Below are 108985 nucleotides of genomic sequence, written 5' to 3' on the forward strand. Positions count from 1 at the left end.
GATGCGTGTGCTCCCTTCGGACGTCGGCGAGAGTCTCCAGGCTAGGTAAACCTTACCTTTTCTTCCTACGGCCGGCGAGACTTACCCATTTGATGCATGTGCTCCCATCGAATGCCACCGAGAGCCTCCCGGCCACACAACTTAACTTTCCAGAGAGGTTTACCCATTCGATGCCGCGAGTGGGAAGCTCCCATCGAATGTCGGCGAGAACCTCCCGGCCAGACTACCTTTCCTTTCTCCTTACAGCCGCAAGCTGTCATTTTCACCATGCACTATCCAGATCCCGCGGGAGGCCGGCGAAAACCTCCTTTTCAATTTCTACGGTCGTCGAGGCTTTCTCATCCGATATTGCGAGTACAAGCTCCCATCAGACGTCGGCGAGAGCCCCACGGCCACCCAAACTTACCTCTTCAATCCTACGGCCTGCGATGCTGATGCAGCTGATACAGTAAGCACGAAGATCCTGTTGGATGCTGGTGAGAGCCTCCTGACAAAACTACTTTACCTTTCATCCGGAGAGGCTTACCCATTCGATGCCATGAGTAAAAGCTCCCGTTGAACATCGGCGACAGCCTCCTGGCTAGACAACCTTACTTTCCAATCTATGGTCGGAGAGACTTACCCATTCGATCGTGTAAGGCCCCGTCGAATGTCGGCTAGAGTCTCCCGGCCACATGACTTTACCTTTCCATTTGACTATTAGCGAGGCTTAACCACCCGACGCCACGAGTCTCAACCTCCCATCAAATACTGTCCAAAAAAAACCCTCACTTCTTTTCCCCCCACCTGGCGAGGCTTACCCGTTCTATGTTTTGAGTTGATACCTCATCGGATGCAGCGAGAGCCTCCCAGCACGGGTTTTCTTTTCCTCTCCCCGTCCGGCGAGGCTTATACTTCTGATGCGTGTGCTCCCGTCAGACGTCAGCGAGAGTTCTCCCGGTCGGGTTACATACTTGCTGGCCGCAAGCGAGTCTCATCCATCCGATGTCATGAGTATCGACCTCCCGTTGGTTGTCGCAAGTGTCTCCTTGTCGGTCAGCCCAAAAACCTTTTTATCTGCCAAACTGAGAGGACCCAGACGTCCGTCGTCCTGAGTCTTAATCTCCAGTCGGAGGCTTCATGGGCTCTCTCGGTCAGTCTTTTGCCCTTCTGCCTCTGAATAGCAGGGGCTTATAAGCCAGTAGGGCTATTTTTTGTGGGACAATGCATGGCAGGATTACTAAATGAACAGAATTATTAGACTGATTTAGTTTCACAGCCGGTGACCTGGGATTGAATCCTGCTCGGAGCGTGTTGAGTACCACAACAAAGGATTCTCAGAAACAATACAATATCAGAGTATCTGCTAGTAAAGTAATGTAACCAGTTTTGATGGAAGTATTTATTAAGTTGTTTCAGATAAGAAATGAATCTGTATAACAACAGAAAAAGTGTACTGGCATTGCAAGTGTCGTTCAATGAGGTCAAGACATACACATAAAAGTGCACTAACTGTGTGGAACTAAAACAGAAAATTACAATTAAAATTTGTAGAACATAAAAGGAAAAGGTGAACAAAATCCAGGTGTGCTGCAGTCGGACGAGCTGGCAGAGCCACCGGCTGTTAAACAGAGGTTTTTTTCCACCCTGAAAAGTTTAGTTATGTTATAATATTTAATTTGGCATGAGAACCGGTGGTTTTAAGATAGAAACTTGATGACAGAGATTGATCAATCACAACCAGTACATTATTACACACAGGGTAAAAGTAACCTTAATAATAATGTTCAAATTTTGAAATAATGTTTACGGTAATATACAGTTTTGTGCTGAAATTGTTAAAATACATACAGTTAGTATTCCTCCAGGGGAAATTCCTCGACATAATAAGGTTTTTATTCACTCCGAGGCTTCATAGTCTCTCCATTTTTTATTGATAAAGACAAGCAAATACAAATGACAAATAGACAGAAATCAAGTGAGATCTGTGTGTCTTATCTAAGAGAAATATCAGTAAAAGAGCTTCAGTATTAAAAATGTCTGGGCCCGTATTCATAAAGATTCTAAGAATCCTCTCAGAAAACTCTTAATTTAGCTTAAAAACTTTTACGTAGGAGTCTTAGCTTAAGAGCGTTTCGAGACCGATCTGAGAGCCACTCTGAGTAAGGAAAAGACAAAAACTTTCATCTTAGTGAGGAGGCGGGGTTGAATGTTGGTTTTAATTTATCAAACATGGAATCAAAACCAAGAAGGGCAAGAAAGCCAAACTGGACAGAGGAACAGTGTTTACTGTTAGCCCAGTTAGTGGATGAACACAAGGCCATTCTTAAAGGAAAATTTGGGCCGGGTGTCACAGCAAGGGACAAGAAGCAGACATGGGAGTGTAAAGCACAAACTATTAACGGTTCATTCCCCCTGCTTGTGCGCACCTATAAGCCTGCTATATTCATAAATGCAGTTTTTTGAGTCTGCAAGGTGTGAATGTCTAGTGGAAATGAAATGAACTGCGACACAGTAAGATGTTCTGAAAGTGCTGTAATTGTTTGTGTGATCACTCTGCTTACAGAAGGTTGTGACAGACCCAAATCATCACTATTGCATTGTTGCATTTTCCCAGTTGCCAAATATCGTAATGTAGTGATTACTTTAATTTCTGGCGCTATGGCATTTCTGCGCTGTGTCGGAGATGTTAGCACATCTCTATTAAGATCAGTCACAAACATGATCCCTGCACGATCTAATCTATAGCGTCTTATTAACTCACTGTCATCCGTTAAAATAAGTCCTTAGCCATCTTCAAGAATCGGCTTAAAACACATCTCTTCCATCTTTATTTGACTCTCTTAACACTCACTATTCTAATTCTATTCTTTAAAAAAAATCTAACTACCTTTTTAATCTTTTTGTATTCAATTTTCTTTTTTATTTATTATGAAATTGTGTGTGTGTGTGTGTGTGTGTAAAGATCGCTAACTAGCTTGCTCTATTCTTTTTTTTATTCTATCGGTTTTCTTTTTATTTATTATATTGTTTAAAATCCCATGCTACGTGTACTGTGTTAACCTAACTGAGACTTGTTATAGCACTTATATATCATTGCTCTTTTTGTTGTTTTTGATTCCTTCCACTGTCTTCATCTGTAAGTCGCTTTGGAGTAAAGCGTATGCTAAATGAATAAATGTAAATGTAATGTAAATGTAATTTCTTCTGCCTCTTCGTCTTTCTGCCATTTTCTCCTCTGCTAAAGAAACTCTTAAGCTTCTTAAAAGTCCTCGTCTGTGCTCCTAACAAGTCTGACCTTAAGACCTCTTTTAAGGGTTAAGATGCTTTCTGAATTACTTTCTGAATTACTTTCTTCTTTACTAGGATTTTTTCTTTAGCTTTAAGAGTAAACGCCCACATTTCTAAGAATTTTCTTAGAATTTTATCACTAGGAGCTACTTTTTGCATTAAGATTCTTTTTGAATACGGGCCCAGATCTGTACAATAATATTAGTTATATTATAGTTATCTTATATTAACTATAGGTTATATTAACTAATCTAGAGTAACAGCTCAATATTTGGTAATCAAGACAAACACTCACATTTGACACTTTGAGAATTAATGTTGCTGTTTGATCTCAAATCATGTTCTAGGTTGGAAATATACCCGCTTAAAACATACAAAAAGCCATCACAAATAAAAGAAAATTAATAATAGTAAAATTTAAATAGTAATGAGGAATGTCGTCAATCATCCACAATATGTGTGAATCTGTGCTTGATCTTGTTCAGCTCTTCTGGATCGGATGTCATAAACCAGAAGAACGACAGTAGCCACGCCCACCAGAGCAGAGAGGACCAATCGGATCACAGCTTCAGTAGAACCACAGCAGTGGACAGAGTCTGAGGAATAAAAACACCAAACTGAGATCAGATCAGTCAATAAACATTAATATCAAGAATATTTGAAGAACAGGACACATGATCTCTACTCACCAGAGACAGAAACACTGAAAGCTTTTAATGACTTTGCTCCAAATATCAGCAGTAAATAACGTCCAGCATGTTCAGTTGTGATGTTTGTGATGGTCAGAGATCCAGTTTGATTGTCCAGCTTCAGTCTGTCTCTGAATCTCTCGTCAAGAACATCATCAAATACAGAGACACTGCCAGCCGTCACATTGATTTCAGCTATTAAAGCAATTTCATTCACATATCTCCACTGAATCCGATCATAATCTATTTCAGTAAGATCAGAGTTCAGAGTGACTGAATCTCCCTCCTTCACTGATATTTCATCTGTATCTCCAAACACACAGAGAACAAACAGAAACAGCTTGTCACAAATTAATACTGTTTAAATACTACATGTAATTAGTTTGGCATGAATTTTTCAAATTAATAAAATAAAACAACAGAACAGACACCAAAGAAGCAAAATAGCCTGTGGAATAAGATCTGGTGATTAAAGGGGAGGGCTAATGCCATTCCATGCATTCTGACTTATTTCCACTGTTAAATTGGATTTTCATGCAAAACATGCATGCAAAAAAAATGTATTTTATAAATCTGATCAAACTAAAGACTCTTCAGAGATATGAAGGATGTAATACTACTCTATAGGTACTCAAGATTAACATGAGATTGGCAGAAACTGTGTGTGTTATGTCCCCTTTAAAAAAAAAGAGGAACAGATGGAACAAATATGACTCACCATAGACAGCGAGAAAGAAAGTTATAGTCATATTTTGGTCTCTACTGTATAAAATTCAGTTTGTTCGTTTGTGATGTTAGTGATGGTCAGAGATCCAGTTTGATCGTCCAGCTTCAGTCTGTCTCTGAATCTCCCGTCAAGAACATCATCAAATACAGAGAATCTGTCGGCTGTGTTGTGTTAATTTTATCTGACTAAAGAAATATGCAGATGTTCTCTCCAAACATCTTAGTTTCCAACCAGCAAAGGTAATTTAACCCATTGTTCTTACCTTCGATGTCTTCTCTGTGGCAATGGAGAGTTCTGCACTTCTTCCCACCAGAACCAGATCAGCTCAGTTGAGTCTTTGCCTCTGCAGAGCTTTGTAATACAGAATCAGGAACAAACTACAATAATAACTTTACTCATAAAAAAATACTCAGAGACTTGTTTAAAAGTTTTAACGCATCACCATGGTACATGGCTTCGCTTTATTTTAAACACTAACTCATAAGCAAAATAATAAAAAAGTAAAAAGTAAAAGCGTAAGTCTTCACCCCGAGATTAAAACTGGCAGAAAGACATTGCAAGGCTTTTACTGGTAAAATAAAATTTTCAGTCTTTCAACAGTTAAATTTTATCATAAAAATAGCATAGCATCACAAATAACTGTTTAAAAAAAAGCCATATTCAGAGTTTTCTATCAAAATTAAGGTCAATCAATAGAATTTTTATAATTTTGGTAAAACAAATATGTTTTAAAGAAAAGGATTAAAAGAAAATGCTGGAATCAACATTAAAATCTGTTGTTTGAGCTTATGTTCTATTAAATTAAGAATATTCCTGCAAAAGACAATTTAATAAATACATCCTGAAAGTCCATCAACTTTCTGAGATGAGCACACACGAGGGTTGTCCCTCTTGTTTTGCCTCCATGTGTCCGTCTTGTATCCAGTGAGTGTTGTGATTCCAAGAAAACTTCTGCACATAAAAACAAGCAAAAGCATCAGGATAAAGTTATGTATCAAATGAAACTAGCTCAATAAAATAAATGTCAAAATGCCACTTATACAATACAGTCAGCATTTACCAGTACTTAAAAGGTTACTCCACCCCAAAATGAAAATCTTACCCTGTCGTTCCAAACCCGTAAAAGCTTCGTTCGTCTTCGGAACACAATTTAAGATATTCTGAATGCACTCGGGAGGATTGTAACTGTCCCATAGACTCTCCAGTAAATACCACTGTCAAGGTCCAGAAAAGTATGAAAGACATCATCAGAATAGTCCATCTGTGGTTCAACCGTAACGTTATGAAGCGACGACAATACTTTTTGTGTGCAAAGAAAACTAAAGTAAGGATTTATTCAACAATTAGTCTCCTCTGTGTCAGTGTAGTGCCATTTTTGGAGAGTATCTGTTGGACACACACTACATAGCCTGTTCTGTGTCAGCTGGGTCACATGGACATAATAAAAAAATAATGACTTTGTTGAATAAAGTTGTTCTTTTTGTTTTCTTTGCATACAAAAAGTATTCTTGTAGCTTCGTAAAATTACAGTTGAACGACTGATGGCAGATGGACTATTCTGACAATTTATTTTCTTAGACATTGTTAATTGTTTGGCAGTCAGTGGGACAGACGCAAGCCTCCCGGTTCTCATCTGAAATATCTAAAATTGTGTTCCGACGACGAACATAGCTTTTACGGGTTTGGAACGACATTAATCACTGTTAACAGTTAACAGTGATGAATGACTACATTGTCATTATGGGGTGGAGCAACCCTTTAAATAAGTAACCTTTTTCGCAAATGAAATTACTTAAGTAAAACTTGTTACCTTTGAAAAAATTCAAGTGTGCAAAAGATGCCTGCTCCCGGGACACCGGACTGAAGTTGTAATACGACTCCAAATCCAGCTACAATGTTGAGTTATGCATTCACAACCATCTGACCCTCAAATAGTCAAAAGCCACTGGGTGGACCTGAAATGAATAAATATAAGCAATAATGTAACCTACAATGCAGTATTTCAATAAAAAATGTAATCTAAATTACAAGTTTATCAAATTATTTAAATAATTAATACATTGCCTAATAAAATCAGCTTCAGAGTCTTGAAGCATCGAACATTTCTCCACATCAGCTGCTATTCTTTGCACCTACAAGAAATAAAGAAAATAATCTTGTGATTTCTTTAAAGCATTATGTAAATGAGACCAAAATTAACACCCAAAAAGGCATATATTTTAGAATAAACAAACTATTATAAATTATATAATTTATAATTATAAATTGTAATATTACATTGTAGAACTGTACCACCAATCAAATTAAATAATTAACAGTGCAAAATTAACACTGTGTAATGACATGAAATTTGAAAATACAATAAATAAATGTTGGAAAAATGCAATGCTACTTATTAAACCTGAAACTAATCCGCCATTAGGTGGCAGTAAACAACTTAATGAGGGAATCAACTGAGTCATTCAGTGAACCGATCCGTTCAAAAAGATGATCATTTAGCTCAAGTTTGGAGAGTTTTGATTTGAGAATGAGCAAAATAGTTTTGCTTTGGTCTTTGTTTGGAACTATATTCGTTGGTGAAATACAACAACAGTTAATATTGTGTCTAAAAAAGTAAGTAACTTGTTAACTAATTGTTTATTGAACTATGTATTTGCAATCGTGATACTCACGAAAACAGCTCACTTGTGATGCTTCTTATATCATATGTTATGAATAAACTCAACAGTTGAACATTTACCTCATGTATTTTCTGTGAGTTTATGTGTGCGGTTAAGCTTGTTTTGATGTTGAATGAAACGTCAATATAATCAGAATCAATCTCGCGTTTCGATGCTTCCTCAGTCTTTTTTCTTTTCTTTTTTCTTTTTTAATCAGGCTAACTTGTCCAGTCGAGCATATAAAGATGTCTTTCACTTATTACAATAAGGTGTCGAGTCAATATGGGACAGTTGAACACATATAAACGAATGAAATTTCACATTTTGCTGTTCGTCAGTTATTTCGATAGATAGCAGTCCCAGATAGCAAATGACATGTGGCCCAGTTCTGACCCACATCTCCCATATGCTTCTGGCCCACATACCACGCGGAGTGATGGCGATGACTCAACCTGAGTCTGGCTGACATATGTCAGCCACAACTGAACCAGACCTGGGCCACATCTCAGAAATGGTGTGGGTGACATCTGGGCCATATCTGGCCCAGTTTTGTCTGACAGAAGTCAGCCACAACTGTACCAGATCCATGCCGCATCTCACAAATGGCATGGGCGACACCTGGCCCAGATGTCAACCACGCCATTTCTGAGATGTGGCCCAGATCCGTCCCAGTTGTGGCTGACGTCTGGGTTAGATATGGCCCATATTTACCCTTTCTAGACACAAAAGAATATGTAATTCATCCAGAATAAAGAAAACACTCATGTAGTCTAAACTGCTTTATTACAATATAAAAATTAGACAAATAAATATACATACATGAATACAACTGCATGTATAGATATAAAACAAATACATTTACATTATTACAAAATAAAAAATGCAGATAAATATTTATAAATATAGTTAAATACACATTAACATTACATTTACATTTAGCAGACACTTTTATCCAAAGCAACTTACAAATGAGGACAATGGAAGCAAAATCAACAAAAGAGCAATGATATACAGGTGCTGGTCATATCATTAGAATATCATCAAAAAGTTGATTTATTTCACTAATTCCATTCAAAAAGTGAAACTTGTATATTATATTTATTCATTACACACAGACTGATATATTTCAAATGTTTATTTCTTTTAATTTTGACGTTTATAACTGACAGCTAAGGAAAATCCCAAATTCAGACGCGGCAGAGAGGAGTGAGTATGAGAAACATTCAGATACACAGGCTGATTCAGTCTTCTGAATTGGGAGTAGCGCACATGCATTATAAACTTCTTTCAAATTAGAATCTGTTGGGGAGATAAAATGTGCAAGATAACGTATATGTACTAATAAAAACATCAAACAAAAAACATCAAACAAAAGTAAGAACTGATAAGGAAGCCCTTGATACTGTGACACAGCTCTTTGAAATTAACATTACCTTTTTTGCAGTGGTGGTAGTTTGTATGTCCATCTATTGTTGCCATCATCTAAGGTCTTTTGAGTACTGGTATCATCTGAAGCCCTCACAAGTCCTGCAAGTCCTGTGCTGTGCAGTTTCTAATAACCCTGGGATGGACATTTGCAGAAACAGGAAGATTAGCATAGCTGCTGTTCATATCATTTCAGGCAATGTGCACTTTTTACTATTTCATCAATGGAGTACATTGAGTACTAGTTTTAATCTAGTAGGTTTAAACTGAAATAATTTTTCTAGATCCCTTTATAAACATATTATTTGTTGTCTGTTTTTGGGGAAAAGACACAGTCTCTATAGAATGGACTGCATATGCCAGAGTAACATTTAATACATTTTAATAAAATGTAACTGGGAGGAACATCATAACTGTAATTTACACAACCATTCAAGAGTTTGGGGTCTGTAAGATATTTAATGCCTTTATAAAAAATCTCTTATGCTCACCACGGCTCCATTTATTGAATCAAATTACAGTAAAATAGTAACACTGTGACTATTACAATTCAAAAACAACTCTTTTCTATGTGAATATTATGTTAAAATGTCATTTATTCCTTTGATCAAAGCTGAATTTTCAGCATCATTACTCCAGTCTTCAGTGACAAATCTTCAGAAATCATTCTAATATGATTTACTGCACATTTCTGATTATGATCAATGTTAAAGTACAGACGTGCTGAAATTTTTTTTGTTGGATTCGTTGTTGCATAGAATCCAAACATTTGAATGTTAGTGTTACATGCATCAAATTATTCAAAATCATCTGTTTCAAATAGTGTTCCTGTAGCTCACAACTGGTAGAGCACTGTGCTAGCAAGCAAGCGCAAGGTTGGGGGTTCGATTCCCCGGGAACACATGATATGTAAAAATTGATAGCCTGAATGCACTGTAAGTTGCTTTGGATAAAAGCGTCTGCTAAATGCATAAATGCAGGTCTTTTGAACTTTGTATTCATCTGTGAATCCTGAAACATAAAATGCATCACGGTTTCCACAAAAAAAAAAAAATGAAGCAGTACAACTGTTTCAACGCTGATAATAAGTTTCTTGAGCAGCAAATCAGCATTTCTGAGGGATCCATGTGACACTGAAGACTGGAGGAATGATGCTGAAAATACAGCTGCACATCACAGGAATAAATTAGTTTATAATGTATTCACATAGAAAACAGTTATTTTAAATTGTCATAATATTTCACAATATTACTCTCTTTACATATTTTAATCAAATAATTACTACAGAGGTGAGCAGAAGATAATTATTACAAATGGTATCAACTTCAAGCTTTTGAACACTAGTGTACTGTATATTTGAGGTTTGACTTACTGTACTAGTCTTGTGGTCAATAGCATCTTGGAGATGTTGTCTTACAGTAGGTTCACTCCGACTCTGCTGGATGCAGCAGGCCATCAGCACTGGAGAATCTAGGAACAAAACAAGCAATTTGACACAGAGCCAACAATATTTAGTCTGCAGTTCCAGGTTTATTAGATGGAAACAAGCTAGAGCAGGTGAAATGCAAAAAATAAATAAATAAAATAACAGATTCATTGCAATATATGTTGTGAAAAAAATGCAGATTAGGTTACTTAACCTTTTCAGCACTTCCTACATCTCTGTCAGCAGCTCCCTTCAGAAATATTGAAATCTTGGACACTCCCTTCTGTTGTAGAAGGATTATTCCAGTTTAACAGTTAACAGTTAACAGTTTTATGTTTACCATAAAAGATCAAAACAACTTTAGTTTTCAGCCAATTTTCGCGCTCCTTGATAACGTGACGTCATCGATAAACAGTAAAGTGTAAATGTTAAGGTTAAATAAATGTAGCAATTTCCAATCATCCATTGAAAGATTACCAACAAAACAGTCAAAAGCTATCATCTACAGATGAAGATTTGATTAAAAGCCCAAGCTTTCATAAATAAATGCACAAAAGAGTTATCATACCTGACGATACGTCGTCTGAAAACGGTAGAAATGCTAACGGACTTTTTCGAAGACATTAAACCATTCCTATAAAGTAAATAAACAACAGAAGCGAGTCAAATACAAGTAAGAGAAGTGTCAACCACAGTTTTAAGTAATATTTGCGTGATTTTATGGACTTAACTCACCTGAAAACAGTGAAATCAGCGAGAAACGCGGTGTTTCCTCGTGACATTTGCAGTGTTGCGCTCCGTTTCCATGGCAACTACATCCGGTCCGCGCGCACGCCCATGAAAGCACGTCACGAATTAAAAGTCGTACGCTTACGTTACATAAATAAACATATGAATAAACATATGCCCCTTATTTTTTCTGTAAGAGGGGGCGCGGCCATTTGTAAATGTAATGTGTCTGGCTTTCGGTGTCATTCCAGCTATATTAGCTGTACAAACAGCTTGTTTTGCTGTTTACTGTTGCAAACTGCTGTATTACCATGTTATTTTTAATGTATTGTCTTAATTATGAACGTACTGGTTTGTAGTGCAAACAGTTTTACCGTTTACTGCACTTTGTTCTTCTTGTTATTTCCCTATAACCATGACCATAAGTCTCACACATTCACATACAATTGCTTGGTGGATAGAATTAGATCACTACATAATTCAAAATGTCATTCAATTATGATATTGCTAATTTAAAATTCATTTTGTAGTTCTATAGCCCAGTGCAAAATGCCAGGCCTGCACATAATAGTGGGACAAAGTGGCACTTTTATAGTTGAAGATTTTGTATTGTTGCTTTTACGAACACTCATATATATATATATATATATATATATATATATATATATATATATATATGTATGTATGTATGTATGTATGTGTGTGTGAGTGTGTGTGTGTGTTTGTGTGTGTGAGTGTTTCATTTTTTGTAACTTTTTTTATTAAAAAGTGAAATTTTCATATATTCTAAAGGTTCTTAATTTTAATATGAATTTTTTGATGATTAGAGCTTAATTTAATGAATGTAATTATTGCATTTAAAAGTATAAAAAAAGGAGTTAAACAAATATTCTTTAATTATTTAAAAGGATTTTTAGAGAAACTTTGTCCTGTGGTGTGACAGTACAGGTGTAACAATGGAGGACTTTTTTTTTTTATCACACCAAAGGACGTTTCAGCCTTTTCTGTCAATTAATGACCTTGCTTTTCCAAGCTAACCTGTCATTAGTGGCAAGCAAGACACATTTGCAAAAATTTTTAGGATTATGTAGCTTAACATGCACTTTTTAATAAAAAAATATATAATTTAGGGGTGTCATATTAATGCACAACAAAGCATAAAAAATGTGTAGTGGTTCCGAAAAAGTTCAAAGGACATGGTGTCACACCAGAGAACATGGTACAAAAATGTAAAAAAATTGAATAACATTGCAGCTTCATAAAAGGTCCGTGTAGGTCAAATAAATGTGTGTATGTATTTTTATTACGTGTCCTGAAATATTATGGGCGTCCAGTACTCAAAATAGTTTTAGAACCACTGACTGGTAAAGTAAGGTGATCTGCCAGGACGTGTCTTCAGAAAATGGCACATCTGGTCACCTGGTATAGGCCATATCTGGCCCACATACAACAAGCCAGAACTCAGCCTAAAACCGGTTTGTTTGTCACACACGGGCCAGATCTGGCCCACACACAGCAAGCCACGACTCAAATTAAAGCTGGTTTGTCACACACGGGCCAGATCTGGCCCACACACAGCAAGCCACGACTCAAATTAAAGCTGGTTTGTCACACACGGGCCAGATCTGGCCCACACACAGCAAACCACGACTTAAATTAAAGCCGGTTTGTTGCAGACGGGCCAGATCTGGCCCACACACAGCAAGCCATGACTCAAACTAAAGCCGGTTTGTTGCACACGGGCCAGATCTGGCCCATAAACAGCATGCCGCAACTCAAACTAAAACCGGCTTGATGTGTGTGGGCCAGAGATGGCCCATATAACCTCTGCCGCTGCCAGAACTGAGCCAGATGTGCCATAGTTGGCCCAGATGAGGCCCGGATATGTATGCTATCTGGGGTAAGTTGCTATGACAATCGTTCGCATTGGGCTTAATGATAAACGTTAGGTAAACACTACTTTAAATGCTCTCAATAAGAAAATTTTACTTCCAAAAATCGAACATTTGGCGTAACGTTAACTATGCTATGATAGCAATTTCCAGTTTACTGCACATAAGTTACCAAGGCCACTTCTCTAAATGTCAGGATAGGAGGTTATTGTGACATGAAATCGCTTATACATTAACTTAAATAAATATAAAAGAATATATTTCTTACGTATAATTAAGTGAACTTACCAGGAATCATGAATAAAGCATTTAATCTTCAATCGTTCTCGAGCTGCTCCAGTCGGCTGGGTTTGAATGATGCGCGCTCAATCCCATAATGCCACACTACAGTAAGTTAGTGTAAAAAGCAGGAACTACAGTTACAACACCTGCTTCTTGTAAATGAATTACAGTTGACGTGGAAATATACTGTTAACAACTGTAAAACCTTATTTGACCCATAATGCATTGCGATATACAGCTGCATCTTGTAAAATGTTTATACAGTAAAATTCTGTAAAATTTAGCTGTAGAAACTACAGCAATTTTTTACAGTGCACACACTAACAGTCAGGTTGCTATGGATACAGGAAGTATGACATTTCCTTATTTGGCAACCCCTCCTCAGCACACATACATTAAAGGGGGGGGGGGGGGTGAAATGCTCATTTTCACTCAATATCCTGTTAATCTTGAGTAACTATAGAGTAGTACTGCATCCTTCATAACTCCAAAAAGTATTTAGTTTTATTATATTCATAAGAGATAGTCTGTATCGATTTTTCCCGGAAAAACACAAGCGCCTGGAGGCGTGACGTGTGGGCGGAGCTAAAGAATCACGAGCGCCAGTAGGCTTTTGCGTTGAGAGCGTTTGGAAGCTGTGACAGCTGTGAAGGCTGAAACTGAACGAGAGCAGCAGCAGCAACAACGACTCGCTCCGAGCGGGGCTCGAACCCGAGTCTCCGATGGGAGGTAGACGCACTAACAAGGAGGCAGAGATATTTGAAGCAGTTTTACTCACCGCCTGTAGTTCCAACACACAATCGTGACCCTTTTTCGTTGGGACTGCATTATCCTTAAGAAATAAACGATACGCAAATCCGTCGTCAAACTGGGGTTTGTTTGTAAAACAAGCATTTTAGAAATGCAGGGAACAAACAGAAACACTTGCACAACTCCGTTGATGCTCTGTAAAAATAAAATTCATCCACTGGTCCCTTAATGCTGTTTTTTTTTTTGGTAATCTGTGCAGGGTTGTCTTGCCCTGGCAACCAAAAACACACTTATTCTGTGACATTTGGCGACGCTCTCGCTCTGATCAGTGAATGTCTGTGCTCTGCTATAGGGGAGCGCGCGCTCTTCCGGCAGAAGTGCCTCAGGACCCATATAAGGAAATTCCACTCCATCTAACGTCACACAGAGCCATACTCGAAAAAAACTTTCCGAAACTTGGGACAAACCGGAAGGAGTATTTTTGGAACAGAAATACTCCTTCAAACGTACAACTTAATTTTTGAAACTTTGTCCATGTTTAGCATGGGAATCCAACTCTTTAACAGTGTAAAAAACTCAGTATGCATGAAATAGCATTTCACCCCCCCTTTAAGTAATTGCTGCTTTACTTTCTTTCTATTAAAGCAAATTAATCTTTCTATCTATCTATCTAAGCTGTTACAAAATCTTAAGGCGTGGGCTAAGTAAGTAACTATTGCTAAACTGCACAGCATCCTCCTCCCTGTGTTAATCAGATTAAACACATTACCATACAATTTTTTAGTAAGAAAATCCATCTTGCAATTCAGATTGCAAGATGCATTTCCTTGCACACTCATTATTATATTAGCAAAAGCAAGCATACGTGACGGTCTCAACTGGCGTACATGACAGTTTCAACTGTTGAGCATTTTCTTAGAAACAATTTTCTGCTGGTCCGTCGGTTGATCTCCTCTTCTGTTTCTCTCGACGCTTGTCTTTCTTCTTTTGTCGTTTGACCTTCTTGCTCCAGTCTTTCTGGAGGCCTTCAACAAGTAAATCATCAAAAGCAATCTTTATTTTACCTGGTTTACTATTATAGTTACCTAGTGAGACATGATTGGGAATATTGTGACTAGGTGACCCCATCTCAAAATTGGGAATCTCCAAAACAGCTGTTACATTGATCACAGCGATTAAATTGTTTCCAACCCAAAACCTCCACTGAATCGCATCATCATCCATTATTTCAGTAAGATCAGAGTCTTTAGTGACTGCATCTCCCACTGACACAAACTTCACTTCATCACCAAACACACATGAAGAAGAGAGTTTATCACAGAATAAAGCTGAAGAATCACTGGATGTTGGTTTGATGAAGCTTCACTAAAACACTTGATTTAAATTTGAAGTTAATAATATAGATTCATATATGAAACCATAACTACAGTAGTGATGTCATTCAACAACAAAAAAACATCTTCAAACTATAGTTACAGATTGGGTAAACATATTTCATAGTTGTGCTTGGAGTCAGTCGTTTTATTTCTGATAATGCAATGAAACATGCCAAATAGTGTGGACATCATTTTTCTTGAGGCTGTCATAGAAATAAATGATGAATAGCCTGCATGCAAGAACAAGAGATAATCAACAAAATATTTTTCTCTTTGAGCTTTTGTTTTTCATTATAATCATAATCATCATAAAGCCTGTAGCTGCATTGTTGTTTTTGTTTTATCTTTTGGCCAAATAATTGTGTCAGACCTTATTTACCAAATATATACCAAAAATACCAAATTTAGTTTTTTTGTTCTTACCTTATATGATGCAAAATATTTTAAAATGTTAATAATTGACTCATATTTTGATGGTTTAAATCACACTTGTGTGATCACACATACAGTGATTAAAAACAAAACAAACCAATCCACTCCGGACATAAATAAAATTTTTATTTTAATAACTTTAATAAGTCACTAAAACAGATGCTGTTGGGTGTCTGAGCTTCACGTTTATTTTATGTAATAAATCACTTATAGACCTGACAAGGCCTTTATCCAAACTTGATCTTAAATTATTTCTATATGAGAAAAACAGTAAATGTTTATCCTCTCTGACTAATTTAACTCGTATTTTATTACATGCTACCAGAACAGAAGCAACTGAAATCATAAAAACATATTTCAAACTCACCGTCCAGACGCCAGAAACACAAACAGAACCAGAATCTGTCAAACATTTTCAACGGTTTCAGTTCACAAATATGAAGACAAACTCTTCAGAACTGGTTCAGTAATAAAATGACAGATGAGCTGATGAGAGACTGATCTGTAGTAAAATGAAATGAAACTCGGCTAAAATAACTCTCGTTCGGCTAAAATAACTTCCTATTTATTCAGTGTTAATGTGTGGCCATTCAACTCTTTTATACTTATTTAGTCACATCCTCATTCTCATTTTTAGCTCCAGTATATTTTCAAACATTTCTGGATCTTGACGGCATATTTTACTTGGCAGTCAATGGGACAGTCTCCTGGTTTTCATTCAAAATATCTTAAATTATGTTCCGAAAACGAACTAAGCTTTTACTGGTTTGGAATGACGTGGGTATCCGTAATAAAATGTCCCTCACACGGGGTGAACAAAGGCCTCCTGTAGCCTTTTTGGATGAACTAACCCTATAAAGCAGTGTTTGATCTGCTCATGAGATCCTGAGAGTGTTTGGCTCTGCTCTCTCCTCTAACTGTCTCCAGCTCGTTTCTTCTTCAGTTCTTCTTCAGTTCTCCTCTCAGACGGATTTCAGAGAATGGCTTTACATCTTAATGTTGTGATCCAAACTAACAACCCTCAGTCTCTTGTTCTCTGACTCCATTCATCACTGATGGAGCTTCAGATTTCACTCTTTAAGAAACAGGAATATTAAAAGATGTAATGTTGTGTCTGATTCTACAAGCTCTGTTTAACTGTAAATATAGTTTAAAACACACTGACTGTGTGTAAAACGTTTTGCACTATGTGCATGTAAAGCATTTGTCACTTATATTCTATGAAGAGTAAGAAAATTTATGCAACACAAGTTTGCACAAGAAAGACAAAATTGCAGCAACGTGAAATGTGGAAATACAAAATAAATGGGCTGTAACCCACAACACTGCTTGCGTGGTCAAGAAAAACCACACTGGTAAGCTAGTTTCACCATCTCAGTTTTGCTTTCAAAGCAGCATGACCAACAGTTTCCCACAAAGAGGTTTAATTTGGACTAACAATCACAGCCACTCACACTACATCCATACAAAGTAATGAGGACAGTGGCTTTTATTTAAATCGGATTCATTCAGTGGAAAATGAGATCAGTTTTGCTGAGTTTGGAGAATTTGATGATCATTTTTGTGCACAACGCCTCCAATACAGAAAATGCTTGCTGGATGAACAGTCAAGAGGAGAAACATTATATACATTTATATTTTAAATATACATTTACACTATAGATTGTGTTATATTACCGTGGCATTACATTACAAAGGAAAAGCTAATTAAAACAGCGAGTACAAACATTTCTCTCTCCTGACTGCAAAAAGCAATTACTCCATACCCTTTTCCTCTTTTGGAAAGTCGCGGGGCTTTCTTTTGGATATTTGAGCTAATGGGAACGTACAAATCATATTCTCCCATTCTCCAAGGTATACCAATCTATGACGACTTTGTGTGTAAAAATTGTCCATATGGGAAAACAAACTCGTATTGGTGTATATTATTCAGCATATTAATATAAATAGTTAGCAGTACAGCATGTTGGCAATAATGGAGGGGAAAGTTGAAAGAAACTGCATTCCCAATACTAGATGAGCCAGCAAGCCTGTGTCCTCAGACATAATTAAACAGCTTTAAAATCAAACATTTTTAGATGCTGTGGTAAGTTTAACTGAGTATCTGCGTGATGTAATACAACAGCGTGTAACATACAGTATATCATATGTGCCAATATAGCATTAGCAATGAGAATAAATTAAGAAACTTAGCTTAGCTTCGTGAAGACATTCAGAGATAAATAAAGGGTGAAATAGCCAGCTGTGAGGTGGACGCTTTATCAGCTTCTTGATATCTCACTTCTTCCAGCGGGAAAGGCAGATCTAGTGCAAAGCATTGCTGATAACTTATTTTATTTACTTGCCTTTTTTATCATTCAAATTTGGCTAGGTGGTTATCAACACATTTTTCTTTGATGTGACACATTATTATTTACAGTAATAATGCTTTACACAGACTTCCATTATAATGTGAACATTTCCAAATAATGTTTAAAATATTTTTTTTTATATAATTTCGAACTGTATATGCGGCTGAACTACTGTCTTCCTCCAGGAGATGCTCGACATAATAAACAAAATAGATAAAAATTAAACATGGTGAAACTCTTGAAGCTCAGAGTGAGAAAACTTTATTGATAGAGCAAATACAGAGGACAAATGGACAAGACAGGTACATTTTTAAGAGCTCTTAAACCCCTGAATAAAATATGAAAGATTACATCAAGATCAGCACATGAATATAAAGCTTTGAAAACTGAAAAAAATAATAATAATAATGGCAGGTCACATGAGTCAAGCTTGCATCAGCTGACTCTAATCTGATTTCTTTAAGATGTCAGTTTTACACACATTCTAGATCATTAACATCTCTAAACATCTTCTAAATGTCTATTAATCAATCATGCACCTGATGTGTGAATCTGTGATGGACCTTATTCAGCTCTTCTGGATCTGATGTCATAAACCAGAAGAATGACAGTAGCCACGCCCACCAGAGCAGAGAGGACCAATCGGATCACAGCTTCAGTAGAACCACAGCAGTGGACAGAGTCTGAGGAATAAAAACACCAAACTGAGATCAGATCAGTCAATAAACATTAATATCAGCGCCGACATCAACTAATCTCAGCTCTGCTGTACCTGAACATGTGTGACAGAGCTGAGTGATGTTCAGATGTTGAGTCTGGTTGCTGATGGGATTGTTGAGCACACAGCTGTAGCTGTTTTTATCCTGATATTCCACCTCCAGAGGTAGAGAGAGACTGATGCTGAGATCAGACACACTGATGCTGGACAATAAACTGTTTCCTTTGTACCAGGAGAGAGTCACATGACCCACATTCACCACTGAACACACCAATGAACAATTCTGCTCTGAGGATGATGATGAAGATGATGAAGAACAGTCTCGGCTGATGACAGGAACAGACAGAGGAGCTGAAAACATGAGTGAATAAAGATAAATATGAACAAATCTTATCAATACTCTTATTTTTGTTTTTATGTGTTGAGTGAGTGTAAAAAAATATTTAACATTTCAATAAGTTAATAGTAATTTCAGCTCCAAATGTCCACAGTATGCGGTCTTCATGTCTTTCAGTAACAGCAGTCGGTGTAGTGACTGAATCTCCCTCCATCACTGACCCTGACTTCTCTTCATCACCAAACCCACCTGAATAATGAGTTTTCACAGATTACTGCTGTGGGCCTTGAACCTCGTAGTTATGTTGCTGTCTATACAGGGTCAGAAAGCTTTTGAATTTCTTTAAAAATATCTTAATTTGTGATCCAGATATGAATGAAGGTCTTACGGGTTTGTAATGACATAAGGGTGAGTAATTAATGACAGAATTTTCAATTTGGGGTTAACAGCGGGGGAAATAAGTATATTTGACCATGGGCGTAGGTTTGGGGGGGGGGGGCGCTAGGTACTAGTCCCTATCAATATTTTGAGATTACAAATTTGTCCCCACCAATATTTAGCAAGCTCCTTTGAACTGCTATTTGGATCTTTGCACTGCTATTTGGATCAATTCTAACGGCCAGGACGACGAAAGTACAAGAAACGGCGTAATTTGATTGGCGGCGGGGTATCTAACAGGCTACACGCGCGGGCCGGGACTACTTTTGTGTGGGTGTGCATCCGTGCGTGCGTGTGTGTGCGCGCATGTTGACGACGCCAAAGGTAAGTTACCAGGGCTGTCTCTCTGCCACATTTTAATATTCCGGTTTGCCCCTTTTTGTACTTTGTAGATGCCACCCAAGAAGAAAAAAAGGGGATATAAGGAGATTTTTCATAAAGCAGAGTCAGAGTGTAAGTAGGCAAAATAACCAGCTAGCCACACAAATAAACTATAGCAGTAGTGACTGACCAGGCTTTCAAATGAAGATTCTACGGTGGAAAATAGTATTAACTGGTGATAGTATGTGTTACCCAGGATGATAGAATGCTACGTTAGCAAGTAACTGAATGTCAATTAGCCTGTAAGTTACCTTAACTTAGAATCTTGCAGTCAGCATAAAAGTGTGTGTACTGGAGGGCAAATAGTGTTTATAATAGAAAAAGGTTATTATATTTATTTATTTATATTTGTTTCCTTGTGGCAGAGTATTACATTTTCTGATTTCTTTGTATGAATTCAATATACATCTGGTGGAAATTTTGTGTCAATAACCCACTTAGAAATCCCCTTACTGATAAAAATGCTGATGTGTCAAATACTTGTTTCCCCCACTGTATGTCCCAAAACACACTACAGGAAACCATTTTTAATGGGTTTAACAGTTAGCAGTTGATGGTTTGTAATGGTTGTATTTGCAGTGGGAACCATTAGAATTTCTGTGACGGTTCCTATTGGTTTTCTTTTTCAGCAAGGAAACGTATTCACCATTCACAGAAACCGTGAAAGCTTTTGATGACAGTTTAGCTCCAACAATCAGTAGCTCATAATATCCAGCATGTTCAGCTCTGATGTCTGTGATGGTCAGAGATCCAGTCTGATGATCCAGCTTCAGTCTGTCTCTGAATCCCACAACTTCACCATGAGATGTGGAAAAGATCTGAGCTTCTTTATGGATTTGAGCTATAAGAGTCTCTGAAAGTCCAAACGTCCATGTTATCAGATCATCATTATGAATTTCAGTAAGACCAGAGTTTAGAGTGACTGAATCTCCCTCTGTCACTGACACTGTCGTCAATGCATCTGAATCAGCAAACACAGCTGAAGAACAAACAGAAAAGATCAAGGCTTTTAAATAACTTAAGGATGGTTTACAAAAGTAAATAATAATAATGTCCCAAAACAACAACAGAACAGATTAATAACTGTATGTTTGTGGTAAATCTGGACAAAACTGATTTCCTGACGCAGGAACTGAAGTTGATTTGTATATGGCGTTATTTTACTGACAAATGTAGAGAATGCATTATTGTAGCGCGAAAACACATTAATACATTAATAGTGTCATTAATAGTGTCTACTTTGTAAACACTGTTTTAAAAGGTAAATAAAGCTTTAACTAATCAGACCTCCACAACTGACCAATGAAAATACTACGTGAAGAGTTTTGTAGAAGTAGTCAAGTAATTTGAAGTGCGAGCGCATGTGGCATGATTTGTTTATTTTAAATTATAATAAAATACCCACGAGCCTCAGAAAGCCGACCCCGATCTCCTTCCTTCTCACTCACATGAACTGAAACGTATTACAATAACATTTAGCAATATTAATTAAATGTAGCCTATAGTAATGACCAGCAATTATATGCTTGGATTATTTGTACATAACTTGTTGGTCTCTGAGCAATTTTTAAAAAAAAAAAACAACAATTATAGCCTCTGACCCTTAAGACTTTATATAAAACATCAATGTTATGTCATAATATGTCAGATCTTCTCAGTTGGTATGAAGGCAAGTAACAACTCCTCAAATCAACACCAAATGTAAAAATAGATGTAAATCATGCAAGATATAACAATAAATGCTCTAATATCATTGCTGTTTGGACATTTATTGTGAGCTTTTTTTGTTGTTGTTGTTTGTTTAAATCCAGAGTTTGTTTTCAGTCCAGATTTTTTTTTTCTTTCATGAAAATCCACTTAATAATAGCTATACATTCAATGGCACTCTTCTCTGAACAGTGCATATGTTAAATGACTAATGCGAATACATTTAACCTATAGATTATAATGTAATAACGTTAGGGAAAATATAAAAAAATATAGTGTCTATATATGTATATATATATATATATATATATTTACAATTTATCTAAGCAAACAAAAAAGCATATGATTCTAACAATATAGTCCTATATAAATTGTGTACTTGGATTGAAATAGGCTATTTCAATCCAAGTACACAATTTATACTATATTGTTAGAATCATGTGCTTTTTTGTTTGCTTAGATAAATCGTTCAGAAGGGTTTGAGCAAACTGTTAAAGATCATTTACAAATCATCCAGATGCCCAATTAATTTCTAATATGACTAAGTAGTATTAAATTGTAAAGAAATTACAGATCCATCTTTGTAATCAGACTGCTTGATAACCTTTGACGTGGTGTAAACACGATGTCCACATGTCATCTTTCGACGTAACCTACGCACACTTTCACCCTCCCGGCTTTCTGCAATGGTTTCATCTTCACTTCCTTCCCCTAAACTGTTGGCATCTTTGGATGCTAACAGTGCTAGTGATACCTTCTGCTCCACCCTTACATCTTGTTTAGACACTGTTTGCCCATTATCTTCCAGGCCAGCCCGTAACACCCCTTCTGCCCCTTGGTTATCTGATGTTCTACGCGAACACCGTTCTAAGCTTAGAGCTTCTGAAAGGGTGTGGCGCAAGTCCAAAAATACTACTGATCTTATTGTGTATCAGTCACTCCTATCTTCTTTCTCTGCTAATGTCTCCTCTGCTAAAAGGACATACTACCATAACAAAATTAACAATTCATCTAACTCTCGCATGCTTTTTAAAACATTTTCCTCACTTATTTGTCCTCCTCCTCCTCCTCCTGCTTGATCTCTAATAGCTGACGACTTTGCAACGTTTTTCATTAATAAAATTAAACACATTAGTGCACAATTTTCCACACCACAATCAGTCAAGCTCATATCACCAGCAAACTTACACTCATTTACATCCTTCTCTTCACTCTCTTATTCAGAAGTGTCAAAACTCATCCTTTCTAATCACCCTACAACTTGCCCGCTTGATCCAATTCCATCTCATCTCCTTCAAGCCATTTCTCCTGAAGTTGTACCTGCACTCACTCACATCATCAACACTTCCCTCCACACTGGTGTTTTCCCCTCATCATTTAGACAGGCACGTATAACTCCACTACTTAAGAAACCCAACCTCAACCGATCTCTTTTAGAGAACTACAGACCAGTTTCCCTTCTTCCTTTTATTGCAAAAACACTTGAACGAGCTGTGTTCAAACAAGTCTCTACATTTCTCACACACAACAATCTCCTTGACAGCAACCAATCTGGCTTCAGAAGTGGACACTCAACTGAGACGGCCTTGCTCTCAGTTGTTGAAGCCCTAAGACTGGCAAGAGCAGAATCCAAATCTTCAGTACTTATACTGCTTGATCTGTCCGCTGCTTTTGACACGGTTAACCACCAGATCCTCCTATCAACACTACTGCCGAAAGGCATCTCAGGAACAACACTACAATGGTTTGAGTCTTACCTATCAGATAGGTCCTTCAAAGTATCTTGGACAGGTGAGGTGTCCAAGTCTCAAATCTAACTACTGGTGTGCCTCAGGGCTCAGTTCTTGGACCACTTCTCTTCTCTGTCTACATGTCATCATTAGGTTCTGTCATTCAGAAACATGGCTTTTCATACCACTGCTATGCTGATGACACTCAACTTTACCTCTCATTCCATCCTGATGATCCGACGGTAGCTATTCTCATCTCAGCTTGTCTAACTGACATTTCTTCCTGGATGATGGACCATCACCTTCAACTCAACCTTGCCAAGACAGAACTGCTTGTGATTCCAGCAAACCCATCGTTCCATCACAATTTCACCATCAAGTTAGGCACATCAACCATAACTCCTTCAAAAACAGCTAGAAGCCTTGGAGTTATGATTGATGATCAGCTAACTTTCTCAGACCACATTGCTAAATGATCCTGCAGATTTGCTTTATTCAACATCAAGAAGATCAAGCCCTTTCTTTTGGAACATGCTGCACAAATCCTTATTCAAGCTCTTGTTCTGTCCAGGCTGGACTATTGCAATGCCCTCTTGGCAGGTCTTCCAGCCAATTCTATCAAACCTTTACAATTAATTCAGAACGCGGCAGCAAGATTAATTTTTAATGAGCCAAAAAGAATACACATCACACCTCTGTTTATCAATTTGCACTGGCTTCCAATAGCTGCTCGCATAAAATTCAAGGCATTGATGTTTGCATACAACATCACCACTATCTCTGCATCCATTTACCTAAATTTGTTACTTCAGACTTATGTGCCTCTAGAAGCTTGCGTTCTGCAAGTCAACGTTGCTTGATTGTGCCATCCCAAAGAAGCACAAAGTCACTTTTACAGACTTTTAAATTAAATGTTCCCTTCTGGTGGAATGAACTCCCCAACTCAATCCGAGCAGCTGAGTCCTTAGCCATCTTCAAGAATCGGCTTAAAACACATCTCTTCCATCTTTATTTGATCCTCTAACTTTATCACTCAATATTCTAATTATATTCTTTAAAAAAATCTAACTACCTTTCTAATCTTTTTGTATTCTATTTTATTTTCATTTATTATGCAATTGTATATGTATGTGTGTGTGTGTGTGTGTGTGTGTGTGTGTGTGTGTGTGTGTGTGTGTAAAGACCTCTAACTAGCTTGCTCTATTCTTTTATTTTTTTATTCTGTTTTCTTTTTATTTATTATATTATTTAAAATCCCATGCTACGTGTGCTGTGTTAACCTAACTGAGACTTGTTATAGCACTTATATATCATTGCTCTTTTTGTTGTTTTTGATTCCTTCCACTTTCTTCATCTGTAAGTCGCTTTGGATAAAAGCGTCTGCTAAATGAATAAATGTAAATGTAAAATAATCAATATCCTAATAGTGCATGAGCTTTGAGATTTGAGAGTGCACAGGACACAGCTTGAGTGAGAGGAAATACGTTTTACGTTTTAATGCTCGCGCATTGTATTAATGTGCTTCCGCGCTACAATTATGCACTTTCGAAATTTGTCAGTAAAATAATGGCATGATAATTTGAGCTCCACACAGCATCATACACAGAAAACACTTTTACTGCAGATGAGAATCACGTCACACTGAAACTAAAGCTGCTGCTTTTTCATCTTCAGTCATTTATAGAAAAGACGTTTAAAAAAAAAAAAAAAATGAACCTGAAGAAAAACTGAATTCATAAAAACACATTTCAAACTCACCGTCCAGATGCCACAAACACAAACAGAACCAGAATCTGTCAAACATCTTCATTGATTTCAGTTGACAAATATGAAGACAAACTCTTCAGAACTGGTTCAGTAATAAAATGACAGATGAGCTGATGAGAGACTGATCTGTAGTAAAGTCACGAGAAACTCTACTGTCGGCTGAAATAACTGCACAACTAGAAGTGTTAAACCGTGTGAACATCCAGCTTTTTGCTGATTTCACAACATGTTAATTTTGTGTCTTTTAGCTCCAGTAGAGCACAGCTTCCTCTTCAGGTCAGGTTTGTTGTCTTCAACAGAAATAAACTGAATCATAAGATGATCAGAGTCTAGAGAAGGTGCGAGTGTCTTAAAGCAGCATTCTGCTCATGAGATCCTGAGAGTGTTTGGCTCTCTGAACAGACATGTCAATGGTACATTCCCACATATGCCAGTCACACATGTCGTTTGCTCTGCTGCACTTATATATTAGGGTTTTCTTCTGCATCTGTCACTGATGAAAGTCTGGATGCTCCCTTTGGTCTTTAGAACTGTGAAATGAATGTCCATTTTTCTCAGAAACCAGTTGAAATGTGGATTCATCTGACCACAGCACACATTTCCACACATAGTCTTTCTGACTATCTGAGAAGAGCTTTGGCCTAGAGAACCCCATGACATCACTGCATAGAACTGATGTACAGTATAGCTTTCTCCCAGAGTAAAACTGATTCAAGTTACATTTATTGATGCAGCGCCAGACTGTGTTCAGTGACAGCGGTTTACCAAAGTAATCCTGAGCCCATGTGGCTATATTTAACATTGGGGTTTTGGAATTGGGGTTTTAAGTTAATATGTCTATGAGTGAATTCAAAAACACCAGGATATTAAATGTATGCATCAGGTAAAATAAATAAATACAAATATATCAAATAAAATATCTTAAGTTTGATGTTGAAACTAACAACCTTTAGAAGAGGAATTCAGAAAGATGTAATCAGTAATCAAAAATCCTATTCAGCTCATCTGAATCTGATGTCATAAACCAGAACATTGAGCAGTCATGCCATTTTCAGATATGTTGACATGTAGGCATAACCATAAAAAAAAGTAACAAAAGTTTTTGAAACACCTGCAGAGACGCGTAGGCTGGTCAGATCGATGAGGGGAATCAGAAACGCTGGAACAACTTATGAAATCCAGATCATCTTAAACATTAAACATACAATTGTACAGAGATCCGAAAAACACTTTCAAAATAGTTCTGTTTTAACTCCTCTACAATGATAAGAGCATGATGTTTGTTGGTTTAATTTTGGTTTTCACAAGCAGATATGTTTATATAATTATTATAGTGCACAAACAAAGCTTATTATGTACATGAACCTCATTGTCATGGGACGCACTACTGAGTGGAGTCTGGAGCAAGGGAGATTGAAGACCAAGAATTTTTTTATTTTAATATTACTTATTTATTTGTGAAGTTTTAGTGCATGATGAAGTTTACTGCATAAGTTAAAGTCTGCATGAACATGTAGGATCATATGACCAGACACAGGGAGAGGAGCTAATTTTGACCATACCAGAAATGTGTATCTAACATGTTCCACTGATGCATAGGGTGGTTTCTTCTTTCCACCAATGTATGTATGTATAAATATACCAACTGATGTTAGCATGAAGTATACATTCTATTTTAAACAAACCAACATGTTTCTGTACCTTGTAAGGAACTTGGTCAATGGTATATAAGCTATGGTCACTGTTAAAGCCTTAGAGAAACGGAGAAACGGAGAAACGGAGAAAGAACATACAGCTGGCAAAGACAACAAGTTTCTCTCCTATGCCTGATACATATGTCAATAAAGATTTTTGACAAGGCAACTGGTATTCAGCCCTGTGATTGAATTATAAGGGGACAAGACTGATTTTGGATCAACACCATGAATGCAAACACAATAATTTAGATACCAGCAAAATAAATATACAGAGGAGATGAAGAACAGATCACACCCTGAATAAATTAAAAAATGACTTGTTAGCTCAAGACTGGAAGCAAGTTTATGAAGAAGGGGATGTTGACTTAGCCTATAACTCATTTCTAAATACCTTTTTGACTTTGTATTATAAAAATTGTCTAATTCAGTAATCAGAGATAACATCTAAACGTCCATATATAAACCCTGGGTTACAAGGGGTCTGATGAATGCCTGCAAAAAAGATTATTTCATATAAAGACTTTGTTAAGCATAGAACTGAATAGAAAGAAATTAAATATAAGACATATAAAAATAAATTAACAGCTATCTTAAAATGTAAAAAAGATTATTATAGTAGATTGCTGGAAACCAATAAAAATAATATAAAGGGTATGTGGAACATTTAAATTAAATTATCAGAAGGAAAAAAAACAAGTATTGGATTTCCAAACGAATTTATTGATAAGGGTTAAATAATTAAAAATAGGGATGAAGTTGTGGCTGGCTTCAATTAATTATTTGTGAACTGTAGGCCCTAATCTGGTTGATGAGATAATCCCTCCACAAGAGGGCGATGTCTCACAATTTCTTGAAGAAAGAAATCCAGCAACTATTTTTTGAGAGACACTGATAAAAACGAAGTACTGATATTGTCAATAACTTTAAGAGTAAAACATCTAGAGACAGTAATGATATTGATATGTTTTTAATTAAACAATTAATTGTAGCAATAGTAGATCCCATAGTATATTTCAATCTCTCTGAAATTGGTTTTTTTTCCCACTAAGATGAAAATAGCTAAAGTCGTTCCTATCTTTAAAGCTCGTGAACAGAAACTTTACACTAATTATAGGCCAATTTCATTGCTTCCACAATTTTTATAAAATTCTGGAGAAGATATTTTCCACCAGATTGGACAGTTTTATTGATAAACATGGGATCTTAACTGATAGTCAATATGGTTTTAGATCAAATCGTTCTACTTCTCAGGCTCTAATTGACCTGGTGGAAGAATTAACAACTAGTATTGATGATAAGAAGTTTGCTATAGGTGTATTCATTGACCTTAAAAAGGCCTTTGATACAATAGATCATCACATTTTGCTTAAAAAATTGGAAATTGTATGGAATTAGGGGAATAGGGCTAAATTGGATGAAAAGCTATTTAAAATATAGACAACAATTTGTGCAGATGGGAGAGGTAAAGTCAAAGCTCCAAAATACAATATATGGTGTACCACAAGGTTCAATATTAGGACAAAAATTATTTATATTATACATAAATGATATTGTCAAAACTTCTGATTTGTTGAAATTCGTAATCTTTGCAGATGATACAAATCTATTTTGTGAAGGAGAGAATCTCCAACATCTGTTGAAGATTGTCTCTCAAGAGTTGGTTAAGCTTAAATTGTGTTTTGATTTAAACAAATTATCTCTTAATATAAAGAAAACTAAATTTATGATTTTTGGGAAACGTAGAAATCCTGAAGATTTAACTTTTGAAGTACTGTGTGATAACACCAGATTAGAAAGAGTTTATGAAAACTCCTTTCTGGGAGTAATAATTGACCATAGGCTCAGCTGGAAACCACAAGTCAATTGCATTAGTTCTAAATTGGCAAAGATCACTGGTATATTTTGTAAAGTGAGACCAATTTTGAACCAGGACACAATGTATTTTATATTGCGCGCTTTTTCTACCTTATTTGTCCTATTGTACAGAGGTGTGGGGCAATACTTATAAAACCACCCTAAAGATGATATGCATTATGCAGAAAAAGGCAATGAGAATAGTTTGCAATGTTGGCTATCATGCACATACAAATTATTTATTTTTAAATTTACAAACATTAAAATTTAAAGACATAGTGGATCTTAAGACCACACAAATTATGTACAAAGCTAAAAACAAAGTACTTCCTAATAATATTAAAAATGGTTTAAGAAAAGCGATAGTATAGTTATAATTTAAGAAGGAGAGGAAATCTCTCTCAATCAATGGCACGTACTACACTACACTAGCATGTGCATATCTGTCAACTGGGTGAGGCTGTGGAATAATTTACCTGCAACAAGTAAGGAAAGCAATCATATTGTGCAATTCAAAAGAAGGTTTAAAATGTCTATAGTATAAATTAAGGTGGACATGGGACAAATGTCTAATTTCCTCTTTAAGAGGTTCATTTGAATTACCATAAAGTCTGTTTCTTGCCATTTTGCACATATTTAAATTATTTTTTAATATATATATTATATAGTGTGATTTATTTTCAGATAAATGTACTTCAAATGATTAAGTTTTTTCTCAATAAGGATAAATTATGATATCTTGCAAGAGTAATCAGTTGCCTTTTCAAAGCTAGATGTGTAAAAGGGGAAGGCAAATATAAGTTAGCTTCTTCTTTCTCCTTTCTCCTTTAATTTAAAATTAAAACATGGAGAAATTCTTGGAGAGAAAACTTTACTGATAAAGCGAGTACAAATGGCAAATGGACAGCAGTAATAAAGTGAGATGTCTGTATTATCTAAGAGCAATATAAACAATAAGTCCTTTCAAATTGAATTGGTCAAATCAAGTCGAGTCACCTTTATTTATACAGCGCTTTAAACAAAATACATTGCGTCGAAGCAACTGAACAACATTCATTAGGAAAACAGTGTCAATAATGCAAAATGATAGTTAAAGGCAGATCATCATTGAATTCAGTTATGTCATCTCTGTTCAGTTTAAATAGTGTCTGTGCATTTATTTGCAATCAAGTCAATGATATCGCTGTATATGAAGTGACCCCAACTAAGCAAGCCAGAGGCGACAGCGGCAAGGAACCGAAACTCCATCGGTGACAGAATGGAGAAAAAAACCTTGGGATCTGTCTAATAACACTGCAAGAAAGGTACATTTTTAAAAGCTCTTAAACTTCTGAATCATATGAAAGATTGCATCAGCAGATGAATATATCAATGAGGGTTTGGCAAGGAAATTTGGCATAGGGACAAAAAAAATGTCATACGGTCTCTATAGTAAAGTCAATGAATATAAAGATAAAGATAATCCACAAAATGGCTTTAATTGTAATACATACGAATACAAAGAAGAAACTCTGGTAGAAGAAACACGTGTAACACAAAACAATAACCAACAAAAGAAGGAAGACATCAAGTAGGACAGCTGACGAGGGGAAAACAGATGAGAGGGGAGTTGAGTAATGACCAACAAACAAATTAATCAAAAACCAAGAAAACAAATAGACAATGGGACACAGTGAAATGTGGAGGCAGAAACAGAACATAACCATAACAAGACGGCGGGCCAGGGGCCTGTTCTTCGTACTTCACTAACTCAATTAGCTGGATTTGATCGTTGATGATTTAGCATGATCTTGGATCATTTGGTTCTTCAAAGCTCATCAGAGTTGATGTCATAGTCACAGATCCGTAAGTTTACCTACTCGGGAGCAGCTCTTTTCATGTAAACAGGATTAGATTGCATCTTTTTAAGAAGAACTTATAAGTAAAATCAGTCTCAGTCACCATTTCTTTGTGACAAGAGTATCCTACTGATCCAGGGACAATAATTTAAAAATAATAACCATTTAAAAATGTATTGAAATATAATATAGGCTAATAATATTGTGTAGTCTATAATGCTACAGACACATCCAGTTTTACTCATTGAAAGATTTATTCATTATAAAATAATTGATAATTTTATTACATTTTACACACATACAGGTGCTTCATACAATTAGAATGTCGTGGAAAAGTTCATTTATTTCAATAATTCAACTCAAATTTTGAAATTCGTGTATTAAATAAATTCATTGCACACAGACTGAAGTAGTTTAATTCTTTGGTTCTTTTAATTGTAATGATTTTGGCTCACATTTAACAAAAACCCACCAATTCACCATCTCAACAAATTAGAATATGCTGAAATGCCAATCAGCTAATCAACTCAAAACACCTGCAAATGATTCCTGGAAGGAAACCTTTCTATTACTATATAAAGCCATTTAAAATACAAGAAGATTAAACGCATATTGAAATAGTAATATGAAAAATTATGTTTCTAATCTGTGATTGATTTTATTCAGCTCTTCTGGAGGTGATGTCATAAACCGGAAGAGTGAGAGTAGCCACGCCCACCAGAGCAGAGAGGACCAATCGGATCACAGCTTCACAGAATCTGAGGAAAATACAAAAAAAAAAAAAAAACATCAAATTGAGATCAGCTACTTAGAAATGTGAATGAATTGTAATAAATATGGATTTAATAATTATAAGGATAAATCAACATCTAAATACTATATCTACTATAAAAACTATACAATAAAACTGATATCTTAACTCACCGTAGACAGTAACATTGAAAAGACAAAACATATATAAGGTTTCTAGTACATAGAATCCGGCATCTTCAGTTGTGATGTTTCTGATGGTCAGAGTTCCAGTATTTTGGTCCATCTTTAGTCTGTTACTATATCTCCCATTAATGGCATCTTTATATGTAGCGACTTTATCAATGAGTACTTCCAATTTGTCATTTAGAACAAAATTCCAAAAAATATAATCCGATTTATCCAGCGTAAAACCAGAGTTCAGAGTGGCATTATCCCCCTCCTTCACTGATATTTCATCTGCATCACCAAACACAAACAGAAACAGTGTTCAAAATGTGGGTTAATAATAAATAAAACAGTCACAATGGATTTATAACTGAATATTTGCACTAATTAAAATAAAAAACTGGAAGCAAATATTTAACTCACTTAGGGTAGAGACATGCACATTCTCTGTCACACCGTTGATCTTTTTTATGTAATATCCACTGTCTTCATTTGTGATGTTTGTGATGGTCAGAGATCCAGTTTGATGATCCAAATTCAGTCTGCCTCTGAATCTTCCATTAGGACCATAATATAAATTGACTTCCAAATTATTAATTTCAGCGATTAAAATGCCATTCAATTCAGTCTCCCACTGAATCAAATCAATGTTCCTAATATCAGTAAGACCAGAGTTCAGAGTGACTGAACCTCCCACCTTCACAGTCACCGGGGTGTGGGCAGTTGCAGACTTTGACTCTGAAGAACACAGTTGAAGTCACAGTTTAAAGCAGTTGGTTTGATGAAACTTCTTCACTAAAAAAACTTTTTTTAAAGTGAAATGGGGAAAAAAAACTGTGGTAAAACGCTTACATATGTAAACTTTGAAGAATACGCAAAATGTTAATATTTAAAAGAAAATAAAATAAGGATTGTGATTACTAGTATTAGTGTGCGTCCTCGAGTCAACTGTCAGTTAAGTTGAAAGGTGCTAAATTTGAAATGCTAGTGTGAACCACAGGAAAACCACTACTTTAAATCCCATAACAACAGAGACTTTGACATGGCTAAAGCTGCGGGGACATATGTATAAAGATCCACGCTTTCTGAAAGGCTGAAATCTGACTAGCTGGAGAGCTCATGATATTATAAAGACAACACAAATGAAATATTTAGCCTTTTTATGTTGATATTGTACTAAAACATAGGCTAAATATTAAAATATCTAAAAAATATTATTGCCAATTAAAATAAGGATCGATAATTACAAATAATTTGGCTTTAGTACAGTGGCTTTATAATAGCCAACGGTTTAATGAAGAAAACTGTAATTTTTATATATATATATATATATATATATATATATATATATATATATATATATATATATATATATATATATATATATATATATATATTAGGGGTGTAACGATACGCGTATTCGTATTGAACCGTTCGATACGAGGCTTTCGGTTCGGTACGCGGTACGCATTATGTATACCGAACGGTTCGTTGGACTAATTAATTATATTTGAAAAAAAAAAAAAAAGAGAAATATAATGATATGCGTTCAACACGGTAGCCCAATAACCCAAACGACGTAACAGGCAACGCCCCTGACACTCCCGAAGAAGAAAAAAACACCATCTTATATGTTTATGTTAGGCTACTCAGCAGGCGCTCGCTCACTCAGTACGCGTTGAAGGCTCGTTGCAAAATGGCCAATGCGTTCAACAGACTAGAAATGAGAAGATCCTCCAATAACCAACAGGTCTGGGCCCGTATTCATAAAGATTCTAAGAACCCTCTCAGAAAACTCTTAAATTAGCTTAAAAACTTTTACGTAGGAGTCTTAGCTTAAGAGCGATTCAGGATCGATCTGAGAGCAACTCTGAGTAAGGAAAAGACAAAAACTTTCATCTTAGTGAGGAGGCGGGGTTGACCCCGTTGCTATGTATGACACAATCTTTTGAAGACTGTGATTGGTTGGTTGTACAAGAAGGAAAAAAGAGTGATTTTAAGTATAGGCTCTATTCTAATTCTCACTTTGAATTTACATGTGTAATTTATCCTATTTGACCTTTCTCTCTCTCTCTCTCTCTCTCTCTCTCTCTCTTACACACACACACACACACACACATTATATGCGTGTATATAAATAATTTTTTTTATTTAACATGCTTTTAATTTCCTATAAGGTATTTGATTGGCTTAGAATGATAAAAATTGTTTCACTCTTTCTATTTACAGTGATTGAAGTAGCGGTTTGAATGTTGGTTTTAATGTATCAAACATGGGATCAAAACCAAGAAGGACAAGGAAGCCAAACAGTGTTTACTGTTAGCCCAGTTAGTGGATGAACACAAGGCCATTCTTAAAGGATAATTCGGGGCCGGGTATCACAGCAAGGGACAAGAAGCAGACATGGGAGCATATAGCACAAACTATTAACGGTTCATTCCCCCTGACACAATAAGATGTTATGAAAGGACTGTTATTGTTTGTGATCACTCTGCTTACAGAAAGTTGTGACAGACCCAAATCATCACTATTGCATTGTTGCATTTTCCCAGTTGCCAAATATCGTAATGTAGTGATTACTTTAATTTCTGGCGCTATGGCATTTGTGCGCTGTGTCTGAGATGTTAGCACATCTCTAATAAGATCATTCACAAACATGATCGCTGCACAATCTAGGCAAGGCAAGGCAAGGCAAGGCAAGTTTATTTATATAGCACATTTTGTACACAATGGTAATGCAAAGTGCTTTACATAAAAGAAAGTAAAATAATCATGAAGAAAAATAATAACAAAAATAAAACAAGCAATTTTAAAACTTTTAAAATGATTAAAACATTTACTTAAAATGAATTTAAAAACAGTTAGAAAATGTGATAGACACTATCTAATCTATAGCATCTAATTAACTTCCTGTCAGCCATTGTCTGCAACACATTTCTTCTGACTCTTCGTCTTTCTGCCATTTTCTCCTCTGCTAAAGAAACTCTTAAGTCTCTTAAAAGTCCTCGTCTGTGCTCCTAACAAGTTTGACCTTAAGACCTCTTTTAAGGGTTAAGATGCTTTCTGAATTACTTTTTTCTTTACTAGGATTTTTCTTTAATTTTAAGAGTAAACGCCCACATTTCTAAGAATTTTCTTAGAATTTTGTCACTAGGAGCTACTTTTTGCATTAAGATTCTTTATGAATACGGGCCCTGGTGTTTGGGTGCACTTTGGATTCCCTTTAAGCTATAATGGTGATGACAAGAGAGTGGTGGATAAAAAAACAAAGCGTAAGCGCAGAATTTGAGATTGGGCGAGTTTAGGTTAGGGAAATCGAAAACGGAGACACGGGGTGCTGTTCGCTGTGTTGTGGAGAATATTCCCGGCATTTGCCAACTGAAGCATGAACAAGAAGAGTGTTTGTTTCACATTTTGAATGGTGATGTTGTTGCCCTACTCCTGACAGGTTTTGGGTAAAGTTTTATTTATCAACTTTTACCGACGTCCGCGAGAAACTGAGGAGGCAAAAGTCTGGCAAGGCAGTAACTGTGATTGTGTCCCCCATGATTTTGTTTTCGCAGCATACCTGTGTTTACAGCAGAATTTTGGGGCGGCAGAACCGCCGCATAACACATGTCATAACCAGACATTATGTGATTTGCTTACGGTTACACCAATGATTTTAAAATTCAGACAAGCCCCCACCAACAAATGAGAAAGTAAACGCTTGTCAATTATACAAAATTTGGTATTACCAGGCTACCGAATCTTAGGAATAAACACACAAAACTGAGATCAGCTCTGTTGTACCTGGACATGGTTGACAGAGCTGAGTGATGTCCAGATGTTGAGTCTGTTTGCTGATGGTATTGTTGAACACACAGCTGTAGCTGTTTTTATCCTGATATTCCACCTCCAGAGCTAGAGAGAGACTGATGCTGGGATCATACACACTGATGCTTATCAATAAACTGTTTCCTTTGTACCAGGAGAGAGTCACACGACCCACATTCACCACTGAACACACCAATGAACAATTCTGCTCTGAGGATGAGGATGAAGAACAGTCTCTATTGATGACAGGAACAGGCAGACGATCTGCAAGCATGAGAGAATAAAGAGAAATATGCACAATTTGAACACACCCCACAATATAAACTTATTCTAAGTTCAGTGTTAATTTGGTCTGTCATTTCAAGCTACACAATGATTTAATACTTCAGTATGTAATGTATTCGGATTACTTGAAGGACAGTACAAATTATCTCTACTCACTGTGGAGAGAAATACCGATTATTTTTGATGAATATAATCCTCCAGTTCTGCGTAGCCGATAAACTCCAGCATGTTCAGTTGAGATGTTTGTGATGGTCAGAGATCCAGTTTGTTTGTCCAGCTTCAGTCTGTCTCTGAATCTCCCGTCATGAACATCCTCATATACAGTGATTCTGTCATCCCGTTTACTGAACTCAACTAAATTACCCAATACAAAACTCCACTCAATCAGATCATGATCTGTTATTTTAGTAAGACCAGAGTTTAGAGTGACTGAATCTCCCTCCATCACTGACACTGGCTTCGCTGCATCAACACCAAACACACACAGAGAGAGCAAACAGAAAGAGGGTTTGTCACAGATTGAGAGTTTGAAAAAAATACAGTTAATAGTTTAAAATTTAAATAAATAAATAAATAATATAAAAAAGAATGGACCCAAAATGAGCAAAATGGTGTATGTATTAATATTATATCTGGTGATTAAAAAATAAAACTGTTAAAACATTTAACTCACATTGTACATGGAGTTGGTAAGTTTTCATTTTTCGTCCATTGATGTATAGATTATAAGGTCCAGTATGTTCAGCTGTGATGTTTTTGATGGTCAGAGATCCAGTTTGATCGTCCAGCTTCAGTCTGTCTCTGAATCTCCCGTCAAGAACATCATAAACAGTCGTGCTGTTGTTCGGTTTATTGATTTGAGCTAATAAATTGTAAATATTAAACCTCCACTGAATCACATCATTACTCTTCATTTTACGAAGACGGTATCCTAGAGTGAATGAACCTCCCTCCGATAACAGGAATTTATCTCCGCTTGCTTCAAAAAAACCTACAGAACAGAGTTTTTCACAGATTAAACATTTTAATTACTTGAAGTTGGTTTGATGAGTCCTTCATTAACATACTTTTCAATATTTAAATGTTAAGTAACGAATTTTGAATAAAAGGAGACTGTGCTCAGTGGACATTCCAGTACAAAATGTTAAACCTGTCTGTCCAATTTAACCAGTAATTTATTACATGATACCAAAACAAAAACAACTGAAGCCATAAAAACACATTTTCCATTCACCAACCAGATAAAAAGAGGAACCCTGGGATAGAGCATTACATTAGCCCCCCTATCCAAGATCATTCATTTTTTCTTGTTGATATGCCATTTAAATAAATTAACATTTACAACACTGTTCTGTGATAAATGTGAATATAAGTCAATGTGCAAATTCACACTTTGCCATCAAAACTTCCTGGCTGAAATGTGAGTTAACAGGTATGATTTAAGCGCCATAAAATACACAAAATTCATTCAACATCAGTAGATCAAAACTATCACTTCTCAAAACATTTCCATTTTACAATGCCAAAGAGGCCTAAAGTGTGGCTACACTTTATAAAAGTGGATGCAGAGTCAGCAAAGTGCAACATATGCAATAAGAGTATTGCAACCAAAGCCGGCAATACCACCAGTTCAATGAAGCGTTTGTTTGGATGAGTGTTTTGCCTTCCCTCCCTGTTTAGTTTGGTCTACTCCATTGCGTATCTTGAAACACGCCCCCTTTCACGTCGTTTAAAAAACAGAGAGAGAAAGAGACAGATTTATCCGGTACAGCGAATTTCTCTGAGCAGCAGGCCACTGTATACGTTCACTTAAAACAAAACCGACTGTGTTTACAAGAATACTCACAGAGACAATTATTTTGATATAATTGTGTGTGTATGTGTTCATTCAGAAGTTACGGTACGCGAAAGATGAATTCATTCTCTGTTTGCGCAATGTCTGAAATGCTGCTCGCCACGCACGCAAGCTCCGAACGCGGGCAAATTGTTTAAAACGCTTGATTCAGAAATATTTAGAAACAAGTGCAAACGATCCGTTTCACCCCTTCAAGCGAGTGAACAACGCGAATCAAGTTAGGAATTTTACATCACTATTCAAGATAGACCATCGGACTGGAAAACAATGGCCCCGGGACGTCGGGCTAACGATTTTGCGAGCCCTGCACCTCAGATCTATCCAGTTTGTGAAACACTGGTTTACACTGGTTTTGTTAAACAAAATAAATGATTATTTTAAAAGATTGACTCAGAAAATAATCGGTTCACTAATCGGATCATGAACTTGATTACCGAGCCAAAGATGATCTATTATTGAACATCTCGAATGAATAAAGACTTCAAGTTCATCTGTAAAGCACATAAAGCTATCGTTTGAGTTTATAAACTTCTATTTCATGCATGATTGGTATGGATCCTCTAACTGAATGCAAAGTATGAGTTCTAGAAGAATGTTTGTGTCTTGATGAGCATGTATCGCTAAATGAACAGCTGCTGGTCTTTTTTTTTTCAACGGAGGATAAGTTGCCCTATTGGTTAAAATCCCCAAACTGTTTACTTAAATATTAAGTTAATAAATGACATCAAAACAGGGGCGTTTACGTTATGACGTGGTGGGCTGCTGTGGGCCAGAAAGTCCAGGCTTTTTGGTCCCAGTCCGCAGCTGAATGGCACACCCCTATCCAAAAAGCACAACTGGTTGTATTAATAATGTTATCCTGAGTGTGAAGTGTTACCAGAATTTGTTTTAATTAAGGTGAAAAATAAAAGTTTTGTGTTTAATGTATTTGTGTTAATGTTGAAATGGATTTTAAAACATATGGTATCGGAAAAAGTATCGTTAGTGTGGGGATCTACATAGGCAGGCACACAACCTAGTTGCATCACGTTCACACCCAGGATCACATGATGTTTTGAAAAGTCACATGACCAATTAGGAAGTGATAAGTGTCTGCTGGTTGCAAGGCAGATTCTCTTTGTGTTGGTGCTGGACACTGTTGTGCGTGTTGGGCTTCCTTTTCAGTAAGTGTGTGTCTACTCTTCATGGAGGACACAGGCTTCTGCATGGAGTTTTAAAATGTGTTGTGATCACCTCATTGTGACCTGAGCTGCTGGGCTGCATCGCAACGGAATGTTCACCTTTGTCTTCATATGTCAATGAGCTGTGGGACAGTTGAGCATACTGAAAAGGACCAGGCCAGCCACTGTTTTCTTGTGATTAATGTGCATTTTTTTTATTGTTTTGTTGGTTTGTTTGTGTGATGTGATTTTGCTTCTGGGCCTACCACCCATGTGCCCTACTTGTAGTAGCATTGTTCCTTAAACTGGTGTTATCCGTGCTGGTGGTTCTCCTCCCTAACTATGTCTTCTGCTTAGGCTATCCCTGTACAAGGCCGGATCCACACTGATGCTTTGCCCCTTCTTGCCAAGGGACCACATTTTTAGAGACATTGGTTTGGGGTGTCTTTATAACCATAACACGGTGTGAGATTTTTTTGTCGTGGTATCTGAAGATCTTGAATGAGTGGTGCTTGCTGTGTTGCATGCTTCTTCTGGTGCTGGGTTGCTGTCTCCTGTTTCTTTTTGTCTCACCAGGGTCCACCTGAGCAGGGGTTTCGCATTGGCTGATCCGACCTTCCTAGACTGAGGAGAATCCACCAATTGTATAGCAGTATTTAAGAGCCATTTTAATAACTCTTCCACACTTTTTGTACTAAATTGTAATAAATTTGAAATACATTTATATACCTGCCTCTTGTCAACTGTCCCTTTGCGGGGAAAATATAGAGTTCGCTACACTACATTAAGGGAAGACTTGTGGGTCCTCCTGCCCATCATCAGGGGGTGGCGTAGTCAAACCATAAAGATTTACTCCTTGACGGGTACCACATTTATGGCGTAGTCGGCAGGGTCTAAATGAGGCATTGATATTTTGTTTTGTCTACATGGTTTTGTTGTATCTTTTTTTTATTTGTTAAAAATGCACATTAATCACAAGAAAACAGTGGCTGGCCTGGTCCTTTTCAGTATGCTCAACTGTCCCACAGCTCATTGACATATGAAGACAAAGGTGAACATTCCGTTGCGATGCAGCCCAGCAGCTCAGGTCACAATGAGGTGATCACAACACATTTAAAACTCCATGCAGAAGCCTGTGTCCTCCATGAAGAGTAGACACACACTTACTGAAAAGGAAGCCCAACACGCACAACAGTGTCCAGCACCAACACAAAGAGAATCTGCCTTGCAACCAGCAGACACTTATCACTTCCTAATTGGTCATATGACTTTTCAAAACATCATGTGATCCTGGGTGTGAACGTGATGCAACTAGGTTGTGTGCCTGCCTATGTAGATCCCCACATTAGGAACAGGTATCGAAACTGAGGGTATCGAAATTGGCACCGGAACGAAAGATTTTGAACAATACCCAGCCCTATGCTGAAGACAAAACTAAAGGCAGAAAGACCCACAAACAAACAACTGAAGTCAGCAGAAGGCTCTGCAAAGCATCACAAACACAAAAATAAAAACCTCTCCAACTCCGACTGGTTAAATCTAAAATGTTCAATAGGCCTAATTACATTTATGAAATTCAATTCACACAAATTAAATTTGGCCAATTGAAACATTTAGATGTGATCAGTCAGTTGAAAAATTGTTGGAGTTGGAGAGGTCTGGATTTTTTTGTACAGTGAAGGAGGAAACCCATTCTTCGGTGAAGTTCATGCATTTTACACTTAAGGCAGTAATTCTCTACAAATATTTCAGACAGGACCACTTTGGCAAGTTACTTGAGTTTATTGAACACAATTTATCTTTGGCAGTATGGTTCCTTATGGGGGTTCTTGCTCCAAAATTAATTGAACGTACAAGAGCTTAAACATTAACCCCCGGGAACCATCAGCTTGGAAATACATGACTATTAAGACACTTAATAAATGTCTTTAAAAAGCAAATAGTGGTAATCGTGTAAATGTGGCAGTGGGACGTCTTTCCTGTAGCTTGGGTTATGAGGATGAGGGTCTCTCAGTGGACCTCAGTGAGGTCCATGCCAACCGGACTTAGTGATCTGAAACAAAGAGACGACCACCAGAAGCTGCACGGTAATATGCTCATGCTTATAATGGGGGAGGGAAAGAGGGTTGTGAGCCATCTGAACATGCTTACCGAGCAGTAGTGCCACGTATATGTCCCATGTCTAATTGGAAAATGTTAGTGATTGGAGCCATTTTTCAGCTGACCGCATCAGCTGGTCGCAACCTATGCCTCCGTGGCCTGACTGAACAAACGCTGCGCTCGATTTCAGACAGGACCACTTTGGCAAGATAATTGAGTTTATTGAACACAATTTATCTTTGGCAGTATGGTTCCTTATAGGGGTTCTTGACAATGTTATTGAGATATTCTTAATGCAGCCTACTGGCTAGCAGAGGGATATTCTCCTCTCAAAAGGAGGGAGAGAATAGCAGGCCCATCTTTAATTTAAGTAGATAGGGGTGTTCATCCCTTGCTGAGGAATAGAACAACAGGCCCCTGCAGTTAAAGCCCCAAAGGGTTTTCTCTCCAGCGGGAAAAAACAGCAGGCCCTAGTTTTTATTTTTTTTGGTAAATGTACATTTCATACGAAATATCCACTTAGTCATCACCAACTTTCTATATTTAACTCTAGATCATGCTGTAATACCATTACTCTGCCTCAGCAGATCAGTTAATGAGCCTGTCAAATCAGATAATGAGGTGACTGTGCAAAAACGCTGCCTGCAAGTCATGGGGTGTGTTCAACTTGAAGCACGGCGATCAACGAGAGCAGCCACTTGCTGTAGGGGGTGGAGTTGAAAACAGACATGTCAGTAGGTCACTTCTGCTCCCATTAGTGACACCCACGTAGTGTTTGCATACTTTATCACAGATGAAGTAAATAAAATTCAGTATAAGTTTTAGAAACATTTTCATGAGCAACAGAAACACTTTTATACTGCTTAATACAGTGCCATATTTTCATGAATAAAAGTTCTACATAATCGCATACTATTTAAATACTAATGCAGTTGGATATATATACGCTTTGACTCAATAAATTAGTGTGACTACATTAAAAAGCTTTTAACGTTCTAAAAAAACATATTTGTGGCCATTATTGGAACTGCAAATGCAACGAAACACACGTGATGAATCTGGCCAATCGTGAAACAGCTGTGTCGTCATCAGCGCTCCTGCAGTCACTCTGGACAAACTGCGTCAGCTGAGTCAGCCGGCTGCTCTCGAAACACTCTCAAGGTACTTTGATGCCACACGTGACAGTCATTTGGCATTGGCGCCGTCTCAAGCCGGACAAAATTTCTAACCGGCATGATTCCAAGTCAGATTGTGATCAGTTTGCGCAGTACTGCGTGAAGTCAAACGCAAACTAATGCATGATACTCAGCTGCTAAAGTTTTGGATGCAGCCAGTAACTTCTCACTAGTGATTCCCGATGGTTTTAGAGGATGATTACTCCTCGTCACCCCCCTGTTGTTCAGAGAATAGTACACCAGGGTTCTTACACCTTCAAACGTAAAATTTAAGCACTTCCAAGGACAGTTGAATTTTTCAGCTCTTTAAAACTGTGGTAAATTACCGGTTTACATACATACTCTTATCTCAGTTAAAGCACATGCACAGATACAACAAAGACACAGCTTGAAAATTGTTTGGATTTTTTGAAGGCACATAAGCAATTTGTAGTGTTCTAAACAAAAATCAGCAAATTGCCAGCAGATGGTACGTTTGGACTGGTACAAACAGTTTGTATGAACGTCCTTACATTTGAATGTCCTTAGATTTAGTCACAATGATGATTAATGTTGATTATATTTTTGGTGGGGGAATGACACGTCATATTCATACATCCTTCATTAGGTAATTTTAGTAGCATGAGACAAGATGGTTAATCCATTCGGGATTTAAATGTACAGAACCGAGCAACAAACCATCCTGATTAATGACTGATAATTCCACTCCATCTCGCGGACTACACCACGAATCAATCCTTGTTTACATAGTTTCTGCGGTTTATGATGACGATATTCGAGAGAGTCCAGTGCAGTGAGCACATGATCACAACTTAAGCGTGTAATATTTATTTTAATGCCAATAATAGCCTACCTACCCTGATGCTGGTGAACCTTAAGTCTTAAGTCTTAAGATGTAGTTTAATTGAGCAGGGAAAATGTAGTTTACCTTTAAGCTTAAAGTGCACATTATCCCATGGAAAACAACTCAAGTGTTTAGTTTTCCATAATTTGTCATTTCGAGCCATCGCTGACTGAAGCAGCAACCCCTGACAAGAAGGTTTTGTTTTTTTTCTCCCTCTCCTCTATCGGAGGATGCGCGTTATAAAGAGCACACTACAGCCACACGTGCTTTATTACTTTAGACTCGAATGGAGCTGCTTTATTTATGAAAAACAATGATTAACCATTCAAGAAGAAAACTAATTATTATGAATCGGTGCACTGCATTTTCAATTTCAAGCATTTTCAAGAATTTCAAGTAACCGTCCTACCCTGTATGACAGCTGACGTGACAAGTATACACAAATCCGCCGCAAACTTTATGGGCGCCGCCATCTTGCCTGCCGCCATTACTGCGTGCCTGCGAAGTGTGACGGTGTGACACTTGCCAGTGCCCTATAATGACATTTCAATGAAAGCGGATACTGCTCATTAAAGAAAATGTCTGGGGAAAGGGAACATTGGGTAGAGGATGTCAGGCAGTGGTCAAAAAATACTGATAAAGGTAATTTATTGACAACATAATGTAATAATGTAAAAATATGTAATGTAATTAAGAAGTGTATTAATTGATGACAACAATAAAACCGAACGCTCATTACTAGCTGTGTTGCTAATATGTTCACAAGTTTAAAAAAATTATTAGGCCATCCTTAAAAATATTCTTGTTCGCCATAACCCAACCGACCCTGTCAATTTAGGACCGGCCCAATGAATTATTTTTTTCCCCTTTTAGTCTGACTTGCCGATTGTAATTGCGTTAAGACCCATTGATTCTTTTTTTTTTTACTCTTCAAACAACTAATACAAATGCAATAAAATGTGAGACACACGCAATTGACGCTTTTCACATGCTCTCACGCCTCACGGCACACATCCATTTTCTCACGCACAGAAAAATTGCGAAGCAAAGAGGACACGGAGACCGTCAGACTAGACAGCAGGTTACTTATAATAGAAAAACAATCTCAGCTCTCAGATTCTGTCACAGTATTCTTGTTTGGCTTGAAGCCATCTCCATTTATGTGTTTCATCCACTTTTGACGCACATCTTGGTCATCCGCTCGACCAGGAACTCTGTGTAATCTGTATTGCCGTAAACATGGGCAGTCAATGTGCAACAAAGGTTCGTGAATTTCACAAACGGTTTTAATCCAGGCCTGTAGTTTTGTGCTGTTGTTAAAACAGCCAACCAAACGCTCTTCCCGGCATCACTGAACAGCATATGTAGTTAAAAATAATAATAATAACTTTTCGTACAGCTAACACCTCCTACAGCCGACTATGGGACAAAACACGATACTTCTGCTACTTCCTTAGCAGCAAGGCACGCAGTAATGGCGGCACTGCTTTACTTCCATGTTTCGCCGGAATTGTGTATAAAGCCTTGACCGTTTGGTCAGGTGCGTGCGCGCAATCAGCAGAGGTTCACAGTGGAGCCTGGCGAAAGCATAAATCCTGCTTAAGCAATGGCAGGTGTAGCATGATATGATACTGGACACTAGATAAGCCTCAAGCAAGCAGTGCCAATATCCTGATAGCTTTTAAGCAAAGACCTTCTGAAGAGCATAGAGTGCAGCATCCCCTTACGGAAGATAGAAGTAGCGAAGGGTGCTCTTTTATAACAGCTAAAAAAAGCAGCATGCCCATTTAAAGCAGTACAGCATATGGTCAGTACTCGAATTTAGGCAACTGCAATAGCCCTTGTCCAGATGATGTTTAGCATTGACAAGAGCTAAATTAGTTCGGTAAAACTGGCAAGATATTCAGAGATTCCAATTTTCTGGATTAATAAATTGCGGGCAAAACGTTTTTAGTATACGAATTAGGCCTCTTTTCCCTCTTAGTGATGTAGTAAACGAGCTACAAGCGAGTTTGTTAGAAAACACGCGTTCCTCCGCTCTGTAAAAAACACATTGATCTCAAAGCGCTGGTGTCTGAGAGACAAGTCCGAAGGGACCGTCTGCAAAGTGCGAAAAGCGAAAAAAAGTCTACTAATAAAATACTCAATAACTTCACAGTAACACACTGTAGTGTCACCAAATTCAGTTCACACATCACTGCTCTCCTGCTGGTTATACTACAACACTCATATTGAAAATAATTGCTTTGGTACATTTTTATTGATTTTTTTTATTATGAAAAATGTAAATAACTTCACTGTAACACACTGTACTTCCACCAAATTCAGTTCAGACAACACTGCTCCCCTGCTGGTTATACTACAACTTTGATTTTGAAAGTAATTGCTTTTACAAAAATGTTTTATGATTTTCTATTATGAAAAATAGTTAATAACTTAATATAGTTATTGAACATAATGGTTAATAACTTTACTGTAACACACTGTACTTCCACCAGGGCCGGCGCGTGCCTATAGGCGAAATAGGCAGCGGCCTAGGGCGGCAGCTCAGCCAGGGGGGCGAGAGAGCGAGAGAGAGAGAGGGGGACAGAGAGAGAGAGAGAGAATTATTAATTTATTTGTTTGTTTCACATTGGGTTACAATTATCGCACTTCAACAGAATTTTTTTTTTTTGTAGCTATAAATAAATAAAACAACCTTACATTTCGAATAAAAATTCCCGCCCGGCAGTATTAGTGGGTCTATATGCATGCAAAATACTTTAATGTATATTCAAAAATGTCAAAATTAAATATAATTATCTGGTCATGAGTACAAACGCCTCCTTGGAAGAGCACTTTTCGCTGCTTAGAGACCATGGGTGCGTATTTGGATTTTTATATGACATCGCATCTCTCAAAGAAAAGGAGAATACAATAGTTCTTCAGGATTGCTTAGGACTGGAAAAGGCCCTGACTCATGGAAACTCACGGGACATTAATGGGCATTAATTGTTTGAAGAGCTGACTGCTTTGGGCAGACGCCACTGGATGCACTTAAATTCATCTGTGAAAAAGGGATGGAAAACAATTTTCCAAATGTTTTTGTAGCATCGAGAGTGCTTCTCATTCTCCCTGTCACTGTGAGCTCTGGAGAATGCAGTTTCTCAAAGCTTAAACTGATAAAAATGATATCCGAAGTACAAGTTAAACTCGAGGACGCAATCAAAGCGTTTGCCACTGTGAAAGCCCGACGCGCACGCTTCTGAAATGTAGGTGTGTGAATGTATGTATCAGTCAAGAAAAAATCGAAACTTCCAGTTTTGTGAGCTAAAAAGTTGTGTGCATATGTTTAGTTTTATTCTGTACACTATCTATTAGCCTATAAATCAGAAATTATACGCAGCTGTTGCATTGTGTACCTTTTTTCACCTTTTTGCAGAATAAAAAAAAAACCTCTGAAAACACGCTTGAACGTTTTTATTTTAGTGTAATTTCATGGATAAAAAATAAATAAATAAATACATTTGTTTACATGCATCTTAAGGATCCCTAATTGTGAATGTGAGGTGGGGCTAGAGCGGCATTTTAGCTTGCGCCGGCCCTGACTTCCACAAAATTCAGTTCACACATCACTGCTCTCCTGCTGATTATACTACAACAGTGGTTTTGAAATGAATTGGTTTTACACATTTTTATTGATTTTAATAAAGAAAAAATTAATAACATTAATATAATGCACTGTACTTTCACCAAATTCAGTTAATTCATCACTGCTCTCCTAATGGTTATACTACAACTGTCATTTTGAAGTAATTGCTTTTACACATTTATGGTGTTTTATTATGAAAAATAGTTAATAACTTCACTGTTATTGAACATAATGGTTAATAACTTTACTGTAAAAGTTATAAGTAAAGTTATTAACTATTTTTCATAATGAAAAAAATAATAAAATAATGTGCAAAAACACATATTTCCAAAATCAACGTTGTAGTAGATTGTAGCAGCAGGAGAACAGTGATGTGTGAATTGAATTTGGTGACACTACAGTATGTAACTGTAAAGTTATTGAGTATTTTATTAGTAGCCTTTTTTCGCACTTTGCAGAAGGTCCCTTCGGACTTGTCTCTCAGACACCAGCGCTTTTGAGATCAACGTATTTTGTACAGAGCGGAGGAACGCTTGTTTTCAGGCAAACTCGTTCACTACATCACTACGAGTGAAAAGAGGCCTATTATGTGTACTAAAAGTTTTGCTCGCGAGTTATTGATCCGGAAAAGTTGAATCTGTGAATATCTTGCCAGTTTTACTGAACTGCAAAAGTTACAATCTGTACATTTAATATAAAGCACTTTATCGATACACCAGTTAGCTTGAGCAACAGCGTATCACTGATTTTAACACAGTGTGTTGGAAATATTCGGATAAGTTTAATGAAAGCAAACCCCAATGGATGAACCTGAAGCACCAGCCAATTCATATCGACAGCCTTGGCAACAGATTAACAAGGCTCATGGGTATATTTAACTGGTATACTAGTGTTACCGGTTTGGTAATACAATAGCAGGCCAACAAACATAACTGAACAATTAGCTTTGGACAATAAGCATTGTCTGAAGCATGTTCACCAACATAACACTAGGCAATAAAATGAAAGAAACTTTGCTTAGCTTCGTGAAGATGTCTGGAGATGAATAAAAAATTATGTCGACATGCTGTCTATCTATGCTATGTGTCGTCGAGTTCAGAGCGGGTTCGCGAATCATTTGTGTCAGTTTGGAAGTTTGGAGCGGCTTCGTGGATCATTTGAGTCAGTTTGGGAGTTCGGAGCGTGAATGAGTCATTTCGGGAGTTCGAAGCTGGATCGCAAATCATTTGAGACAGTTTGGAAGTTTGGAGAAGGTTCACGAATCAAGTCAGTTTGGGAATTCGGAGTGGGATCGCGAATCATTTGAGTCAGTTTGGGAGTTCGGAGTGTGAATGAGTCATTTCGGGAGTTCGGAGCTGGATCGCTAATCATTTCAATCAGTTTGGGGATCGCGAAACATTTGAGTCAGTTTGGGAGTTCGGAGCGCCTTTGCAGATCATTTGAATCATTTTGGGGATTGCGAATCATATGAATCAGTTCAGGAGTTTGTAGAGGGTTCGCGAATCATTTGAGTCAGTTTGGGAGTTAGGAGCGTGAATCATTTAAGACATTTCTTGAGTTCGGAGTTTGTGGTAGTTGTTTCGTGAATCATTTGAGCTAGTTTGGAAGTTTGGAGCAGGTTCGCGAATCATTTAAGTCAGTTTGAGGTTCGCAAATCATAGCTGTAAATGGATAGGCATTTTTAAATAATTTAGTAGTTAGCTCTAATTTCGTTTTCCACGCGTGTTTAGGTGTGATATTTGAACTCATATTTCTTTGTTTTAATGATGTGCTTTTTGACAGTGTATATTCAAAAACTAAACAAATCGTGCCTGAAAAGTGCACGCATCTAGGCTAATGTAAAGTGACATGATGAAGTCATACTAGTGCGCGTGGTGCATGTGCATTTTGACTGCATTCTTTCACTGCATTATTTGGTGTATTCAAATGCATGTATGAATGTGGGGGTTAGAAAATGCATATATTTATATCATTTTATCTAGTTAATCAATATCACACGAAGAGTGCTATTTCAGTTTTTCTCCAAAAATCAGCATGATTAAAATGTGATATTAAGTTACTACAAACGATAATTTAATTACAAATACAAAATGTTACAGAATAATGTAATATATGAATGAATAATAGCCTAAAGAACCTTTGAGCCAAAAGGGTTCTTTCTTGTCATTATAGAACCTTTTTAGCATAAAAGGTTCTTTGAAGTTGAGTAAAGAACCCTATGGTTCTATATAGCACCCCAATGAACCCTTTTTTTCTAAGAATGTTGTCCAGTTACTTTTGGCAGTAACTTATACTGTAATGCATTAATTTTTAAATAAATTAACTCCGTTACTGTTACCATATGGTGCATTGTCCGTTACTTTTTTACAAATTAATTAATTTTGACTGAAGTGCAGCCTAACCTGTTTGCAGCAGCGACGCATTGTAGGATTGGTGGATGCCAACCACTGTAAACACGAAGATGCACTGTGGGCATGTTTCTGTTTATTCAAGTATGTGCGGCAGTCATGGCGAGTCAAGCCGAGAGCAACACGAGTTTCTCAAAGTGGAAATATGCTCATTATTTCACTTTAGTTGAGCATACAGACAAAAACCTTTTAGTCAAATGTAAGCTTTGTCTTTCTGGTTCGAATGTTCTAGCCCATGAATTTCCAATCTGTACGCTCAGATTTTATAAACCGTACCCTTGGTTTTTGAATCTGTACCCACAAATTCATAATCTGCATGCACACTTTCGCAATCCGTTCCCATGGATTTGTAAACTGTAGCCTACTCACGGATTCATGCAGTAAGCTCCTACGTGTTAACATACAGTTTTAATGAATATTATTATGTGGAATGGGTCTACAGCAAAGTGTCTTAAGTGTCTGAGTCCGTTTAGTCTGATGCCAAATTGTATGAGACCTGACGTCGTTTTTCCTGAGACCTGAAGCTTTTCAGTCCGAGGTGCGATGCAGTTTTGCCCGATGACTGTAGCATTTTAGTCTGAGGCATTACACCTATTCTTTTAATGACTGATTTCTGAGGATGTCCACATAGTATCAACAGAGGGAAACGACGCATAGTAATGACAGAATAAAAAAACACATAGTCATGACACATGCAGCAATGATACGCAAGACGACACAGTCAAACGACAAGGACAGATGACGACACATAGCATAGACTGACAGCATGTGGACATAATTTTGGCACAAATGGAACCTCATAGAAATGGTCAGTTGTTCGTGCATGCTTTGATTCTTCTTGAACGTCTTTCTTCTTCCAGCGGGGGAAGCAGATATCTTGTAAAGTTGTTGGGTCAGTCGTAGGCTATTAGTACAACTTTGGCGATGAATCGCGGACAAGTGTCTATATCAAGTGCTCGCTCATATCACTTTCAGTCCATCGCTTGACAAACAATGTGGCGAATTCACTTAGTTCACGACTTGATCTCTGGTGAAATACTCTGTGGGAATCCTGCCCAAAAAAATCCTGATTTTAATGCTTCCTATGGCGATAGATTCGCTGTCTGATTAGTTCCTGAGTTCCTTGTGAGTAGTTTGAGCCTTGCAAACTATTTGTGCATACTTTCCGAGCCACGTATATATGTCCCATGTCTAATTGGAGAATGGTAGTGATTGGAGCCATTTGACAGCTGACCACATCAGCTGGTCACAGCCTATGCCTCCGTGGCCTGACTGAACAAACGCTGCGCTCAATTAAAACATTTTATTTATAATTATATGTATTTGTCCAATTGCACTTGAAGCCCTGAAATTGGTAGCATTTGGTGTTATATATATAATTCAACCCCTTGAATTAAAGCATAAAGTCTGCATTTTGATTTAATCTTGATTGTTTCATTTTAATTCTATTCTGGCGTCATACAGAGCCAAAATTATGACAGTTGTGTCAGTGTCCAAATATATATGGACCTAACAGTATGTACTGTATATATATAGGCCAGTAAGGCCACCCTGCTCTCTAAAATATATTGTTGTACTGTTGAATGTTTATCATATTTATGCAATATTGCAATTACTGTTTTTCATTGAAGCAGTACCTCTGATCACAATGACTGAATCTAAAAATGTTATTTACATACAGATTACATTCACACATTTTTATGTAAATGAACTTGCCCTGTAATATATTACAAAAAAAATAGTTGTCCAGTCCGGTTGTTTCACACAGCAGGGCGTCACCAAAAACGCCATTGTGAGTCCTGAAAATTTACAAATGTGTGTTTTTAAACAAGAAGTAAAGTTGTATAATCTTAAATTCATGCTGTGGAAATACAAACGTAACACAGAAGAAAACAAGTGCAGCACTGAAAAGGGGCGGAGCTACTTACAATGCTGTTGTCACTGCTGCAAACTCCCATATATAAAATCATCATATGAAAAATAGAATTTACCTGTAACCATGTCCTTTATGGAACTATAACGTCTGGGCAAAAGCCTATAGGCTTCATCCTGTTGATCCTTGGGTGTTAATGCACCCCTGCCAACCAGACCCAACAAACACAAACAGAACAAAACTAATTTGAGAAACATTTTCTTCATTGGTTCACTTAAAAGCTCATGATAGCGATGATTAAAATATCTGAAAAAACTTGACTGTTCTGTGCTTTTTATTTGGTTGTGTGTGCATCCTCCCCTAACCTCCCTCACAGTTTCATCTTTTTTTTACATCATGAAAATCAACAAGGCTTTGCTGAACTTACATTTTCAAACTTAAAACCAGGGACAGGCAAAGGTCAGGCGATCAGCAAACTTGCTGATGCAAGGAAAAAACACACAAGCGGTGAACAATGTTCAAGTCAAAACCACTGTAAATCAAGAAGAAATAAACAGGATTGCTAATGTGCATCCATCCACACTTGGGTTTTTGAGCGTTTTCCAAAAGTTGCTCATCCACGATGAAATTATAACGGTGTAGAAATGTCAGACGTGGAAGGGCTGTAGTGGCGTTGTTGTGTGACATTAACTACTAAACTATTTTTACAAAAAAACATTTTTTACAAACTTTAATTCATACTAAAACATTTCTACTTACCATACATTTGAAAATATTAAGGATATTAAGGATCTAAGTAGGCCTGTATTAAGTCATTTAGTTGCAGTATGTTAAATTACAAATAGAAAAGCAAAGGCAGTTGTGAATGTTTATTAAACAAAAGAAAAGCAACTGAAACAGCGGTCACCGGCCGATGGGGCAAACTCTGGACTGGAGAATTCAGTGGACAGGGGAGCGCAGTTGAAGGCCAAGTGAGAAGATCAATGGGAGAAAACATTCTGAGAAAGATCCACAGAGGCAAACACAGAATCCAGTAGGCACAACTTAAATCAACACCAGGCAGGCAATCAGTAACAGAAACAGATGCACGGTGACTAGCATGAGCAGACAAGAGAAAATAATCCCACAAAGAAACAGCGGAAACTAAATAACAGCCAAATGAAAGGAAAGAAACACATGCACATCAACTGAGAGCAACCAATAGAAACAAAAGAAAAAATTAGAGAAGAGAGAAAGATCAAACTTGGTTCCTGACAGATACATCACATTAGTTCATAATCCTAGTATAGTGTTGCAGTTTATGCTAAAGCTTGACACTTAAAATCTCATGTGAATAATCATGTAGCCTACACTTTTATTCTATTTTTATTTTAACTCTTTTTATTTTATTTTAACGCTGTGATAAAAGGATAGCATATGCCGATTGATAGGGACAAAAGTGGAGCGAAGCCAGGTATGAGTCTCTTAATTGAAACTTTGGAGTTCAGAAAGGCTCTTTAAAGTGCAAATATGAACTTCCAACTATAATAAAGATTCAAAATGTAACCTGTAGGTTCTATAATGATCCACTGATTATTTGGCACATGTAATTTAATTTTATAATCTTTGTTGTAGCAGGGTTCTTATATATGACCTGTTTTCATGGCTCCTTTTTGAACCTTATAAGATGAACTGTACATTTAACAATTTTTTATAAATGAAAATGTCAGAACAGGGATGCTCATATTAACTGTTTAACCGTTAACCAGAAGTAAAAAAAAAAAAATATGTAAAACTTGACCTATTACCACTGTCAGTTAAAACGGTTAAAAGGTAATATTAGAATAAAATAAATGACCTCAAGTAAACATATTTAGCATTATGTAATGTTGGACTAATTTAAACACTATCTGCATCATGACGTAATTATAATAATCATCATAACGCATTAATAATGCATGGTGCACTTAGTTAAAGTAGTTTTGCCATTTATTTGCTCTTAATCTTTAATTATTAGTTCTACAAAATGTGAAAAAAAAAATGATCAGGGTCACAAGGCAAAGAGGAGCAGAAAAATATCAATATACCATAGAAGTAAAGATCACAAGTTAATGACTGTATATTAGCCCTTGAAATGTATGCAGTATTTTGAAATAGCCTTTTTAAGAGTGTGGCGAGGGGGGCGTGGTTTAGCGGAATCCGCAACGGGAGAGAGACGGAGGGAGCAGAGCGAGGCGTAAGTAGGTCAAATGCAATTAACGAACACGTGTGTTTGATTGCAGTAATTGGCGTGGAGAGACCGGATATAAGCCGAGTCACCGCAGAGAGAAGGAGAGAGAGACACGCTGGGACCTCGTTCTGCACTAGGGAAGCTACAACAGTGCTTTAAAGTTATTGAAGTTATTGACCGTGTTTAAGCAATCGTTTGCTGTCTACGCCCAGAGGGCATCGTGTTTTTCTTATTTTGTATTACTGAATAAACGAGTGTCCCAGCAACAAGCCGACCCCTGCCTTCTTCCTTCCTATTGAGACTGTGTTGAACCTTGTTACAGTGGTGCCGAAAACCCGGGAAGGAAGAAGAGCATCGCCGCCATGCAATCTCCGTCAGGTACGCCATTTGCGGACATCATCCAGTCGCTCGCCGGTCTTCATCAGGAACAACATCAACACATGCTGGCGATCAAGGAGGAGCAGGACAAACGCTTCGAGGCGCTCCTCCGGGCCCAGCATGAGGACCGCGAGCTATTCCGGAGCTGGGTAGACCGGGAGGCCCGGGCCACCCCTTCGTTTAAAGACCAGACATCTCCTCTGCCGCTCAACAAGATGGGGCCTCAGGATGACCCGGAGGCCTTCCTGGACCTGTTTGAAAAATCGGCAGAGGCTCGAGGGTGGCCCCCTGCGGACTGGCCCCTGCGGCTCATTCCCCTGCTGTCCGGGGAAGCGCAGGTGGCCGCTCACCAACTGCCAGTCCAAAACCTCCTGGCCTACCAGGACCTCAAGCGTGCCATCCTCCAGCGGGTCGGTCGGACTCCGGAGCAACATCGCCAGAGGTTCAGGACTCTAACCCTGGAAGAGTCTGGCCGGCCCTTCGTGATGGCACAGCAGCTCCGGGATTCCTGCCGCAAGTGGTTGATGGCCGACAGTAGTGACGTCGAGGACGTGATCGATCGTGTGGTACTGGAGCAGTTCGTGGCCAAGCTGCCAAGGAAGACAGCGCAGTGGGTCCAGTGCCACCGCCCGACGTCGCTGAACCAGGCCATCCAGCTGGCGGAAGACCAAATGGTGGCGTGTCCAGGGGTCGGCGACCCCTTACCATCTGCTTCTCTCTCTTCTTCTCTCTCCTCCCCTCCCCTCTCTCTCCCTAAATCTGTCCCTCTCCCCAGGTCCCGTGGGGGGCTTCCGTCGAAGCTAGCCCCGAGGTGGAGGACGAATTACGGGGCTGAGTCACCAGCAGGTCCCAGGGCTCCTCCCAGGGGTGGGACCTCGCCCATGGGATCCGTTCCCCAGGCCCCGGCCTCTCCGCTCTCTCCTCGCCAATCGCTTGACCTACTTCCTGCCGCCAGGGTGGCGGTAAAGTCTGGGCCGGCCTGTTGGCGTTGCGGGGACCCAGGGCATTTTATCGATAGGTGTCCGGTGATGGAAGTGGGGACGTTGATCCGGGTCCCCGACGCGCCAAAGGCTGCCCTCGATCAGGCTGGCTTATACCAAATACCAGTGAGTATCAGGGGGGGTACATATCAGGCTTTGGTGGATTCGGGATGTAACCAATCCTCCATCCATCAAAGCCTGATTCATCCGAAGGCATTGGATAATAGCCGCATGGTTAGGGTTCGGTGTGTACACGGGGAAGTGGTGAATTACCCTATTTTGCCTGTGGATATTAAATTTAGGGGAGAAAAACATAGAGTAGAGGTGGCCGTTAACCCGCACCTCAGGCATCCGATAATTTTGGGTACGAATTGGCCCGCGTTTAATGAATTATTGGGGTATTTATGTTCGGATGGCTCTTGGGGGAAACAAGGGAGGGATGGAGTAGCGGTTGCGCAGGTGGGAGAGGCTGAACCGGAACCACCGGAACCTGTTGCAGGGGAACCGAGTGCTCCCGAGCGGAACATCCTCCCGGAGCGCGATGATTTTCCCCTGGAACAGTCCCGCGATGAGACGCTAAAAAATGCTTTTGACCAGGTTCGCTCGATCGACGGACAGCTTCTCCTCCCTGACCAACCGCTCTCTTATCCTTACTTTTCAATTTTAAAAGATAGGTTGTATCGGGTGACCCAAGACACCCAGACAAAGCAAGATACAACCCAGTTGTTGATACCTAAAAGCCGCCGGGAAATGCTTTTCCAGGCGGCTCATTGTAATCCAATGGCCGGGCATTTAGGGCAAGCGGCTACACTAAACCGTCTCATGGCCCGCTTCTTCTGGCCGGGCATTCACGAGAATGTGCGCAGATGGTGCGCGGCTTGTCGTGAATGTCAGCTGGTGAATCCACCGGCCACCCCAAAAGCACCATTGTGCCCCCTTCCATTAATGCAGGTCCCCTTCGAACGAATTGGCATGGACCTCATCGGGCCATTAGAGCGGTCAGCACGAGGACACCGCTTTGCATTAGTTCTGGTGGACTATGCAACGCGATATCCTGAGGCAGTGCCTCTCCGCTCTATTTCCGCGAAGAGTGTGGCGAGTGCACTGTTTCAATTAATCTCCCGGGTGGGGATCCCAAAGGAGATCCTCACCGATCAAGGCACGGCGTTTATGTCACGTACTATTCGCGAGCTTTATGAATTATTGGGCATTAGATCGATTCGAACAAGCGTCTATCACCCACAAACAGACGGGCTGGTCGAGCGATTTAATCGCACATTAAAATCCATGATTCGTAAGTTCGTTCAGGAAGACGCCAAAAATTGGGATAGGTGGCTAGAACCCCTCTTGTTCGCTGTACGGGAGGTCCCGCAAGCCTCCACGGGGTTTTCCCCCTTCGAGCTTCTTTATGGGCGCCAGCCCCGCGGGGTCCTTGACGTCCTTAAAGAAACTTGGGAGGACGGACCTTCTGCTAGCAAAAACGAAATTCAATATGTCATGGACCTGAGAACAAAACTCCACACGTTGGGGCGGCTATCCATGGAGAATTTGTTGCAGGCTCAAGACAAACAGAGTCGGTTGTACAACAGGGGGGCTAGGCTACGTCAATTTGCACCGGGGGATAAAGTGCTTGTATTACTCCCTACCTCTAGTTCAAAGTTACTCGCGAAGTGGCAAGGACCCTTTGAGGTCACACGGCGGGTTGGGGATCTTAACTATGAGGTAGCTCGAACGGATAGGGGCGGGGCACATCAAATATACCACCTCAACCTATTAAAAAAATGGTCTGAGGCGGAATCAGTGTTGCTGGCGACGGTAGTGAGTGGGGAGGAGGATCTCGGTCCAGAAGCGAGTTCAAAATCCCAATCTCTCGCTCTGGCCCCTGGAGGAGACCACCTCTCACCATCGCAGCTCACTGATATCAAGTCCATTCAAGCAGCCTTTGCTGATGTGTTCTCGCCCCTGCCTGGTCGAACGAATCTCATTCAGCACCATGTTGAGACCGAGCCGGGCGTGGTAGTTCGCAGCCGGCCGTATAGATTACCTGAACATAAAAAAAAGGTGGTTCAGGGGGAGTTAGAGGCAATGCTAGAGATGGGAGTAATAGAAGAATCCAACAGTGACTGGGCGAGCCCGATCGTCTTAGTACCTAAAACAGACGGCTCCGTGCGGTTCTGTGTGGATTATAGAAAGGTGAATGCTGTGTCAAAATTTGACGCATATCCAATGCCCCGGGTGGACGAATTGCTTGATCGGCTAGGCTCGGCTCGCTTTTACTCGACGCTGGATTTAACTAAAGGTTATTGGCAGATCCCCTTGTCTCCCATGACCAAAGAAAAAACAGCTTTCACCACGCCGTTCGGGTTACACCAATTTGTCACTCTTCCGTTCGGGCTATTCGGGGCTCCAGCCACGTTTCAGCGTCTCATGGACAAAATTCTCCGTCCGCATGCTGCATATGCCGCCGCCTACCTGGATGACATCATCATCTACAGTGGGGATTGGCAGCGACATATGCAGCATTTGCGAGCGGTCCTGAAGACGCTGAGGAGGGCTGGGCTCACGGCTAATCCGAGGAAGTGTGCAATTGGGCGGGTGGAAGTAAGATATCTGGGTTTCCACTTGGGTCATGGACAGGTGCGTCCCCAAATTGATAAGACGGCAGCAGTTGCAACTTGTCCAAGGCCTAAGACCAAAAAGGAGGTTAGACAGTTCCTGGGGCTGGCAGGGTATTATAGAAGGTTTGTACCTAATTTTTCGGATACTGCTAGCCCGCTGACTGATTTAACTAAAAAGGAGGCACCAGATACGGTCCAGTGGACGGAGCAGTGCCAGCAGGCTTTCACCCAGTTAAAAGCTGCCCTGTGTGGCGGACCGCTCCTGAATGCACCTAACTTTTCTCTCCCCTTTATCTTGCAGACAGACGCGTCGAACAGAGGGTTGGGCGCAGTCCTGTCCCAGGAGGTGGAGGGGGAAGAACGGCCGGTGCTGTACATCAGTCGGAAGCTCTCTAAGAGAGAGACGATGTACAGCACCATAGAAAAAGAATGTCTAGCGATCAGGTGGGCTGTTCTTACCCTCCGTTATTACCTCCTGGGGCGGGAGTTCACCCTCTGTTCGGACCACGCTCCTCTGCAGTGGCTCCACCGCATGAAAGATACCAACGCGCGGATCACCCGGTGGTATCTAGCTTTACAGCCATTTAAATTTCAGGTGATCCACAGGCCGGGTGTACAGATGGCTGTGGCTGACTTCCTCTCCAGGAGGGGGGGGGGGAGGCTGCAGGCCGGACGGCTCCCCGGCCTGAGTCGGGCGGTGGGGGTATGTGGCGAGGGGGGCGTGGTTTAGCGGAATCCGCAACGGGAGAGAGACGGAGGGAGCAGAGCGAGGCGTAAGTAGGTCAAATGCAATTAACGAACACGTGTGTTTGATTGCAGTAATTGGCGTGGAGAGACCGGATATAAGCCGAGTCACCGCAGAGAGAAGGAGAGAGAGACACGCTGGGACCTCGTTCTGCACTAGGGAAGCTACAACAGTGCTTTAAAGTTATTGAAGTTATTGACCGTGTTTAAGCAATCGTTTGCTGTCTACGCCCAGAGGGCATCGTGTTTTTCTTATTTTGTATTACTGAATAAACGAGTGTCCCAGCAACAAGCCGACCCCTGCCTTCTTCCTTCCTATTGAGACTGTGTTGAACCTTGTTACAAAGAGTAAACAGCTTCTTTAATTTTACTTGATTTTCTTTAATATAAATATATACTTCTGTAACGTTGTTTTCATTTCAGTTAAATTACTGCCTGCTTTTAATTCACCAAAACATGACTAGGATTATAATCTAGCAGTCATAAAATTAAATAATTAAGTTTAAGTATGCCAATTTATAAAATCCAAAATCTCGCCCAGGCCACCCACATTTTAGGTTACTTTTTTTATTTTATAAAAACTAGACACATTGTGCACTAAGGGAGGCCTGCTATTTATTTTTTATGTCTGACGGAAAATAGACTTTTTTAAGGTGCTTCGACAAGACAAGAGATATCATTTATTGGACCAAAGAACAGTACACAGAATTTAGTAGACTACAATCTGCAACTAGACGGATGCACTGTTACTTCCTCTACAGACAAAAATCTGTGTGTCATATTAGACAGCAACTTGTCTGCATTTGCATTTTTCCATCTTAGAAACATTTCCAAGCTACGAAACATGTTATCTGTTTCTGATGCAGAAAAGCTAGTTCATGCATTCATGACCTCTAGACTGGACTATTGTAATGCACTTCTAGGTGGTTGTCCTGCTTCGTCAATAAACAAGCTACAGGTCGTCCAAAATGCAGCAGCTAGAGTCCTTACCAGGTCAAGAAAATATGATCATATTACCCCAATTTTACAGTCTCTGCACTGGCTACCTATTAAGTTCCGTATCAGTTACAAATTATCATTACTTACCTATAAGGCCCTAAATGGTTTAGCTCCTGTGTACCTAACTAGCCTTCTACCACGCTACAACCCATCACGCACCCTAAGGTCACAAAACGCTGGACTTTTGGTCGTTCCTAGGATAGCAAAATCCACTAAAGGAGGTAGAGCTTTCTCACATTTGGCTCCCAAACTCTGGAATAGCCTTCCTGATAATGTTCGGGGTTCAGACACACTCTCTCTGTTTAAATCTAGATTAAAAACACATCTCTTTCACCAAGCATTCGAATAATGCATCTCATAATTTGTGACTGCAGTTGTATCTGATCAAATGCGCATTATTAATTTTTAGCTTGGGTTAAACTAATGAATTTTACTTTGTTGGAACAGCATATACACTAATTATGTCTCTATTTGTTTCTCTGTTTTGCCACAGACTTTACATCCCGTGGAAAACTAGGATTTACACAAGCTCCAGTCTGGATCCAGAACACCTGAGAAGAGATGATGCTGACCCTCAGAGGACCTCAGATGATGCTAACCCTGAATCAACAAACAGAACTAACAATTATTGCTACTTACTATGCAATCACACTTTAATTGCTGTTAATTGTGTTCATTGTCTGACTATGCCTTGTATACAATTTCTGAAAATTCCTGTCATTTGCACACAAACTGACAGTACCCACTTATAAGATACTACTAAATATTGTGGAAACTTAATTTTCTGTTAATCATTCTGGAATGAATTGTATTGTAAAAAGCGCTATACGTATAAACTTGAATTGAATTGAATCACTGAATTCAATGATGAACTGCCTTTAACTGAAAAATGAGTGTCTACTATTGTCATTTTGCATTATTGACACATTATTTTCCTAATGCTGTAAAGTTGCTTTGACACAATAATAATGTTAAAGATGACTTGACTTGACTTACATATATATATATCCTTTAAATCGGAACGCACCTGTTGTTGTTTTTTTATTAGGGGGAGTTAAAGTGCTATACTTGATTTAACAAAAATAAAAACAAAATACTAGAAATGTATTTTCCTCAAATATTATCTACCGTATTTGAAGGAAGGTTTGCAGATGTTTCGTTATGAAACTACATTTAATCTACGCAATAAATAACGATTAAAAAAGATAACGGTTGGGCTATAAATCAGACATGTCGAGGAAGTGAAACCAAAAGATCCCCATCCACTTCCGGTGATGTCGGAACGCTCGCCACGTTGTCATGGAGTCATGTTGTCGTAAACATGGAATTAGACAACAACTATGCGATTTGCTCGGCTTCAATTGAGACAAGGCTTTTTGATGCCGTGTTGTGTTTATGTTATGCATGTGAAAAAGACTGTGTCTAGTTTAACAAATTGTCGATGTTTACTAGATAGTCAAGATGTGGAGTCGTGGAGGAAGGAGTTCAGCTCTGGACCGAGCGAAGGCTCATCTCGCTGGACAGAGAATCTCAAACAAAAGAGATGCGGTTAGTGTGTTATATAATTGCCTTACATTCGATATGAAACCAAAAACAACGCCGTTTACTTTATTAATACACGTTTCTGGTGTTATTATAGACGATTCGTCACGTTAATTCCATATCTTAATTGTTTGTTATAAATCTTAAACGACTTTACTTTTCAGTTGACGTCACCGAGGCCGCGCAGTATTATCACATCGCTTTTTAGTCATTCGTTTAGCCGTATGTAAGCCCGTTTGTATGGAGTGATATTCCGGACATTATTCAAAAGGAATTGCAAATTGTATAAAATGTGACAATCCAAATGCAAATCGCGCATTACCGTTTGCATTTTCATTTAAAGGGGGGGTGAAATGCTCGTTTTCACTCAATATCCTGTTAATCTTGAGTACATATAGAGTAGTACTGCATCCTTCATAAATCCAGAAAGTCTTTAGTTTTATTATATTCATAAGAGAAAGATAGTCTGTACCGATTTTTCCCGGAAAAACACGACCCGCTGGAGGCGGAGCTAACGAATCACGAGCGCGAGTAGGCTTTTGCGTTGAGAGCATGTGGAAGCTGTGACATTACCGTGAGGGAAAACCCATCATCCAAAACAAACCATGGCTAACAGTCAGATTCAGCCGTTTATTTATGATCCAGAATCAGATCCCGAGGCTGAAACTGAACGAGAGCAGCAGCAGCAACGACTCGCTCCGAGCGGGGCTCGAAGCCGGGTCTCTGGCATGGGAGAGGACGCACTAACAAGGAGGCAGAGATATTTTGAGCAGTTTTACTCACCGCCTGCGGTTCCAACACACGATAGTGACCGTTTTTCCTTGGGATTGCATCATCCTTAAGAAATAAACGATACGCAAATCCGTCGTCAAACTGGGCCTTGTGAACAAGCATCTTCGAAATGCAGGGAACAAACAAAAACACTTGCACAACTCCGTTGATGCTCTGTAAAAATAAACTCCATCCACTGGTCCCTTAATGCTGTTTTTTTTTTTTGGTAATCTGTGCAGGGTTGTCTTGCCCTGGCAACCAAAAACACACTCCTTTTGTGACTTTTCACGAAGCTCTTGCTTTGATCAGTGAATCGCTCTGATCAGTGAAATGTCTGTGCTGCTCAGCCTCGCTATACGGGAGCGCGTGCTCTTCCGGCAGAAGTGCCTCAGGACCCATATAAGGAAATTCAGCTCCATCTAACGTCACACAGAGCCATACTCGAAAAAAACTTTCTGAAACTTGTGACAAACCGGAAGGAGTATTTTGGGAACAAAAATACTCCTTCAAATGTACAACTTAATTTTTGAAACTTTGTCCATGTTTAGCATGGGAATCCAACTGTTTAACAGTGTAAAAAACTCAGTATGCATGAAATAGCATTTCACCCCCCCCCCCCCCCCCCCCCCTTTAAGCGAACACGCAGTGTCTGCCAAATTTTAAATGGAAATGCAACGTCTGTTTGCAATTGTGGTTCCCATATCTTACCAGCTATGAGCCTGTCATATTTAAATAGTAATATTAATTACCACATTTGCTTTTTCACTCTCTCTGCACCAGTGGTGGACGAAGTACACAAATCAAGTACTTGAGTAAAAGTACAGATACGAATAATAAAATACTACTCCAGTAAAAGTAAAAGTACTCCTTTTTCAATTTTACTCAAGTGAAAGTACAAACCTTGTCTGCGGTGTAAAAACACCCCTGGCCAAACGGGGTGCATCTCTTCCCCTCTTTGATAATTACTGTAGTTACCATGTTCTGAACATCACATCCTTTCTTTTCCCAGATGTAATCTATCTATCTATCTATCTATCTATCTATCTATCTATCTATCTATCTATCTATATATATATATAGATAACCACCTATATATATATATATATATATATATATAGGTGGTTGAATAAAAATATTTGGACATTATTTATAAAAATTACCTCAAGTTAAAATTACCATCAGCTAAAATATTTACTTATTTTCAGTACCGTTCTGAATAAACATTCATGTCTGTCTAACGTTACTCGTCTAAAAAAAAAAAAAAAGCCTCAAGTCCAAATATTCATTTATCACCAATTAACTGTTTGACAAACACTTCCTGCTTCGAGATCTGAATTTAAAAAAAATATCAAACATGCTCCGAAGTCCCAATCTGAATCAACCGAGTCGCCAACAGGCTCCGAAGTGCCGATCTGAACCAACCGAGTCGCGAACATGCTCCGAAGACCCAATCTAAATCAACCGAGTCGCGAACAGGCTCCGAAGACCCAATCTTAATCAACCGAGTCGCGAACAGGCTCCGAAGTGCCGATCTGAATCAACGGAGTCGCCAACATGCTCCGAAGTGCCGAACTGAATCAACCGAGTCGCGAACAGGCTCCGAAGTCCTGATCTGAATCAACCGAGTCGCGAACAGGCTCCGAAGTGCCGATCTGAATCAACTGAGTCGCGAACAGGCTCCGAAGTGCCGATCTGAATCAACCGATTCGCGAACATGCACCGAAGTGCCGATCTGAATCAACCGAGTCGCGAACAGGCTCCGAAGTGCCGATCTGAATCAACCGAGTCGCGAACAAGCTCCGAAGTGCCGATCTGAATCAACCGAGTCGCGAACATGCTCCGAAGTGCCGATCTGAATCCACGGAGTCGCGAATATGCTCCGAAGTCCAGAAGTCCCGATCTGAATCAACCGAGTCGCGAACAGGCTCTGAAGTACCGATCTGAATAAACCGAGTCGCGAACAGGCTCCGAATCGCCGATCTGAAAACTTCGACCAAAGAATGTAAAAAATAATTTTATTTCTCTAATAACTCTAACTCTACAACTCTATGAAAGACTCAGATCACGTATCTAAAAATAAATCGCTATAGTAAAAGAGAAATAATAAGAGGAGTGAAGTTTCCTACCGCTCTGCTGTGTTTGGTCCTCAAGCGCGTCTGACGCTCCGCAGCGCGTCTCCGCCCCTCACACGCGCGTTTACAGCGCTAAATTAATCATCTTTGCTAATTATTATACATTTACTTCATTGTCAGCTTCAGGTACTTCATTTATTATTGTTCAATGAACTGTTTGAAACAAAAAAAGGTTGTATTTCAGTAATAATTCTAAATTATCAAAATAAAATATATAAAATAAATAATAAAAAATATGATTTTCAGTTACAATAGTTAATCCTAAATTCCGACATTAATAACTTACTCGTTTACCCAGGAGAACTCTGGAAAATTTGTGTCACCATCCAGGCAGATGCAATTCCAGGATTTGAGCGGAGTCTTTTCGCCATCAGAAAGTGAAAACCAGGACCCTGTGAAGACTACGACATTGGAGAGTTTCGGCATGGGTGGTGGAAGCCGATTTCTGAAGAAGGCCTCCAAAGATGCTACTGGAGACAGCGTGTCGTCTGCTCCTCAAAGAACTCCTGCAGAAACATTCATACCTCAACGCAGTTCACAAAGCACAGCTTTGAGTAAGCTAGCGCTCATCGAGAACCGCATCAGAAACCAGAAAACCAAAAGCGATGGCCCTAGTATCCATACAAACCTCTCAGAACCACAAGAGACACATATATCTTTACAGTCCAGCAGTGATCTGAGCATGACAGGGAATCGCTTTCTAAAGATGAGGACTGTGTCCGCACCTCGAGGGGAGAAGGTTCCTGAGAGAACATATAGTCTGAATGAACGTAGAGAAAGGAGAGTCAGTTTAGACAGCGACAAACAGGACATGCGAAGACTTCTAGGAGATTCTTTTAGTTTATCAGAAGGTTCCTTGCAAAATGCAGCAAGGAAAAAGAGTCCTCAACCAGTTAAAAAGGTAAAATTGTTCTTTGACCCCAGTTTACTCGTCTGTCCTATAATTTTAAACCAGTATTACTTTCTTCTTTTTCCAGTTTTACAAGAAGAGCAGTGAAAAGTCCACCGTTCCCACCCATCAAAGTCTATCTCCTCCCCCCAGCAGGCCGGAGTCACACATGGTCCGGTTTACTGAACATTCAGTGTCCTCTGAAACGGATCACAGTGAGATCCGGTCTTTGGATGATCTTTTTCCTGTTGCTGCGGCACCTTATTCTGATGATACTCTGAGCGAGAGGAGCGCAGTATCGGATGGTAAAGCACCTGTGGATTCAACATCTAGCAATCTCCTGAAACCTTTCTTAACTATTGTTACATTTAATTGTTCACTGTGTTTTAAACATGTTTTCTCTTGATGATCTTCCCACAGATTTCAAACTGAACGTAATGACATTGGATGATCTTGCCCCTATACCATTTGAAGCAGCTGAAATCTCACAAGAAAAGGTGTGTTGAACATATCATATCTAAACATAATTTACGCAAGAGTTTTTAAAACTGAAAAACAGTGTCTTTAAAAATCACAGAAAGAAACACAAGCCAGTCAGGACGGCCGAAACAAGAAGTCATCCAACATTTCAGAAGTTGCTTCACCACCCACACCAGAAGAGGCCTCGTTTGCCTACGAGAGTGATTTTGAGAGTGAGATCTGTTCTGAGGCGCTTCAGAGCGCCAGTGAGATCTCCGAACGTCTCACAGATAAAGACAAAGATGCCTCACTAATCAGCGAGGCCCAGTACAGCTCATACAAATCCCAGGATGACGATGATCGTAATTTATCACAATCATCGTCATCCAGTTTCCACTCAGACTCTACCTCGAGGTCTACCTCATCAAATGCAACAGTCACACATGGGCCCAGTCCTGATCATCACGTGAAGGAGGTTGCAGTACAGACTCAGGCGGATGGACTAACTTACACATGGTCTTCTGGTAGGTTTACATTTATCTGATACTTCAGTCAAGTCAAACTAACGAAAGCCACCAGGAACATGTCTAAATCATATTTGAAAGGGGCGTCCCTCAGGGTTATAGTTTAGGACCACAGTCATTCTTGTTCTTACAGAAATCTATTTGGGAGAATCTTACGAAATCCATCAAGATTATGTCCAAGATTTTATTTGAAACTCCATTTTTGGGGGTCATCCCTCAGGGTTAGTTTTTAGGACCACTTTGATTCTTGTTTTGAGGATAATTTATTTTAGGTGGATCTAGCAAAAACTGTCAAAACATGTCTAGATCATATTTTGATCATTGCTTTGGGGTGTCCCTCAGGGACAGGGTTAGAGTTTAAGACCCCTTTCATTCTTATTTTGAGGAAAATTAATTTGGGTGAATCTAACAAAAACGGTCAAGGACAAATCTAGTTCATATTTTATCTTGACATCAAAAGAAAAGAGAATATTTGTTTTGCATCATGACTATTTTCATGACATTTTAAGCACATTTTCCTCCAAAATTCCCATTACCATACTGGCAAACAACCTAGAAAGACATGTTTTTGTGAAACCCACCCATTTACGTCAGCATTTTTTTCAGGCATGGCTGCTGTTGGTCCGTCACTGGGCATGAAGTACGTGGACCCCACTCCAATAGCCAGTCACACAGTCAGCGCTGAAGCCATCGAGAGTAAGAATTACAATATGATTTACATGCTTTAGGTTTAAATAACCTTGAAACACAAACATCTCAAGTGGTTAATATAAACAATCGGACCATTTTAATTCTTTGCTTATAAGTTGAACTAGCTCATTATCTTCCATGCTAACAGGTTTGACGGCGTACAGTCCTGCCGTTTTAGCACTCAACGACATGTTGCGGCAGCAGCTGGCCCTTACTAGAGGATTCATCGACTCCACCAGACGTCACTACACCTCAATGATCAGGTCACTGGAACCCGCCGACTACAAATACACCACACTAGAAGATACAAAAGAGGTATGATTTTGACGAGGAAAGAAATCGAGGCTGTGAGGGTTAGATAGACATCACTTGTGACGAATTTATATATATCAAATAATTTTATTTTATATGTTAAGAATTTGCTAACAGGTCTTTATTTTGTTCTAGTTCATTCGTGCTCACAGGCCACCCAAACTGAGCATTGAAGACGCTTTAGAGGAAGTTCTACAGGAAATGAGAGACTACCATTACAGTTGAATAAACCGATGATCAACGTTTTGGATGCATCATCCATAGATTAATAACAGCCAAAATTGTTTATGCAATAATGTACATAAAATAAACAGGTATTTTTCAGTATGTTCACTGTGCTTCACTTCAATCATTCATGCATGAATGAAATGTTTACAATAAACACATTGCCCTTTTTAAAACATCTTTATTTTGCTTGTACAGAGTCTCAGATTCATCTAAGCAAATACTTACAATGACACGGACACTTTCTGTGAGTTACAATATGATGCACTGATGCATTTTACTACAGAAAGGAACTAGAGAGCAAAATAAAACGTCCAAACGAATGTGGAAAAAAGCTTTATGACAACTACAGTAAAAAACAAAAAAACAGATCACATGTGACGGGTGATCACTCTGTGCTGGCGGGCTCCTGGGGGTCTCTGGTCACTGAGGACAGAAAAAGATCAAAATACTTGGTTATAATTAAAAGTAAGTTTAATACATATGGTTAATAGTATTATCAAACCCATAACCCTAATTATTAGCATCAAAAATCACTAATATTGATTTGGAAAACAGGCAGCTGCTGATTTTTAACACTCTATTTTAAAAACACAAATACCTTTTTCTCGTGCTTTCATCCTTGCGACAAAATTGTAGCTTTTGTTTCGCCTGTAGTTCACGTACGGGTCGTCCAGTGGGACTCCGACTCCTTTATACTGGTCCCACCTGTCCCGGATGTCTCCTCCTTTAATGGGGTCCTGAATGCCCTGTTCTTTAGCTCCAAGACCTCCTGATCCACTCCAGCCTGCAGGACGAACAGGGAGAGACTTAAGACTGGATCAATGGAAAGATCGATTCATGTCTGCGTTTGTTGATAACTTACCCATCTTCATGAGCATCTGATGGCCTTTGTTTTCTTCACCCAGCCTGAGGTCGACGGGTAACGCAGCAGGACCTGAACCCAAACCAGATGTGGAGCTGCGGGGAGAGACCGTATGTCATGACAACATCATGCTTAATTGCTATTTGGTTTTGGGTAAATTTTATTTAATTTAAGTGAAAATCATTATTTGGTCAAATCTGCATGCATTTATTTACATTTAGTTACAATAATTAACTTATGAAGCTCAAAATAAATGTGGAGAAGATTTATGACCAAAAATACAATAAAAGATTTTGTATTGGGCTTTAATAGGATGGAATTAGATTTAAATTTAGAAGCCCCTAATGAGTAAAAAAATCGGTAATTTGCTCCGTAGTTTTTGATTATTTGTTTTATATCAATCTTTATACTTGAAATTTCACTAAGTAAAAATGTTGCAATTCCACTTTGTATTAACATTGTTTTTCATTGTTAATTTATATATATGAAAAATATTATAATATTAGTATTCACTTATTTTTTAAGTTAAACAAAAACAAAAATTTAATTAAAATTGCATATAATAAAGGAAATAACATCCTGGTAGTTATATCTATATCAAATAAACCAGTGTGGAAAAAGTTGATACAGACAAGATCACAAAGAATCATCTGGGTACTTGGGTAGCGAAAGCAGATCGACTTACGGTGGCGTCGGACTGCGTGATTTAGATTTTGCAGCCTGGCGACGCTTGTCTGGAGATCGTGACCTGGAGCGAGATCTGGAGCGGGAGCGACTTTGGGACCTGGATCTGGAGCGACTCCTGCTCCTACAGGAGAAAGTCATAAAATGTGTTCAACAACTTCCTGTCACTGGAAAAAATGGTTTAAATGTCAAAGCAGATACCTAGAGTGAGATCTGGAGTAGGAGCGAGAACGAGAGCGCGATCTGGATCGGGATCTGGAGCGAGAGGATTTGGAAGATCTGGAGCTGGAGCGTGACGTCGATCGCCCTCGGCTGTGCGACCGACTCCGGGAAGGACTCCCTCGGGTGCTGCCAAAAATAAATAAATATATATTACCAACGAGGAAACAATGGGAATCAATTCTGTTTGGTCGCATCTGAATTCCAGTGTATTGGTAGTAGGAATGTCAACGATACATAATAACTAAATCCTACAATTTATTAATTTTACAGCCACATTCCACGCTTCATTAATTTGTTCCCAAGTTAACTCATGATTTTACTAAAACAAATGAATGAAGTTGTAGAAACAAATTCTTAATCATTTTTCAAAGCTTTGTACCTCAGCTGTGTCATGATATTCACGTAAACCATGTTTCATATGATGAGGAATGCTTATTTTATTTTAAGTGGCGATAATGTTAATTGCAACCATTGCTATTGTGTTTTAAAATACAATAATACAATAGAAAGGCGTATTCGGCGTGACAAGATAGGAAACAGCCAACAATAATCTCCATTTAAAGTAAAACGACACTAATTTTATTTATTTTAGTTTACTACAGTAGTTTTATATATATATATATATATATATATATATATATATATATATATATATATATATATATATATATATATATATATATATTAGTAGTAATATACAGTTGTATTTTTGTAAGCGTTTCTGTTTTAGTCTTAGTAAATTTAACACCAACTTATTTTCTAATTTGCGTGTAGTTTAACCTTATTCAATTAACATTCACATTTCATTTCAGTTTTATTTATATAAACTAACACAATTAAAACAGTTGATGTAATCCGCACCTGTTGCGTTTGTCTTGTTCCTTTTTCCGCCTCGCTCTCATTTTGGCCCGGAAGAACTCGTACAGACCATTCTGTTCCCAACCCTCACTGGAAAAATCATCATTTTCACTTATTACAAATGAAGTATTAAATTTTTTTAAACTGCTTTTGACTCTCTAGCACCCACACTTGTAGTGGTCACCTGTTTCTGGGTCTGTCGTGGGACGGCGGGCTGTAAAACGCCTCCACTGCGGCCAGCAGACGCTCACTGGGAGGCATCGGAGGCGGCAGTCGGATGTCTTTGGGGTCCAGAGGCTTATAATCGTGATCTTCAAGCTATTATCAAAGAGAAAGCATCACCTTTAGCATGATGAGATTTAACTTTCCCAGCTGATGTGGAATGGAAAATCACCTTCACTAGCGGCGCCATGAGTCCTGCGGGAAGGTCGAAGTAGGGCACGTTGGGAACCAGGCTGGGGTCGTCCTGACTGACGTGAGCCGGGGTCTGGCGCCGCATGTGGGGCGCCTGTCCGTTAAACCCGTGAGGAGGCGGTCCGAAATCAGGATGCTGGTTCCCGCCCCACGGAGGAGGATCGGCAATCCCTGGAGGGGGAATCCTCTGGTTGGGGTGGTGATGAGGAGGAGGACCGATCTCTGAATTGAGAAGAACAATATAATGTGTGACACACCTGGAAAGATGAGCCCTACTTACACCAAGCCTAAAATTTATCCAATGCAACTATAAACTCCACTAAATATCTGAAAGAAAACGTTTGCATTGTTTTTATTTCTAAGAGTTTTTTTTTTTATTTTCAGCCTATACAAAATTTGAATTTGTAAAAAAGCGCAAAAAAAAAAAAAAACATGCACAACAAAATTTGAAAACAAAACAAATTGTACCTATTTAAAACTAAAGGCAGAATTTGGACCAAAAAAAAAATAAAACAAAAGAAGAATAACTACCTGTTAAGTATTAAAATATTACAAGTATTAAATTATATTGCAATGCGTTTTTTTTTTTTTTTTGTGAACAGTCCAATTAGAATATTACAATATGCATCTTTCATCAAATCTCATTGTATTTTGGAAACACTTTCTTGTTTGGTCACATCTGAATTGCAGTGTTATTTTAGTATCAGTAGTATACTTATATATGTGTATATATATATATATTTCTTTTTTTTTTTTGTAGTTTGAGTTCTACAAATTTTACTGTGTTTTGTTGTTTCTTATATTGATATTACATTTTTATTTAAGCTTTGCTTTTTTGGTAATTTCAGTACAGTATTACAGTATTTACTAGTATTTTAAATTAGGTTTTAATTTTCATATATGCCTTTTACAATAATGCTGTAAAATAACTACTGTTATCAATTTTATTTTACGGAACAGTGAAATTACAACATATTCGTGTCAAAATGTCTTACCTTTCAAATATTAAACCTTAGATTTACACAATTCGCACGGGTAGAAAATATGTCTATATATATATATATATGGAAAAATCACATCCTCTATTAGTTTTTGACAAAACCTTCTCAACTAGTTGCATCAGACATTTTTGTGAATTATTGAAACACAGCGAATTTGTGCACATTTTTACAGTATTTTCTGCATTAAATTCAACAACGTGCGTAAACACTGCGTAAACTACTAAATAAAATAAAGCCATTCTGCTTCTGTTTATCCGGAGTAGTTTCCGAATAGTAAAGCCGAGGTCTCACCTCCAGGGAAGTCTCCCTGTGGGTAGTCGAATCGGTGCGGTGGAAACGGCGGCCGCTCAAAGTGATGCCGCGGAGGAAACTCGTCCTGCATGAAGCGCGGCGGGAAGCGTCCGAAGTTGTGCGGCGGCGGCTGGTTGAACGGTGGCGGCTGCTGGTGTGGGGGGAAGGGACCGCGAAAATGTGGAGGACGCTGCATGCGGAAGGGCGGCTCCCTCTGGCCCCACGGCGGCGGCTGGTCCGGCTGACCGCTCCACGGCGGCTGCTCGAACTGGCCGCTCCAGGAGGGCGGAGGCTCGTTCTGGCTGCTCCAGGGGCCTGAGGGGCCCCCGTCCCGAGGGCTGCTCCAGTTGGGGTCCCGCTGCTCGTTCCACATGCCCTCGTGGCTGTTCCAGGGAGGACAGGGGGGCGGGGCTTGAACTGGGTCGAATGGAGGCTGGCGGCGGAAACACTGAATGTGTTAGAATCAGTTCTGTGTTGATTAATTACAAATTATAAAATACAACTATTACAATGGTCTTAGACAAAAATTATAAATTAAGTTATTTTAATTTATATATATATTTTCATTTTAGTTTTACTAATTTTATTGTGTTTTTTGTAAATATTAATATTTAGTTTTCAAGTATTTTTTATTTCAGGTTTAGTATTACTTGTATAGTATAATATTATCCCTGTATTATCCAGAATTTTCGGAGCCAAAAAAATTTAAATTAAAGCAGTCATAGATATTATATAGCACCATTTGTTTTTGTTTTTTTAAATAAAATGTTGTTTTCCCATTAATTCAAGAATTAAAATATATGCAATTATATATTCAAAATGTAAATATAATATATAATGTTTGAATAGTACATTTAATAAATTGTAGTATGTTAAAGATTTCAAATCACATGATGAAAATTCTAATTAATAACAATCTATTACACTAGATTTTAGGTAATGTAAGGTTACTTTTAGATTACTTTTGACCGATATCATTTATTACACTGATTTAAAAAGGATCTCTTTTTTTTGTCAAAACTCTGAAAACAGTATAATCTAAATCACAAACACTTAATATTTGGATTCTGATAATGCAGATTACTTCTAATCAGTTCCTGAGTTAGTATTAATACACCGCTGCAAACGGCGTAAGATCTGTGAGATTGTACAGCATTGGTTCACTTACGGGTTGTTGCGGGTTCCACGCTGGCATGTTGTGTTGCGGATCGAACCAGCCGGGTTTAGAGGAGGGAATGTCGGACGGCGCTGCAGGGTTCGAGTCTGATGGTCGGTTCTGAGGGCTTTCGTAATCGCCGGGTGGAGGACCTGACCCTGGAGGCTTTAGTTCTCCTGATGACGTCATACAAAATATCAATTACACATTCCATTTAGTCTTTGGAGAATAAAAGCATTAAAGATATGGAACTACAAATAGATTATTAAAATATTAGAACTAATAACATTGTATTTTTAATTGAATTACACGTTTTTACCAGGCTGAGAGGTCAAGGGTGGTTGTGTCTTGACGTCGGCGTCTGCAGGTGTGAGTTGACCGACGGCAGCCGCGGCTGCTGCTACAGCCACCGTCTGCTGCTGCTTCAGATTAGCGACAAACTCCTCGTGCTGCGTCTTCAGCGCTTGGATCTGCTGCTGGAAGGCCATCTGGACGGGCTGCACCACCGGCGCGTACTCCGTGATGAGCGACGCCTGGACCGGACACAACAGGCACGTGACGACAAACACATCCTCCATCTATAGCTGCAAAACAAGCACTGAGAGCACGAGCTGTACCTGATACTGTCCCAGACCCAGAGCCGGACTCTGAAGCTGCTGGATGGTGACGTCGTCAAAGTAGCCGTTCTTCTCCCAGAGGAGCAGCAGCTGAGAACGTGAAGAACAAGCGCTCATCTACTGAAAGTCAATCTAGAAGGGAAATGTGATGAAATGGGGATGGATGATCTTACGCGGGTGATTTTCTGCTGCTTGTCTTCCTCTACAGACAGGAAGCTGGTGCAGTAAATGGGTACCACGACTTTCTGTAGAGCCGCCAAAAGATCCTTCTGATTCTTCCTCTGACTGTGAAGAAACATCAAGGGTTACTCAATAAAACACCAGAAAATACACTTTGAGTTGCTAAGTACAATTAACATGGGCCACTACTTTTACATGCTTTCCCAATGTGAAAAGTTAATATAATAACTATTTTCTGATAACTTTTTCATTTGAAGCCTAACATTCAAGTGAAAATTTATGTAGTGAAATGTAATAAAAATTATTCATCAAATATTTTTTTCAATTACCCAACCAGTGTTGTTATTCTCATTAACTAAAAAAAAAAAAAAAAAAACATTAATAGAAATATTTAAAAAATGTATTCAATTATTTAAACTTATTTTATTTCAGTTAGTTTCAAAAAAGCAACATTTAAAATTTTGATTTAGTTTAAGTTCTAAAATTGCTCCAACTGAAATGAGTAATAAACATTTTAAATAGACATATTAAAAACACATTTTATAAAATGACATTAAACTAATTTAACTAAAAAATGTGTTAAAAAGCACCACATTAAATAACATTATGCAAATGTATAATTAAGTTATTCATTTATATAATCCAAATGACCCCTGATTATTAACTAAAATTTAATATAAAAAAAAAAATGTAATTGAAAAGATTAATAAATATAAAATAGTATATAAAATTATTATTAAAAATATATTGTATTAACATGAATACTCAGAATTGATGTAATATAAAATTATTTTCAAATATTTGCATATAAAAAAAGGATTTTAAATTATAAAAGAAATCTAAAAGAAAATGGAAACAATAAAAAAACAATTCAAAATATTATTTAATGATATGATACTATAAAAGCATATTTATGATACTAAAATAACAACTGACCAGAACCCCAGAACAGCTGACTTTAATATTCGAATTCATTATGAAGTGCCATAACACGGTTCAGGGGAAAGCTCTGCGTCTCACCAGTGATGCAGCACGTCGTTGGTCAGATAGATGAGATGCAGGCGCAGCTCAAAATGTGCCTCGTCAGCAGTGATGCGGTTTCTGAGATGTGACGTCATCAGCTCGCAGTGCGACGGGGTTTTGGCGTTACTGAACATCCAGTTCTTTCCAGCCTGAGACAGAACGAAAAATAAGCACAAGATGACTAATCTGAGACGCATCGGACAGTGTTAGCGGGGTCAGGTTTCCGGCTCGTACCGATATGGCGTCTTTGGTGCAGGTGTCTATGATGGGCTGCAGCAGGTTGTCGAACTCGTTCATGTCCAGCTGCGTCTCCACCAGCAGCTTCTGCGTCTGCTGCTCCATCGCCAGAGAGATGGCGGCCGTCACCTGCTCCTGAAAGCCCAAAACACATTTATTATTATTATCATTATTATTTAACAATATATTACAGTTACAAAGTCTAGAGATAGTAAAATAAAAAATATTTTGTTTCAAATAAATGCTCTTCGTTTGAGCCTTCTATTCATCAAAAAATCCTGAAAAATAAAATGCACACATTACTAGCAAGTTTCTAACAGGATTAACGTTAAGATTTAAGACATTGTTAGCTACTTTTAACACATTACTAGCAAGATCCTAAGAGGATTTATGTTGCAAACATGATTTAATACATTAGTAGCATGTTTTAACACGTTGCAAGCATGTTTTAACATATTAACATGATTTAACAGGTTAGCAACATGCTAATTCATACTAGCAAGAAGATTAAAAGACACTCTTAGCTAGTTCTAACATGTTGCTAACATGATTTAACACATTAGATGCTAAGAGGATTTATGTTGCAAACATGATTTAATACATTAGTAGCATGTTTTAACACATTGCGAGCATGTTTTAAAGTGTTGAAATCATTTAACAGGTTAGCAACACGATTTAAGACATTGCTAGCATGTTTTAACACATTGCTAGCATGTTTTAACATGTTGAAATCATTTAACAGGTTAGCAACAAGATTTAATACATTGCTAGCATGTTTTAACACATTGCTAGCATGTTTTAACATTGTCATGATATAAAAAGGTTAACAATAAGCTAATTCATGTTAGCAACATATTTAAACACACTGCTAGCCAGTTTTAAGACCTTGCTAGTATGTTTTAACATTACTAGAATGTTTTAGCATGATAACATTATTTAACATGTTAGCGACATGCTAATTCATACTGGCAACTCATTTTAACACACTGCTAGCCAGTTTTAACATCTTGCTAGCATGTTTTAACATTACTAGAATGTTTTAGCATGTTAACATTATTTAACATGTTAGCGACATGATAATTCATATTAACGACTCATTTTAACACACTGCTAGCCAGTTTTAACATGTTTGAACACATTACTAGAATGTTTTAGAATGTAAACATGATTTAACATGTTAATGACATGCTAATTAATACTAGCAACTCATTTTAACACACTGCTAGCCAGCTTTAACATCTTGTTAGCATGTTCTAACACATTACTAGAAAGTTTTAGCACGTTAACATGATTAGACAATGTTAGCGACATGCTAATGCATAATAGCGACTAGGGATGCACCGAAACGAAAACCGAAAAAGAGAAAACCAAGGCCGAAAACCGAAACCGAAACACCGAAAGAAATTATGCCAATTATTAGTACCATTGCATTTATTGCTATGACCGTGTACTAACTTTACTAAAATTAAGACATTGAAATTGCATAAATTAATATTAAAGTTTCAAAGATAATTACAATTACATAACTTATTTTAAAAAAAAAATTACAAATTATGCAAATATTTATTAAGCACATTGTAACAATGCACAGTATAAAATAAAATTCAAACTAAAAATTGATCCCACTCATGTGTATATTAAATAATAATGTACAGGCCTGCTGGCCTGCAGAAAGGTTTTAAAATGAACTGTTCTCTAATGAAAACAAAGTGCATTTAGGTGAAGTGCATTTGAATTTTTTCTCTGTAGGACTAGAAAGTGCATTACTTCTCCAGTAGGCAAGACTGTTATCACTTCTTGGGGATGGGGACTTTAGTGCTGCGAATAAAGGAATAAGAAGAGAGAGATTGTTCTCACTGGTGTGAAGTGAATGTTGCGGCGGGGAGCTCGTGGTCTGCGCTATGCAGGTGCACGTGCAGGTCGCGGTTTCCGTTTGCGTCATCACAACATTTCGGCCGTGTTGTTTCGGTGATAAAAGTCTATCGGCCGAAAAACCGAAAAGGCCATTTTCGGTGGCCGAATATCCGGTGCATCCCTAATAGCGACTCATTTTAACACACTGCTAGCCAGTTTTTAAAATCTTGCTAGCATGTTACTAGAATTACTAGTAATTCTAGAATTATTAGAATTATTACTAGAATTATTAGTACACATTACTAGAATGTTTTACCACGTTAACATGATTTAACATGTTAACGACATGCTAATGCATACTAGCAACTCATTTTAACACACTGCTAGCCAGTTTTAACATCTTGCTCATTGCTAGCATGAATTACCATGCAGTCCTATAACAGTTGTTAAGCTTTGCTAATGACAGACAGCTTAAATACTGTATGTTATTGTACAAAAGTGTTCAACCCCCTCAATGAAAATCTATGGGACTTTTCATTAATTTAATTGTCCATTAAATCAAAACTGTACGTCCGATCAGTAAGAAAAGATACAGCAACCCGAGTCACAACAGTCTAAAGCAGTGGTTTTCAACCTGTGGTCCGCAGCGTGGTATTGCAGGTGGGCCGCCAATAACTTTCTGTTCATTTCCAGTCCATTCTAGGGCTGTGCGATTAAAAGAAAACGTCCTAAAATCACGATTTGAGCGTGCGCATATGCCTAACTCCAGGTTCACACACTGTCTGTGATGCGCCTTTTTTCTGAGCCAATGTTGACGGATCAGAGCGTTCTCACTGCGGTAAAAGGCTAGAAATAAAAACGTGCGAAAATAATTCATGTCTAACACGAGCATAGAGTGAATTTGTTAGTGAACAGGATGCAGTTTAAGTGAGAGGAGACACGTTTTAAGTGTGCACACTCTCTCTGCGCAGAGCAGCGTGTATCTGAGCAAGCACGACCGGTTTTGTGACAGAGCAAAGGAAATCTGCTGCGAACAGAGAGATTCGCACTCGTGCATTATTTTAATGTGCTTTCGCGTTATATTTATGCGCTCTCACTGCTGACCGCATACACATACTGTATACACACTGCAAACACCTGAGGCACCGCTACAATTAATGAGCTCTATGAACAATGCATGGCAAAAAAGAAAAAAAAGTCCCTGTATACAGTCTATACATTTTTTTACATCTTCACTATAGTGATAATTTTGACTTATGTCTGTTCTAGAGATGTTACAACTTTTTGATAAAGCTCTGATTGGTTTTCTTTTGGAAATATGTTTCAAATTAATCCTGAATGCATTTATGACTGTAAAAGCACAATTGCAAAATTGATCAAAAAAATCGCGATAGTTTTTTTTTTGTCCATATCGCACAGCCCTAGTTTATTCAATAAATATAGTTTAAAATCTAGCTTCTGAGTACTAAGTTATTAACCCAACAATAGCGGGGTCAGTTAATTTTTTTGAAGTGGGCCGCACAAACATATGTGTTTGGTTGTGTGGGCCGCGAGTTGAAAAAGGTTGGGAACCACTGGTCTAAAGGTTTGACCCAAGTTTTGTTGGTGGTAGCTTGAAAACTCTAGGAGGAGATGCTGACTAAATTTAGTCTCACAAGAAGGATTCATCATAATATTACTGATTCTACTGTATTTTTTTTATCAATTAAATGCTACCCTGGTGTGCAGAAGAGCTTGATGTACCTGTCTGAGGCTGAGCAGGTGTTGCTCCTGCTGTTGGAGGTTCCACTGGCTCTGCTGGATGAGCTCCTCCAAAGACGGCGTGGTTGGCGGGATCGGCGGCGGGAGCATCGTCATCGGCGCAGAAACATCGGCGACCTCACTTCCTGGAGGTTTACAGAGCTCTGCGAATCACAAGAAGACGCAAATGCAAGAAAGATCATGCCTACTGTACGCTGAGGCAAACATCTGCCTGCCGGTGCGTCCAAATCTGACGGATGTGTGTGAACGGTCACACTGGGAAGTGCTACGAAAGAAAACGTGAATCTCTTTGGAATGGACATTCCCAGAGCAAAGCCATTCAGATCAGGGACACATGCAGGAAATCACTCATGCTGGTTTGTTCCCCTCTGATTTTCCATGTCTTGCGATAGTCGCATGAAAAACTCGGGAATACGAAAACATTAAGCCGAGGAAAGCATGGGGATATGACAACCGACTGCAAATAACTGAGGGGAAAATATATCAAGTAAAAAAAAAAAACAATAAAAACGACTTGCTTGCGACTTCTTTGAAAAAAAAACAAAAACTGAAAACCTGAATCAAGATTTATATAGAATGCTTTTTTTTTTTTTGCAAACAAAAGTAAACCAAAAACCACGCTGCACAAGTTTAGATATCATGTATGCAGCAATAAACAGTGCAGGGAAGTAACAGTCTTTGATTTAAAAGAATAGTGCAACCAAAAATGAAAACTTGATAACAATTCACTCACCGTCAGACCATGTGGATGAGTTTGTTTCTTCATCAGATTTGGAAAAATGTAGCATTGCATCACTTGCTCAGCAATGAACTGGAGTGCTGCGGATTATTGTGATGTTTTTATCAGCTGTTTGGACTCTCATTCTGACGGCACCCATTCACTGCAGACCATCCATTGTTGAGCAGGTGATGGAACACTCATCTACGTCTTAAATAGTCTGAAGGAGAGTAACTGTTCAGCAAATAAACATTTTTGGATGATCTATCAATATTTGGTCCAAATCCCTATTAAATAGTAACTGCAACTAAGAAAATGTAAACCATAACATAAAAAAATTAAGCATTGATGATGCAGAAGAACTCCATGAATACCAGGGAAAATGAAACATTTCTGATCATCGGTCTAATAAATACCTTCCATTTTATATTCATCATCATGAGTGGCAGAATCTATAAAGGAGAGAAGCACACCTTAAAGACGAATATATATACACACAATACAAAACAAGCAAATCTAGCTGTTTCCACCACACATCATCCTGAACTAGAACTATTAAAAAAAAAAATGTTTAAATAAAATGAAGCTGAAATAGAGATTAATGAATAATAATAAAAAAATAGGTTTAAAAAAGAAGTTTAAGCTGAAGCACCAAGATTACAAAAAAAAAAAAAAAAACTAAAACGGATATAAAAATATATTAAACCTAAAAGATATTATTGTAAAACATAAAAAGACCATAAAAAATTTAACAAAAATTAAAATACAAGCTAAATGAAAAGATTAATAAAAACTGTAAGAGTGGTATATAAATAATATTATTCGAACACTAGTCATCAGAAATAAATGTGACTAATGCTCTGCAGTGGTGCGTTCACGTACGCTGCTGCTGTTCGATGGCCAGTTTATATTTGTAGTAGCCGAAATATTCTCCTCCGAACAGAAACGAGAACTTGGGGTTGTCCTTCTGCTTCTCCATGGTCATCTTCTCAAACTCGGGGCCATTTCGGGCGACAAACTGGGCCAGTTTGTCAATGACATTACGCAGTTCTTGATCTGATGGGATAAAATATAGTATATTTTTAAATATAACATTTTATATGTTTCATTTTTAAGCATTACTAAATCTTTGTGGTCTTTTTTTCAAATTGTAAGAGCTTTAAGAGATTTCCTTTCGTATCTTTGTGACATGGCAGTAAATGGACATCACCAGCTGTGCACAGTTTTAATGTAATAAATATGATATTTGGACTTGTACAATGGTGACCATTGATATTACTGTAAAAGCTTTATAAAGTCAGTGCAACCTTCAAGCGATTTAGCAACTTCACCTGCCATCCTACTCACACTAGACAGTCAAAACCTACTAAAAAGCAGTAAAATGATGATTTGATGTGTAAGGTGTATGTTTCATAGTGTAAATAATGTCGGTTCACATGCGTTCGCGCGGATCACTCGGTTACCTTCAGGCGGTGTGGAAATATCCATTTTTCTTAAGATTACACACAAGTTTTAGACCAGGAATTCATTTATGACACATGGTGCTGAAGTGCGGAACAAAATTAATCGCTTTTAAAAGGGTGCAACCATTATAATAGCATGGGTCTGTTGTGTTTCAGGTCAAGAAGATGAAGCGACGGGAAACGAATCATGACGACTTCCTCTGACGAGTGAGATGCGTGCGCGCTCCGGGGACGCTCTGAAGGGCCGTGACGTCACAGCGTCGCCTGCAGTTCGGAGGCCGTAATTCAGGAGCGCGTTTACTCTGCAGATAACATAGCCTACTAGGAAATCTTCAAGGAAAATAGTGTTCTTGGTGAAGTAGAAGCAGGATTACTTCGCTTTTATTTCAGAATCCGTGGTGAGATATCAAATAAACATGTAAGCCCTAATAAAGTCAAAGAAATTCACTTTAAAATTAAAATTAAATTTATGCATCAGCAGGCGCTTTTAAAGTGACTTACAGTGCATTCAGGCCATCAGTTTTTACATATAAATTTAATTAAATTAAATTCAAATTTATTTGTATGGCGCTTTTTTACAATACAAATCGTTACAAAGCAACTTTACAGAAAATTATGTTTCTTCAATATTTAGTAGTAGTTTATAAGTGGTGACTGTAAGTTTGTGCACATTTGACAGGATTTTTAGAAAAAATTAATACAAGACATTATTAATATTATTAATTAATAATTACTATATGATGTAGGCACACTTGTAGCAATAATTGTTAGTTCTGTTGTTGATTCAGGGTTAGCATCATGTGAGGTCCTCTGAGGGTCAGCATCATCTCTTCTCAGGTGTTCTGGATCCAGACTGGAGCTTGTGTAAATCCTAGTTACCACGGGATGAAGATCCCAGCAGAAACAGAGAAACACATAGAGACATCATTAGCATAGCTGCTGATCCAACAAAGTAAAATTAGTTTAACCCAAGCTAATGAATAAAAATGCACATTTGATCAGATGCAACTACACTCACAATTAAAAAGATACATTATTCGAATGCTTGGCGAAAGAGATGTGTTTTTAATCTAGATTTAAACAGAGAGAGTGTGTCTGAACCCCGAACATTATCAGGAAGGCTATTCCAGAGTTTGGGAGTCAAATGTGAAAAAGCTCTACTTCCTTTAGTGGACTTCGCTATCCTAGGAACGACCAAAAGTCCAGAGTTTTGTGACCTTAGGGAGCGTGATGGGTTGTAACGTGGTAGAAGGCTAGTTAGGTACGCTGGAGCTAAACCATTTAGGGCCTTATAGGTAAGTAATGATAATTTGTAACTGATACGGAAATTCATATGTAGCCAGTGCAGAGACTGTAAAATTGGGGTAATATGATCATATTTTCTTGACCTGGTAAGGACTCTAGCTGCTGTATTTTGGACTACCTGTAGCTTGTTTATTGACGAAGCAGGACAACCACCTAGAAGTGCATTACAATAGTCCAGTCTAGAGGTCATGAATGCATATCATATCATGTTTTTTCCTTGGGAATCGAACCCCCAACCTTGCGCTTGATAGCGCAGTGCTACCAATTGAGCTACAGGAATAATGTACTGTAATAATTATGTAATAATAATTTACACTTTAATGTAATACTCAGTGGTGGACAGTAACGGAGTAGCTTTACTTCGTTACTGTACTTAAGTAAATTTTTCAAGTATCTGTACTTTACTGAAGTAGTTTTATTTTGAGTAACTTTTACTTTTACTTCACTACATTCCAAAGCATAAGATCGTTCTTTTAACTTCACTACATTTCATAAAACATATCGTTACTCCCTATAATATATCACGTGCTCCGACACGCAGAAGCGGTGTCTGATTCATCATGAACGAACTGAGTCTTTTCAAAATAAACCTTTAAATCGGATCGCGAATCGCACCAAACGATTCGTTTACGAATTAGAATGATCCGATTGCAGCTGTTCTGGAGTCGACCACTCACTGATTCAAATGAACCGTTTAGTGCGAGTCTACAGAAGTAAGAACCGTGAGATCTTGTGAGCGCGTGCGTCTGATGTTGCTAAAAGTAAGTTATTAATGTCGGAATTTAGGATTAACTATTGTAACTGAAAATCATATTTTTATTATTTATTTTATATATTTTATTTTGATAATTTAGAATTATTACTGAAATACAACCTTTTTTGTTTCAAACAGTTAATTGAACAATAATAAATGAAGTACCTGAAGCTGACAAAGAAGTAAATGTATAATAATTAGCAAAGATGATTAATTTAGCGCTGTAAACGCGCGTGTGAGGGGCGGAGACGCGCCGCGGAGCGTCAGACGCGCTTGAGGACCAAACACAGCAGAGCGGTAGGAAACTTCACTCCTCTTATTATTTCTCTTTTACTATAGCGATTTATTTTTAGATACGTGATCTGAGTCTTTCATAGAGTTGTAGAGTTAGAGTTATTAGAGAAATATAATTATTTTTTACATTCTTTGGTCGAAGTTTTCAGATCGGCAATTCGGAGCCTGTTCGCGACTCGGTTGATTCAGATCGGGACTTCGGAGCCTGTTCGCGACTCGGTTGATTCAGATCGGGACTTCTGGACTTCGGAGCATGTTAGCGACTCCGTTGATTCATATCGGCACTTCGGAGCATGTTCGCGACTCGGTTGATTCAGATCGGCACTTCGGAGCCTGTTCGCGACTCGGTTGATTCAGATCGGCACTTCGGAGCCTGTTCGCGACTCGGTTGATTCAGATCGGCACTTCGGAGCCTGTTCGCGACTCGGTTGATTCAGATCGGGACTTCGGAGCATGTTCGCGACTCGGTTGATTCAGATCGGCACTTCGGAGCCTGTTCGCGACTCGGTTGATTCAGATCAGGACTTCGGACCCTGTTCGCGACTCGGTTGATTCAGTTCGGCACTTCGGAGCATGTTCGCGACTCCGTTGATTCAGATCGGCACTTCGGAGCATGTTTAATATTTTTTTTTAAATTCAGATCTCGAAGCAGGAAGTGTTTGTCAAACAGTTAATTGGTGATAAATGAATATTTTGACTTGAGGCTTTTTTTTTTTGACGAGTAACGTTAGACAGAATGCTTATTCAGAACGGTACTGAAAATAAGTAAATATTGTAGCTGATGCTAAATGTCTAGCAGGCTTGCTGGTGCTAACTTGAGGTAATTTTTATAAATAATGTCCAAATATTTTTATTCAACCACCTATATATATAAATATATATATATATATATATATATATATATATATATATATATATATATATATATATATATATATATATATATATATATATATATATAGGTGCTTATCTATATATATATATATATAGCTAGATAGATAGATAGATAGATAGATATAGATAGATAGATATATAGATTACATCTGGGGAGAAAAGAAAGGATGTGATGTTCAGAACATGGTAACTACAGTAATTATCAAAGAGGGGAAGAGATGCACCCCGTTTGGCCAGGGGTGTTTTTACACCGTAGACAAGGTTTGAGAAGGAAAAAAAAAATTAAGAAAATATAATTATATTTTCCTTAAGATGTTCTTCCTAACTGCAGGCCTTATTATCTTGTCATATATAACTGTGGTGTTCTGTAAAACCACAAACTTTAAAATACTTTTTTCTTACTGGTGAAGATCAGATGGTCATCTCTGTTTTCTCTCAGGTACATCACAGTGTAAGCTTCACAGTGAACATTACTCTCGTAAGCGTAGTCCATATCAACAACAAAAATATATCTTGACGCCATATAGTGGTTATTTTGGAAAAAGGTATTTTGAGCAGTAGGATTATAAAAAAAAAAAGTGCTAATATAAAATTAAATTAGCCTATATAAAATTGCAATCTATCTTTCAGTACTTTTTTACTTAAGTACATACAAAATTGAGTACTTTTGTACTTTCACTTGAGTAAAATTGAAAAAGGAGTACTTTTACTTTTACTGGAGTAGTATTTTATTATTCGTATCTGTACTTTTACTCAAGTACTTGATTTGTGTACTTCGTCCACCACTGGTAATACTCTATGTATTATCCATGTAATGATTTTATTGAACGCGCTCGTGAATGCTATAATGGTTGCACCCTTTTAAAAACAATTTATTTTGGAAGTTTGGAGCAGGTTCGCAAATCAGTTGAGTAAGTTCGGGAGTTCAAAGTGGATTCGCGAATCATTTGAGTCACTTTGGGAGTTCGGGGCGTGAATCATTTGAGTCAGTTCATTGTTAGCTCATTATTTCACTTTAGTTGAGCATAAAGACAAAAACCTTTTAGTCAAATGTAAGCTGTGTCTTTTGGTTCGAATCTCCTATCCTAGCCCACGAATTGCCAATGTAGCCTACTCACAGATTCATGCAGCAAGCTCCTACGTGTTAACATACAGTTTTAATGAAAATTATTATGTTGAATGGGTCTACAGCGTAGTGCAATATTTTTCTCATACAAGTGAAACATTGTTGAAAACATGCAGCCTGTTTCTACTGTGAAGTCGCCAGCTTTCAGTCATCTCCTTAGCATGATAACATAGATTTCATTTTTAAACAGCATTTATATATGTGTGTGTGTGTGTGTGTGTGTTTCTCGAAATTGATTCTAAATAATTCCGGTTGCTTTCATTTATTTATTTCACAATATTTTGTGTTATGTAGTCCATTGTTGATAGTTTTCATACTTAAGCTGTGAAAGGAAAATTTTTAAGGGCTCAACACAACAGCTTTTATGATGCAGAAGCCAATTTAGTTTTTGATTCTGAATAGATTATTCAGGGCCCGTATTCATAAAGATTGGACGTATGGACGTTTCTAAGCGTTTATCTCTTCCTCCGGTGAAAATGTTGTTGCAAATGTAGCTGCATGTCTGTCGCTGTGTTTGGCAGGTGCTTGTGTGGGTGCCATCCCATGGAAACTGTGTTGGAAAGCTTGTGCTATAGGGAAGCGAGTGTGTTTGGGTCGCTGTTGGTCGATATCTATCTATCTATCTATCTATCTATCTATCTATCTATCTATCTATCTATCTATCTATCTATCTATCTATCTATCTATCTATCTATCTCTCTCTCTCTCTCTCTCTCTCTCTATATATATATATATATATATATATATATATATTTATCTATTTATCTATAATCTGCGCTATCTGAATACTCTCATCTACTACTCTCTCTAGTCACTCTCAATGCTCTCAAGGCGGGGTTTGGTAAATTCTCTTCCCAACGTGACTTGATGCAATGCATTGTGAGGGAAAGAAGAACGCTTTAAGATAGTACCTACTTTTTCGTATTATATTCCGTTTTGTGATACCCAACAACATAAAATACAATGGATGAGGCAAGGCAAGTTTATTTATATAGCACATTTCATACACAATGGTAATTCAAAGTGCTCTGCATAAACAAAAGTAAATTAATAATGAAGAAAAATAATAACAAGAATAAAACAAGCAATTTTAAAACTTTTGAAAATTTTTTTTTACTTATTTAAAATGAATTTAAAACAGTTAGAAAATGATTTTACATAATTTTTTTTAAAAAAAAACAGTGAAAATATAGTGCAATCAGTTCGGACATTGCACAGTGCTCATTCAATAAATGCACAGCTAAACCGATGAGTTAACATCTGTTTAGATGACAGTTAAAATGTTTATTACCAACGAGCAAAATGCACAGATTTGTTGAAAAATTAACCCTCCAACACGGCCTTTAAGTAAATTAGACAAAGAAAATAAGTAACTTTAGTTTGGCCATTCAAACTTTGGTTGATTTTTACTTAGGCTGATCAAAACTTACTTGGCAATACTTTGATTTTACTTATATAACCTAATTAAACCCTGCTTTTAAAGTGTATGTTTTACTCAGAAGCCTTTGAGTAAATAATTCAATACATATGTATACACCATATCTACATAATTAGTGATGCAGCACTCATCTGAAAACAGACTTGGTACACAATACACAATGACAGTAACTCTGTGGTTCATTGTTGAGTATGTGTCATTTTGGAATTGAAAATTTTGAACTCCAGATGTAACAAGATCGCAAGTTTCTAAACCTAACAACAAAAGCAATGATAAAACATTGTAAATACAGCTGGAAAATAGCCAAAAAATCAACCGTATTAATTATTCATGCCCCGGTGCATAATGGGAAGACCAGTGTCAGAAAAGTTTAGTTGGTTTTACTTAATTTTATAAGAATAAAGAATAAAACATATATCTATGTTTGCAATTGTTTGACCCATGCCTGTAATGACCACGTCTGTGACCAATAAAACTTGCACCTGGATCCTCATGTCTTGTCAGCCCCTTTACAATGCGTATATTTAAATCCTTAACAAAACAAAAAAAACACTTTGAAAAGTTTGATAAAGTTTTTTTGTATTCATTTATGAATTTATATCCTAGATTAACACAAAAAATGGTGCTCAGAACTTCAAGTGATTATGTAAATATGTGTAAATATTAAAATGTGTCAGTATTAAATTTTCATATATTACAGTCCATTTAAATAAACACACTGATCAAAAAATACTCAATACTCAAATACTCAGTTGATCTCGGAATAATGAGACAAATCCTACAAAATGTCCAACTTCAGCAGCCATTAGATTATAATACAGCAACATTTCCACTTAACAATTCAAATCAATAGAAATTTGCTGTTTTATTCCATTATAGTATCAAAATGATACTCAATTACACTTAAAACATCTATACTCGGAGTAAAACGCAAAACTTTATACTGATTTATAAATGCAACTTAAGCAAAACATAAATATAGGCTTTAAGATATAATAGCATCATTGTTCTCACAGAGGGTACTTTTTTATGTATACACGTATAGTTTATATGTATATGCTATATATATATATATATATATATAGTATGTTTTTCACTGAACTGTTGTGTCTCATTTGTTTCTTACGGTTATTTAAACTCACACAGAGACACTGAACTCTCAAAATAAACTCCAAATCCAGCATAGAGGGGTTCAGTGAATGTGCTGGTGAATGTGTGTAAGTGTGTGAGTGTGTGTGTGTCAGAGACGCTGTAGAAGGACAGAACACCATTGGACCAGTCCAGATACACTCCTACTCTGTTAGAGAACGAATGAGCTGATATGTCTGTGTTCTTCTTCTTGTGTCTGGCAGTGAATCTGTTATTAATACAGTCCAGCCTCCAGGATTTATCATTGAATCCAAGCCAGCAGTCATCTCCGTCCCCTTTTCTGCTGATTCCTTTATAAGTCACTGATATATTAAGCCCAAGCCCGCTCCATTCAACCTCCCAGTAACAGCGTCCAGACAGACTCTCTCTACACAGAACCTGATGACACACATCAAATCTCTCTGGATGATCAGGATACGGCTGCTTCTCTTTCACACCTGTCACCTTCCTGTTCCTCTCAGACAGAGCGAGATGAGGGTTTGCTGTGTTTAAATCCAGTGTGAGATCACATCCATCTACAGAAGAAGAGAGGATAAAACATTTATAACAGAAGTCATTCCATCAGTAGTGGTCCAAATTTATGAAGTTGGTTGTTTGACCATTTTTATTTTTCCCCTTTTTTTTATTACTATTTATATTGCAAAACCACTATTTTCTTCTTCTTCTTCTTCTTCTTCTTTTACTTACATAGTTTAACCGCAGCAGCTGTTTTTGTGTCATGGCCCAAAACGAATTTTGGTTATATAGACCTTCACAGAAACCTCAATATCTTATCCTATTCAAGCCTTTTATCTAGGCATGTTGTAATAAACAATAAATAAAATAATGCATATTATTTTAGTGTTTTCTTTTATCATTTAAATTGAGATTATGTTAATATGACTAAATTTGAATAATTTGAAGAATTCTACTTCTGTTTCTTCTAATCAACCAACTTTACAATTTTTGAACCACTCAATGGACTGATGGACTGACCCAACACAGCACAACAACAATAATTTAGATGTGTGTGTGTGTGTGTGTGTGTGTGTGTGTGTGTGTCTGTTTGTGTGTCTGTGTGTGTGTGTGTGTGTGTGTGTGTGAGAGAGAGAGAGAGAGAGAGAGAGAGAGGCCTACATTTCTGTGGTCCTGCTTTAATCCTGAACTGTCCTCCATGATTTAAACTAAAAAATAATAAAAGTTATATAAAAAAAAATTATAGATTTAAAATCAGAAGAGGACGTTAGATTGAAAATTAGACATTTTAAACATTCATGCATTTTTGTATTATCGTTTTTTTATGTTTGTTTGTTTGTTTGTTTTACATAAACTGACAAAATCAAGTAACCCTTTTAAATTGTAAATATGAAAAGTCTGGAGTGGGTTTTTGTAAAGTACATGCGATTATTGATTTAAATTTTCCTCACACAAAGTTATATAAGTTGCTTTTTCTGATGAAGAACCTTTGAGATGGGAACACTTCCCTTAACAACCAATGTACTTCTTGCATTGTAAGAAGAATGGCATATACACTAATATTAGTCTGTTTCATTCTTATTTTGAGATCACCGTAGTCATCCGAATCCAGTCTGGTTCCAGGATCTTGAGGTCAAACATAATTTCTTCTCATTTAGACTGATCCCTGAATCTGCATCTTGGAACTTTAAAAACATGTAAAAACACAAATGAAAGGATGATTGTTAGTGTTGAACATACTTGAGTTTCTCCAGTCTGTAGTTTGGATCAGAAAGCAGCTTGACTAATGATTGTCCTGGGTGATTGTAGCTCAGATCCAGCTCTCTCAGGTGTGAGGGGTTTGAACTCAGAGCTGAAGCCAGAAAACAACAGCCTTCCTCTGTCACCATACAGCCAGATAATCTACAAAAACACACATTCGCAGTCAGCATCAAAGACATCTTTAATTTCATAACCCAGTGAATCTTTATCTGTTTTTCTTACCTCATTATGTTGAGTTGACAGTTTGGATTCTTCAATCCATCAGACAGAAGCTTCACTCCTGAATCCTGCAGGTCATTGTTACTCAGGTCCAGCTCTCTCAGTGATTTTGATGATTTTAGAGATGAACACAAACTTTCACAGCACTGATCAGTGAGATTGCATCCAGCAAGTCTATAACACAGGATAAAATATGCTTCAATAAAGCAGAGATGGTGGGTTAAAAATTTTCTGCACATGACTTTGAACATGATTAATGTTCCCTAATGAATAATTGCTTGTGATATTCCTCATTTGTAAATAGATTTAGACAAAAGTACCTGTAAAATGAATACCTTTAAATGTATTTTTATTTTTAATACAAGTAAATCTTTTTAATGCAAAAGAAAGAGTGGCATTATTCAGCACGGCTGTATAGCAGGATTGTCCATTCTACAGGTGCATCTCAATAAATTAGAATGTCGTGGAAAAGTTAATTTATTTCAGTAATTCAACTCAAATTGTGAATTGTGTATTCAATAAATGGATTTTGGCTCACATTTAACAAAAAAACACCAATTCAACTAATTAGAATATGGTGACATGCCAATCAGCTTATCAACTCAAAATACCTGTAAAGTTTTCCTAAGCATTCAAAATGGTCTCTCAGTTTGGTTCACTAGGCTACACAATCAACGAGGAAGACTGCTGATCTGACAGTTATCCAGTAGACAGTCACTGACACCCTTCACAAGGAGGGTAAAACACAAACATCCATTGCCAAAGAAGCTGGCTGTTCACAGAGTGCTGTGTCCAAGCATGTAAACAGAAAGTTGAGTGGAATACAAAGAGTGTGAAAGAAAAAGATGCACAACCAACCACAGCCTTATGAGGATTGCCATTTTTGGAATGGGTTGTCCCTATTCTCTTAATGAGTAATGGGCATAACGTTCAATAAACCAATCAGAGTGTCATCTCCCATTCCCTTTAAGAGCGAGATGCGCTCGCCCCATGGCGGATCACTATTTACATGGTGGAATTTTTTTTGCTGGAAAAGCTGAACGCTTCTCAATCGAAGAAACCGATCTGCTCGTGCACGAAGTTAAAGCGCATGATCAGATCATCTACGGGACAAGCAGGAATCCATCAAAGGTTCCCTGAGGTGAAGAAGGCGTGGGATGAAGTAGAAGATTTCATTCATCATTATAAGTAGTAATAGGTTGGATTGCAAATAGGTAGCCTAATTCTAATACAGACAATGACTATCCATCATTACATTTTCATATTTATCTAGCCTACACAATAATATTCTTTTACACTGTAATCCTTTTGTTTTTAATATTTGGCATGTTTGTGTGATGCACATTGACAGTTTGGACTCTTCAGTTCATCAGACAGAAGCTTTAATCCTGAATCCTGCAGGTCATTGTTACTCAGGTCCAACTCTCTCAGTGAGGATTTTGATTGTAGAAATGAAGACAAACATTCACAGAACTGACCAGTGAGATCAAACATGTCCATCAAGGCTCAGCAGTTTTTCTGAAAAGTCCGAAATGTTTCCTAGGAACAGTTCACTAAAAACAGCCAGTTCGAAATAATGATTTTTTTAATAATGGTAATAACATTGTAAATAATGTTTAGTTTCTTGCACCGATTGATTGTTTCCCCTCATAGAACCTCAATATAGAGCCAAGGGTGTTAATTCTTTGTCACCTGATATGATAACCATTGACTTGCATTTTAGGAATCATCAAGGACCAAATTTCAGTTTCCTATTGTTCAACTGAAGAAAAAAAAGGACTATGGACTATGGTACACTATTAGGAAGTGCTAAGCTGCAAATGCTCTCTCATCAAATGCAATATTTATCAGTGTTTATTCTTTTTTTTTATTCAATTAAGAAAAACACTGAAAAGGCCTTCAAAGGCTTTATTCAAGTGAAAACACTTTCATCATCCTCATGATGGGGTTTCTCTCGTATCAAAGGCTGTAACACACCAGTTTTTGTTTCGTGTTGAGCTATACAATTGAATACTTTCATGATAACATACAATATACAGTACATGATGTTAATAATTTATTAATTGTGCCGTGTGAGATTCATTGGTCATAACTTTGTGAGATCGCGATTAACAAAGAGTAACAGCTTTTTAGTGGTTATAAAGAACACTCCTTGAGAGTTTTCTAGGCTTAAAATCCATTTAAAATGTAAAAAACTTTGTTTGTCGGAAATTACATCTGCATATCTATGTGGGATTTGCTCTCAAAGTAGCAGATTTACATTGTGATAACCATAGCAATACACAGGACAAAATATGTGAAAATGTACATTAAAACTAGAGCATCCTCACTAATTGCAGAAGCACCCTCAGTGATTATGTCTGGAACCTGGTTTATACACCTTTATTGCATACAAAAACTACAAAATAGAAATGCACTAAATAAAATAATTTATTAAATGCATATTTACAGTTTAAGCACTTAATTAAAATAAGTATTAAATAATAAAATAAATAACTAGAGAAGGCTGACTATAATCAGCTTGCTTCCATTTTAGTGAGAAAAGCCAAGGCTACTCTTCACCTGATTTAGAAAAAAATCTCTTCTGGTCTTCAGTGATGCAAGGACAAAATTTGAGCGTACACGTAATCTATATCTGACTGAGATAGATAATTCATAAAAGAACCATGTACTGTATATTTAAAGGCACATGTCTAGTTTTGTGTGAGTGAAGGAAATCTGCTTGCGAGTGGAGATTCATGCTTTACATTGCGCATTACATGGATCATTAAAATTAAGTATAAAGAAGAGAAGAAAGTGGCCCTAGGCAGCAGCCTACACATGCCAGGATCCGCCACTGCCAGATGCAGCTAGAAATACTAAAAACAAGCCTATCGCTAGACATCTAGTGGGGGGGGGGGGTAACTGGGGTTCACTGAACAATTGGTTCCTGACAAACTACACATTCTCATTCTGACATGCTAGGTTTGAATATTTTTCTTAATAATTTTCTACTCTTGACCGGTCTTTTTTTCTCAATATTTTTAAGGTGGAAAACACTGTATGACAGACGGATCACTTTTATCAAATTTTTCCTTTGTCATTTGAACTGGTGTTAATGCTTAGAAAATAGGAGAGGGATCTTAAAATGGAATCAATAAATATTTTAATTAATATGTTTGTTTTATTTGTTACACATCAACCGATACTCACAAAGCTTTCCTGCAGTTCACCACAGCTGGTATCAGTCTCCTTCTCCCCTCCTCTGATGTGTTGTATTTCTTCAGATCAAACTCATCCAGCACCTTCTCTGATATCAGAAGCATGTATGCAATTGTTGAGCAGTGACCAGGAGAGAGTTTCCTCACTGAGTTATTCTCTGATTTCAGCAACTCCTGAATCTTTCTGTACAGAGTTTGATCCTTCATCTCCAACAGACAGAGGAACAGATTGATGCATCTGTCAGCTGAGAGACCTTTGTCACCCTTGATTGTGTCTTTAATGTACTGTGTTGTTTTCTTGATGGTCTTTGAGCTGTACACTGTGTGTCTCAGTAGATCCTGTAAGAGTCTCTGATTGGACTCCAGTGAGATGCCCAGCAGGAACCGCAGGAAAAGATCCAGGTGTCCATTTTTACTTTCTAAGGCTTTATCAACTGCTGATTCTAGTAGCTCATGCAGAAAGAGTCTACAGCTGTACAACTGATATCTTGCATTCAGTAACAACTTCAATGTTTGAATATTCTTGGATACATAGGAGTAAAACACAAAGAAAGCAGCTAGAAACTCCTGAAAGCTCAGATGAATGAAGCTGTAGACTTTCCTCTGATGAATCACAGATTCCTGCTTAAAGATCTCAGTGCAAATCCCAGAATACACTGAGGCGTCAGTGATGTCTATGCTGCTCTCAGTCAGGTCCTCCTTGTAGAACATCACATTGCCCTTCATCAGCTGTTTGAAAGCCACTTCAGCAAGTTTCACAATCACTTCTCTGTCGGACGGCAGGAGTTTCTCTGGATCTCTCTCTTCAAACTTCTGCTTCCTCATGTTGATCTGATTCAGCAGGAAGTGGATATACATTTCAGTCAGAGTTTGAGGGATTTCTGCACTGTCATCTTCTTCCAGGAGCTTCTGAAGCACAGTGGATGAGATCCAGCAGAAGACGGGGATGTGGCACATGATGTGGAGGCTTCTTGATTTTCTGATGTGTGAGATGATACTACTGGCTTGATGTTCATCACTGATTCTCTTCCTGAAATATTCCTCCTTCTGAGGGTCACTGAATCCCTGAATTTCTGTCACACGGTTGATGTATTTGGAGGGGATCTGATTGGCTGCTGCTAGTCTGGAGGTGATCCAGATGAGAGCAGAGGGAAGCAGCTCTCCTCTGATGAGGTTTGACATTAACAAACCCACTGATGAAGACTCATTCACATCACTAACTTTCTGAGCGTCTGAAAACATCAGTGTGATTCTGCTTTCATCCAGACCATCAAAGATGAACACAACTTTACACTCCTCATAAATCTGTGAGTCCAGACCTTGAAGTTCAGGATGAAAGTCCAGCAGAAGTCTGTGAAGACTGTACTGATGATCTCGGATCAAGTTCAGCTCTCGAAATGGAAGCACAAACATGAAATCTACATCCTGATTGGCGTTTCCCTCGGCCCAGTCCAGAATAAACTTTTGCACAGAGATGGTTTTTCCAATTCCAGCGATGCCTTTAGTAAGAACAGTCTTGATTGGGATTTTGTCATATTTAGGTTGATGTAAGGGTTTAAAGATGTCATTGCAGTAGACTGGAGTGTCTTGTGTTCTGGCTGTTTTCTCCATCTGTAAAACCTCATGTTCTTCATTCACTCCTTCTCTCTCTCCCTCTATGATGTACAGCTCTGTGTAGATCCTGTTCAGGAGAGTTTGATTCTCTTCTAGTCTGATTCCCTCAAATAAGCTTTCATACTTGTGCTTCATACTGGTTTTGTGCTGCTCTTTGACTCTCTGTCTGATGAGCATCTGAAAGTCAGAGTCAGTGCAGGTCAGACGGGGCATTACTGATCTGATCACATCTTCTCTCTTCACTCTGCAGAAACAGAGATGAACAGAAACACAGTGAAAAAGCAAGAGAGAAAAGCAGGAAAGAAAAATCATAAAAATTCTCCAGCACATAAAACTCTGAGCTCTAATTTGACACAACACCAAAAATTTCACACAAAAAAATGGAAGTCGACATCAATCAAATTGTTTTTGCTGTACATACATTTTTTTAAATGAAGCTTATGATTAAAATTAATTTAAACAATTTGCAGCCTTTATTCATTAAAAGCATATATTTGTTTTAGATGATCATGAACAGACATGTTTTATCTCAGATTAGAAATATTTTAAAGCTGAAAGTGGATTATTGATTTTCTCACATCACAGATGTGTCAGGGGTCACTGCTCCATCACTGAGATGAGGAGGATTGCTCATGGATCTTTCACTCTTCATAGACACACAGCTGGATTCTGGAGATTCTACTTTATGTAAGTGAACATCCTCCTCATCCTCTCTCTTCTCACAGAGACTCATTTTAAAGACAGTGCTGTAGAAATAGACAATAAAATATATGAATGAATTGACTTCTTTAGACAAAATAATGAGAATTCAATGTTCTTATACCACACTTTAACATCTAATTAACATGTAATTGTTACGGTTTACGCTGCCGGAAGAAACACGGAGCCGAGGATAAACGAAATAAGGCTTTTAATATATTTAACACATGGAGCACAGAGGTAGACACACGTAAATAGCAAGTGAGTAGACCCGACAAAACAGAACTCAAAGGACGAGGCTTATGTACACGGGATAAATGGGGAAACACAGGTGGATGGCATGACTAAATTAACAGGGACATGGAACACATGGGGAATAGAATAGACACACCTGGGAACTAATCAAACCAAATACGGAAGACAGAAACTGGGTCACAGGGGCAAAAACACACTGTAAGAGTCCAGGTATGCAACAGTACTCCCCCCTACCGGTAGGTGCGTCCTCGCACCGTAGAAACAACCCAGGGAGGCGTGGGTGGGAACTTGGTAGGAGGTTCCGGTGGAGGACAGACTCCCAGGAGGGAGCCAGCAGACAGGGACCACAGAGGAAGGAGCCAGGGAGGAGACGACGGAGGGAGGAGCCAGGGAGGGGACAGGAGCAGGAGGAGCCAGATGGTCCACCAGAGACCAGCCAGGACGGAGATCCATGGTGGAGTCGACGGTGGGAGGAGCCATGGTGAAGGAGGGGTCGACGACACCAGGGGGCCGACAGGCGGAGACTGCAACGGTGGGAGAGGAGCCCACCGTTGGAGCAGCACAGCCGCAGAGCCAGGGTGACGTTGAGGATCCGGAGGGCCTAGGTGGAGCAGAAGGCTCAGGCAACCAAGGCGGAGGCGGGGTCCTGGCAGACCGCTGTGGAGCCGGAGCGACCGAGGATGGAGGTGGAACCGGAGGGAAGGAGGAGCCTGACAGAGCCGGAGGGATGGAGTGACGAGGTGGAACCAGAGGAGTGGAGTCCCGAGGCGGCGGATGGTCGACGACTGACCAAGGTGGAGCCGGAGGGACGAGGGAGCCCGGTGGAGCAGGTGGGATGCCAGGCCACGGTGGAGACGAGGGAGCTAAGAGCCAAGGCGGAGCCGCTGGGTCGAAGGACCGAGGAGGAGTCCAGGGCTCGGAGGCTGGAGGCGGAGACAGGGCCTTAACGCGCCAAGGCGAAGCTGGAGACTGGCAGTCCAGCAGCGAACCATCGTGCCCAGATGGCGTTGACTGAGGGTGAGCTGTGGGACTGACTGGCACCAGCAGGGATGACGAGGAACTGGCTGGTCTAGGAGGAGGAGGAGAGAGAGGAAGGATGGGAGGAAAGACAAGAGGATCAGGGCTGGACGGAACCAGCGTAAGTGGAGCAGAGGGACCGGCAGGTCCAGGAGGAGGTGGGAGTGGGAGGCCGGGAGGGAACACTGGAGACAAGATTCAGAGCTGGGCGGAACCAGTGGAGACACAGAAGATTCAGAGCTGGGCGGAACCAGCGGAGACACAGAAAACTCAGGGCTGGGCGGAACCAGCGGAGAAACAGAAAACTCAGGGCTGGGCGGAACCAGTGGAGAAACAGAAAACTCAGGGCTGGGCGGAACCAGCGGAAATGAAGCATAGGAACTGACTGGAGGAGGTAGGAGTGGGAGACTGAGAGGGTACACAGGGGGATCAGTTCTGTTTTGTCGGGTCTACTCACTTGCTATTTACGTGTGTCTATCTCTGTGCTCCATGTGTTCAATATATTAAAAGCCTTATTTTGTTTATCCTCGGCTCCGTGTTTCTTCCGGCAGCGTGAACCGTAACAGAAAACCTGACCTAAAATTTGCTGCATTCGTGGAGTGGACTCTGGCGAGAAATGGGTCACCTCTCACCGTCTGCCCCATGGAGGATCTCGCCAGTCCCACACCCGACCCAGAGACCAGCCAGCCACCATCCCGCCACACGGAGCCAGAGCCCACCGCAGCCGCAGAGCCCGAGCCATCCAGTGACATGGAGCAGGATCTCGAGAGCGCGACTGATGAGGTGTGTGAGCCGTCAACACCGTGCATCGTGGGAGTCCTAGTGGAGATCGAGGGCGTGGAGGAAAACCCTACCCACACATCCACGACTGAGGGAGAGCTATATCCGGTCTCGGGTAACATGGAGCAACTTTTGGATCTGATGGACTGGTCTATGGAGGTAATCCCTAATTTTCCTGTTTCTCCGCTGGTTCCGTCCAACCCTGATCCCCCTGTGTACCATCTCAGTCTCCCACTCCTACCTCCTCCAGTCAGTTCCTATGCTTCATTTCCGCTGGTTCCGCCCAGCCCTGAGTTTTCTGTTTCTCCGCTGGTTCCGCCCAGCCCTGAGTTTTCTGTTTCTCCGCTGGTTCTGCCCAGCCCTGAGTTTTCTGTTTCTCCGCTGGTTCCGCCCAGCCCTGAGTTTTCTGTTTCTCCACTGGTTCCGCCCAGCCCTGAGTTTTCTGTTTCTCCGCTGGTTCTGCCCAGCCCTGAGTTTTCTGTTTCTCCGCTGGTTCCGCCCAGCCCTGAGTTTTCTGTTTCTCCGCTGGTTCCGCCCAGCCCTGAATTTTCTGTTTCTCCGCTGGTTCCGCCCAGCCCTGAATCTTCTGTGTCTCCGCTGGTTCCGCCCAGCCCTGAATCTTCTGTGTCTCCGCTGGTTCCGCCCAGCCCTGAATCTTCTGTGTCTCCACTGGTTCCGCCCAGCCCTGAATCTTCTGTGTCTCCACTGGTTCCTCCCAGCTCTGAATCTTGTCTCCTGTGTTCCCTCCCGGCCTCCCTCTCCCACCTCCTCCTGGACCTGCCGGTCCCTCTGCTCCACTTACACTGGTTCCATCCAGCCCTGATCCTCTTGTCTTTCCTCCCATCCTTCCTCTCTCTCCTCCTCCTCCTAGACCAGCCAGTTCCTCGTCATCCCTGCTGGTGTCAGTCAGTCCCGCAGCTCACCCTCAGTCTGCGCCATAACATAACGCCAAAACAGAACTCAAAGGACAAGGCTTATGTACACGGGATAATTGGGGAAACACAGGTGGATAGCATGACTAAATTAACAGGGACATGGAACAAATGGGGAATAGAATAGACACACCTGGGAACTAATCAAACCAAATACAGAAGACAGAAACTGGGTCACAGGGGCAAAAACACACTATAAGAGTCCAGGTATGTAACAGTAATTTTTTGACACCTTCTTTTACTTTCCTTATAAATACATTCAAACTCTGAATCACTAAGCTTTGGATGAATATTCACCCATCAAAAGATGTTCAACTCAATTCCAAGTTCAATAGATTGAGAGACAGAACCTAGAATCAGTCTGAGTGTCTGAATCCATTCATGATTCGATCTTAAACCTTTTAACTTTTCACTTCCTGATTCAAGCTGAAATTCAGTCAGTAGAGCTGTTGCTGCTTATTACATCTCTAAGGAATCACTCTTCACATTAACACCAGTTACTGTATGAAATTAGAATCATTTTCTGGCTGTAGTATTGAAAGATCTCTTACAATACAGCAGAATAGAACAAGTATCTACAAATACAGACTCATATTGACTTACCAATGAATGATAATGAATCTAGAAATGTGTTTGTTCAAACCTACCTCTTTCTCAACAATGAAGATCATCAAACACAAACTTCATTCAGTTCATGAATCCAGTCTTTCTATAGTCAGCAGCATTAAAATAAACTATTCACAAACTGCTCCACCTTATTCACAAACAGTTTTTTTTTTCTCCTGCTGTTCATCATGTTGTCCCCTTTCACAAAATGGAGGCTGTTTAAATAGTTTTACTTTAGACATAAACTGGTTTAACTGGTGTATGGTTTTTCCTGTAAAACAGAAAGACAATGTTGGGTGTAAAACACCTGCACAGGTGAACCAATGCTCTGAACTTCTGAATATGTCCACATGTAAATACAAAAACACACATAGCTGTGAAAAGAAAGATAGAAATCAAAGGCAGGATCAAATACACATTATGAGAACTTGTGTTCTCATAGCTCCTATAACTTGATGTGGACTGATATACCTTTTTCCCATTAAAACAATGTATGAAACTTTACTATTTTTAAAGTAATGTTCTTAGTTCAATTTAACAAGAGCTCTGACAATAATCCTGCAGTCAATCATCTGGGAAAATAAAACTGACTCATCATGTGAAATACCGAATGCATGTTTTAAGTAATGTAAGCATGATCAAATAGGCCTACATAAACACAAATACAGCATTATATCATAAAGTGTCAACAAGCCCTGCAGTAAAGCAATGAGAATGAAATCACAATGCAAATGTTCCTCAGTTTCTCTGAAGTCTGGAAGAATATTTAACAGGAAGTTTTTTCAGAAGTGCATTTTATATAGTTTATTATTAAGTATGTATATTTCAGAAGCTTGATAAATAAATGTGTGTATCTCCCCTCACATCATCTGGTTGATGATGGACAAAAAGCACACTTGTGATTGTTAAACCCTGCCTTTAGAATGTTCGTTTTACTCAGAAACAACTAAATAAATAATACAATAGATATCATATAGACACCATATCTACATAATTAGTGATGCGGCACTCTCTCAAAAACAGACTTCAGTACTTGGTACACAATACAGGTACAAGGTTGTGGCTGATCCCCCAACTGCTCCCTGGGCACCGCAACATAAATGGTTGCCCACTGCTCCGGGTGTGTGTTCACAGTGTGTGTGCACTTTGGATGGGTTAAATGCAGAGCACAAATTCTGAGTATGGGTCACCATACTTGGCTGTATGTCACAGCACTTTCACTTTCACTTTACACAAAGACAGTAACTCTACTGTCTAATGGACTAAGGTTGATTTTTGAATATGGATGTCATATGTGACAAAATCGTATAAAACAGCAATGATAAAACAGTTTAAATACAGCTGGAAAATAGCAACAACAAAAAAAAACAACCTAATTAAATAATCATGCTGCGGTGCATGATTGGAACACCAGTGTCAGAAAAGTTTAGTGGGTTTTATTTAGTTTTATAATCTGGATATTTATGCTTTAATTTCTACAAACTTGAATTGAGTACTAATAAAGAATTTGCTTTATTTTTTATATTTTTTTATCATTTTTGCCTGAACGAACTTTTGTAGAAATTACATAATTTTTCTGTACTTTTTACTTCACCACAGAAAAATGCAGAATGAGTAGGATATCCAAGTGATAAAAAATATGAAGGATGTATGATAATATGTATGATAAATAAATCTTTGGGAAATTAAGAGTTCATGTTCTCTCTCCCATCATTGATTTTTATGTCTAATGCAGGAGAGACATAATATTAGCAGAATAATAATTAACAACAAACAAACACACAAATGAATGAATTAATTAATTAAATTAAGAAATTAACTATTTACATTACTATCGTAACATTGTTAGCCAAAAAGTATTTGTACACGAGAGACGAAAGTAAATGGTTGTTGATTGCCATCACCCCAATGAGATTTTAATTAAAAGCCACTTAAGGCAGAAATTTTATACAGTGCATGAAAGTTAATAAAAAATATTTGGTCATGTAAAAGATTTAGCGACAACACAGACTTGTTCCTGACAGAAACACTAGAGAGGACTGATAAGTGCATTATATATTATGTATAACCATGATTTGTATAGTTAAAAAATAAAAAAAACACTTTGAAACTGCAAATATTTTTTTATAAAGTTTATTTGTATTCATTTATGCACTTAGCCTAGATTAAAGCAAATAATGGTGCTCAGAACTGCAAAACTAACATTACAAATGATTATTGTGTGTGGAATAAATATTAAAATATGTCAGTATTAAATTGTCATATATTACAGTATATTTAAAAAAACATGATGTCAGATACTCAGTTGACCTTGGAATAATGAGACAAATATGACAAAACGTCCAACTTCAGCAGCCATTCGATTTTAATACAGCAACATTTCCACTTAAAAATTCAAACAAACACTAGAAATGTACTGTTTTGTTCAATTATAGTATCAGAACATGCTGCACAAGTCCTTGTCCAAGCTCTTGTTGTGTCCATGCTGGACTATTGCAATGCTATCTCTGCAGGTCTTCCAGCCAATTCTACCAAACTTTTACAATTAATTCAGAACGCGGCAGCAAGATTCATTTTTAATGAGCCAAAAAGAATACACATCACACCTCTGTTTATAAATTTGCACTGGCTTCCAATAGCTGCTCGCATAAAATTCAAGGCATTGATGTTTGGCCTCTTATGAAACAAAAATATATTGCAGTATATTGGAAAATATCATGTAATATATTAGGCATATATTCTTATATATATTTATTTTTTCCAATATATTGCAATATATTGAAAGTGGCAATCATTTGTATATTTTGCAATATATTATAAAATATATGTATCATCAATATATTATTAAATGTATTCAAATATATAAAATGTTAGAAAATAAAAAGGCAAAATAATATATTACAATATATCACAATATATTTTAAGAAATATATTGGTAAATATATTTTCCTTTCATAAGGTGCTACAAAACTACCACTGGCTCTAGACCCCTTTACCTAAATTTGTTAATTCACACTTATGTGCCTCTAGAAGCTTGCGTTCTGCAAGTGAACGTCGCTTGATTGTTCATCCCAAAGAAGCACAAAGTCACTTTTACGGACTTTTAAATGAAATCGTCCCTTCTGGTGGAATGAACTCCCCAACTCAATCCGGGCAGCAGAGTCCTTAGCCATCTTCAAAAATAAAATCATCTTAAAATTAATTTATGCTATTATAATTCTATTCTTTACAAAATGAAATAAAAATAAATCAAATAAAAAATCTAACTACCTTTCTAATCTTTTGTATTCTATCTGTTTTCTTTAATGTGTATAATCAGTGATGCGCGGGTAAATGTATTAATAACCCACACCCGACCGACGTTTTCAACTAACCCGCTGTGACGTCTGTGTATTAGGAAAACACAAGGAGAGGGTAGATCCAATAGCAAGTATCATTTTAATAACAAAAAGGGTAATACAAAATAAACAGTTTTGGGAGACAAACAAAACAAAACAAAACAAAAGAGGAAACCGGATTAAACGGAACGTAAAACTCGGAGGAACGAGAAGGCAGGGGTAAGTCTCGGGAGACGAGAACATATCACACAAAGGGTAAGGACTCCATACAAACAACAGGGAAGGACAGCTATTTGTAAGGAGACTAACAACAATAGATTGTCTGCACCTGTGCGATTAACTGGAGTGCAATTACTGTGAAGACAGGACCAGACTAGAGGAATTATGGTGAAGTGCCTAAGGAGAAGTGAGCTCACTAGGGAACACCCAGGAAAACAGAGACTGACAGCGTGACACCCGCCCGCAACTCGGACCGCAAAAAAATAAAAATAAAATATTGTACCCGACCTGCTTCCTGACCCGCATTTTTAAAAAGCATTAAATGCTCATCGTATGGTCATTGGGCCATAGGAACGTAGGCAAAACTAACCAGGCAAAAAAAAAACCACTTAATTTATTAATTTCACTTAAAAAACGTCAGTAAACTCATAATTTGTACTAAAATAGTCTAGTCTGGCTATGTCTATTTGTATGTTTCTGCAAGGCAGACATATGGCTCGGGTTTGTTCATTTTCATTTAAAAGAAGACATTTCAAGCTTTCTGTAATATATAACCTATATTTCTCAAATCTTTATTTCACATGCAATGCAAGTGATCGTGCCGGCGCCTTATTACATTGTCTGCTAGGCTATATATTTGCTTCTTATTTATTAAATACGGGCAACTGATTGATAAAACATTGATCAAAATTAAGATACAATTTATAAAAAAACGAAAATCTTTTAAAAAGAGTTTTCTATAAAACAAAACTTAATGAAGTCATCAAAAACAGCGATGTTGCTCCCCGTGCAGTCTTCTTTGCCGCCTCCATCTCTACATGCAGACTGAGCCTGTGCATCATCTTCATGCCAGTTATTCGGCCAATAAAGTGTAGGACTATGTATTTCAAAAATGACCGACCCGACCGACCGCGACCCAAATAGCATTACAAATATTTTTGAATGACTCGTGACCGCAGGCACCCGCTCATTTTGGATCAACCCGCGCATCACTAGTATATATATATATATAGCTTGCTCTATTCTTTTTCTATTCTATCTGTTTTCTTTTTATTTATTATATTATGTAAAAGTCCCATGCTACGTGTACTGTCCATTACGAAAAATAACCATGGTTTTATTATAGTAAAACTGTAGTAACCCATGGTTTTTTGGCGTATTGACTGCCATTTGTAAAACCACAGATTTACTACAAATACCATGGTTAAACTATAGTTAATATAGTAAAACCATGGTTAATTTGTGGTTACCATGGTTTAACTACAGTAACCATGGTTTTTTTGGTTTTATCTGTAGTAAAACCATGGTTAATTTTCGTAAGGGCATGTTAACCTATCTGAGACTTGTTATAGCACATATATCATTGCTCTTTTGTTGTTTTTGAAAGCTTCCATTGTTCTCATTTGTAAGTCGCATTCGATAAAAGCGTCTGCTAAATAACTAAATGTAAGTGTAAATTTCTGAGTAAAACTTAATAATTAATATTGATTTATAAATGCAACTTAAGCAACACAAAATATAGGCTTAAAGATATAATAGCATCATTGTTCTCACATAAGGTAATTCACTTTAAAATTAGTCCTTTAAAGTCAGTACCAAAGATAATGCTAAATATTTATGTATATATGTATAGTTTAAGCTTTAAATATACATATATACATTGTATGTTTTTCACCGAACTGTTGTATCTCAGTTGTTTCTCACTGGAGGTTATTTAAACTCACACAGAGACACTGAACTCTCAAAATAAACTCCAAATCCAGCATAGAGGGGTTCAGCGAATGTGCTGGTGAATGTGTGTAAGTGTGTGAGTGTGTGTGTGTCAGAGACGCTGTAGAAGGACAGAACACCATTGGACCAGTCCAGATACACTCCTACTCTGTTAGAGAACGAAGGAGCTGATATGTCTGTGTTCTTCTTCTTGTGTAATGCAGTGAATCTGTTATTAATACAGTCCAGCCTCCAGGATTTTTCATTGAATCCAAGCCAGCAGTCATCTCCGTCCCCTTTTCTGCTGATTCCTTTATAAGTCACTGATATATTAAGCCCAAGCCCGCTCCATTCAACCTCCCAGTAACAGCGTCCAGACAGACTCTCTCTACACAGAACCTGACGACACACATCAAATCTCTCTGGATGATCAGGATACGGCTCCTTCTCTTTCACACCTGTCACCTTCCTGTTCCTCTCAGACAGAGCGAGATGAGGGTTTGCTGTGTTTAAATCCAGTGTGAGATCACATCCATCTACAGAAGAAGAGAGGATAAAACATTTATAACCGAAGTCATTCCATCAGTAGTGGTCCAAATTTATGAAGTTGGTTGCTTGACCATTTTTATTTTACCATTATTATTATTATTATTATTATTTTATTTCAATTGGTATTGCAAAACCAGTATTTTATTTTTTACTTACTTAGTTTAACCACAGCAGTTGTTTTTTGTGTCATGGTCCAAAACAAATTTTGGTTATACAGACCTTCACAGAAACCTCAATATATTGACCTATTCAAGGCTCTTTTATCTAGGCATGTTGTAATAAAAATAAGTAAAATAATACATATTATTTTAGTTTTTTTGTTTTTTAAATATTCAATTGAGATTATGTTAATAATGACCGAACCGAACTTGAATAATTTGAAGAATTTTACTTCTGTTTCTTCTATTCGACCAACTTTACAATTTTTTGGACCACTTGATGGACTGATGGACTGACCCAACACAACACAACAATAATAATAATAATTAAGTGTTTGTGTGTGTGTGTGTGTGTGTGTGTGTGTGTGTGTGTGTGAGAGAGAGAGAGAGAGAGAGAGAGAAAGAGAGAGAGACCTACATTTCTGTGGTCCTGCTCTAATCCTGAACTCTCCTCCATGATCCAAACTAAAAATAATAATATACGTCAGATTTTATAGATTTAAAATCAGAAGAGGACATTACATTGAAAATTAAACATTTTACACATTCAGGAATAGTTTTTTTTTTTTTAAATCGTAAACCGAAAAAAAAAAAATAGCAAACCATTTTAAATTGCAAACATGAAAAGTCTGGAGTGGGTTTATAAAGTACAAAGTTTTATGAGTTGCTTCTTTCTAATGAAGAACCTTTGAGATGGGAAACACTTCCCTTAACACCCAAATGTACTTGTTACATTTTAACAAGATGGCATCTACACTAATATTAGTCTGTTTTATCTTATTCTGAGGTCAGTCCGAATCCAGTCCAGTTGCAGTATCAGGAGCTCAAGCATAATTTATACTTATTTAGACTGATCTCTGAATCTGTATGTTGAATCTTTTTTTCTTCTATTTTTGACTTTAAAAACATGTAAAAACACACATAACAGGATGATTGTTAGTGTTGAACATACTTGAGTTTCTCCAGTCTGTAGGTTTGGATCAGAAAGCAGCTTGACAAATGATTGTCCTGGGTGATTGTAGCTCAGATCCAGCTCTCTCAGGTGTGAGGGGTTTGAACTCAGAGCTGAAGCCAGAAAACAACAGCCTTCCTCTGTCACCATACAGCCAGATAATCTAAACATGGAAACACAAACACTAATCATCACATCATCTGGCACATCAAAAACTGATAAAATACAAGACCACAACATTTACGTTTTTTTTTTGTTTGTTTTTTTTTTACCTAAATGGGAAAGGGGAGATTCAGCAAGGGAATACATTCTGTATTCTGGATAAAGGAATGTCATTGTTTTAATTCCCTTAATTTTTGCTATCCTTTAATTAAAATCTATAATTAATCTGTCTAATAATATAATAATTATGGCTACCATTTAGATTTACATTTATGCATTAGCAGATATCGCCAAGCTCTGATTGTCATGAATCCTGTCCATGGACTTCTGTTCACTCACCACCAGAGGTCCCCGCTCTTCACATAGACTCTCACACTACACATCACCCTGGACTCCAATTCCCATACTTCATGCACTAATCACAAACTCACCTGAAACTAATCACACACAGCTGCTACCAATAACACACAGTATATAAACCAGTCTCACACCGCCATTCAGGGCTGAGTATTGTATGTGTATATCGCCTACTTGCAGTGGTGGACAGTAACGGAGTAGCTTTACTTTCGTTACTGTACTTAAGTACATTTTTCAAGTATCTGTACTATACTAAAGTAGTTTTATTTTGAGTAACTTTACTTCACTACATTACAAAGCATAAGATCGTACTTTTTTACTTCACTACATTTCATAAAACATATCGTTACTCCCTATAATATATCACGTGCTTCGACAGGCAGAAGCGGTGTCTGATTCATCATGAATGAACTGAGTCTTTTCAAAATAAACTTTAAAATCGGATCGCAAATCGCATCAAACGATTTGTTTACGAATTCGAATGATCCGATTGCAGCTGTTCTGGAGTCGACCACTCACTGATTCAAATGAACCGTTTAGTGTGAGTCTACAGAAGTAAGAACCGTGAGATCTTGTGAGCGCGTGCGTCTGATGTTGCTAAAAGTAAGTTATTAATGTCGAAATTTAGGATTAATTATTGTAACTGAAAATCATATTCAGGTCAAAATGTCAGTTGTTGGGTACTAAATCCGCTGTAAAGAGTGATCTGTTTAAGCCCACTGAAAATGCTCGAGTGCAGACGATGCAATCAGCGTCTTTTGTTTAAGGTAAAAAAAAAAAAACTAACACAGATTAAATAAAATAACTTGTGCATGTTCAAATGCACCCCGTTTGGCCAGGGGTGTTTTTACACCACAGACAAGATTCGAGAAGGAAAAAATCATTATGAAAATATAATTATATTTTCCCTAAAATGTTCTTCCTAACTTCAGGCCTTATTATCATGTCATATATAACTGTGATGTTCTGTAAAACAACAAACTTTAAAATACTTTGTTCTTACTGGTGAAGATCAGATGGTCATCTCTGACTCCAAAAAATCCCAGGTATTTTGAGCACTAGGATTATTAAAAAATATATGTTCTAATATAAAATTACATTAAGTAGCCTATAAAAAATTGCAAACATCTATCTTTCAGTACTTTTTTACTTAAGTACATAAAAAATTGAGTACTTTTGTACTTTCACTTGAGTAAAATTTAAAAAGGAGTACTTTTACTTTTACTGGAGTAATATTTTACTATACATATCTGTACTTTTACTCAAGTACTTGATTTGTGTACTTCTTCCACCACTGGCTACTTGCGATAACTATGTTACGGTGCCTGCATTAAGTTTCTCAGCCTTAGCCTAGTCTTGTTTTGTCCGTTTCTTCGTCTTCTGATTATTGCCTATGTTCTTTGGATTACCTCTCTCATCTTGCCCTGTTCAGATCCTGTTTGCCCCTGCCTGGACCTTTTGTTTTGTACCTGGATTATCTCTCTAGTCTCACCCTGTTGGATTATGTTTGTCATTGACTGACCCTCCCTTGTTTACCAGAAAGATTGTTCTAAACCTACACAAAGTTCTTTCTTCCAGTGAACACAAACTAATTTACTTTGAAGAATGTGGAGAATCTAAACAGCTGCTGGTCCTCAAATTCCATAGTAAAGAAGAAATATTATCAGAGTCTTTGGTGACCAGAAACTGTTCAGTTATGAACATTGTTTAAAGTATTTTCTATGTTCAACAGAAGAAAGAAATTATTACAGGTTTGAGACAACTTGTGGGTGTATAAATGATGACAGAATTTTATTTTTGGGTGAACTATCTCTTTAAGTACACCATAAGCAACTGAAACGCTTCTCTGCAAACTGCACGTTCATCATTAGTTGGACAGACTCATTGATAACTTTGCCATCCAGCCCTACATCGGGAGATGTGTTCAAAGGGAAGACTGGGCAGATGTGAGCCACACAGGTTTACTGCATGCTGTGTTCCATGTGAATGAGCCTTAACAGCACATTTTGGGGCTGGTTGTATAAACTGTTTAGAGTAGTCTTATAAAGTTATTCGTCTAATTTTTTTCTTCAAGTCTGGAAACAACTGTTTGTATTCAGTTATGAAAAGGTAGATTGCTCTTACTTGTATTGGAAAAGTAAGACTGATTACCCCTTGGCAACTGCTAGTAGGTCAAACTAGTTCTTAAGACACAGTCTTAACATGGTGGTTAAGTTCATGCAACTGACCCCTAGAGACTCCATCGGTATGGAAACAAAGATGACAAAATGCAATCATGCGCAAATTAACTTATCTTATACTTCTTATGAAATTTATTTTCCAACCTGCAAATTCCTTGGCATTTGTAAAATAGGGAGAAATGACGTTCATATCGATTTGACGATTTTAAAGGACAGGTGGCAACTGTAGCACCTGCTGGCAGGAGATCAAGTGCACAATGCAGGAGTTGACTAACACACATAATATAATAGACCGGAGAACAGGCAAACCAACAAATTGTATATATAAGCAATAACCAGAAACTTAATACAAATGCAGATGAGGGACTAATGACTTAATAAAACACAGGTGAACTGAATGACAATGACCAAAACCAATGAACTGCCTCTCACACTCTCCACTTCAGATATTTACTCCACTCTGTGTAAGGAATGCATGGAATGAAGCTGACCTCACGGAGTTCCTGGCCATGTGCTTAAATCCTGTGCAGAGCAGCTGGTTGAAATCTTCACAGAAATGTTCAATCTCTCCCTGGCCCAAACAACTGTCCCCACTTCTTTCAAAACATCCAACATCGTGCCAGTACCGAAGCACTCCACTGCCTTGTTCCTTAATGACTTCCGTCCTGTCGCACTCACCCCCATCATTGCCAAGTACTTTGAGAGGCTGGTTGCATCCCACTTAAAATCCTTTCTTCCTGCTACAGTAGACCCATTCCAATTTGCCTATCACCACAATTGGTTAACAGAGGACGCCATCTCTACAGCACATCACTCTGCTCTTACCCACCTGGACAGTAAAAATATGCATGTGAGATTGCTGTTCATTGATTTCAGTTCTGCATTTAACACTGTAATCCCCTCCAAGTTGATCTCCAAGCTCAGCCAGCATGGAATCAGCACATGCGTCTGCAACTGGATTCTAGATTTTCTTACTTACAGACCTCAGTCTGTTAAGTTAAATGTCCTCTCTCCTCCATCATCACCCTGTGTGCCACAGGGCTGCTTACTGACCCCTCTTCTGTTCTCCATATCTACCCATTACTGTGTTGCTGTTTATGGCTCCAACACCATAATCAAATTTGCAGATGACACCACAGTGGTAGATCTGATCAAGGATGATGATGAGCCAGCCTACAGGGATGAAGTGCAGCACCTGGCTGTGTGCATGCCACCAACAACCTGGAACTAAACATTGTGGACTTTAGGTGGACTAGGAGACATGCACACACACCCATCTACATCAAGGGAGCTGTAGTGGAGCATGTCGAGTTTCAAGTTCCTTGGCATCCACATATCTGATGACCTCACCTGGTCCCTAAACACCTCCACCCTAGTCATAAAGGTGCAGCAGTGCCTTTACTTCTTACAGAGCCTTAAGAAAGTCCCAGTATCCTTTTTGAATTCTACCGCTGTACTATTAAGAGCATACTCACAAACTGCATCTCAGTGTGGTACAGCAATTGCTCCGCATCTGACACCAAAGCATTCCAGTGGGTGGTGAAAACTGCTCAACGGATCATGGGCACCAAGTTAACTTCCACTGAGAACATTTAATAACAAGCACTGCCTGGGCAGGGCAAGGAACATCAACAAGAATGCCTCTCATACTAACCATGGGCTTTTCACACTCATTCCATCTGGCAGGTGTTACAGGAGCCTACGCACTAGTAGGTTCATGAAGAGCTTCTTCCCCGACGCTGTGACTCTTCTGAACACCACACCACCAACCTAACCTGCACCTGATTTCTTGCTGCACTGGTCACAGTTCTTTACACATATGTATTTGCACTACTCATAGTTTGCACAGACTGCACATTGTTCAAGCTATTACACTGTAACTGTCTAACATTGCTACCATACAAAGCACAAGTAAACTATTTCTATAAAAATATTATTGCACTACTGATATTTTGCATAGAATACATTAACAATACTATTTTACACTCAAGCAACTGTATTTATT

General features: G+C 38.3%; 3 protein-coding genes and 1 pseudogene across 5 annotated transcripts; 2 read left to right on the plus strand and 2 right to left on the minus strand.

Annotated features, from left to right (window-relative positions):
* Positions 1 to 53034: 53034 nt before the first annotated feature.
* Positions 53035 to 57603, plus strand: LOC113099096 (putative SCAN domain-containing protein SCAND2P). Its single transcript, XM_026264173.1, has 2 exons — positions 53035 to 54234; positions 57546 to 57603. Exons 1-2 carry the CDS (start codon positions 53113 to 53115, stop codon positions 57546 to 57548), a joined length of 1125 nt encoding a protein of 374 aa, XP_026119958.1. The 5' UTR covers positions 53035 to 53112; the 3' UTR covers positions 57549 to 57603.
* Positions 57604 to 59728: 2125 nt separating this feature from the next.
* Positions 59729 to 66114, plus strand: LOC113099099 (uncharacterized protein C19orf44-like). Of its 2 annotated transcripts, XM_026264176.1 has the most exons (9): positions 59729 to 59880; positions 59911 to 60017; positions 63213 to 63815; positions 63892 to 64108; positions 64224 to 64300; positions 64381 to 64786; positions 65393 to 65482; positions 65625 to 65791; positions 65924 to 66114. In XM_026264176.1, the coding sequence occupies exons 2-9, from the start codon at positions 59931 to 59933 to the stop codon at positions 66011 to 66013; spliced, it is 1737 nt and encodes a 578-aa protein (XP_026119961.1). In that variant the 5' UTR covers positions 59729 to 59880; positions 59911 to 59930; the 3' UTR covers positions 66014 to 66114. The 2 variants fall into 2 exon arrangements, with proteins under 2 accessions (XP_026119961.1, XP_026119962.1); XM_026264177.1 differs by having other exon boundaries at positions 59880 to 60017; positions 63245 to 63815.
* A 64-nt stretch (positions 66115 to 66178) lies between these two features.
* LOC113099098 (calcium homeostasis endoplasmic reticulum protein-like) lies at positions 66179 to 79552 on the minus strand. 2 transcript variants are annotated; one of them, XM_026264174.1, is made up of 19 exons: positions 79358 to 79552; positions 78777 to 78950; positions 78311 to 78346; positions 77159 to 77319; positions 73559 to 73696; positions 73322 to 73473; positions 72295 to 72406; positions 72122 to 72211; positions 71824 to 72037; positions 71517 to 71680; positions 70349 to 70781; positions 69037 to 69278; positions 68827 to 68960; positions 68646 to 68732; positions 67764 to 67910; positions 67564 to 67686; positions 66879 to 66973; positions 66615 to 66800; positions 66179 to 66439 (listed from the first exon to the last, which is right to left on the minus strand). In XM_026264174.1, exons 1-19 carry the CDS (start codon positions 79380 to 79382, stop codon positions 66402 to 66404), a joined length of 2751 nt encoding a protein of 916 aa, XP_026119959.1. In that variant the 5' UTR covers positions 79383 to 79552; the 3' UTR covers positions 66179 to 66401. The 2 variants fall into 2 exon arrangements, with proteins under 2 accessions (XP_026119959.1, XP_026119960.1); XM_026264175.1 differs by lacking the exon at positions 78311 to 78346.
* A 6718-nt stretch (positions 79553 to 86270) lies between these two features.
* LOC113099095 (NACHT, LRR and PYD domains-containing protein 14-like) lies at positions 86271 to 97554 on the minus strand (annotated as a pseudogene).
* Between the last annotated feature and the right edge of the window lie 11431 nt (positions 97555 to 108985).

This window comes from Carassius auratus, unplaced genomic scaffold, assembly GCF_003368295.1.
Source record: "Carassius auratus strain Wakin unplaced genomic scaffold, ASM336829v1 scaf_tig00216862, whole genome shotgun sequence".
Lineage (NCBI taxonomy): Eukaryota > Metazoa > Chordata > Actinopteri > Cypriniformes > Cyprinidae > Carassius > Carassius auratus.

Coding starts and splice junctions, on each gene's coding strand:
- LOC113099099 (XM_026264176.1), top strand. CDS start 59,931: ATGTGGAGTCGTGGAGGAAGGAGTTCAGCTCTGGACCGAGCGAAGGCT. Junction 64,109..64,223: donor GAGGAGCGCAGTATCGGATG/GTAAAGCACCTG, acceptor ATCTTCCCACAG/ATTTCAAACTGAACGTAATG. Junction 65,483..65,624: donor CAGCGCTGAAGCCATCGAGA/GTAAGAATTACA, acceptor CCATGCTAACAG/GTTTGACGGCGTACAGTCCT.
- LOC113099098 (XM_026264174.1), bottom strand. CDS start 79,382: ATGGATATTTCCACACCGCCTGAAG. Junction 77,320..78,310: donor TGATGAATATAAAATGGAAG/GTATTTATTAGA, acceptor TGTGATTCGCAG/AGCTCTGTAAACCTCCAGGA. Junction 72,212..72,294: donor AGCAGCAGAAAATCACCCGC/GTAAGATCATCC, acceptor TCACGTTCTCAG/CTGCTGCTCCTCTGGGAGAA.
- LOC113099096 (XM_026264173.1), top strand. CDS start 53,113: ATGCAATCTCCGTCAGGTACGCCATTTGCGGACATCATCCAGTCGCTC.